Here is a 144,179-nt window from a genome sequence, read left to right on the forward strand (position 1 = left end):
TGCAAATTAACTCGGATAATTATGAATATTATTATTTGCAATAAAACTTAATTTAATAAGGAGGTTTTGTATGAGCGATGTCACGGTCATTAGTCGGTCGAATCTGCTTTTATGAGAAGGCCCAAAATGCGCTGTATGTGTCACGGTTGTTTGAAGTAAGAAAGGTAACTACTTCATTATGCAGGTCTGCGTTCAGCAACATAAGACTTATTTGAGTATTCTCTGATATGGGTAGCTGAATGCGTTAATGAGCCAGTGCGACAACTTGACATGAGTATGATAGACAGCTGGCTGCCTTCTAATCCTGTCCTTCATCATCCTTGAAAAAGCTTTCATTGATCCCTCAGTTCAACGTCACCATGTTCCAAGGGCTAGTGTAGTTGGGGATAGTATACTACCTTGGGTTCATTTCCGGATTCTCCCACGATTTAACGACAGATGAACCTGGCCTGCAGTAATACTGTATCAGTACTATTAGAAGTAATAATAATGGCGTATGGCCTCTGAAGAGGCCTGGTGTGGGTTTTTTTTCTCGTAGACGGCCTATTAGGCTATTAGAAGTGATTTTCCCTGATTATCTATAAATGCCACGAGTGGCGGTGCCATGTTTAACTCAGTAGCTTAGCTGCTGGCTTCCCACCTAGAAGGCTGAAGTTCGAATCCCTGTCGACTTTCGGTTGAGACTTTCATCTCAAAATCATGTGGCGTCAAGAAGCACACTTGGCTTTAAACTCCCGCTAAAACCAAAATGAGCCTGGGTGGTTCCAGCGACCCCAGAAAGAACTGGGATAAGCTGAAGAAATATCACTGTTATTGGCTGGCTCCTTTGATGAATGGTTAGCGTACTGGCCTTCTGTTCAGAGTGCTCCGGGTTCGATTCCTGACTGGGCCATGAATTTTAACCCTGTTTGGTTAATTACTCCAGCTCGGGGACGGAGTGTTTGTATTAGTCTTAATACACATATTCATTTGCATACAACACACACTAAAATGACCACAAAACTCACAATGGTGAGAACAACCCTCTACACTGGTTGTCGTCAGGTAAATCATGCGGCCGTAAAAAAGAGCTTAACCAACGTTGGTGCCGACCCCATGTATGTAACGTGCTTCCACTCGCTTTCAAATCCTAAAACCTGAGATCTTCTTTCTATAGTTGATGTGGTGATCGTGGTGGTTATTACTGCTTTAAGAGGAAGTACAACTGGGCAACCATCCTCTATACAACACCAATCAGAGAGAGAGAGAAAATGTAAGGGATCCGACATTTCCAATGTATCGATCAAAGAAAGACGAGGGCCACGAAGGGCGTGAAAATAAAAGACTCCCTAGGTCTCGCAACCTAATAACGTCGGGCTTGTAAAAGAACAAGAGTTGGTCAAGGGAGGTCGGATAGAATAGATGAAAGTGAGGAGCCTGGCACAAGTAAATGTAAGCAATGCCAGGACTCAGCTAAGGCCTCCGTGGTCGCCAACCCATGATCACAAGTTCAGAGCCCCTAGGACACCTTTTAGTTTTCTATAGTTGACACTCAGACTGCAAACTAGTGTTCAGTAGAGGTTGAAATTGATATGACTTGACCTTGATGCATTCCTCCTCTTGTGAAAATGAATGAAAATGAAAACCTACAACCTGTTTTCCAGTCATTGACCGGGTCAGGGATGGAATGAATGAAACATAATATATAGGCTGTTATTACAGTGGGGTCGCCACTCATTTATTAATGACTGATAGATGTTATGAAATGAGAATGGAGAGTGTTGCTAGAATGAAAGATGACAGGGAAAACCGGAGTACCCGGGGAAAAACCTGTCCCGCCTCCGCTTTGTCCAGCACAAATGTCACATGGAGTGACCGGGATTTGAACCGCGGTATCCAGCGGTGAGAGGCCAACGCGCTGCCGTCTGAGCCACGGAGGCTCTTCCTCCTCTTGTATGTATGCAATTAATCTTTTTAAAAAGCGTGTTGCTAACAAGAAAAGAAAAAAGTGTGTATCTGTAATTAATTTATTTTGCAGAGTTTGTAAACAAATATGTGTGTTCGTAATTAATTTATTTCGCAGAGTTGTAAACACATATGTATGTCCGTAATTCGTTTATTTCGCAGAGTTTGAAACCAAATGTGTTTGTCCGTAATTAATTAATTTCGCAGAGTTTTAAGACAAATATGTATGTAAGTAATTAATTAGTTTATTTCGCAGAGTTTGTGAACAAATGTGTGTATCTGTATTTAACCGATTTTGCTGAGTTTGTAAACAAATGTTTGCATTGGCAAATAATTTATTTTGTCGAATTAGTTAATAAATATTTTCATCCACTAAAAAATACTAGTCGCGGTCAACGCTAGTGCTGTGAACAGTAGGTGGTCTTCTGGTTGATTGAATCGGATAATACAATCACAGCGCTCCTCCGGTGGTCTCCGGTACTACCAACGGAGGCAAAGAATTTCGGAACGTCGGAAGTGAACCGGAAGTAATACAGCTAACTTGCATTTCAGTTTTACCCTGTGACTGTGGCGACGTATTGGACGGTAATTTCAAAAGTCTAACTTCCTCCGCTCATACCTAATTCATTGTGGGGCTTATTTACTCCAGTACATTCATGATTGTATCAACTCGAGCAAGCGTTGCCTGCACACGGCTTAGAAGACTGCTTTTGAGGGTTTTGAAACATGTTCCCAGAGGAGTTCTTATTTATGCCGGTAAATTTACCGACACAATGCTGGCGTACAGAAGTATCTTCAGATATCACCGCACTGAGCCGGTAATGAACTCGCCATCATGGGTTAAGAAAGCCAGCGCTCTACCAACCGAGACACCTAGTTCGACGATACGTTTCTATAATGTAAGACTCTAATTTTGACGAGAGGTTTCAAAATTGAAAAAATAGTGGCGTGTGATTATTCAAGTATGAGCTAGCCGGGTGAAGCAGAGCACCACGTTACAAGAGTATTTGGTTCTAATGAAGACTGCAGACCATTGTCGTATAAGGTAAGGTAAGGTAAGGGTTATTCTGCCCGAAGACAGGTCTGAACCTCCGCAGAGGTGTTCCTGAGTCGGAGTTTACGTGCGGTAGGGTGGCCAGTTCCTTTCCGCTCCTCCATTCCCCTACCCCCCACCAACAGCGCGTGGCAACCCATCCAACTCCTTACCACGCCCAATGTTGCTTAACTTCGGAGATCTCACGGGATCTGGTGTTTCAACACGGCTACGGCCGTTGGCATTGTCGTATAATACGTTGATAAAAACACTGAAAGGATTATGATGGATACAATTGTATTATGAATTTTAAAAAGCTTCCTGGGTGAAAAATGTAACAATAAATATTTCTTGCATTAGATACGAATAACTCCATTACATAGGCACCTCAATATAGCCTAATTCATTTAATTTTAAATTGGCTTTTGGTTTCTAAAATATATTAAAAAAACACGGAAGCCGTGACGAAATAGTAGGGGCATACTGGACTTTTTGTTTCGAGTGGATGGAAGAATTTAATTAGTATGTAACAGTATTGCCAAAAAGGTTAGAGACACCCGGATATTTCAGACTTGAAAAGAATGTACCTATGCTTTTAACTTTATGATTTATTTTAAGTACAACTGATATAAAGCACTCTAATATCATGTTTGGTTGAAAATTTGAAGATTGTAACTCAAATAGTTCATGAGTTATGAATTTTCTTTGTCTTTTATGGCCACCCAAAGTTGACCTTGGCACTGAAGAAACACATAATAAAATTTATTAAAAAGCTACCCGTCCGCCTCTGTGGTGTAGTGGTTAGCGTGATTAGCTGCCACCCCCGGAGGCCCGGGTTCGATTCCCGGCTCTGCCACGAAATTTGAAAAGTGGTATGAGGGCTGGAACGGGGTCCACTCAGCCTCGGGAGGTCAACTGAGTAGAGGTGGGTTCGACTCCCACCTCAGCCATCCTGGAAGTGGTTTTCCGTGGTTTCCCACTTCTCCTCCAGGCGACGGCCACGGCCGCTTCCTTCCCTCTTCCTTGCCTATCCCTTCCAATCTTCCCATCCCTCCACAAGGCCCCTGTTCAGCATAGCAGGTGAGGCCGCCTGGGCGAGGTACTGGTCATACTCCCCAGTTGTATCCCCCGACCAAGAGTCTGAAGCTCCAGGACACTATCCTTGAGGCGGTAGAGGTGGGATCCCTCGCTAAGTCCGAGGGAAAAACCGAACCTGGAGGGTAAACAGATGATGATGAAAAAGCTACCCAACAATGCATACTGATTGTTACGTGGTTGCTAGGCGATAACAACACCCTTAAAATGGATCCTGTTAGAAGGTGTTAAAGGAGTTCTTACTCATTTTGCCATCATTTTAGTAAAATTTCAAATCGGAAATAGCTGGTCAAACAGTTAGGTTCCAAACTTCACAATGGTATGAACACCTGTGAGCTGGTGATTGCGCGCGCAGTTAGCTCCCCCAACAACTGCAGCACAAGGAATCCCTCAGTGAAAACATCGCGCTAACTGCCTCCGTTCGGAAGTTGCAGCAATTCAAAAGTTAGTGCTATTAGGCCTAAAATTTACAGGAATTGAAATGTTACTAAAATGATGGCAAAATAAGTAAGAACTCCTTTAACACCTTCTAACAGGGGTCATTTTAAAGGTGTTGTTATCGCCTAGCAACCACGTAATAATCAGTATGCATTGTTGGATGGCTTTTTAATTGTATTATTTTAATTCTTCAAAATCAAGGTCAATTTTCGGTGGCCATAAAAGACAAAAAGAAAAAAATCATAACTCATGAACTATTTGAGTTAGAGTCTTCAAATTTTCAACCAAGTATGATATTTGAGTACTTTATATCAGTTGTACTTAAAATAAATCATAAGTTTAAAAGTATAGGGACACTCTGTTCAAGTCTGAAATATATGGGTGCCCCTAAACTTTTTGGCAACACTGTAAGTGCCACGGTGTAAACGAATCGACAGTTTTGTCGGAGGCTCCGAGTGAAAGCGTGCCAAACCTCCACTCCGGAAACAACCGTTCCGTTAACACACACACACACACACACACACACACACACACACACACACACACACACACACACACACACACACACACACACACACTAATATTGTTTTATTTTGGTATTTACGTATACAAACGTATTTATTATATTCATGTTATATTTATATTATTTATTTTTATGTTATTTGCTTTACGTCCCACTAACTTCTTTTACGGTTTTCGGAGACGCCGAGGTGCCGGAATTTAGTCCCGCAGGAGTTCTTTTACGTGCCAATAAATCTACCGACACGAGGCTGACGTATTTGAGCACCTTCAAATACCACCGGGCTGAGTCAGGAGCGAACCTGCCAAGTTGGGGTCAGAAGGCCAGCGCCTCAACCGTCTGAGCCACTCAGCCCGGCCATGTTATATACTAGCACATTTATTCTTTATTGCACTAAAACGTACATGTTTCAGTGTCCATGCGAAAGCAGTAGACTGGAAAGGAGGCGGCCACCGACCGTAATCATTAAGAACTGGCCCCGACATTTGTCTTGTGGAAAAAAATAATAATAATAAAAAATGGGAAACCACAGAATACCTTATTCAATGCTGCCGATGAAAGGGTTGGAACTCAACATATCCTGAATGCAAACATACAGCTACATAACTCACACTACGTAGCCAACTCACTAAGTTTGTTTATTATTATTATTATTCCAAAGCATTGATCAACCAAAAAGCACTCGTTTCAAATCATTTCGAGTACGTTGGAGCTACTTCACGTTTGTTTGAATATACTTGTCCCGGGACTTTCTTCGCAGTCCCAGACTTAAAATTTACAGTAAAGAAACAAATATTTCTAAGACACCGCAATAATACAAACAGCTTCTCCACACACACATATTGTAGCTGATGGCATTAGATGACCCTAACACCAACAACAAGGTATTACATTCTCGATTCGTATTTTAAAGAAACGCTATTGCTATTTGCTTTTACGTCGCACCGACACAGATAGGTCTTATGGCGACGATGGGATGGGAAAGACCTAGGAATGGGAAGGAAACGGCCGTGGCCTTAATTAAGGTACATCCCCAGCATTTTCCTGGTGTGAAAATAGAAACCACGGAAAACCATTTTCAGGGCTGCCGACAGTGGGGGTCGAACCCACTAACTCCCGATTACTGGACACTGGCCGCACTTAAGCGACTGCAGCTATCGAGCTCACTTTTAAAGAAACGAAACGCAATCATAGACATGTAGCATTTCTGTTTTGCTAAGACTGATTCGTTCTTTCGTTATAATCGAATCAGGATGGAAAAAGAGGCATCCGTTTCCCGTGGCTGTGGTCAGTAGCTACACGACCTTGTTGTTTGCGTAGATTCTAGATTTAATGTACAAATAGAAATAACATTGGTTGACCTCCGCAGAATTCGAACTCAAGATTTCTTACAATTTGGATGACTGTGCGAAAAAGTAGCATTTCCGTTTGTTTTCTCCTGATTCAAGGGTCCAGGCGGTAAAGCGCTCACTTTCTAAGCCCAAGGCCTCAGTTCAGTTCTGTGGTGTTTGAAAGTGCTCACATAAGCCAGCCTCGTGTCGGTACCCTTTTGGGTGGGGGTGGTAAAATAACACACACGGTATACCCTGCCTGTCATAAGAGGCGACTAAAAGGGGCCCCAGGGGCTCTGAACTTTGGAGCGTGGGTTGGCGACCATGGGGGACTTAGCTTCCACTTACTTGTGTCAGGCTCCTTTCATCTATCCTATCCAACCTCTGTTGGTCAACTTTTATACTTGTCCGACCCCGACGCTATTAGGCCCTTCGTGGGCTTTGTCTTCATTTGGCCGATACCTTCATTGCTCGAAGTGTTGGATCCCTTCCATTTTTTTCCCTCTGATTAGTGTTATATAGAGGATGGTTGCCTAGTTGTACTTCCTCTTAAAACAATCATCACCACCACCACCACCTCGTGTCGGTAGATTTACTGACATATAAAAATAACTTGTAAGGGTCAAAATTTCCAGCTTGTCAGTGGCTCCGAAAACTTCAGTAAATAGTGGGATGTTGTTCTTACGGTTTCCTTCCTTTTCGTTTCTTTTGCAATCAAGTCCTCTGGTTTTGATTTCCCACACAGTCTAGCGAGGGTTTTCTTACCGTTATGGCTTTTACAGACATTGTTTTACAACTGTCACTACTGATCCATGACACATGATGATGATGATGATGATGATGCTTCATGCGTCGTCTTAACAGGTTGAAAGTACGATTTCATTGATGTAGACGCTATAAATTACTAGACAAGGAGCTGAAAAAAGAAACAACTATGAGTTTGAGCTGAAATGGTTACAATGAATGGTCGAAGGTGGAGTTCGAACCCATACATTTCCCTTCTCTATGGATAGCAGTCAAACTAGACGCTTAAACTCATCAACCGTTAAGTTTTCATAATCATAACACTTGTTTCAGTTAAGGGACTAATGCCATTTTGGCGAAGAGTTCATTTTGCATAATGAAAGCAGCAGTTGGCCATGGGGTATATTGCTATACGACACAGAAAACATAAATATTGCCGAGAAGAATTCAAACAATGGCCGCCTCTGTGGTGTAGTGGTTAGCGTGATTAGCTGCCACCCCCGGAGGCCCGGGTTCGATTCCCGGCTCTGCCACGAAATTTGAAAAGTGGTACGAGGGCTGGAACGGGGTCCACTCAGCCTCGGGAGGTCAACTGAGTAGAGGTGGGTTCGATTCCCACCTCAGCCATCCTGGAAGTGGTTTTCCGTGGTTTCCCACTTCTCCTCCAGGCGAATGCCGGGATGGTACCTAACTTAAGGCCACGGCCGCTTCCTTCCCTCTTCCTTGCCTATCCCTTCCAATCTTCCCATCCCTCCACAAGGCCCCTGTTCAGCATAGCAGGTGAGGCCGCCTGGGCGAGGTACTGGTCATACTCCCCAGTTGTATCCCCGACCAAGAGTCTGAAGCTCCAGGACACTGCCCTTGAGGCGGTAGAGGTGGGATCCCTCGCTAAGTCCGAGGGAAAAACCGAACCTGGAGGGTAAACAGATGATGATGATGATGAATTCAGACAATGCGTATTACCCTTAGCATTTCAGGAATAGATGCCCATGACGCTTAGTGCATGTAGTGTATGTGTAACTCGCAAATTGCCCCATGTGTCTGTCGGCAGAGCGCATAGGTCCTTGTCCCTTGCCGTGTGAACCTCGTTTTAATTAGCTAATTTTAGCGTCGGAGGTAAGGAGAATGTCTGGTATCGGCTGGGTCGTGACGCATGGTAGGGATGCTCCCAGATAGTTGACTGTGACAGCATGCTTCCTGTCGCGGCTGGCGGTGCTCCGCTGTCGGTTTCGTTATGAAGTTTTTGTCCTAATCTGTTCTCATTAAATAACTATTTCTCTGACTGACTTATTATTTATGTTATTTTTATTTGTGAACTACTTTACACTAACTCCAGCTTATCCAATGTATTTCTAAGTTCGCTGGAGTAATCCTAGCTCATTTTGGTCCGGGGTTTAAGGCTGGATGTCGTCCGACCCCGCAGTGTAGGGGGCAACGTGTCCGCTTGTCACCCGGCGGCTCCGGGTTGGATTCCCGGCTGGGTCAGGGTTTTTTGATTGTAAATTATTATTATTCCTGGCCTGGGGACTGGGTGTTTGTGTCGTCCTTCATGTTCCTTTCCTCACATTCAACACTCGACACTTACGCAATTCCAATTACACGCAGGTTCATACCACATGGTGCAAGTAGTGGCAAAAGATCCACAGGGGTCGACGCCACGAACAAATTTCATTTTAAAAAAACTGGATGTCAGTCCCGTGGTGGAGAGGAAGCGTGTCTCTCTTAGCAATGGTTTCGATCTTGAAGTAAGGTCTGGAATGGAGTTGACTCATTATCGTGTGACCAATTGAGGAGCTATCTTACAGCCTCTTCCCGTAAATGTAAGAAAATCCACTATCCCGTAAATTATCTGTAAATTAAATTACAATGTTAAACTAGTCGCTCACTTCACTAGTGATTCAGTGCTGTCGCGGGTCGCCAAGAAGCTGTAGCTGTAAATTATCCACCGGTACTGTTAATCGTACTGTTATGGTACTGGACATTTTTATGTTATCTAGAAATTTCATGGAAATGCTGGACTATTTGTAATGACATATTTTGTTATATTTTGTAAATTTTGAGTAAGTTCCTGAGCGACTGCGTTGTAATTATATTCCAATTCCTGTAAGACAATATTTTAAGTTATTGTCCGGCTCCATGGCTAAAGGGTTAGCGTGCTGGCCTTTTGTCACAGGGGTTCCGGGTTCGATTCCCGGCAGGGTCGGGAATTTAAACCATAGCCTAATTGGTTATTTTCGCTGACACGGGGGCTGTGTGTGTGTGTGTGTGTGTTGTCTCCATCATCATTTCATCCTCAGATCGCCTACGTGAGTCAAATCAAAAAGACCTGCATCTGGCGAGCCGAACATGTCCACGGACACTCCCGGCGCTAAAAGCCATACGCCATTTCATTTTCATTTTTAAGTCATTTTCAGTAAATTTATTTAATTTTCATTTTTTTCATGTATAGTATTTACTTTGACGAATAATACATCTCTCCCGATGGTTCTTATAGAACAATGCCTGTCACGATTGCATTGCAAATTTTAAATGCTGATAACTTCGTGAGGGCCGATGACCTTCGATGTTAGGCCCCTTAAAACAACAAGCAAGCAAGCATAACTTCGTCACTGTACATCGCACGCACACCACGCTCATCGTTTCTCTCGTCAGGACTTATTTCTTAATTTGAGACCACTTCCACTCTCCTGTGACGTTATGCGGCCTTGGTAGTGCGCGATCGATAAACATGTCAAAATTACCTTGCATCACGCGCGGTAGATTAGTACAGCTTCGGTTTTTGTTTCGCTAGGAGGCTGTTTATGGTGTTAAACAACTCAGTTGGACCTGTCGCGTCGAATAAAACTGTAATCCAATGCCGGATTCGGGAAATATTACAACCACATTAGAGTTTGTGAAAAGAACTGTTAAACATTCAAAATGAGCCTCAAAATCGATAGCAAATACCTTCGAAGCTTTCTAAAATGACAACGGGAGCATAGAGTAGTTCGTGGCGGTTCTAGAAAGCTACCCATGACTGCTGCAGTGTGGAAACGAACCAGTATTGCCAACTTAGCGGATTTTCCGCTAAATTTGGCGGAATTATAAGACTGTCGGCGGAGAAATATATCATTTAGCGGACAGCGGAATTTTTGGCGGAATTCTAGATTTATTATAGCGGAATTGAGTGTTTTATCCATTTTACGTTCTTTTTTAATTTGTACTCCAGTCTGTCTCCGAGCTATTCCGTATTTCTTGTCAGGAGCTAGCAGTCACATGAGGAAAACATGTTACAGTATTTGGATTTGATGTTATGAGATCATGGTATTATAAACTTCTAATGCGTGGGGAAAGGGTACTTACCTTTTAGTTGACGAATGACGACAGATAATGAAACTGGGAGAGAGCAGCATTTACATTCATACTATGAAGGAAGACCGTTTAATAAACTGGCCTGTTTTGTGTGTGGCCCTTGAGGCAGTGGATTCACCTAGTTTGCACCCCGCACTAAAACGACTACAAGTTTTAGCTCGCCAGCTCACAGGCAAGGGGTTAATTCCAGTGAAACTCACAGATCAGGTGAGTGCAGACATTTACTTTTATTATTATTATTATTATTATTATTATTATTGCTGGTCATTTTATTGCTCATTATTTGATATCAGATTTCTTGGCGGAATTTTAGCGGATTTTAAGTAGTGTTTAGCGGATTTTGAAAATATAAGTTGGCAACACTGAAACGAACTGGTCGGCGCGCGGAGCTACAGCAGAATATTTCTTCACTGCGTGGTGTGTACTGAAGGAAATCATAGAGGGTCGTGAGAGTTACGTTCGCCTAAATCATAGTTCCGTAAGAGCTGCCAACGCGTGGAAAATGGAACCGATGTTTGATCGTGGTTGATGCCCTTGAAACTGTTTCTGCCTGTTGTTCGAGACATCTGAGTTGATAGTTTTGGAACTATTTCTGCCATTACATTAAACTAAAGCAAGAATGTTTAAAAATGTTGAAAAACTATAATAATTATAATTCAAGAAAACTGGCTGTTGGATTCGGCTCCATGGCTAAATGGTTAGCGTGCTGGCCTTTGGTTCCGGGGGTCCTGGGTTCGATTCCCGGGAGGGTCAGGAATTTTAACCATAATTGGTTAATTCCGCTGGCACAGGGGCTGGGTGTATGTGTCGTCTTCATCATCATTCCATCCTCATCACGACGCGCAGGTCGCCTGCGGGTGTCAAATCAAAAGACCTGCATCTGGCGAGCCGAACTTGTCCTCAGACACTCCCGGCACTAAAAGCCATATGCCATTTCATTTCCATTTCACCGGCTGTAGGGAATTTGTAAATATGTGGATATCACGACAAAGCCAACGGGGCCATGATGTTCAGTGTCTCGACTGTACGATAATAGCCTAGCCTTATTGACTTCAGACTAGGGAGTCCAGAACGCTATGTGCGTGTTTATGAAAAGGATATCATGCGGTCTTGGAATATCCTTGGCAAAGAATTTTGAATGTTTCACGAGAATGCATAGTACGTTCATCTTCATAATTTTGCAACTATGAACGATTACATTAATGGTTGATATGTACTTAGAAAGGTAAAGGATGAAAATATTCTTCGAAATTAATTTATAATCGATGACGCCATTTTGTGTTGAAATCGAGATTGTCGCGACGCAGTAAAATTAGTATAGCTCGCGACTGCGTGGTGATAGAGTATTGTGAGTGGTATCGTTATATTTATCTCGAAGAATTCTATCGTACTGGCTGTCATTCGCCACAATAACCGCCATAACTTCCGTAACTTCGTGACCAAGTCAGTTAAAATGTCAAAAATTGTGCTGAATTTGCAAAATTCGGTCTAAATGGATCAGAAACTGAGATCAAGAAGAACAAGAATTCTGCATCAGAAGTTGCCAGAGATTATCAGCAACGCAAGTTAATGGAGACGTTCGTGCAGAAGCACACACAACCCAGCACTTCAGACACCTTTGGAACCTGTGGACTGGGAGTTCGGCTGTAGATGACGAAGCAGTCGCTGGGGACCTCTTGCAAACCTTCCCTGACCACCAGCAGCGGTGGGGGATGGATGACCAAGTCCGAGTGGAGGAGGCGCATTGGTCATCCGAGTTTTCCAGGTTGTGGTAAGCTGCCACTAAGCACTTTAGAGTTGGGTTAGATTGTTGTTACACTTAATTCAGTCTAATTCATCTGTGTCAGAAAGACGTATTCTACGCCAGTAACCTTGTGACCGTGCCTCCGACATAGATCATTCGAATTTTTCTTCTTTCGTCATCATGGAATTTCTCATTTAGATATAGGTTACTGTAAGTTTATTTCTTGGGGTACGTTGTTTTCATATAACTGTTTGCTATTTTGTAATTTATTTCTGCATTTAATTGTGTTGCTATGTGTTTGTTACCCCTCCTCCTCCTACTAAACTGCGCTATTTGAGATTACAGGCAGCGACCTGGCTACGGCTGAGAATGCCATCACATTGACTATATGACACTGTAATATCTGCAGGCTCTGTGGTTGGACACTAGTTGTCTTAGCACACCAAGGTCAAAGGGCTGAATGTACCATACGTTTGTCTGTTTTGCGGCTCGACGTTCTTCCTGAGGCCACGTAATTTTTGAAATTAAAATTATAACCTGGCATTCTCCAGGATTCCAACCTTGACTGTCCAGGTGGAAAGGCAGCAGCTTAGCCACTGCGCTAACATTGACAAGTTAATTATCCTGGCTTTGTTCTTCTTGCTGGCCTTTATTCCAGTTGCTTAGAGTCAGCATTATATGTGGATTAAGCACAGTTATACAGTCAGATGCCTTTCCTGACGCCAACCCTATGTGGAGGAATGTATTCACGTGTTTATGTGGTGGTTGGCAGCATGGTTTGCTGTGTGCAAACAAAGGTTCATATTAAGATGAATAAGAACACACAGTCCCCGAGGAAATAACCAGACATAATTAAAATCCCCGGCCTGGCCGGCAGTCGAACATGGGGCTCTCTGAAGGCCATTGGGCTGACCATTCAGCCAAGGAGCCAAAAAACTTTGTTCAGTTTGTAGCAGTTATTTCTGGGGTAGCTGAAGCCACCCAGGCTCATTTTGGTTTTGAACGTGGATTCAAGTTCGGATGCCCTTCCTGTAGCCACCCACAATCGACCGAGATTCGAACTTCAGCCTTCCGGGTGGTAGCCTACAACTAAGTCACCGAGCTAATCACACCCTTATCCTGGACTAGTTCAAGCATGGAAGTTCAGTGAATAATGCTATAATTTGGTATAACATATACACTGGCGGAAAATAAAATCCCAACACAAGGAGTTTTATTTTTAAGGCATTGATGTAGGATGGTCTGTCCTCTAAAGTTCTTTTGAACTTCTATTTATCTTCAGTGACCCTTAAGATCTAGAAACGTATTGTACATGAGATATTGAGATATATAACGCTTTTCTTCATTCAGTGCAACTTACTACAAATTAATCGTACATACTGTCACTCTGGCATGTAACTTAATAGGGCACTCATTATACATGTTGTTGACTCTTCTGGAGACACATATTTACGAGCAACGAGAGACTTGATGACGTCATACTATGTGCCAACAGGCCAATTACAGTTGGCACACACTGTGTGGATAACGATCGCCAAGATTCCTCCATTAATCCAGTTTAGAGCGACAGTTCTCTCTGTAATAAAATGTATGTCATTCAATGGACATATCTGCAGGGGTTCATGGGTAGTCGAGAGGACGAAACTATTCTATTGGTTATCTCAGAATCAAGTCCATAAACTTTGGAAAAAGGCTGAAAATTTCAAATAAATAAATAAATAAATAAATAAATAAATAAATAAATAAATAAATAAATAAATAAATAAATAAATAAATAAATAAATAAATAAATAAATAAATATTATATCTGGAAAAATAAAGGAGAACAAGGAGGAATGGGGCAAGTTAACCAGCGACCTAGGAGGTCAGGACTGGAAGCAGATGGAGAAGAATCTTATAACCAAGGCAGAGCAGCTTGTGCCTATTACCAGGACGAAGAAGCACAGGTGGTGGAATGAAGAGTGTGAAAATCTACTTGATCTGAAGAAGAAGGCGTGGCACATTTGGCAAACAAAAAAGGACGAGAGTGCCTGACAACACTTTGAGGAAACTAGGAGATGGTGTCCAAGGGGATCAAGAAAGTTAAGAAGGAACAAAGAGACCAAGTACTCAGGAAGATAAATGATTAATTTGCTAAGAACAACATGAGAAACTATTATCCGATATTCAGGGAGCTAAACAGATATAACCTCCCAACTCTCCAACTTGAAGACAAAAAAGGCGTATACTAATAGGGGCAACTATAGGATACTAGCAAAATATTGCAAGAAACTTCTAAATTGCGAAGAACCGCTCCAAAAGATGACGTTCGATGGTAGACCGAAGTTATCCCCCAACCCTGACTCTTTTTTTTTTTTTGCTATTTGCTTTACGTCGCACCGACACAGATAGGTCTTATGGCGACGATGGGATAGGAAAGGCCTAGTAAGTGGAAGGAAGTGGCCGTGGCCTTAATTAAGGTACAGCCCCGTCATTTGTCTGGTGTGAAACTGGGAAACCACGGAAAAGTATCTTCAGGGCTGCCGACAGTTGGGCTCGAGCCAACTATCTCCCGATTACTGGATACTGGCCGAACTTAAGCGACTGCAGCTATCGAGCTCGGTAACCCTGACTCTAAACCCCGATCTATAAGTGAGATCCAGCCAATACTAACTCATATGGAAAATGTTAAGGCATTGGGGGAAAATCAGATAATAGCTGAATTATGGAAGTGTGCAAGCAAAAATGCAATTGTCTCACTCCAAAAACGTTTTGAAGAGGCTTGGAAGAATGAAGTTATTCCAAAGGAATGGAAAATGGGCCTGGTACACCCTTTTCACAAAAAAAGTTCGAAATCGGATCCCATCAACCTACTACAGAGGAATTTCACTTCTGGACGTGACCTACAAGATATTGTCCAGAGCATTAATGCAAAAAGCAGAACCTCAGTTGGATTGCCAACTTGGGGAGTATCAAGCAGGATTTAGGAAAGGAAGATCTTGCCCTGAACAGATCTTAAACCCGAAAAACATTTTATCATACCAGAAACAGAGGATGAAACCGTATATAGTGACTTTTGTAGACTTCCATACAGCTTACGATTCCATAGACAGAGAGTCGTTGTTCAATATTTTGGAGGAGTTTAGCTTGGACGGGAAAACTTTAGATATAATCAAGGAAACGCTCGCGAATACGTCCTCTAAAGTCAGATTCATGGGCGAACTATCAGAACCTTTTGAGGTCAGAAAAGGGGTCCGGCAAGGGGATTGTCTCTCCCTCCTGCTGTTTAACTATGCACTTGAATAAGTTGTGAGGGAATGGAATGCAAGGACGAGAGGGGGGAATAAGACTTGCAACAAAAACAAAGGAATCATGATTGAGTGTTTGGCATCTGATGACGACTTCGCGCTGCTCGCAGAAACGCGGGAGGAAGCAAAAGAACAAATCGCCGAGTTACAAGAGCAAGCGGGAAAGATAGGATTTACGATTTCTTTCGAAAAGACGAAGATCGTGACGATTATACTTGACACTCCTAAGAGAATTAAAGTAGGAGCTCAAAAAATAGAGGTGCTGAAGAATTTCAAGTACCTAGGGGAATGGATTGAATGGAACAACCTTAAAGGGAAAACAATGGAAGCGAGAAGGACCAAAATGGAAATAGCTTCCCAGAAATCCAAAACCACTTGCAATAAGAAAGCCCTCTCTTGGAACACCAAAATAAGGCATTGTATGTATGTACAGTCATCAGCCCTAAGGCTGGTTGGATCCTCAACAGCTATGCAATCAGCTGTCATTGATGGCCTAGGCATCACTGAAGAGGCGTACTAGGGAAATGAGGAGCGAGGTAGTTTCCCGTTGCTTTCCTCACCAAGCCGGAAGTTGCTACATTATAACACAGTAATTAAGTCGGAAGCACTCTATGCAGCAGATACACTAGTCATGGGGAGGAGAGGACAAATGGAGAAATTCGAAATCAAGGAGAGGAAAATTTTGAGGAAGATCATGCGTCCCAAATTCCAAAATAACGAACATGTTTTCTGTAGAAACGAAGCCCTCTACGTAAAGTCGGAGAGACTCTCGGATACCATGAGGAAAAGGAGGATTGATTTCTATGGACATATATTCCGAATGAATCCTGACAGATTAACTAAACAGATCGTTGACTTCTTTTATAAAAAAAGAAGGCTAAACCCAATTGGTTTAAGGAAGTGAAAAAGGATCTGAGAGGTCTTAAGATTACCGTCGTCATGTTGTAACCGTCCAGGCTTCTCCAGCCATACTTTTACGCGATATCACTCGATATCAAGATTATCCGCCATTGGCAATTATTTATATGACATATTTATTTTAACTTCAATCATTTGTAAATAAGGTTTTTGGAATCATATTTTATATATTAGAACATCATTTATTATTTAAATTATTATATTATGTAGGATAGGAATTAATTATGTACTGTAAATATGGTCAATGTTGAGACAGAGTTGTTGTCCTTTCATCTCATATTTGTGTACACGGAAAAGTTATTCTTGAAGCGGGGAAGTTGGATGAGTCACTGGTTTAAACTCATGAGCAAAGGTATTACATAGCGCCCCGTGTGCAAGACTAGCAAGCTTGGTTTCTACATCATCGCCACGCCTACTGGTTACTTGTCAAGAATGAAGAGAGGGAGATGATAATACGATCTACGAATCAGATGCTTCGTTATATTGTGATTTTGTATTGAGCTGTTATCAAGAGTGGGGAGAGCCCGGATATATATTATCTAGCGCGGAGCAATCCTGGATACATCTCTCACACATCACTACCAGAACGTCAACTACTTTATTGATTTTTGAGACAGTGAGTACTCGCTTCGAGACATAGTTATTTTCGTACAGTGTGTTGTCGCTTCGACACAGTACTTAGCTGCTGTGATGTTGTCGGATCAGGGTGAGACGAAACAAGCTTACGGCTTGTGAGATATTCAGTATTTATTCTGGACGAGGAACTACGTTTAGTTCAAGTCCATGGCATAAGTCTGTATAGTATCAGTAGATTAGCTAAGTTGGATTGAGATTTCTGCTAACATTGAAAAATTCATATCTCTGAATTTTCTCCTCCTACGATCAACGCTGATCAATTTTCACAAGTATAGGGCCAATGTCTAATTTAAAGACTAGGCAATTAGGGAGTGCTAGTCTAGATAGCCGAAATCACATCACAGAAGGAAGGATGTCCATGGAGCCAATTCTACAGCGAGAAGAGAGGGACGAGTAACCACGGAAAATAGATGACCTCAACGGAAGCTGCAATTGGTGAGCTTCAATTAGATAAAGCAAGCAACAGTTAATTTCAGTAACGTAAATTCTTAAATCCTTCCACGTTTAAAGGAACTTTTCCGATTCATCTCATTTTTTTTGTATAATAAATTCATTTGTATTTTATATTGCGTTAATTTTCTTTCTTAAGCGATACTTAATGGTTAATTATTTAAAATACTACCCCTGTGATTTAAGTATCTCTATGATAGTAAATATAAATTTTGCTTGGCGCCCAAACATTACATAAAGAAATGGGAAACCATGGAATGTTAATTGATTCTATTTGCGTGGCAATTTGCGGGCAAGCCACATATAGTTATATTTATATTCATGTGTCCCCAGGTATTAACTTTCATCTCCCCTAATGTGGAAGTTAGGAGAGCGAACAGTTACAATGTTAAAGAATGGTACAGCCAAGATCGTGACCAAAGACAAAACTAAGAAGTTCCAAGTTAAGATCAACACCAGAAAACCGATCCAGATATCAGAGGAGGAAAGAAGGAGGAGATCGGATAGAATGAAGAACTATTGGGAGAAAAAAAAGAGCACAAGCTTCTAAGAAGTGATTGATCTGACGTACCCCAATGTTGGGTGATTCGAAGTGAAGAAGAAGAAGAAATAAATATTATCTATCTGTCTAGCTAGCTCAGTAGCTACTTTGGGAGTGTGATAGCCGAGTAGCATAGTCATTGTCTTCTCACCCAGGGGACTGAGGTTCAAATCCTGCACAATGCTTGTTTGGAAATGAATAATCAGATCCCTGTTGTTTGGATTCTGCGTAAAACTGGAGCTCGCGTGGCTGTCATCACAGTATCAACATTTACTCAAATTTGCAAGATTGCTCGCTCGTCTATCTATGAAATTTTTCTTCTGATTCTGATTTTCCCCACACGGTTGTGGGGTCACGCGTGCCCTCTGAGTCGCACGTGTAGACTTAAGACAGGTGCCCTTCCTGACGCCAGCGGAATGTGGCGTGATGTATCCAACTGTTTTGTGGTGGTTGGTGGTGTGGTGTGTTGTGTGTCAGTGGAGAAATGAGTGTTAATAGAAATACAAACTGTGACAGTAACGTTCGGTGAACAGTCCTGTACTTTCAGCATAGATGAGAAATACAGGACAGTGACCTTACTGTCCTTCGAAACAGTCCCCTCCCATAACTATGCACTGCTGAGATCGGCGATACATATCTTGGAAACTCTGCAAGAAGGCTTCTTTTGGGATAGTGTTCAAAGGCCTCGTCACGTTTTGTTGGATGTCAGGAATATCGTCAAATCTCTTTCCTTTCAAAGCGTGTTTGAGTCGTGGGAATAGGAAGAAATCTGGAAGATTGAGATCTGACGAGTATGAGGGATGTTCAAATTACACCACCCCCTTTTTTTGTCATGAACTGTTTGACGATATAGGCTGTGTATGGGCGAGCGTTGTCATGGACAAAAAACCCATGAACCTTGTTGTGCGTACTGGTATCGTACCCTGCGTAGACGTTTCAAGAAACGGGTCAAAACTTCAATTTGCTGTGCAGCATTCAATGTCGTTCCCTCAGGAAGAAATTTCTTGTGGATAATGCCTTGACTATGGAAAAAGGTGATGAGCATCGTTTTGATGCGTGACTTTTCGGCTCTGACCTTTTTCCGACGAGGGGATCCCAGAGAACGCAATTCCACGATTTGGCATTTTGTTTCAGGGTCGTGTTTTACAATTGATATTTTATGTACAGTAGGATAGCAGAGTAGCATAGTATGTTTGCCTCTTTTTAAAATTCAGTATTCAAATATTTTAATTTTATGTTATTTATGTATTTCACTGGCTAAGTGTAAGACAGGGACACGTGTCCCTAACTTTGCCAGTTAAAATAAACCATATCTGTCTATCTATCTATCTATCTATCTATCTATCTATCTATCTGTCTATCTATCTATCTATCTATCTATCTATCTATCTATCTATCTATCTATCTATCTACCTGAGACACCAGGTTTCATCCTCAGTGACGATACAGTTGAAGAAATTTGGTGTCGCATCCCCCGTTTCAACAAAATCCTGTGAAGCCTCCAAACGTGCCTGCTTCTGATCGTCAGTCAAGTGATGTGGCACAAGACGAGAACACGTTTTCCTCTTCCCTAACTTCTGGGTAACGATTTGTCGCACGGAGTCACGGGTAATCTGCAGTTCATCCGCTATCATGCGCACAGTTAATCGCTGATCGTTCGTGATTAATGTCTTCACTTTCTCAATGTTTTCGTCACTGACGGCGGTCGCCGGTCTATCGCTACGGGGATTGTCAGAAACACTTTCCCGGCCTCCTCGAAAACGGGCGAACCACTCGTACACACACTTCAAGGACAGTGCTTGATCTTCATAAACACGTACTAGCATCGCATGCATTTCTTTCGGTGTCTTGCTAAGCTTAAAACAAAACTGTACATTGATCTTTTGGTCGTTCATGTCCCTTTTCGCAGTTCAGAACCAACGCACTGAACACGCACTGTGTCAAACAGGTCTCACACGGCACACACACGATGCTCAACTGAACAACGTTGGGAGCAGATGATCAAAACGTGCTGCTACGCAGGTGCAGCGTTGTGTGTCGCCAGTGTTGCCGGATCGACCGTTATGACGCCATTCACCGAACTTTATTGTCACAGGTTGTATAAAGACTGTCTCCATCCTAGACGGGAATCGAACCCGGGCCCTCTGAACCGAAGGCCTATACTCTGATAATTCAGCCAGTGATGTTCTATCTGTCTATCTATCTAATATCTAACTACCTACGTCTTTGTTCTTCTTCGTGGTCTTTTCTCCTTTACTTGTGTTCGGCGCTACATGTGGATTAAGCCAAGTTTTATGGCTTGGCACCAACACGATGTGAAGGAATATATTCACTTTTGCGTGTTTCTATGATGGTTATATGTGCCAAGACGATCATAAACACTCAGCTCTCCTGTCAGAAGAATTAACTGGGGGCGGCTAAAATCCCCGGCTCTGCTGGGAATCACCCTGGGTCTCTGTGAACCGAAGGACACTATACTGACCGTTCAGCCAATGAGTAGCACTTTCCTTCTATTTATACAAAATCTACTTCTGTCTATAATGTTCGAATTTACTGTCTTAGACTTCCATCATCATCATCATCATCATCATCTGTTTACCCTCCAGGTTCGATTTTTCCCTCGGACTGAGCGAGGGATCCCACCTCTACCGCCTCAAGGGCAGTGTCCTGGAGCTTCAGACTCTTGGTCGGGGGATAAAACTGGGGAGTATGACCAGTACCTCTCCCAGGCGGCCTCACCTGCTATGCTGAACAGGGGCCTTGTGGAGGGATGGGAAGATTGGAAGGGATAGGCAAGGAAGAGGGAAGGAAGCGGCCGTGGCCTTAAGTTAGGTACCATCGCGGCATTCGCCTGGAGGAGAAGTGGGAAACCACGAAAAACCACTTCGAGGATGGCTGAGGTGGGAATCGAACCCACCTCTACTCAGTTGACCTCCCGAGGCTGAGTGGACCCCGTTCCAGCCCTCGTACCACTTTTCAAATTTCGTGGCAGAGCCGGGAATCGAACCCGGGCCTCCGGGGGGTGGCAGCTAATCACGCTAACTACTACATCACAGAGGCGGACGTCTTAGACTTCCAGCCAAATAAAATTAAGGTCTGTTATTCCTCTTAAAGTCACAATACTAGTTCAGCGCCTACCTTAGTGGTACAGTCAGTAATTTGTAAACAAGGCTGTAGTTTTTTACGTGACTGTTGATATCGTGATTATAGTATAACTACGGAACTTCCAGTTTTACGTGTAATCCGAACCACAGAAACATGACCTTAAATTTCAAAAATAACACATGAATTGACCGGTAAATGTAATCGTCGCTCACTAGTTGTCTTAATGTTGCCAAAATAGCTGGTGGAATTTAAACGTGACAGCTCAATGTCACACTTATTTCGACCTCGTTAAACAGCTCCTGCGGGACAAAATTCCGACATCCCGACGTCTCTTAAAATCTATAGCAACTGAATGAACGTTAAACAAATAACATTACTATAACTTCAGCCTCAAGACGTACTTATACATTATTACATGTTATGTTGATGAATAACAGAATCCATTTTCATCTCTAACACACTGTCATGTAATGCCTAAGGCGATCCTCAAACCTTTGAGTTATCAGTTTATATATCTAAATATATCACGAAAAAAGTACGAAAAACTAACTATAATAATTCATCTCAAATCCTTGCATACGATGCCCAAACATTAGTGAAAGCTACTAGATAAGTTTTTAATATTTATTTCGATCATTGTCGTCATTTACTGTTACATAGCAATCCATTAATTAATTTCCAACTACTTTCTAGACTTGCAACACGCCATAACGATCACACCACACATTGATTATCACCACCAGGTTACTGTAATTTTCACATCTGATACTAGTCCAGATGCGTATTTTCACATAAATTCAGTCTCAGTCACTAACTTCCTTTGTAAGTGAGATTACGTTGTCAGCACGGTGTTCATTTCTGTTGTATTCTGATTGACATCCAAAACCACTAATCATCGAGAAAATTGGGTGCGCGGTTCGTGTTACGTAGCTGTGAACTTACATTTGGGGGATAGTGGGTTTGATCCCCACCGCCGGCAGTCCTGAAGATCACGGCCACTACCTTCCCAATACAAACCCTTTTCTCTTGCGTCGTCGAAAACCTTCGATACTGCAGTGCGATGGTAAATCACCACCAAAAGATTAAGAAAATAATTACTGATCACGTTTATACATTCCTCCATTTCTTAATAGGGAATCAAACCCATGTCCATCCTGTTGGACAAAGTACCCCTTTACTGCCTCGTTGTCGTCCTGCACGTAGTTAGAATGTGCATTCACTAAACTGAACACCTCCCGATTTGGATTAATGTACACCCTCTGACCCCAACTTTCCAAGTTCGAGGCAAGGCAGTCGATTTCTAATGGACAGGCAAACATATTTGCTCTCTCATAATTATTGGTGGCATGTTAAAGATCTCTGTGTCCACCTGATGTCCACCTGACAAAATAACTCACAGCCTTATGAATTGTCCAGTAGAGCTTCACTTCTCTGCTAAATGGCGGTAGGACTACAATCGAGAAGTCAAAATTAGTATGCATGCCGCCACTTCACCACGTCTGTAGTCCGCCAGATTAGATAGTCATCATCATCATCATCATCATCATCATCACCACCGTGCAAGATAGCTGCCAGAAACAACATTCTACGAAAGTTATCAGGAACAAGTTGGGGAACACAACCACAAACAATTAGAACATCAGCTCTAGCTCTATGCTATTCTGCAGGAGAATATGCCTCCCCGGTTTGGTACAGGTCAGCTCATACGAAGCAGGTCGACATCGCTTTAAACGAAAGCTGCAGGATCATTACCGGATGTTTGAAACCTACACCTATTGAGAAGGTCCAACTTTTAGCTGGTATTGCTCCCGGTGAGATTCGTAGGGAGGTAGCAGCTAACAAAGAAAGGCTCCAGTCATCTTCTTCAAAAGCACATCCTCTCTATGGATACCACCCAGCCACACAGAGGCTAAAATCTAGAAAAAGTTTTCTCCGCACATCAGTTAACCTTAAGGGGAAAGCAGAGAATGCTAGAGTCACAATGTGGAAAGAAAGAATCCACCACCTATCCAAGTGGATAGAGCCGAAGGAAAGTCTTCCATGTGGACACCAGGAGAAGTGGACAGTATGGAAAGCCCTTAACAGACTCCGTACAGAAGTCGGCAGAACAAAAGTAAATTTGCGGAATTGGGGCTTCTCAAGTGATTCATCACTTTGTGATTGCGGAGAGCAGCAGACGATCCAACATCTATGTCAGTGTGTTTTATGTCCTTCAATGTGCACTATGAAAGACTTGATTGCAGCCTCCCCCAACGCTATTGACGTCGCCCAATACTGGGCAAGCATAATCTAGCTCTCGAATATTGTTGCTCTATCTGTGATTGTATAACAGACTTGTATATTTGTATAGTAGGAATGTAGATATCTTGTTGCTTTTTGTTAAATATCTGTAAGTAAAATTGATACTTCTGACACGAATAAAGAAAGAAAGAAAGATCACCACCGGGCGAGTCGGCCGGGCGGTTAGGGGCACGCAGCTGTGAGCTTGCATCCGGGAGATAGTGGGTTCAAACCCCACTGTCGGTAGCCCTGAAGATGGTTTTCCGTTGTTTCCCATTTTCACACCAGGCAAATTACCTTAATTACCTCAATTAAGGCCACGGCCGCTGCCTTCCCATTCATACGCCTTTCCTATCCCATCGTCGCCATAAGACCTATCTGTCAGTTCGACGTAAAGCAAATAGCAAAGAAATAAAACAATAAATAAAAATAAAGCCAAACATCATGATATTCATCATCTTGTTCTTCTTCCTTTTCTTCTTACAAACGTTTTTCTAGCCACTCATACTCTACTAGGTTACAGCGATACATGTGAGGACAGTTTGATGAAGTAACCACGACAAACACACATGTTCACATGCTCCTCCCGCTTTCGGAGAGCGCTGTTTATATTTAAATGTAGGAACAAAAGTAGACAAAACAAACACAGCTAAATAAATATTGCCGTCTCATGAGCAGCGTTTGCCCTGCTTATTAGTGAGGTTGTGTGCACACTAGCTGTTGTAAGGCGAGACTAAGGGCAGGTCGTGTTGACACTGTGCTTAGAAATGGAAGCTTCCTAGAATTAAATATTGAAGTAACATGACCGACGACAGCGACGTGTTCCGCTATCCTTGTCTCTCTCACCTCCATATTTCTTCCTAGCTTTAGGAATTCGCGGATATATAATTTCCTTCTTAGATTTTCATTTACATCCGCAAGTGAAGATAATTGTATTCCAACTCGGTAACGCCATGAGACTAATCAGCGTACTACGCCCACTCACTGGGTCCCAGTCCTCAGCGACCTGCCACCTGACCTACGCAGGGAAGTTGACCTGATCCGTGAGTAACCCGGTTCTTCTTATTCATTGTGACATCCCTGGTCTGAATAGGAACCGGCTGAAATTTAGACTACCGGGCGAGGTGGCTTGTGCGTTTAGGGGCATCCATCCGGGAGATAGGGGTTCGAACCCCACCGTCGGCAGCCCTGAAGATGGTTTCCTATGATTTCCCATTTTCACACCAAGCAAATGCTCGGGATGTTCATTAAGCCTCCGGCCGATTTCTTCTCACTACTAGGCTTTTCCTGTCCCATCGTCGCCATAAGACCCATCTGTGTCGGTGCGACGTAAAGCAGATTGTAAAAAAGAAATCTAGACATCAACCAATCAACTATACTAGGACACTCACAGAAAACCATTTTGAGCCCAATGTCCAAAGAAGAAAGGAATGGAGTAGCAACATCAACTTTCAAGTGTGGAGTGATTCAATTGAAAACAGCACTGCACCCAGAAGAACGTGAACTGCCCTCAATAGGACTCGGACTAATCACGAAACGGGGTAAAATTCCTTCTCCGCAATGTGACGGTGGTGTTCCCTCACAGTCAGTTCACCACACTGTATTTGAATGCGATAGAAGAGCATATCAGGGAAATCGGTCCGATTTCCTATTAGCAACACCCGCAGGCATAGAATGGATAGGCAATTTAGACTTAAAGATATAAGCTTGCTTTGTCATGTGCTCCTGTAAATGTGTAAATATTTATCTTGCATGTTTTTGCTTATGTAATACGATAAATAATAATAATAATAATAATAATAATAATAATAATAATAATAATAATAATAATAATAATAATAATAATAATAATAATAATAATAATAATGCTGTATGAAGAGTATGCCTCAATGAAATTAATGCTTGCATGTAGAATGAGTTAGAAAATACGTTTAGGTGTAGTTTCTCTCAACTTATATGCATCGTTACGAAACTTTTTTGCTGGTGGTTTACCGTCACTTTAACACACAAAAGGGTTTTCGTGATGCAGGGATGGGAAAGTGCTAAAACTGAGAAGTTAGTGGCCATGACGTTAATTAAGGCACAGCGAGAGCCAGGATTTGGAACCACTGGGCGAGTTCGCCTTGCGGTTAGGAGCGGGCAGCTGTGAGCTCGCATCCGGGAGATAGTGGGTTCGAACCCCACTGTTGGCAGCCCTGAAGATGGTTTTCCGTGGTTTCCCATTTTCACACCAGGCAAATGCTGGGGCTGTACCTTAATTAAGGCCACGGCCGCTTCCTTCCCATTCCTAGGCTTTTCCTGTCCAATCGTCACCATATGATCTGTCTGTGTCGGTGCGACGTTAAAGAAGTAGCAAAAAAAAAAAAAAAAAAAAAAAAGAAGATAAAGGATTGGAACCCACCATCCGTCGAATATTATGTGTGCAATCCTATTTTTACAGATTCAAAATAGTGGGCATTGCAATGTCAGAAAAGAAACCGTGTACCTGTTGTGTCTTATTCGACGGACCCCAATTAATCTTTGTATAATGAATTTAGTATGATTGAACGGAATTGAAATATAATTACTGTGAAAAAAGTCAGCGTGGTAGAAATATTAATTTAATTAATCTCTCTTAACTCGTGACCCCATCCAACCGATTATAACCAAACTCGTTACGACAAGCAAATAATGTATCTGTTTAAAATTGACAGTGGTGTTAAAACTAGTTGGAAACAGTTCTGGAGTCATAGTGTCTCGATCGCGAATCGGACAAATACAAAGTACAAAATAATACGTTTAAGTGTAATTTATTTCTCTTGACTTATATGTATCGTTACGAAATATTGTCTTTTGCTGGCGGTTTACCGTCACTTTAACACTGTCTGGTACAGAAAATGGAGTAAATGCAATCCTTTTGTCTAACCACATAGACGATGTCATGAAGTCTCACTGCTTTCAGCCTTCTGAATATTGTTTCCTATTGATGTGGGGAGTTGAGGAGCTCCTTGTGAACAAAATACAAATGTTGAAACCAATTAAATGGTGTTTTGTAGAGTATGCACTTTCAAAGCTTTTCAGCCTGTCCAATTTTTTAAGGTATGTTATAGTGTTATATTGTTGTAATTAGTGATTTATATGAGACGGGAGGAATAACAGGTTACTTTCCAATTAGTAACATGTGCTAAATACTACTACTGATGTTGATCACACTCTACTATGAAGGTAGTGTTATGCGATCATCTAGGACTCTAGATGCTGTGCTGTATGAAGTTCACTTTTAAACTTTACAAACACTTTTAAAAAAGAAGCCGTACTTTTCATTGTCGACTCAGTTAATGAAATTATAAAGCTATAAAACACTAATTATAACACATATAACACTACCGGTATAACATACATATAAAAATAAATTTTTCGACAGATTGAAAAGCTTTGAAAATACATACTCTGCAAAACACCAATTCATTGGTTTCAACATTTTTATTTTGTTCACAAGGAGCTCCTCAACTCCCCACATCAATAGGAAACAATATTCAGAAGGCTGAAAGCAGACTTCACGACATCGTCCATGTGGTTAGATAAAAGGATTACTTGTACTTCATTTCCTTTACTAAACAAATATTGTTCAGAAAGCCTGATGAAATCTTATCATGAATTTACTAATCAGCATATGTGTTTTCATGAGAATGTTCGACATTAGTTTATTAGAAAATTATCTAAAACCTGCTGACTGACCTTCACTGTACATAATTCAACTATACGACCGTAACACTGATTGAAGTGCTGCATAATAAATTTCAATATTTGAAGACTGTGCTGTGGTAAATGGTTAATTACGGGAGAAAGGAGAGGTGTATTACTTAAATGAGATTATCAGAAAGCCTTTCACTGTGGAACAGTGGGTGGTGAGCATCGTGCGATGAGAGTGAAGTATTAATTTAAACGTTGTTATCTGCTAGTGGGATTCAATCCTGCATTGTATATTTAACTTTTACTTGTGAAAATCCTTCATAAACTGCGTACATTTGTAATCCAGTTCTGTAACAATAAGAGCCTCCGTGGCTTAGGCGGCAGCGCGTCCCCTCTCACCGCTGGGTTCCATGGTTCAAATCCCGGCCACTCCATGTGAGATTTGTGCTGGGCAAAGCGGAAGCAGGACAGGTTTTTCTCCCGGCTCTCCGGTTTTCCTGTCATAATTCATTCCATCAACACTCGCCAATATCATTTCATTTCATCTGTCATTCATTAATCATTGCCCCAGAGGAGTGTGACAGGCTTCGACAGCCGGCACAATTTCTATCCTCGCCGCTAGATGGGGGCTTCATTCATTCCATTCCTGACCCGGTCGAATGACTGGAAACTGGCCATGGCTTTTCATTTTTTTGTAACAATCTTTGGCGAAAAAAAGAAGCATTTGAAAAACATATTACAACTTGTTCGGTGTGGTTTTTATATCGACAAAATGGTGATTTTCAATCATTTGTTTGAAAATCTCTAACTTCCTGTTACCCAAATATGTACGCTCATTTTAAGTTTTATATGGGTAGTTACAACAATCAAACCAATGATACTTGGCTATTCAGACTAAGGAGCATTTATACGTCTGTTAAAAAACTATAGTACGGTATATTGTAATATGATTAATATTATGTTAGTGAAGGGACTGATGATCTCGTTGTTTTCCGCTAAAACAACAATCCTAATCTCCTGTTCCGTTTAACGTAAGTGGATATATTGTCGATGTGACAATTCTGTCATGTTACTTTGCTTTCTACTGTTATAGCTGAAGTGCAGTGAATTACTGTATATTGCCTTTCCCCCTATCTACTTCTCATCTATACAGTATATACGTGTTATTCACTACTAGTATTAATATAATCATCATTATAATTTTATTTTAGAAATGGGACTTTTGGCAGGCGGTATAATCTGTTTATTTTGTTTTTCTGGTCCAAAGGGTCGTTTATTCTTCCCAGGATAAAAATATTCGGTTCCAGATAATTTTTGTACGATTAAAGACTGGCTTAAATCATAGACGAACCCCAGCAGAAGCTTTCTTGAATGATCCAACGCAAAAAATTTGTTCCTCGCTTTTGAATTCCCAAGTTTAGATCGCAAGGAGGGACGATTGAAAGCTTTATCTGAAATGTATACTGAATGTCTCGTGCGCGTGTCTTCACGTGTGCGTATGCAGTGAATGTCAAGTTAGTCACGGCGCAGGACTCCTGTATGGCCATTACTCAGGCATTTCCTACTGGGTGTGATTTAGAGCTAGTTTAGAATATTAATAAACTATATTCTAAATTGTAATCGAGGCTATGGACGTAGTGGATGTAAAGGAGATTAAGTGGTTGTATCAGAATTTCACCCAAGTATTTCTTCGTCTCTGCCAGTTTGAAGCTCTAAGTTGTTTCAATGCCTGACTTTGATTATACCACATGGAGTGTTATTATTAGTGGAAGAAACAAGAATTATATTCATTTTTACTTCCAGACCCTTCGCACCATTTCACATAGAATAATTAATTAATTCACGGTAAAAATATATTTTATTTCACTATTAGTAGACTGTTCAGTCTTATTATTGATGTTTTCATAGATTTTAAAATAATACATTGGCAAACACGATTAGATTGTGAAGAAGAAGAAGAAGATGGAAAGCACAGAAAAGAAAGAGAACATTATAATACTTGAATCTTGTTTTTCGAAAGATATTTATTCGTCAAGAAATTCTGCTGGAGTGGCAAGAAACTGGCACCTGAGTTACAAAGAAAATCTCAATGAATATAACAATATTTGACAATAATTTTCAAATGTACGCAGGTAAATTGAAATAATACTGAATTACTTGTATGCGTGTATGTGTACTTCCATCCTTTTAAACTCACAGCATTTTGCATAGATCTCGTATTTTACTCCTGTGTCCGTTAATTAATGGCCATGGGCTCAGTTTACTGTAAATAATTAAACAGTTATATTTTGCATCACTTTATAATGTTTTTCAAATCATTGGCGAAGCATATTTTTAAATAAATATACGCTTATGATTGTAACTAAAGACAGTTACAATATGAAGAAAATGTTGCCAGAATATGAAATTTATTTAGGATAAATATGAAACTATGAAAACATAGTTAATAATGTTATACAATAAATCGTAATAATTTTATCATTTTTAATTCTTTTATTGGATTTAAAGTAACACGTAAGGGGATAAACATTCTATTTACAGTGAGAGAACAAAATAGAACACTAGTTAGTAGTTTATATTAAATACAATATACTGTAGTATCTTCCTAGTGTATCCAGCTATCAGGTGCAACATGTTCAATGAGAAAGAATGATATAAGCAGCTTTTCAATATTTTTTGTCAAAAGGTTGCATCTTCTGTCAGTAAGTATTGTTTTGTTCGATGAAAAAGATCGTTCCATATCACATGATGTAATGGGAGCATGCTTGTATAGCTCTATGTTAGGCAGCTTAATACACTGAAGAAAATGGAAATTGCAACACCCAGAAGGAATGGTGTTACATTGCTGCAATTGAACATGCAGGACGAGTGTTCGGTTGTGATTCGATGATTACACTTTCAGGTCCCTCTGACCGCAAGTTTGGACAACAATCAATACAGGATGTGCCCACCACGAGCTGCAATACATTGATGAATTCGTCGAGGCATGGAGTCAATAAGGCCATGGATCGCTTCCTGGGGAATTGTGGCCCATGCTTGTTGTACTGCACGGGTCAGTTGTTCCAGAGTTGTGGGTGGCTGAGGACGGTTGGCCAGTTGTCGACCCATCATGTCCCACACATGCTCAATAGGACTGAAGTCCGGGGTTCTGGCGGGCCATTCTAAGGTTGTGATGTCGTGGAGAGCTTCTCTGGAGATGCGTGCAGTGTTAATCCGGGCATTGTCCTGCTGAAACATCCCATTAGCAATGTTCGCCATCATAGGGACAACCACTGGATTGAGTACCCTATCAACGCACTGTCGAACAGTCATAGCGCCCTCAACAAGCACTAATTGTGATTTCACACTAAAGCTAATAGCTCCTCAGACCATAATGCTTGGTGTTGGCCCTGTGTGCCTCTCGACAATAAGATCTGGGTGGCCTCTCACCCCGGTACGTCGGCACACACGATTCCGGCGATCACTGCGGGCAAGACAGAAGCGCATTTCATCACTAAAGACGACCTTATGCCATTCGTTGACCCACGTCGATCTTTCTCGACACCAGGCCAGCCTTACAAGTCGCTGTTGTGGGGTCAATGGAACACCTTCTGCAGGGACACGGGCTCGTAAGCCAGCTGCACGCAGGCGATTACCAACTGTTTGTTGTGTAACGTGGGGTGCCACAGCTGCTCGAATTTGCGCTGCTGTTGCATGGGGTTCCATCCGGGCCATCCGAATGATGCGGCGATCCTCTCTCACAGTTGTCTGTCGCGCTGGGCCTGTGCCAGGTCTACAAGTGAGGGTACCTTCATTTGACCACTGCTGCCATACACGTTGTACCGTAGATGCCTGTCGGCCAACACGTGCAGCTACAGTCCTTAGCGATAATCCAGCCTCACACAGCCCAATTATCCGAGCCCTGTCAAACGGCGACAGTTGTTGTTAGCGTGCTCTTCTCTGTTGTCGAGGCATTTTTGACGGGGAACACTTCACTGCACAGACTGCAATTCAACTACGCTAAACCAGAGTCCATATACTGGAATCACGTGGGAAGACCTGTAGGAACAATCCAATGGGTCTGAAAGTTTGATCGTTTACATACCTACATGGCACCGTTCCATATCTTGAAAACCAACAAAAACGACTAATGCCTTCATGGTGTTGCAATTTCCATTTTCTTAAGTGTATTAACGGAGGAAAATTTTGTAAATCATAGAAAATATGAAGCAATATGAAGATTTTCAAAAATATGAAAATTTGACAAAACTGTTATGAAATATGAACTTTGTCTGATGTGCATTGCAATCTAGATTTCGCCATTAGTAAATATTTAACTTTCCAGAGCGCTAGCAGCCATGGTTTAGAATATGACATTTCAGATTTAGCTTGCCCCTACTTATAACGTTATTAATCCGCGTCACATTATATCTGGAACTTCTTCTTAAATCACCTTAATACAATCAATTCTACACCCACTTGCGTCATGGTCGTTAAGGCGTGAATGGTCTGACACCGTGGTTAGCCGGTTCGAGTTCCGTTGATAGAAAAAAAAAAAAATCACCATCAGAATGTTGGCCTGCAGGAAGTTGTGACACTTGTACGGAGATGGAATGTGTCGACATTTGCACGGAACGCCAAACATTCCAGGAAAGTATTGAGCATCGGAATGTCAAACAGTGACACTTACACGGAGGCCCAAGGAGGGTTGGAATCCAGAAGCAGGAGAAGGAAAGACTCACTTGGCAAAAAAGACAGACAGATAGATAGATAGATAGATAAAAGCCTTTAGAGTTCATTGCTACAGTTGATACCTGGTGACTGCTAGTGTTCCGTGTTGAACTGGTGGTTGTCCTGCAGTATGGAGATCACCAAAACCACCAAGAGGAAGCCTTTGTCGATTTACAACAGTCGTCACTGTATACCAATAAAGATCAACTGACTTATTGGCGGTGCGTAAAATTCAAGAAAAGTAAATGTAAGGGAAGAATAACAAGGAAAAGTAATATAGTATAGGCGAGGTAAGTCATATTTGCATTACGGATGAAGCGGCGAATGAAGTGAGAAAAAGTGTAGCAAAAATAAAAATAAAAAGATAACGAAATAAAAAAGTAAACACGTGCGAGGGAAACAGAGTATGATTTCAACAATGTACACCGAAGTGGTAGGTCAGCTCTTGAATGGAGGCTATGACCATCTGACATCGCTGTCATCACATCACAATCATTGCATCCCATCCGACGGAAAACAGTGGGTCCTACAAAAGTCTCGATCGATTATGGAGGAGTAATACTACAGGAAATCGACATAGCCATGAAATACGGTGACATTGTTTTACTTGAAGACAGAATATTTGTGTTTGCCAGCGATAAAGGAAAGTCTGCTTTATCAAGCTGTTTTTCATTCTTCGTTGACGGAACCTTTAAAAGTTCAAGTAAGCAGTTCGAGAAGTTAATTATCATCCACGCCGACCTAGAAAGTTCTTGGGAAGAAACCAACATGATTCGAGCTGTGTACGCACTGTCACCAAACAAGAAACAGGAAACATATGACCGTTTCTTCAAACTAGTATAAACAACGTACCGGGATGGAACACTGTGCCACTTATTATCGCCATCTACCAATCAGCTAAAGCGCTATTCTCTGAAGGTGAGATTCTTGGTTGTAAATACTATTTTAATCAGTGTCTATCGAGGGAAGGACAGGATGTGGTCTTGTTACTACGTACAGAGAAAATTAAGAAATTCGAGTTAACGTTCGAATGTATTCAGCACTATCGCATGTTTCCCTAGAAATGGTTGATGCTGTTTGACTAAGTATTAAGAAGAACACGCCTAAAACTAGAATCTACTAGTGTTTTGCGACTATATGGCTGCATATCGAACATATGCCAAGGAACATGTGGAACTGTTGTGGAAGGCGGCACCAGACCAATCACGTTATTGAAGGCTGGAACTAAAAAGTAAACATTTTAATTTCGAGAGCGCATCCGAATGTATATTGACTAATCAAGACTTTTCGACAGGACGCAGAGTACAGTACTACTGTCAATAATTTGACAGGATAGGGGGTGTACACTCATGATCAAAAGAATTCCGGGTGGAAAAGGAAACAGGTAACGTTTGAAAATACATTTTGGATTGAGAAGAGAGGAGGGCGGGAAACGTAATATGTGTTCGTCTTCCAGGAGGCGTGTAAAGAAATGAAAAGTAAAGGAAAAAACTGACCTACTTAGCACGTTTTTGCCTGTGAATAACTTCTGGACTTGTGATGTTTCCACCGGGCGAGTTGGCCGTGCAGTTAGGAACGTGCGGCTGTGAGCTTGCATCCGGGAGACAGTGGGTTCGAATCCCACTGTCTGCAGTCCTGAAGATGGTTTTCCGTGGTTTCCCATTTTCACACCAGGCAAATGCTGGGGCTTTACCTTAATTAAAGTCACGGCCGCTTCCTTCCAACTCCCAGTTTACATACGACAGTACGCTTGTAACCTGTGTGGTTCCTTCCCTCGTCCCACTCTCTAGCGCATATTCAAGGTCGAGCCGAGGGGTGGGGCAGGTGGGGAAGCAAGTACCTTCCCATCTGCGCGTGTTTGGTTCATGTTAGATCTCCCATTCTTCGCTCTCTCCCCTCGCTCCTCAGGAGTGTGCGTGCGTTACGCTTCTGCATGGATCTGACCAATGAGAGAGAGTGTGTGTGCTGATCCTGGGTGGTTCTGATGGCTGTGCTGACTTCCTTGCATGAAATGAATATATCTGGCCACGAGCTTTTAATGAACGCCGGTCTACAACGTAATCATGTCCACGTGCGTATCACGGAGATCTACTTCGCTGTGTAACGGGCCTAAGGCGGCAGATGAGACTGGTTGCGAGGCCGCGTGGTGAATTGAACCATAGCGACTACTGCAAACACGTGCTCAGATATAAAGGGAATTATTGAACTTGTGGTAGCCTATACTTTATGATATAACCAGATGTGATTCCAAGGAGAGTATGAAGAAAGACAAGACTGAAAAGGAAATTGGCGGAATAGTAGAGAAAGCGTTGGTAGTTGTTCTTCAGGAAGAGTAACCCTGCGTAAGTTCTCACCGTAGCAATCAACGGACATTCGGAAGCAGTTCAAGGACTGTAGTGCCGGTATAGAATTCATCCTTTTAGCATTTTCGTTTAGTGGATCCCTATGCTTCTATTGTAAACATTCATTCGAAGGGTGGTCTGGCCTTGAAATCGATGTGGGTAGATAGACTCTTTGAACCTTCCTCTTTTCAAGTCAGTTTTACAATTTTTCTAGCTTAATAGATTTGAAATTACCGTAGTAAGTCTGGTGTATACTTTTATGGGACACATGGACTTTTACCGAGAGTCCCAATAGTGGGATAAAACGACAGACGTATCCTACTGTACGACTACAGTAACTATCTTCCACTAGCGTAGCCAGGATTTCTGTTTGGGTGGTAGATGACCAAACATTCAGTGAGTTTGGACAACTCCCCCTCCCCAAAAAAAACCTCTGGATACGCCCTTGTCTTCATCTGTTATTACCCTCCCAATGTAACTGCAGCATTTCATTTATTACGAATACAAGAGAAATGAATGCAAGAATAAATAGTTTGAGTAAAGATGCAATATTCTGGTTTAGGATAAATGCGATAATTTTATTGTAATAAAATGTAATAAAATAAAGAAGTGACATTTTACACAAATAATGCGGGGAAGAAGTACACACGCACACAACATATATATCTATTGTACCACGAAAAGTCAAAGGAAAAGGGGTATTAGACTTAACTAAGGGGTGTTCAGTTCTTAGGATCAGGTACAGAGAGTGGTATTCGGAGTGCGAAGTAATAGATGGTACTTTAAAATTTCAAGTTTATTCAACTTGTAAATAGAATGAATAATTCCTCTATTATTTCGAGTTTGAAAATAGAAAATCAAATTTAAATATCTTCTGTTGAATTTAATGTTGCCCGACTCCAGTAATATCATAAATGTTCAATGAATGTTTGTAATCAATGAAATTCAAAATTAATAATTCCTTTCATCAAGTTCATAGAGTTCGTCTTGAGAAATAACGCAAAATATGTGAAAATAAATAGCACTTCACTTTGAGAATGAATAATCCTATACTCTCTAAAATGTTATCATTTCAAAATTCCTACAGTCTCTTTATAAAGTTAACACATGAGAATGTAAAAGAACGTAAAGTTGATCTTCTTGCTAAGTCTAGTGTTGTATTCTATTTTATAAGTACTGTCTAACACTTCGAAATATCATGTGAATTATGCGACTTCCAATCAGCAATGATAGTTCGTCGAAAATGAAGAAGTCACTGTCTTAAAGTTCAATCTTTGAGAATAAGTTGATTCTGCTGTAAGACTGTTGGTAAAGGCACTTATATCACCTGATAAGTCTTGAAACTGGAACTAGTAAATGCGGTTCAGCGAACAGCATTTGGAACTCCTTTGCAACCGAAGTCGTGATGTCCACCATAGTACCACGTACCATCTCCAGCGATGTACCACGTTAAGTCCCACATCGACTTGAACATCAGGTTGATAGGTGAAAAAAGGCACTCTGTCTGGGTTTCTGGTGTCACTAACGAATTTTGCGAACACGAGAAAGTTCAACTGGTGGTGTGTCAAATTGGCACGATTTTACTATGTGCAATTTTAAAATGTTAAGTCTCTAGCAGAAAGTAATTATTGCTTGACTAATTGGAAGCACAGTTCGAAACACAGTTTATCGTACACAGTTTATACTATTCACACACGTAATTCAAAGTTTGTTCAATGTATAACAAATGTTTGGATTCTAGTTGAATACGAGTTCAAGTGACTATCATGATACGAAGTGTAAAATGTAATTCAATCGCGACACAAGTCTGGTTTAGTTCAAACTTTCCTAAATATTTGCCGCACACGAATTAAAGAGATATTCTGGATTATTTCCACTGAATAAAGTTAGTATTCAGTTAAACTGTCGTAAAATAGCCTTAATGTTCACTCAGTTATTCATTATAACAGTTCAAAGTAAATCACGTTTGAGTGTTAGCAAAAGACTAAGTTAAGTTGTTCACTTTCTAGCACAAAAATGACTAAGTTTCTAATTCGCAGAAATATTATAAGTTCTGAAATAGCATCGTACAATGTTTAAGTTAGTCTCGAAGCACTGGAAATTTTGTAAGTTCCAAAATCCCATACAATTTTTACAAGTACGACGAAGATTGTATCAAAGATATTACGCGACAAGATTACCGGGTTCGACTCTTGCAGACCCGTACGCGGAGACCAGCATGACAGTCTGCCAGCTGTGAATTGCAAGTTGTAACTGAATATGCATTGCCGGACCCTGTCCTTTTATACGGATTGTCGAGGTCAACTGTTTCTCCTCGTGAAAAAATGCTGTTTCTTTGTAGCTGAATAACTTGAAAATCCCTGGACCGATTTTCATGAAATTATGGCATGTTAACATTTAGAAAATGAGCTGCACAATGATGTATGCCATTTTTCAATATCTCAGAGGGTTTAGAAGTTAGTAAAATCCTTCTGGTATATTCTAGAGAGTCAGGTGAAGTTCACGTGATAGTTGAATCATCCGCATACTTGCAGCTGGTGATGTATCTCGCTTGTTGCCCGCAGCTCCGTGCCGTACCGTTGCCTCATGCACTCTACACATACGTTCGAGTCGTCCCGTTGCAAATATTCATGTAACCAAAACTATGTTCCAGGCCATAGGCATTTCCTGGTACAATATACAGTATATAGAATGTAAGGTATGGGTATAGATATTTTGTTAGTTGGTGAAGAAAAATACACGTCACAACATACGCTAGGTAGGGTTTACCTTGTCCTATTACTTTCCCTCGCCAACCTAGGATACTGAATATAGTAGTATAAAGTTACCGTTTTGTGACACGAATATACGTATGTGTAATTTTTATTAACGTGCCAGAAACCAACTACATGGAGTTTTTGCTATTACAACATCCTTTTAAGAGCCATCGACCCAAGCCGGGATTTTAACTTGGACTCAGAAGGACAGCGACTCAACCAACTGAGCTACATGAAAAGGAGGCGTTTGTACTTATTGTTATAAATGGATGCAGTTACTATTTTTACAAAGTTTTTATGGGGAGCCTTTATTAGGACGTACTTTTCCAACTGTCCTAAATATACGAGATCGGACAGAAGAACTAGCTGGAAGCTAAACAAACCTTGCAGGGAAGTCGCTTCCTTCTCAGTTTACTTTTCCAAACCAAACTCCATGGCACAACAGCCCCGAAGGGCCTTGGTCTACCAAGTGACCGCTGCTCAGCCCGAAGACCTGCAGATTACGAGATGTCGTATTGTCAGCACGACGAATCCTCTCGGACGTTATTCTTGTTTTTCTAGACCGGGTCCGCCATCTCACCGTCAATTAGCTCCTCAATTATAATCACTTAGGCTGGGAGGACCTCGACCAAGCCCTCAGATCCAGGTAAAATCCTTGACCTGGCCGGGAATCGAACCCAGGGCCTCCGGGTAAGAGGCAGGCATGCTACCTACACTCCGCGGGGCCGGCTGTTTACTTTTAGGTCTCCTTATTTTAGAATTTGACTTAAGGCATCCTGCGTTCCCGGCACTTAACATAAACCGGCTGCATTATTGAAACTGTTCGTAAAATTTATCGTTCTTCGTTTGTGAGGAAGTAGGTACAGTAGTTATCCACAATTTTGTTGGTGCCATTTGAGGTTCCAGTTAGTCCCCGGGAATTTGACGAAACAGACAGACCTGCCTGTAAAACTTGGGCACGCATCCGTGATCATGTCTTGCTACTATATGCTAGCGCTGCTGTTAGAATAAAAACAACTTTTTCATAACTTACCGAGGATGTACATCATTTTAGCTTTATGACAAAACGGTCCATCTTCAAGAAGGTTACTAATATGTCACAAAATGAGGCACTAACGTACAGGCATGGGATGAGGAAGATACAGCCTTGTTTGTGGGTGCAATAGAGTTGTCCTTGAATCTTCCGTAATCGAAATATCTATGATCTGGAAGGTAGTCACCTTCACGGGGCGTAGTACCAAAGTATATCCTTTTTTTAAGAAGACAAATTAAATGAAGATTCTGTTTCCCCCGTTATCTCGGTGGTCACGTTGCGGCCCCCTACAGAGATTTTTAAAAATATTTTTTTAGAATAGTTTATATTTTGACTGATATTTTCTTATTTTCTTCATTCTTTCCTTGTTTTCGTTTCATTTTCTGCTTAAGGACGACACACACACCCATTCCCCGAGCCAGCGGAAATAACCAATTAAGGTTAAAATCCCCGACCGGCCGGGAATCGAACCCGGGGCTCCTTGAACCAAACGCCAGCACGCTAACCATTCAGCCATGGAGCCGGACAGAATAATCCCTTGCTGATAGCCCTTTTCCTCATCCTTTGACATTTGTCAACACACGGGTGTATTCCCAACACTGAGGCCTTTATAGGGAAATATCCCCGCGCATAACAGTCGTGTTTTCCTTTCATTCAAGCTCCTTCAAGCGTAACAGAAATGGAGAAATATGTATGGCCTTACTGAGTCTTGCTAGTAGATTATTTGTTGCTGCGTTAATTTAACGTTTCGGCGTAAGTTCTTAATTTGTTCGTACCGTACCGGTACGTAAAACAACGACTGATCCTCGCTCTAGTTTCAGGAAACATTGAGGGGGGGGGGGGGCTGCCCCCCTCACCCTTGGCTACGCCAGTGCTACCTTCTGTGTATGCTGGAAATTTCCCTCTGCTGTTTCCAAGACAATATTCTTGCCGCTATATGATAAAGAAGGAAGGGATATCCGTTGCAGTGGTTTCTGTGGGATCGCGTTATAAACATTAGCTATTAACACATCTGCTGGGAAGGGTGAAAATATAAACATCCTACCCGTTCCATCAGCCCTCATAGCAATTGCCTTCGTCTCCCACAATTTGAGACTTGGCGAACCGCAGGGTTCACTGAAACAACAAACGAATCTGCCATAAAACAGGTCCCCAGCTGTGGCATGATGTGGAGCCAAATGTGTCATGTCTTCCTGTCCTACGTTGTGCTCTCTATACGGCTGCTAAAATATGATGCAGTATCTCTGAAATGAGAGGATTTAGAAATGAACGGTCTGAAGTGTCGATAACATATTTCACCCCGAGTCTTACCCCCCACCTAAAGGTGAAGTTTTGTGATGCTAATAAATTTATGTTCATTGTCACACTACTATCATGCCCCCTCCCCCATGGAACAACAGCCCCGAAGGGCCTTGTCCTACCAAGCGACCGCTGCTCAGCCCGAAGGCCTTCATATTACGAGGTGTCGTGTGGTCAGCATGACGAGTCCTCTCGGCCGGTATTCTTGGCTTTCAAGACCAGCACTACTATCATCAGTCAACACAATATTTATTGCAAATTACTTGAAGTGGTTTCGGAGTTATTTTGTTTATTCCAATTTATTTCGAATATTAACATTTTTGATAGATTAACCGATTAATGTTCCTTGAGTACCTGTTCTCACATTATGTGGAAATTACAGCAGGCAACATTACATTCAGTTTGGAATAACATTTTATTCAGCACAAATACAAAGTAAGGTGATATAGATAAATATAATTAACACATGGAAGAACCTTTTTATTCCATATTATGCAGGTCATCAGAATGAGTGGGACTTTCGAAATGAAAACTGTACCCCTACGTAATTTTGCTGATATTTACTGGGTGGAAATATCGTTAAATTGTCATTCACTTGGTGGAAATCTGACGTTTCCTCCTAATTTACCTTCATTGCATAGAAATAGAAACAATATTTCTTTGTCGTTCGTACTTTTTCTGTATGGATCACAACTTCTTTCGCCAAAAGATCGGAGCAACAAGTATTTCTCATTCAGTGGGTGATGTGAAGTAGAGCAAGCAGTGTTTGAAATATAGTTTGTTTCGGAGTACCGGTACCATATCTACTCGCATATACAGGGTGTTAGGTGTATACGTGCAGATATTAGGCTGGTCGGCTAAGAAAAATACATCTCATAATATATGCTATGTACTTTTTACCTTGTCCTATTAGTTTGCCCATAACTGAGCCAAATATTCCAGGACCTAATGTGTTTTGAACGGCCGTAGCAGGATACGCCGGTGATGTCATTCTGTCCACGCGTAGCGGAAGTACAGTAGCCGAGTATAGGGCTTGTTGAACCTGTTTCTTATCGCAGGCCAACACATGTTGTTGTGCACTTCCCCTAAAGGCTTGGCAAGTAGAAGAGGATGACTCACGTACCAGGTCACTTGCTGTACTCGAAAACCGGTGTAGGGTACTCTGTGTGAAAAGTACACAGAATCCTTACAGTGACGTCGAAGATCCGTACAAGCACATACATGCGAATCAAGTGTTGTGTATTTGTGTGCGATTTTTAAGACGTCAATGGCATTACTCAGTGATCCAAGCTGACAAAATGAAAGGAAATGGTTAATAAGTAAATGAAATATGGGCGCAACATTTCTGTGCTGTTATTGCGACAGTCTACGATGAATTTCTGACAATAGACAATGCGGGTTGTCTATGCTTATTCATAAACTTTTTAGGTCATTGAAAGGACGGTGGACACTGAAAGAAAAGGCTATAAGTATTCAGTGAAATTGTTATTAATGAGACAAATTTCAAAAACCGTAGTTGCATCCATCGTGAACATTGCTCGAAGGAAAAAGACCTACTGTGGAATTGCCGCCGGGCATTTCTAATAGAAGGCTTATTCTTCTTTTTCCTAATCTGTTTACCCTCCAGGGTTGGTTTTTCATGGGACTCAGCAAGGGATCCCACCTCTACCGCCTCAAGGGTAGTGTCCTGGAGCGTGAGACATTGGATCGGGGATACAACTGGGGAGAATGACCAGTACCTCACCCAGGCGGCCTCACCTGCTATGCTGAACAGGGGCCTTGCGGGGGTATGGGAAGATTGGAAAGGATAGACAAGGAAGAGGGAAGGAAGCGGCCGTGGCCTTAAGTTAGGTACCATCCCGGCATTTGCCTGGAGAAGGGGGGAACTACGGGAAACAACTTTCAGGATGGCTGAGGTGGGAATCGGACCACCTCTACTCATTTGACCTCCCGAGGCTAAGTGGACCCCGTTCCAGCCCTCGTACCACTTTTCAAATTTCTTGTCAGAGCTGGAAATCGAACCCGAGCTTCGGGGGTGGCAGCTAATCACACTAACCACTGCACCACAGAGGCGGACGGAAGGCTTATTACTGAACAGTAAGTACCGATAGGTAAAATGATGACTGTAATGGACCCGTTTAATTAGAACTTCCGTAAAAATAATATTACTACTACTACTACTACTATTAATAATAATAATAATAATAATAATAATAATAATAATAATAATAATAATAATAATATCTTTACGTTCCACTAACTAATTTTCACGGTTTTCGGAGACGCTGAAATGCCAGAATTTTTTTATCGCAGTATTTTTTAATGCAAATCAGTCTACAGACACGAGACTGACGTATTTGAGCACCTTCAAATACCACCGGACTGAGCCAAGACCAAGCCTCCCAAGTTGGGTTCAGAAGGCCAGCACTTTACGCAGTGCTGCACCAATCATCTTGCCGGGCTGAGTGGCTCAGACGGTTGAGGCACTGGCCTTCTGAGTCCAGTCTTGACAAGGTGCTCAAATACGTCAGCCTTGTGTCAGTAGATTTACTGGTACGTGAAGAACTCCTATGGTACTAAATTCCTGCAAATCCGCGTCTCCGAAAACCGTGAAAAGTAGTTAGTGGGACGTACAGCCAATGACATTATTATCATCATCTTACCTGCACAGTTCATAGGGGTATCTTACCTTGAGTTCCTCATAGGTACGTTATTAGAGCTTTCAGAGGACGCTCCGTTTCGACTACGCCGAAACATGTGGTTTTTACACGATGGTCCACCACCTGATATAAGCCGCTTACTGCGTGATCATTTGGATCAGTCCTTTGGTCTATGGCGAATAGGACGACATGGACCCATCAATTGGCCCGCCAGATCTCCAATGGATATTACGGAAGACTGGATTCGGAGAAGTGATTTTCTTTTGTTAGTTGCTTTACGTCGCACCAACACAGAGAGGTCTTATGGCGACAATCGGACAAGAAAGGCCTAGGAATGGTAAGAAAGTGGTCGTGGCCTTAATTAAGGTTCAACCCCCGCAATGCCTGGTGTGAACTTGGGAAACCACGGAAAACCATCTTCAGGACTGCCGACATTGGGGTTCGAAGCCCCAATCTCCGGGATGCGAGCTCACAGCTGTGCGCTCCTAACCGCATGGCCAACTCGCCGGGTACGGAGAAGTGAAGCCTGCAGAGTAGTCCAGGGAGGTCACTTGAACAATTGCTACGTGTTTCACATTGGTATGTCAGATGTTACACCATTTCTGCAGCGTATTGAGTTGGGAGTTCAGTTCTCAATCGATGTAGTATTTTGAGTCTCGATAGTTCGATATTCTCATAAATCCGAGCAGAAAAATTGAAGTACCGGTAACAAAAATTATAAATCTAGAGTTTCAGTTCGCGATTGCCTTGTACGTGGCGCAAGCTGAACACAACACACGGAAGACGTGCTTGTTAAAACGCTAGATATTGACCTTGAACACAGCATGGCAGTTCTTCATTCTACACTGTACTGGTGTGGGTACATTGCGTGTGTGTGTCTGTTGATGTGCATGTTTGATGTTTATACACAAAACCTGTTTGTCACACTTTGTCCTCTAGTGCTAACCACAATACGAAGATACACCTGACTCATCGCAAAGAGACCTGGTTCTGGTCTTACGCATACTATCCTGTAGTAAACTACTGCGAGCGATGTAGGCACGGGTGAAGTACATTTCGTCTTGTTTCCTCCTACACCACGCATATTTTACTATTTTATTCCCTGCCTTTCAGCTCCTAATGACTTGTTAATAATAATACCGGTAATGTTATTTGCTTTACGTCCCACTAACTACTCTTACTGTTTCTGGAGGCGCTGAGGTGCTGTAATTTAGTCCCGCAGGAGTTCTTTTTACGCGCCAGTAAATCTACCGACACGAGGCTGACTTATTTGAGCATCTTATAATACCATCGGACTGAGCCAAGATCGAGCCTGCCAAGTTGGGGTCAGAAGGCCAGCGCCTCAACCGTCTGAGCCACTCTGCCCGGCAGCAAAAATATTATTATTATTATTATTATTATTATTATTATTACCGGGCGAGTTGGCCGTGTGGTTAGAGACGCATGGCTGAGAGCTTGCATCCCGGAGATAATGGGTTCGAATCCCACTGTCGGCAGCCCAGAAGATGGTTTTCCGTGGTTTCCCATTTTCACACCAGGCAAATGCTAGGGCTGTACCTTAATTAAGGCCACGGCCGCCTCCTTCCAACTCCTAGGCCTTTGCTATCCCATCGTCCTATAAGACCTATCTGTGTCGGTGCGACTAGGACTAGGATCGGGAAGGAAGCAACCGTGGTCTTAATTAAGGTACAGCCCTAGCATTTGCCTGGTGTGAACATGAAAAACCACGGAAAATCATCTTTAAAGCTGCCGACAGAGGGATTCGAAGCCAGTACATCCCGAATATTGGATACTGTTCGAACTTTAGCGACTGCTACTATCAAGCTCGGTGATGATTTAAGAGTGGATTTCTGCCGCTGGTTAATTGATCAAGCACTCAATCCAGAATTTCTGTCAAGTGTATTAGTGACACACGAGGCAATTTTTATAGAAGGAGTGTTTAATATTTAGTATACCAAGGCAACCTCTAGCACCGGCTCTCAATTAATATCTGGATGGATGCAGTGGGAAGTCTGTCTCTTTGACCAATCGTCTTTTTATTAGCGTTATTTTGCTTTACGTCCCACATACTATTTATACCGTTTTCTGAGACGCTGAGGTGACGAAATTTCATATCGCAGGAGTTCATTTACGTGCCAGTATTTCTACGACACGAGACTGACGTATGTGTGCCCCATCAAATATCATCAGACTGAGCCAAGATTGAACCTGCCAAGTTGGAGGTCGGAAGATAAGGACCTCAACGGTCTCAGACACTCAGACCGGTACCAATCACCTTACTTGCATAAATTTGATCGGTGTAGCTTTCCTTATGGTGACGATGGGACGGGAAAGGGCTAGTATCGGAAAGGAAGCGATCGTGGCATTCATGACGTTACAGCCCCAGCATTTGCCTGGTGTGAACATGGAAAACCACGGTAAACCACCTTTAGGGCTGCCGACAGAGGGGTTGGAACCCACTATATCCTACTCATGAGCTGTGAAATATCCCCATTCAATAGGACAAGGCAGTTTCCAGCACCGGTTCTAATTAATATCAGGATGGGTGTAGTTGGAGGTCGGTTACATCTTTTTATTAATGTTATCTTGCTCCTGTACAGTAGATACAGTACGTTACTGGAGCTTTCAGAGGACGTGTCGCTTCGACTACGCCGAACCACGTGGATTTTACACGATGTTGCAGACATTTCCTCAACGGTAGACAGGACGATGTGGAACTATCAATTGGCCAGCCCTCATTCCAGTGGATTGTTATGCCTGGGGGGACATGAGAAACAAAGTATACCGAACTGAGGTAACCACTTCGGATGACCTCCGTGAACGTATGTTTAAGCACCAGAGGATATTCTGAACCACAGTGGTGTCTTGGCTCGAATGACAAGTTGCTTTACGTCGCACCGACACAGATAGGTATTATAGCGATGACGGGGCAGGTAAGGGTTAGGAGTGGGAAGGAAGCAACCATGGCCTTAATTAAGGTACAGCCCCAGCATTTGCCTCGTGTGAAAATGGGAAACCACGGAAAACCATCTTCAGGGCTACCGACAGTGGGGTACGAACCCACTATCTCCCGAATACTGGATACTGGTAGCACTTAAGCGACTGCAGCTATCGAGCTCGGTGTACCAGTAAATATACCGACACGAGGCTGACGTATTTGAGCACCTTCAAATACCACTGCACGGAGCCAGGTTCGAACATGCGAAGTTGGAGTCAAAAGGCTGGCACCTCAACCGCTTTAGCCACTCAACCAGGCAGGAAGCACGAAATGTAGGTACGTTTAATTTACTTAGTTGTATAATATGTCCATTTTTCGTTTGAAACAAAACGTTCGATGTGCTTCGATAATTCAATTCTGATTCTACTCATATGGATATCCTATGCCATGCATTTGTTCGTTGGCGCAAGGAACTGTCTTCCTTCTTCTACCTTTACGCAATGCACAACGGGGATCGTACCGCATTTCACGTCCCGGCGTGCGTATCCCAACCAATAATTATATCACACGCTCGTACAGGTCACGCACCGACACAGGTTTTCAGGTCATTTCCATACTCACTAGACCACAGGGCTGACGACCACAGATATCCCTATCCCCTAAAGGACGTAACAGCAAATGAACCAGTATTAACGCTGAGAATTCAATACATCTCCAGGGTCCGAAACCGATAACTAATGTTGTCTGAAACCCCTAAGACGGAAACTAAATACTAACAACAACAAGCCAGTCTGGCGATAATGTAACGTAACATGTTGTAGACTGGTAGCCTTCAGCTGTTACCGTAGGTCAGTTGCTCGTAAACATAAAACCAGTTTGGCAAGTATATTACGTAACATCTCGTGGCATTGAATAGGGAGCGCTCAGCAGTCACAGTAGTGCATTTGCTCTTAAACATAAACAGAACAGAAACCAGTTTGGCAGGGATGGCGCGTGACTTGCCTGTTATCAAAGGAAAGCTATTCATTCACAAGAACAAGGCATACTACCTATTCTAAAAACATCGTACCCCTTTGCTCTCGAAAATAACTTCCGAGGATTACTAAAAGTTTGATATATAGTGGTTCGTCACATCGTTCTCTATTGCTACAATAAATATCTGCACGTATACACCTAACACCCTGTATATCTCATTTCCCCCTGAAATTTTGAGGTTAAAATCGAGGTGTGAGGTATATTCTGGGAGTTAGTAGATCGAGCTTGTTTAGACTTAGGATACTTTTAAACAGTAACGAAGTCTCACGATAATAGATTATACTTTATTATGTTCCATAACATGTTATTGCATTTTAGCACAAGTAGTAAAGTTCGAACGATTCCATTCATAGTCGAATATGCTTCCCTGCCGTTTCCGCTTCCATTTCACTGCACAGAAAGAGACGAAAAATGTTAGGTTTACGACCAGCACTGGTCGTGTAACACAAGTATTTTTTTTATTTTTCGGGTGCACTTGAAACTTGTTTTTGAATATTAACGTAGTTACATTAAACTCCATCACTAGTGAGTTCGAACCCTACTCTCGGCATCCCTGAAGATAGTCTCCTATTTTCACACCAGGTAAGTGCTTGGGCTGTATCCTAATTAAGTTCACGGTCCCGGTCGCATCCTTCCCATTCCTAACCCTTTCCTCTCCCATCGTCGCCGAAAACCTGTCTGTGTAGGTGTGACGTAAAAGAGAAGAAAACGGGAGAAAGAAAAAGTAAAGAAAAGGAAATGAAAGGAAGACGCCCGCATGGAAGTCAAGGACGTTAGCCAGTAGACCAGCAAAACTGCAGTTACTCACGCCAAACTTCCAACAGATATGCAGGCTGGTATTTTCTCATTAAAAAGGCTAGTGGCACATGCTTTCAGGCACATATCTGATTATTTTTGATGTAGATCAACTTCAAAATTTTTGAAAGAAAGCGGTGACCCGGTCTTTCCCTTGTTAGCTGCGATATGGAGTGGTCGGAAACGACGTGAACCCGATATATGAACGTAAGAGAGTTGGTCATGCTGCTAAATAATTTGAAAGAAATACATCGATATCTCACATCATTGTCCTTTTATCTGCTGTTGAAGTTAGCCAATCAGATCACTTCGCGGGCGAATTCAAATGGGCTTTGCGAGGCGTGGCTTTAGACCGGTTTAGGAGTGCCAGGTGCGGGGTTTGCATACAGGATCGCACGAAAGCAAGTACGCTACGGTGACATTGGCTGAAACAAACGCTGGGTTTGATGCTGATTTCTTGGCATGGCTCTGGAGCCGTTCTTAACTCATGTACAGGTTTAGCAACACCGCCGCGTGAACCCCATTTGAATTCGCCCGCGAAGCGATCTGATTGGCTAACTTGAGCAGCTGATAAAATACCAACGGTGCGAGATATCGGATTATTTCTTTCAAATAATTTATCAGCATGACCAACCTTCTAACGCCCATATACCCGGGTTCACGTCATTTCCGACCACCGTGTATAACACGGCGTGAGTTGGCCGCCAGTTTGGGTCACGTAGCCGTGAGCTTGCAGTCAAGAGATGGTGGTTCAAGCCCCACTGTCGGCAGTTCTGAAGATGATTTTCCGTGAATTCCCATTTTCATATCAGGCAAATAGTGGGACTGTACCTTAATTAACGTTACGGTGGCTTCCTTCTCATTTCTAGACGTGTCCTATCCCATCGTCGCCGTAAGACCCGTCTGTGTCGGCGCAACGTAAATCAGTGATAGCAAATATAATATATATAGCCCGCCTCTGTGGTGTAGTGGTTAGTATGATTAACTGCCACCCCCGTAGGCCCGGGTTCGATTCCTGGCTCTGCCATGAAATTTGAAAAGTGGTACGTGGACTGGAACGGGGTCCACTCAGCCTTGGGAGGTCAACTGAGAACTGAGTAGAGGGGAGGGGGTTCGATTCCCACTTCAGCCATCCTCGAAGTGGTTTTCCGTGGTTTCCCACTTCTTCAGACAAATACCGAGATGGTACCTAAGGCCACGGTCACTTTCTTCTTTCTTCCTTGCCTATCCCTTCCAATCTTCCCATGTCGCACACGGCCCCTGTTCAGCATAGCAGGTAAGGCTACCTGGGCGAGGTACTAGTCCTCCAGCCCAGTTGTATACTCGACCAAATGTCTCACGCTCCAGGACATTGCTCTTGAGGCGGTAGAGGTGGCGTCCCTCACTCAGTCTGACGAAGAAACCAACGCTGAACGGTAAATGGGTTAAGAAAGGAATACAATAAAATATAGTTGTTACATATATTATAATGTAGACCATGTAGGTCCTTTACCTGGTACGAAAATTCCCATGCGTTCTTCATTCCTGCTGATGTGATGACCTGGATGCTTGTATTAGTTATCTTCATGAGCTATATGTTCAATAATTTCCTTAGCATATAAACTGACAGAATGTAATGCCTTGTAAATATTTACTAGTGTTGATATACGTTGCGTTCTAATGATCTGTAGCCTTTAAGTGGATGAGTTCTTAAAGAGAAACAGAAATTTACGTGGTGTAATCTGTGAGCAATCAAGACTGAATCAAGATTGAGATCAATATCAGATCTTTTAACTACCTCATACAAGAAAATTTCGAACTCCCACGAAGTTTATTCTAAGCATCTCTTATTGCGTTGTCATGTTTCTTGTCTGCATTTTTTTTTTTTTTTTTTTTTTTTTTTTTTTTTTTTTTTTTGTGAACGATCTTATAATGCAGTTCTTTCTAGCGGTGTAACGGCTCGTACTGGTTTTTGCCATATCTGGAGTGGTAAATGACAGGAGTGGAAAGATGGCGGGTATAACATTAATTAAGGTGCAACCCCGCTGTTTGGCTGGTGGGAAGAAGAAGAAACTAAACAAAACCATCTTCGCTGCTTCCTGTGTAGAGCTGTAAGACTCGTGCTGTCTAGCTAAGTTATTCGGGGACCTTAAAATGGTATTACAGTAGCTGGGTATGTGCTTTTTCTTCTTCTCCTACCGGGCGAGTTGGTCGTGCGGTTAGGAGCACGCAGCTGTTACCTCGCCTCGGGGAGATAGTGGGTTCGAATCCCACTGTCGGCAGCCCTGAAGATGTTTTTCCGTGTTTTCCCATTTTCACACCAGGCAAATGCTGGGACTGTACCTTAATTAAGGCCACGGCCACTTCCTACCCATTCCTAGGCCTTTCCTGTCCCATCGTCACCACAAGACCTATCTGTATCGGTGCGACGTGAAGCCAATAGCAAAAACAAAAACAAAACAAAAAAAAAAAAAAACCCTTCTTCTTCTACCGCTTGTCCCACGCCTGTGGGGTCGCAGGTACGAACTATGTTGCACATGTGGATATGGCCCTGTTGTACGGCCGGATGCCCTTCCTGACGTCAACCTTGTTTGGAAGGATGTAATCACTACTGCGTGTTTCTGTTATGGTTGATAATGTAGTGTGATATCTGAATATGAAGAGGGAAGTGTTGGAACAAATACAAACACCCAGTCCCCAAACCAGAAGAATTAATCAAACACGATTAAAATCCGTGACCCTGCCGGTAATCGAGCCCGGGACCTTCTGAACCGAAGGCCTCAACGCTGGCCATTCATGTAACTGGGGATGTGCAATTCTTATAAAAGGAGAAGGAGGACAGAGGTACTGAGCTGAGTTATCGACAGGGCAGAGAATAATTACGCTTTATCGTCGTCACGTCTAGACCCAAGAGGTAACTGAAGGAAAATAAACGAATATGCAAATGCATACTATATTTCTTGATCTGTGGATGTACACATATATACGAAGGAAGGTAATAATAATAATAGAAATAATAATAATAATAATAATAATAATAATAATAATAATAATACGTCCCATTAATTACTTTTATGGTTTTCGAAGATGCCGAGGTGTCGTAGTTCTGTCTCGAAGTATTTCTTTTACGTACCGTACCGATAAATCATCTGACAAGTGGCTGACGTATGTTACTGAATTGCACGACTGTTTCGTAATATCAGCCCTATTTGAAGGAAACTAATCATATGTTGCTGTGTTCCTGCATTTCCTACCCTACATTCATTTGAGCTTGTTGAAGTTATGTGAAGATGATTGGTGGTTTTACTTTGCCCGAATGTTCTGGTTGATTTTAAAAATTAAGTTTTTGTGTTTCAATAACATCAACATATTTTTTCAGCATTTATCATCAATTTCTTGGAGAAACTTGGTGTAGGTATTCATCTATACATGATGATGGAGAGAAGAGGAACTAAATGATAGGAGTTTCTTGTACATCTCGGTCTAAGTTCTGTGTATTTCAATGTGTTGAAACTATCCTGTCCTATTTTGAGGTGAGCGGTAGCGTACCCCCATCCTACTTGAAGACCATGGGTTCGATTCCCAGCCAGTCCAGGGATTTTAATTCTGAACCGAGGGCTGAAACAAATATCACTCAGCCTCGTGAGACCATCTAAGAGCAGTCTGATACGAATGACAGCGGACCCGGTCGAGAAAGCAGAGATTCAGGATGTCGTTAAGCTAACCAAGTGGAACTCCAGTATCTTTAGGCTATCTAGCTGGGCAGCAGTCATCTTGGCAGACCACGATGACGAGTTTGTTTTATTTGTTTTACTGTGAGGTTAGTGGTAGTATATATATATAACTGTAATTATATTTGCATGTTCGACTGCAATGGAGGAAATAATTTATTTCCTCATTGACTCTGTAGAGTGAGTGTGAGGGAGAGTATCACACTCGGGATAGATCGAGTTCTTTAACACGCTAAACTACGACAATGAATAAGGGAAATAGAATAACAGACTATAAGGACAAACACATTTTCAAGAAGATTAAAATCATGTTCTGTAGATAAAGAATGGCATCTCGTCGGCTGGATCGAGTCCTAACTTAGAATCTGTCCTCCAAGTTCGAGCTTTTCTTAAGGAAAAACCGTAAGATTCGTCTCTTGATCCGTCTAGAAATGGAAAGAGTCGCAAAATAATCCATTACTAATCAATAATCATTATCTACTATCTTTTACATATTAACCAAACCACGAAAGACATTAGGAACATAAATAACAATATCATCTTCCTGAATTACGGCACGTGGCTTGACCAAGCTTCTTTGACCAGTTTTAGACGTTGGAATGCTGCACGGAATTTATATTGTGTTGCCAAGACCGTTTGTCGCTCTTGTAACTTAAACTCTCTGTTCGTTTAGATGTTCTTTTGTCTTATTTCCTCTCCTGGATAATTCGAAATCTTTACAACACTAAAATAAATTCCAATCAGATGTGTTGATTGGTGAAGTATTAGGCGGAATTTTATCATTAGTATTGTTAACTACCAGTAAATGTTCGAGAAAGGCAGAACATGCAAGGTTTCTTATCAAAATGAAAATTTCAGTCCAGTAAATTTGTTGTATTTTATAGTTTGAAATATTTTGTTGTTGTTTCACGTAAGAATTGGGTCGTAATGATCATACGTTCCGTGTATATTTTGTGTTAATGCTATCTGAAGCTCAGAATCGTGAATGTGTGACAGTTCAGGAGTTCCAAACAAAAGTTTTTTCTTTTAATCCATTAGTACGCAAGAACTCCTAAGTTTTGTTTTCAATAGTATACAGTTCCTTCGCTGAATGGTGAGCGTAGTGGCCTTTGGTTCAAAAGGCTTCGGGTTCGATTCCCGGATGGGCTAGTGATTTTAACCAACATTGGTTGTTTCCACTTCTCGGGGGCGGGATGTTTACGATATTCTTAATACGTATTTTCAATTAAACACAACATACCACACTTCTAATCACCGAAGAAACACGTAAATGTGACTAAATCAATCTCCAAAGGGTTGATGTCAGATAACTAGGGAAATACAGGCCAGGGAGAAGATGGCGGTGTTCTTTTCGATACTTGGATTATTCATTTACTGTACTTTCTTTGGTGATTAGCAAATAGATATACGCGGTTATGTCAAAAAGTAACCTTTCCAAATATACTGTATATTTATTTTTACAATTCGACAGGTCTTACCGCGACGATAGGATAGGAAAGACCTTGGAGTGGGAAGGAAGCAGCCGTGGCCTTAATTAAGGTACAGCCCCAGCATTTGCCTGGTGTGAAAATGGGAAACCACGGAAAACCATCTTCAGAGTTGCCGACAGTGGGGCTCGAACCCACTATCTCCCGGATGCAAGCTCACAGCTGCGCGCCCCTAACCGCACGGCCAACTCGCCCGGTCCCAAAGCTTTTGTTGATGAACGGTTAAAGATAAAGAACACTGTTATTTTAAAAACATAATCACTAAAGTTATTCAAGTGCAGTAGCGTACCGGTACGCAGAATTTCGTCAAGGGGAAGGGGAAGGCTAATTTTTAAAACAGGTTATTCAATTGTGTAATTTTCGAGTTTTTTTGTTTCCTACTAGTTGTGTAGAATGTTAAAGTTTATTATTATTATTATTATTATTATTATTATTATTATTATTATTGTCCGCCTCTGTGGTGTAGTGGTTAGTGTGATTAGCTGCCACCCCCGGAGGCCCGGGTTCGATTCCCGGCTCTGCCACGGAATTTGAAAAGTGGTATGAGGGCTGGAACGGGGTCCACTCAGCCTCGGGAGGTCAATTGAGTAGAGGTGGGTTCGATTCCCACCTCAGCCATCCTGGAAGTGGTTTTCCGTGGTTTCCCACTTCTCCTCCAGGCGAATGCCGGGATGGTACCTAACGTAAGGCCACGGCCGCTTCCTTCCCTCTTCCTTGCCTATCCCTTCCAATCTTCCCATCCCCCCACAAGGCCCCTGTTCAGCATAGCAGGTGAGGCCGCCTGGGCGAGGTACTGGTCATACTCCCCAGTTGTATCCCCCGACCAAGAGTCTGAAGCTCCAGGACACTGCCCTTGAGGCGGTAGAGGTGGGATCCCTCGCCGAGTCCGAGGGAAAAGCCGAACCTGGAGGGTAAACCGATGATGATGATGATGATGATGATGATGATCATTATTATTATTATTATTATTATTATTATTATTATTATTATTATTATTATTATTATTATTATTATTATTATTATTATTGCGACTATCATTATTTGGCTACTGTTATTTCTTGTCACGGTGTTGGGTGTTGTTATGAAACAAAAATGTTCAGTTACTTATATCATGTTTTATGCTTCATTTAAAAAGTAGAATTTCAGATGATCAAGAAATAAACACGACCCAATGGCATTTGAGTATAGATGAAGCTAGGCCAACAAGTGACCACTGCCCAGCCTGAAGGCTTGCAGATTACGAGGCAACGCCATGGTCAGCGCGACTAATCCTCTCGGCCGTTATTCTTGTCTTTCTAGACCGGGTTTGGTATCTCACAGTCAGACCGATCCTTAACTGTTCTCACGTGGGCAGAATAGACCTCGAACCAGCTCTCAGATCCAGCTGAAAATCCCTGACCTGACCGGGAATCGAATCCGTGGTTTCCGTGTGAGGCAGACACGCTACCTCTGGACTGTTGGGTCGGCTTCAGTAATAGTCAAGGGATAGTTTAAACCCGGTAACCCTTCCTCCTTGCATACGCCACTATTCAAATGTTTAACAAGGCACACATTTAGTTTTTACTTTCTCTGACTGTACTAGGTGAATCACCTAAAACTTAAACTCCAAATATTACTGAAATTGAAGGTGCTATTGGTGTTCCGGTTTTTCAGAAATTAAGTGTAACTAAGCGCTCGTAATTGTAGCATATACACATTATAATGTGTATTTATTTTAGAAAGTTACATTTTTCAAATGGTACAATGCCTACTGACAAAATGAAAATCCACAGCCTGTTTCCAGTCATTCGACCGGGTCAGGAATGGAATGAATGAAGCCCCATCTAGCGGCGAGGATAGGAAATGTGCCGGCTGCCGAGGCCTGTTTTTCAGAAATGAAGTGTAACCAAGCGCTCATAATTGTAGCATATACACAGTTTTTAATTATTATAATGTGTATTTATTTTAGAAAGTTACATTTTTCAAATGGAACAATGCCTACTGACAAAATGTTTCCAGTCATTCGACCGGGTCAGGAATGAAATGAATGAAGCCCCATCTAGCGGTGAGGATAGGAAATGTGCCGGCTGCCGAAGCCTGTCTCACTCTTTTGGGGCAATGATTAATGCAATGAAATGATATTGGAGAGTGTTGCTGGAATAAAATACGACAGAAAAAATCGGAGTACACAGAGAAAAACCTGTCCTACCTCCGCTTTGTCCAGCACAAATCTCACGTGGAGTGATCGGGATTTGAACCACGATATCCAGCGGTGAGAGGCCGGCGCGCTGCCGCCTGAGCCACGGAGGCTTCCTACTGACAAAATAAAAAGAGTAAATTAGAATGTCGATGGTGTGTTTTCAGGATTATAGTACAAATAGTTTACGAACTATCGTAGTTTGAAAATTGTAAATACCGACAGTTGTCTGCTCCATGTGTCAGCACTAACTTAAGAAACGTGAAGAAAAAAATTTCTTTGAATTCCGAAGAAGAAAGAGACCTGGCCTTCAAAAGTTGTGTTCAAAATGACGATCACCAGTTTCAGTGCAAGTTTCCAGTTTGCCACGTAACGTTTGGTGCACACGTTGTAGAATTTCATAAGAAATTTGAGCGCAAACAGCAGTAATACGTGGTTTCATATCATCTGGTGTAGTCCGTATGTCCTTATGTACACTGTCTTTCAGCACTTCCCAGAGAAAATAAAAATCTAAAGGTGTCAAATCTGGTGCACGGGTCGGCCAAGGTACAGGTTCCCTTCGTCCAGTCCAACGATTTGGAACGATTCTGTGAAGACGAGCTGTAGTACGTCGTTCACTATGCGCTGGACAGCCGTTATGCTGATACCACATGTTCCTCCTAGTTTACAATGGAATGTCTTCTACCATCTGTGGAAGTTGGTTGTTAGGAGTTTGATATACTTTTGAGAATATAGTGTTCCTTCTATGAAAAGAAAAAAAAAAGAATTACGTATGAGCTGATGGACTCTATTCCACATCGCACGTTCAGACTCTATGGACGCTGACGTTCCATCTGACGTAGCCAAAGGGGATTGTTTACGGACCAATAGTGCATGTTTCGAAGGGTTAATTGGCCGTGATTTGTAAATGTTACCTCATCACTGAACAAGATATATAATAAATCATATTTTCCCAAATATTAATGCACTGATCAGCCAGATCTATTAGTTACTTCCCACATTCGCGGAAACTGCCGAGGAATGGTTTTTACTCGCATTAATTTTGGGGAGAAAAGGCGTCACGTACTCAATATTACGAATCCAAAAAATAACCATATGTAGGTTCCATTGGTTACTGTCCACTTTTATATTTGTTCTGTATCAACAATAACACGCTCTGCTGCAAATCTGTGTAACAAGAAAGTCAAAAGCAGAACTCATCATCAGCTCTGGAGAATGAGTGAAACAAACTCCTTTATTCTTCGCAACAGGTAATTTTTCGCTTGGGATTTTCGTTTATCATAAAAGTAGCCTGCCCCCATACGAAGAAGATGAAAATATTAATGTCTGTTTACTTGTAGAGTTGAATTTTCGTCATGGGACGCACAAGTTCTTAGCGTTGTGTCAAATGCGAACTTTCACACACTGTATTTAAATTTGTAGCACATTATATTTCCACAAAAACGTGTTATACAATAACAAGTAAATGAATAAATTACACGAGAAGTATACGTCCCTTAAATTTACATTACTCACCACGTGAAGCTGTTGACGTAAATCCTGATGTGATAAATTTAAAGAAAAAAACATGCAATATACTTGTCTCTCAACGGTCACGATTATCCTAAGAATGCGCCCAATCCTTATGGCTTACATTCACAAGTAAAATTTGTAACAGTCACTTAGTTCGCCTCAATTGATCAGCTGACTGGCTTGGCGCACTTTCTACAGTACGGCCTGTATATTACGAAGGCAGTGACATCACAAACCGCCATTTAAAGACAACTTCCAATCGCTGCACATCGAGGTGACTATATTGAAACACAAATAAAACAGTTGACTGCTTAAAAACATGTCGTCCATATATAACCTTGGTACACCATGACTCTTCAACCCATAACTTCCAAATCATAACTCAGCAGTAACTAACAGTAACTTCATCGTCAAGATCGTCTCTTTACATAGGTGCCTGGCCAAACTTCTAGAAAGTTACATTACAAAATACGTCTTCGTGAAAACTCTAAAGTGCGTAATACACAGTTTACAATGTATAGAATATTCTCAGCGTTCTCGTGCCTATACCATTCTGGAAGTTACAGTGTGTTTCATAATTGTGGATCACAAATTATATACAGGTAAGAATAAATTAAAATATTAATTTACACGTATTTACATTAACGGAACTGATATAAATGTCTATGTACATGACATAACCTCACGCACAATACGATCATTCAACTACGTAACTAATAATAATACTGATACTTTCATGACATAACCTCACACACAATACGATCATTCAACTACGTAAATAATAATAATACTAATACTAAATGGATGTACATCACTTCATAGCTATACATACAATAATAATAATAATAATAATAATAATAATAATAATAATAATAATAATAATAATAATAATAGTATAATAATAATAATAATAATAATAATAATAATAATAATAATAATAATAATTCGAGCTCGATATCTGCATCAGTTACCCATGGGTAAGAGAATATTGTTTTCAAGCTATAACTGTTTATCTCACTTGCGTCACAGTATTTTATAACCTGGTATTTACAAAATGGAGCATTTCCTTAATACAATCCTTTCAGATTAATATTAATATTGAGCTGCTATTGAGTTTCTGAATTTCCACATGTAGAGTAGACCATGAATATTTGGTATTCCTCATTGGCTGTATAGATGTTTCCAAAGGATACTTAGGGAACCTCTTGTCAAAGTGTGTCTTGGGCCAAACATTTTAGAAAAGTCGACAAACCTCAAGGATGTATTACCCTTCTAGCACCTATCATCAAACCTATTACTTCAATGGATATTAGTCTAGTTTCTCTTTATAGTAAGGACTGGTCGAATTTTAAGTGGTGCACTTCTCCTCATGTATATATTCTATTCTGGTGGTAGGGTCGATAATGAAATCATTAGTTGAGCCCCTCCTGGATAGCTATAATGACAGTTTGCCTAGAAGACCCGTTCTGTGCCAAACCGTGAACCATGGGCGCCCGCAAGGGGGGCAAGGGGGGGGGGGGCGCTTGCCCCCCCCCCTGGAATTCTAAAAAGTTGATGTTCAATTGTTTAATATCATACCAGATGATTTCATAAACTGAACTTACTGACAGTCATCTAGCATCTGTTATATTCGCAAATTTCTGTAAAAAAATTAATGTTGCTGACGTTATATTGGTATTTATATTCAGTTTCTATTACACAGGGCTGATGCTACTGTTGACCTTGTCTTGTGGTGAAGGGTGTTCTTTAGTATTAGTTCTCCGTAGGGACAGGCTCGCAGAATGTGTGCAAGGGATTCTTACTCACTCCGGCAGTGCCGGCAGTGGGTTCCATTCTAAGGCCTGCCAGGAAGAGCACTCACAGGACAATTATTTGCGGTCATTTTAATAGCATCCTTCCATTCGCTGTTTGTCAGGCCACCAGGTTTTGCGAGCCACTTATTACACCGGCAGGCCGATTAAGTGTGGAAATTCATCATTTGTTTTGCACACAAAACTTGTTAAGTCAATATCGAACAGCTATTGAAGATAATAATATCACCGTAACATCGTAACCTATGGGGAACAAGTAGGTGCCCTGTGTTAAGCAGGAAATTGAAGCTCTCTGATGGGTCAGGATATTTGCTTTCATATTTCCTATCCGATCTCCCTTTGCAGACACTTAAAGTCTTCCGAACCGGAGAGTTGCCAAACATATTTTGCTATGCCTTTCTTGGCTCTCGCCTTTCTTTTTCCAATACATACAAAGGCTCGAGCCTTTGCCATTTCCTCCTCTGATCATTGTTAATAAGAGGTAGTTGTATTTTTCATAAGAACATCAGTTACTTCTTCTACCATCAGCTGGGGATCCGTAGTTACACGTATCACAGATCACATTTTCCGGGAAATAAGTGAGAAAGAACTATGCGATATGGATGGTTATTCTCTTGCCAGCGGACTTCAACTTCTAACAATATTGGGCTTCGCAGATGATACGGTCATTGCAGGAAAAAATCGACACTCTGCAGTAGAACTGTCGCAACTGGCTTTACAAAGGTTTCGTAAACTTGATCTAGCACTGAACCATGAAAAATCAGTAGAGGAGAAATAAACGAAGGGCTCATTACAGTCGAAGAAGGTACGGATATTAAATGTACCTCGAGGAACGAATGTGTCAAATACTTAGGGGTTAATTATGCAGATACTATGTTTTATAATTCCAAGAAGACAATGATACTCCTTCAGCAGAAACTCACCCCGTTATCATCCTGCCCCTGGCTTCATCCGGATCACAAATTTTCAATTCTCAATTGCTCAGTTTGCCCTACGTTGTCTTACCAGTTCCTCTGCGTTCCTGCAGGTAAAACACCACGGCGGTTCTTGGAAGATGCAGATAAACTTGTTAAGAGTACACTAAAGGAGATCTTATCACTTCCTACTGACACACCGGATTCTATGATTTACTCAGATAAACGGTACAAAGGGTTAGGTGTTTTTAGGACAAGCTGGGAAGTCTTGCTTAATATAAACAGCTGCAACATTCTGAAACGGAAGGGGAACCAATATATTGAAGCCACTAGAAATCTAGATGAAGAAATTAACAGATGCTTAACTGAGCTACGGCTAAGTGATAAAACTGAGGATATGAAGAACAGGCACGGTGAGTATGACACCAAGAAACTCAGAAATAAATTACAAGAATCTGAATTTGAGAAATGGTGCCAGTTGAGAAGCAAAGGTCAAGGAGTGTGTTTCTACAAGAAATTCTCTCCTGCATACCGCTGGGTTAGAAACCACGATGGTCTTTCTAGCACGGAGTGGAGAGACGCGCTGAAAATGGCATGTAACATTGCACCTGTAAGAGCTGTACCGGGAAGGTCCCTTGATGGTATCCGCTGCAGAAGATGTAGTGAGAGTGAAACATTACCTCACGTGTTGGGTTCCTGTGCCTTCGGTGAAGCTCTTCGAAACACCAGACATCATAACAGCAGGTCATCCATAGCACAGACTCTCCGTGAGAAAAGATTTCAAGTGCATGAGGAAGTCCATGGCATCGGAGTAAATGGCAGCACGAGAAGGATAGACATGATCGCCATTAAAGGAAAGAAAGCATATATATTAGACCCCACAGTAAGATTTGAAACACACTCCGACCAACCAGACGAAGTAGACAGAAAAAAGAAGTCTATCTACTTGCCTACAGTGCCGTATTATATGTCCGTCTCCATGGCTAAATAGTTAGCGTGCTAGCCTTTGGTCACAGGGGTCCCGGGTTCGATTCCTGACAGGATCGGAGATTTTAACCATCATAGGTTAATTCCGCTGGCACGGGGGCTGGGTATATGTGTCGTCTTCATCGCCATTTCATCCTCATCACGACGCGTACGTCGCACACGGGTGTCAAATCAAAAGATCTGCACCTGGCGAGCCGAAATGTCCTCGGACACACCCGGCACTAAAAGCCATACGCCATATTATATGAATAAATACGACGGCGTAGAACAGAGGGGCTTCATGACTGGTGCGAGAGAGACAGTCCCTAAGAAGACGATAGAGCTGATGAAGACCTTCAATATCAGTTTCTCGCCATAAGACCTATCTGTGTCGGTGCGACGTAAAGCCCCTAGCAAAAAAAAAAAAAAAAAAAAAAAAAAATATCAGTTCCAAGGAGTTCATCGACTGGGGGCTGAAAGCACTCAGGGGTTTTCTTTTGATATTCACACATCACTTATATTCGCCATACTGAGATATAATTTACTTTAATTGGTTTATTTTTGAATAATTGTTTTTTTGTATTCTTTGTCTTAGGCAGCCACCCAGTGGCGGATAAAATAGCCCTAGTGGACGAGGTTCCTGGATTTGTCCAAGCCAGTACGTTTCAAGTTTTCATCACGAGTTAACTTTCGTGCCATCATTACGTCTCCGCAGTGGCTCTTAAAATTACTATCTAAAAGTAGAAGAAGAAAAAGACATGCAGAGTGAAGTAGGCTTTAGAAACAATGTACAATGCATGTCCGTAATGCTTGGCGCTGGTCTCCTCAGCTGCTAGTTTTTGTGTTTTTCTTGAGGAGTTGTCTGCAGAGGACCCAACTCAGCGATACATTATTCATAATGTTGGTTTCTCGAGCAAAGCTGAAGTAGATTGATGATTCACTCGGTGATGAATGGATGATTGTCTTCTAACAAGATTTTTGGCAGACTTCAGAGAAGAATCAACAGTAATTATCAATAGAGACGTGCAGAAAAATTAATTAAACGAGTCGTTGAGTAGTGCAGGTGACTCAACCTTCGTCTGGTGGTAGTAGTGGTATTGGTGGTGGTGGTGATCATTGTGTTATGGGGACATACAATGAAATAATCCGAGTAGATAGGAAAGAATGAGGGTGTCGGCAAACGAAAGGGAAGGACCTAGGCCTCTGAAACCTAATACCATCGAAGTCGGAGGAGAAAAAGACCTGATCAATGAAAACCAGGTAGGCAAGATGAAAGTGAAAGCTTGAAACAAGTAAGGGGAAGCAATTTCACACTCAGATAGAGTCTTTATGGTCTTTACTCCACGCTGTAAGGTATACTAAGGTATACTAACCGTAACCTCGGCACTCAATGCCTGGCCGCCTTTGCCCCTACGAATTAACCTGGTATTCATATGCGCTCTAGGTTGAGTGAATCTAAGGCCCATATGTCTCTCCAGAAGAGGAAATTAATAACTTTTTTCGATAGAAGGCAGTTCGGGTTTAGGAAAGGTTATTCCACTGAAGCTCAACTTCTAGGATTTCAGCAAGATATAGCAGGTATCTTGGAATCAGGAGGTCGAATGGACTGTATCACGATTGACCTGTCTAAGGCATTTGATAGGGTGGATCATGGAAGACTACTGCCAAATTGAGTGCAATTGGAGTGGACAAAAGTGTGACTAAATGGGTTGCTATATTTCTAGAAAATAGATCTCAGAGACTTATAGAAGGCGAAGCTTTATCTGACCCCGAAATAATGAAGAGGGGAATTCCTCAAGGCAGTATTATTGGACCTTTATGTTTTCTTATATATATCAATGATATGAATAAAGAAGTGGAATCAGAGATAAGGCTTTTTGCGGACGATGTTATTCTGTATAGAGTAATAAATAAGTTACAAGATTGCGAGTAACTGCAAAATGACCTCGATAATGTGAGATGGACAACAGGCAATGGCATGATGAATGGGGTTAAAATTCAGGTTGTGACTTTCACAAATAGGAAAAGTCCTCTCAGTTTTAATTACTGCGTTGGTGTGGTGAAGTTCTTTTTTTGTTTGCTACCTGTTTTTTGGTCGCACCGACACAGATAGGTCTTATGGCGACGATGGGAGAAGAAAAGCCTAGGAATGGGAAGGAAGTGGTCGTGGCCTTAATTAAGGTACAGCCTGGTGTTAAAATGGAAAACCACGGAAAACCATTTTCAGGGCTGCCGACAGTTTGATTCGAACCCACTATCTCCCGAATGCAAGAAGTTCCTTTTGGGAATCATTGTAATTACCTAGGTGTTAATATAAGGCAGGATCTTCATTGGCGTACTCACATAAATTGGACTGTAAATAAAGCGTACAGATCTCTGCACATGCTTATGAGGCTGTTTAGGGGTCGTTGTAAGGATGTAAAGGAGGGGTCATACAAGTCTGTGGTAAGACCCCAACTAGAGTATGGTTCCAGTGTATGGGACCCTCACCAGGATTACTTGATTCAAGAACTGGAAAATTTTCAAACAAAAGCAGCTCGATTTGTTCTGGGTGTTTCCCGACAAAAGAGTAGCGTTACAAAAATATTGAGAAGTTTGGGCTGGGAAAACTTGGGAGAAAAAAGACGAGCTGTTTAACTAAGTGGTATGTTCCGAGCTGTCACTGGAGAGAAGGCATGGAATGATATTAGTAGACGAGTAAATTTGAGCGGTGTCTTCAAAAGTAGACAAGATCACAATATGAAGATAAAGTTGGAATTCAAGAGAACAAATTGGGTCAAATATTCGTTTATAGGAAGGGGAGTTAGTGTTTGGAATAACTTACCAAGGGAGATGTTCAATAAATTTTCAATTTCTTTGAAATCATTTAAGGAAAGGCTAGAAAAACAACAGATAGGGAATCTGCCACCTGGGTGACTGCCCTAAATGCAGATCAGTATTGATTGATTGACTTGGTTTGTGGTGTAACGGTTCAAATCCCGTTACAAGGTAATATCTGTATTTTATTATTATTATTATTATTATTATGTCCGTAATATTATTTTATCTGTGAGATTACTATTATTTTGTTATAATTATTATTACTATTCAATTCCATTATGCAATGCTTGTCGCTTGCGTATTTGTAATTGAGTGTATGCATATATACGTATATGTAGATTAACATTAAATACCTGTACAGTGAGAGTTTCGATATATCAGATGTGGATGTGACGTTGTTATATTGTGCTATACTGCTGACATTTCTGCCAAGTCATCGCTACGTCATGGCTACGACATCGTATTTAGTTAGCACTGAGCTCACTTTCTTTGAGAAACCCAGCGAGCCGGCGGCGGTTTCACAACTGTATGTAATATTTGCCGCGCGGTAGGAGTACATCATACTTATTTCTGGAGATTACGTAGATGCGTCAACCAAGGTCTATATAAGGTGGCTGCATATTGTAGCGTCAGTCATTATTTAAACGGAAGCAGTACAGTGAAGAAGTCAAAATGGATAAGTGAACAGTCATTAGTTAAACGGAAGCTGAACAGTGAAGAAGTCTACGAGATGAAGAGGCCTCAGTCGGTCAGTCAACGAGCGTGAACGAGAGATGGAGAAGACTCAGTGAGCCATTAATTATTGGTCATTGAGAGAGTGAGGCCAAAGTTGGTCGCTCACTTAGCTGAAGACACGGACGCAAGGGCTTACCATGGAGTCAGAGAGGGATACCACCTGCCATGAGGTAATACCATATTGACCTACAAAGAAGTCAGATGATATGGAGAAGAAGCAGTCACAAGGATGTATCACCAAGTTAGGCGTGACACATCTACAGTAAACACCAGATCAAAGGAATACGTCGTAATTACACTAAAAGTGTTGAAGGTACAGTCATGTGAATCAGTGAGGGAAATATATTTCGTATACATTGTTAAATGTCCGGTCAAGAAGAATTCAAATTCATGCCTAGTTTCTTTAAGTTGCAATGTCATAATTTCATATTCTCATCTGTTTTATCGCAACAAGACTCACTATTTTTTATATATATTTTGTTCTATCAAACGAATTCATGGTTTTATTTCAATGACAGTAAAATATCTTAACCTCAAAATTAATGGGGAAACCGAACGCCAATCTCCTTTTCCCAGAACTTATATGGTATGTTGTCAAAAGTAAGCTTATTACCCCACACCCTAGAGATAGTCAAGATTCTCATTCTATTATTGCTGCACTGAGTGGTAGCTGGCGCCCTTCAAATAACGTATGTGTAAGTAAGCAGGTAAGAAGTAAGTGTGAGTCCAGGGTTCGACGATTGTGTATTTTATTTAATGAATGTTAATTTTCATAATTTTCATGTTAAATGCAGAATTTCAGATTTTCAATTTTAAATGCAGGTTTATATGTTTCAAAAGTTAGCGAGTCACGAAGATGCTTACAGTGGTAGTCGAAAATTGGTTATTGACGTGTAAATGCCAGTTAAAGTCACTAACCAACAGGATATGGACATTTTTAAAGATGATAAAATTACGTATAGTCACTAAAAAGAGAATGAACACATGACATTGTATAAGTTCCTTGCAGTTATACTTTTCTTAGAAACAGTTGAACCTATATATATAATGTTTGTTATCGGTATCCTCAGCGTTTGTATCTACGTGAGAAGTGTTTGACAATAATTAAAATTAAGTCTGATACAATATTAAATGCGAGGAACATATAATACCATGCACTCATTTTCTTTATTTTTTTTTTGCTAGTTGTTTTACGTCGCACCGACACAGATAGGTCTTACGGCGATGATGGGACAGGAAAGGGCTAGGAGTGGGAAGGAAGCGGCCGTGGCCTTAATTATTTTCTTTATTGTTGGTGGAGGTGACTATACATTAGAATTGATTGCGTAGAATGCGACAATATTTATGAAGTAGTACATTATTCTATTGCATTTCCTAACTTTCTTCATCCGCAGGCATGGCATCCCGTAATTTAGACGAATAGTTGGATGCGTCGTAATAATCTTCTTTACAATCTAAATGCTGATGCTGGTTTGTGCAACGGAAGCTAGACAAAAATACTTTTTATGAAGAAATTCTGATTGAATCATTTCATTTTAAAAACGTGTTTTATTCCAAAATAAGATTTGGACATTTTGACCTATCATTCGTTCCTAAACAGAGATAATTTCTTCTAAATTCAGCCTTCTCCCACGACCAATTAATCACAGGGATTCACTTTACATACAGTTGGGATTCCGGTGTTTAGCCATGGAGAATATTATACGCAGCTTTCTCAGGAGTTCGCAGATCCATTGACGTCAGCATACAACTCCCACCTACAACTATATTCAATTTGGTTCATAAGGAAATTTCATAATACCTGCCATGATTCCGTACAATTGATACGCGAGTAACACTTTAAGTATAACTTTTTCATAAGATGCAAATACTAACATGTTCATTTCAAATTTCAAATGACATTTTGCGTACTAATTTTGACTGTCGAAGGCAAGCTTACTTGCTAGTTACATAAATATAGGGTCTATTTTTTTTTTTGCTCGCTCCGCAACACCACTCAGAGCAACGACACTCCGTCGCTAGCCGGTAGAATGCGCGCTTTTCCTCCCCACTACTCACGACAATTCACACTTATAGAAATCCATTTCTAGTGAAACTATCAGTCTAAAACCTACCTTGCATTACATTTGATGTTCAAAATGTTGTCCCTCAGCTGTCAAACGCGCCTGACACCTCGTAAATAGGTTTGCAGATACTCGGCGAATCTCAGCCCGTGTGATGTTCGAAATAACTTGTGTAATGTTTTCTTGTGTTCCTTCTCTTGTGTGAGGGTTGTTCACATACAATTTTACCTTCAGCATCCCCCACAGGTAATCACAGAGATTTAAATTAGGAGATCTAGGGGGATAATTAACCACGCGATCTTCGAAAACTTCCCGTATTACCTCCATAGACCGATTAGCAATGTGTGGCGTCGCATTATCTTGCTTAAAGTAACCATTACTCCTTTCTCCTTCCTTTCTTCAGCTCTTGAAAGAATGGTCTGAGAATGAGGTCTATATATCGATCAGCATTTATTGTTTCACGGAAAAATATAGGCCCTGTATCTGCGAGCACTTATTGCGCACCAAACTCCTATTTTTACATCATGAAGTGGACGGACATGCAGCTGGTGGGGATTTTCTGCATACCAGTAGCGATTGTTTCGACTATTTACATAGCCACTTAAGTGTAGCCATGCGTCATCACTATAAAATAAAAGTTCTGGGTCAACATACCCATCGTGAACTGACTGAAGCAACCAGTTACAAAACCGAACCCTAGCAAAACTGTCAGGTCCTCTTAAATATTGGGCAGGGGTGGATTTGTACGGTTTTTCTTTTAACAGTTTTGTTGCTTTTTAGGCAGAATATAATGACATTAGCTTGTACGGCGAGACGCGACAAGGATTTTACTGGAGTTCTTTCCAAGAGAGCTCCTATTTCGTCAAACTTTTCCTCTGTTAAAATGGCTGTCTCCTGCGTGATTTCTTGTTAAGAATGGACCCGGCGGTGCGGAACTTCTTTACTAATTTACATACCGTACTGTGGGGAGGTAGGATCCAAGGAAATTTGTGAATGAATCGAAAGCGGCATTCTATATAAGAAGAATGCTTTGCATAGCACAACACAACGAATACACGCTGTTCTACTGTATACATCACTCGTTAAACACACGATTAGTATTCCTACAGAAACTACGCTATTTTAAAGCGAACACATTGGACACTACCATTACCACAGACGTTGAACTAAACTATTGCTGTGAAGCAATTGTTATCACTACCGTACTTCATTAGATCATCTTAGCCGGTCATGAAGCAATATATCTCTCGGAAAATGAGTCACCCGGCCGCGCTATCGCTTCCGTTCGTGTTCCCCTGACACACGGAACGAGCTAAAAAAGGACCCTGTATATGACGACCCAAATCGCTTGACCATGCCTCGCAGCCTTAGAAACTGATAGGGAGAAATACTTTGCATCCAGTACAGAGGATAATTTCACGCTCTGGCGCAGAGGACTTCTTGATTAGCGATATTTAAACATTTGTCACTTTGAATAACCTACCGGTAGAAAATTATTATATAACAGTGGCGGGCATAGGAAGTAGAGTATGTTTCTGGAGTTGGCCACCCAGGCCTCAGATGCTCAATAGGTTTGAGATCGGGGATTCCAACTACCAACTGTGTCAAAGGGAAGGTTTCTCGTTTCTGAAACCATTGTATATTGATTCAGAAAATTAATCCTGCTAGAATGATCTGTATCTCAGAGGATATATTATCGCCTTGGTTTCCGGTGGAGTGGAATGGCATTCAACTGCAAGGGGACATATGTGAAGCTGGGAAATACTGATAAGTGCCAACCCCGTGGTAGCCCCTTTCGGTACTTCCAGGAAGGGGATGGTGACTCAGACGATCTCCCAGCCGACTTGTGGGGTGGAGCCATTACGTGTATTGTTCTGGTCGGCCGGCTTTCCTGTGAGTTTCTTGGAGATTCAACGGGAATGTTCTGCCTCTAGCCACCTCGCGAAAATTATGGCTGAAATCATCCGAGCTATAAAAAGGGATGCTAGCCGCGGACAGTTAGTCAATGTTGGATTCGGAGTCAGTGCTGGACTCGGGGTCAGTGCTGGACTCCGTGGTGAAGTCAGTGAGAGACTTAGTGCGTTAGGATTCGGTGGTTAGGCCGAGGGCGATATACATGTTGGCTGTTGCTAGTGTCCCACCGAGGTCTTAACCAGGAGCTGGCGTTGTGGTGTCGGAGAGACTAGGGGTAGAAACTGGGCTGGAGACGACGGAACCGAAGACGTGTACTACCTGAGAGAACTGTGTGCTTGTGTATTTCTGTAGACTGTGGATCGCCGTGAGCCAGCGAGGAAACGCGCTATCGTGAGTGTGAGGATACATGGACCTGTGTTAATGTTCGCTGTTGTGAGTATCGTCCTGCTGTTGAATACTGTTGAGCTGTTTAGTTGTTCGCTGCATGTGACTGTGTGAATTACTGGACTATCTGTGGAATCGAAACATTGAGCAGTCGTCGTGTATCGAGTGGCCCGTAGTCCTGTGTTCACATCCAGCGGTCTACACACAGCTGCTGTATGAGGTGACTGAACTCGGGGAAGTGAAAGTAAAGATTAAGTGTCCTCATTCCCCAGGTAGAGTAACGGGTTGGACCGCCTGCTGCGCCATAAGGAAGAGAAATGTGTAAATAGACAGTAATTAGTAAGTGTGGGCATTCATAGCTGCTTAGAATTTTGTGTGTGTGTATATGTGTATGTGCATGTTTTGGGTCATCGTGAAATAAATTAGAGTAGTGAAGCAGATGGAGTTTTATATTCGTAACAATATTATCCACGCTCCGTATTACACGGTATTTTCTTGTTTCGCTGTTGTCGTGAGGCTACTTTGGCTTAACATGAATGAACAAGAACTTCTACTTGTCGGCTAAGAAACTGAACTTCGACTTTAAGTCAATATCTGTTGTTGATTGTGGGGTGCTGTTTAGACTAGGCGAAAATTCGTCGTGAATGCCAAATTTGAAATTGTTAACTGCTACATCAAGAAGAAATTATTGATCAGAAAGGAATACTTGATACTCTTTTGCAAAAAACAAAAACAAGAAAAAACCACAGTTAAGTTTGCGAGGAATGAAACTGAATCCCCTACGACACATGTGACCAGCTATATGAGTACACTATATTCTTGTCAAATCATTGGTTGTTGAGTTTCTTAGAGATGCAGCTTCCACGGCCTGTTACGCTACTGTTAACTTCCTTTTACGGGTTGGACCGTGTCGTCATTTTGCGTATCTTATTTTCAGGTTGGTGACATTTTAAACACATTCCATGGTTCATGGTGTGGGTTATTGTAGTCACGTCCTAGTTCGTGAACCATGGGCAACGGCTGAGTGGCCTAGTAAGTGATCCTGAGAGTCGGGATATCAGTTACTATGGACTGGGAGTGGGCATCTCGGACATATTTTGAGTCATTGCCCTCCTTGTGCACAGGCGGCTAGGACTATACAATCCACCGATGGTCCCTAACCCGTTAGAGGAGAGATCCTCACTTGGACTATGTGCAAGTAGGGTAGCATCCTGCTTCATGAATTTACCGAGCTCAGAACATTTTAAGCAAGCCTCGGACCTATGGGAGTAACGGAGTCCCACTCCCATTCGACAGGCGAGGGACTCCTTGGAAACAACTTGCCGAACGAAATGGAATTCGATGGGGAGCTATCAATATCAATGGGGCATATGGAAGAAAGGATGTAGAACTGGCTGAGTCAGCAAAGAGGATGCATTTGGATGTTCTAGGAGTAAGTGATATTCGGGTAAGGGGATAACGAGGAAAAGATAGGAGATTTTAAAGTGTACTTGACGGGTGTTAGAAAGGGAAGGGAAGAGTATGGGGTAGGGCTCTTTATCACAAAAATCTTTGCACGTAACATAGTTTCTGTTAGGCATGCAAATGAGCGAATGATGTGGGTAGATTTGTTAGTTGGAGGAATTAGGACTAGAATTGTCTCCGTGTATTCACCATGTGAGGGTGCAGACGAGGAAGAAGTTGTCAAGTTTTATGAAGCATTGAGTGACATCGTGGTCAGGGTCAACAGCAAGGATAGAATAGTGCTAACGGGCGATTTCAATGCGAGAGTTGGGAATAGAACTGAAGGATACGAAAGGGTGATTGGTAAATGTGGGGAAGATATGGAAGCTAATGGGAATGGGAAGCGTTTGCTGGACTTCTGTGCTAGTATGGGTTTAGCAGTTACGAATACATTCTTCAAGCATAAGGCTATTCACCGCTACACATGAGAGGCTAGGGGTACCAGATCCATAATAGACTATATTTAAACCGACTTCGAATTCAGGAAATCTGTTAGGAATGTACAAGTTCTCCGGGGATTTTTCGATGATACAGACCACCATCTGAAGTGAACTGAGTATCTCTAGGCCCAGAGTAGAGAAAGTGAAATCTGTCTGCAAACGAATAAGGTTAGAAAATCTCCAGGACGAGGAAATTAGACAGAAGTACATGGATATGATTAGTGGGAAGTTTCGATCAGTAGACAGTAAGCAGGTTCAGGATATAGAAAGTGAATGGGTGGCATAGAAGGAAGCTGTAGTAGAAACAGCAAGGGAATGCCTCAGAACAACTGTGTGTAAAGATGGGAAAAGGCGAACATCTTGGTGGAATGATGAAGTGAGAGCAGCTTGTAAACGTAAAAAGAAGGCTTATCAGAAATTGCTCCAAACAAGGGCCGAGGCAGACAGGGATTTGTACGTAGAAGAAAGAAACAGAGCGAAACAAATAGTTGTTGAATCAAAAAAAAAAAAAAAACGTCGTGAGAAGATTTTGGTAATAACGTAGAAAGGCTAGGTCAAGCAGCAGGGAAACCTTTCTGAACAGTAATAAAGAATCTTAGGAAAGGAGGGAAAAAGGAAATGAACAGTGTTTTGAGTAATTGGGAACATGCATCATTTTCAAAAATATTTTTTTTGAAAAGTACACCAATGAAATAGTACGTAAACGTATTATATTGTGGTATGTTGCCTTGTTTTCTACCATTAAAAAATATTTAATAGTGCCTTTCCGCAAGGCGAGTGAAACGGCCTCTGACGTAAGCGGCGCGCTGTGACGTCACGATCCAGTACCGCATGGAGCTCTACCAGCCGTTGTGCATCAGCCGTTGCTAAAAGCCGATTGTTTATTATTCATGATCGCGAATAACTTCAAAATGACAGAAGAAAGGTTCAAAACAGCACAATTAGACAATCTATCATGTGTAAATGTCGTCATTCATGAAAAATAGTGACTTTTATGGCCGCAGAAATTCGCGGATAACAAGCAAGTTTGTATGTAGCGTCTTTTATATACGTGCAATGTACTGCAACCCATAGTATTAGGATAACAACGAACCTGGATAGATATCACATCACTTTCAACATTTCCTTCTAGACTGATTCCCCTATTAAAGAATGACATTACATTTTCGGGCTTTCAGCATTAGTAAAGTAAGAAATCTGATTTCAGCACTAACATAAACATATAGGTAGCATTATAGTACTAGTCCGCTTCTGAGGTGTAGTAGTTAATGTGTGCCACTCCCGGAGGCCCGGTTTCAATTCCCGGCTCTGCCATGAAAGTTGAAAACAAATAGTACGAGGGCTGGAACGGGGTCTACTCAGCCTCGGGAGGTCAACTGAGTAGAAGGGTTTCGAATCCCACCTCAGCCATCCTCGAAGTGGCTTTAAGTATTTTCCTACTTCTCCTCCAGGCACCTAAGGCCACGGCCGTTTCCTTCCCTCTTCCTTGTCTATCCCTTCCGATCCTCCCACCCTCCAACAAGGCCCCTGTTGAGCATAACAGGTGAGGCCGCCTGGGCGAGGTAATGGCCCTCCTCACCAGTTGTATCACCATACTCAAAGTCTCACGTTCCAGGACACTGCCCTTGAAGTGGTAGAGGTGAAATCCCTCGCTGAGTCCGAGAGAAAACCAACCCTGAAGGATAAACTGATTAAGAAAGAAAGAAAAAAGGAAAGAAAGAAAGATCATAGTAATCTATCATTCCCAAAAATATATATTTATGGTTGGGACAACTGGCCTACCCACCTCCGGGGCCCATGAAAGAGAATTAAATATCTTTGTGGAGGGAAAAAGTTAAACATGATAAAGATAAATATGACTTCATCTGGTTTTCACAAGTCGGGCTGAGTGGTTCAGACTGTTGAGGTGCTGGCCTTCTGACCCCAACTTGGCAGGTTCCATCCTGGTTCAGTCCGGTGGTAGTTGAAGGTGCTCAAATACGTCAGCCTCGTGTCGGTAGATTTACTGGCACGTAAAATAACTCCTGCAGGACTAAATTCCTGCACATCGGCGTCTCCGAAAATCGTAGAAGTAGTTAGCGGAGCGTGAAGCCAGTAACATTAATTACATTTGGCTTTTAACAAGCTGAGCATATCAGGAAAGAAAAGTGTCCTGGTGACATTTTAGTCGCTCAATACAGGAATGTCTTTGGGTGCTGTGACTATTACTTTTTTTTTTTTTTTTGCTGTTTGCTTTACGTCACACCGTCACATATAGGTCTTAAGGCGACGATGGGACAGGAAAGGCCTAGGAATGGGAATAAAGCGGCCGTGGCCTTAGGTACAGCCTGAGCATTTGCCTGGTGTGAAAATGGGAAACCACGGAAAACCATCTTCAGGGCTGCCGGCAGTGGGGTTCAAAACCCACTATCTCCCGGATGCGAGCTCACAGCTGCGCGCTCCTAACCGCACGGCCAACTCGCGCGGTATTTTTACCCTTCGGTTTATTGACTTGGCTTGTATAACCTAAAATTTAGGCTAAGTTGGATAATATTTTAAACACCTACATCACTATTTTCACCTGTGTGCAATTATGTTATTTATTTCATTAATATTATGATAATTATTATAATTGAGCATTGTTAACTTATAAGACCCCAAACAGTCAAGCATTAGTTTTGTGTAGAGTTATACATTTGTTAAATTCACGTTGTTTCCTTTCATGATGTACACGCCTATTCTTTGTTACATTATAGAGTATTTAGATATAGCCTAAATTTCTTTACCAATTAAGCTCTTCAATAAAGACATACATAACTGTCCCATGCCAAGATATATTGGTAGAATTAGAGCTGTCAAAATGGTTCATAACCCCTTTGATGTATTATCTTGACATGGATCACCCAAAACATAGGTTAGGTTTGGAGAATACTTTAATAATCAGCATTATTTAATGCATTGTTTATTACTTTCACATTCCAAGATGTAATTGAAGCATTTAAATAAAGCATCATACATTAAAATTTAACGTTTTACCACTAGAACAGCTGACATGGAAAAGTGATTTGAAAATTCAAACAAATTCATCTTACGTTAAAATCTTAAAAAAAATAAACTGTAGACTTTTCCGATATATCACTAGCATTTCTCCAGCTCGCCAAAATCCATTTCTCCCTAGTTTTAGCGTCTTTGGAACGTTTATAAACAATTTGTTTGGTATGGTATGCGATGTGCTATTGCACATCGGAACTCTACACCATTTATAAGTTTTCTGCCTCACTGTCTGCGCAGGATTCATCTAAAATATACCACTCAGATTATTATCCAATGTATAGACCTCGAATTTAACCATACTAGACACTAACGTAAAGTAGAAATACGCGAAGTGTATCCTGCTTCTCACAGCACACTATGTGTTATTTCGTCTGCTAATTCAGTCAACCTGTATGATGACGTCAGGCCAATGAGATCGCGTACTTGCGTGACGTGACATTTTCGTAGATTTTTATCATGTTTGGAGTTATTATTTGTACATTCTGATCACATTTTTGAATTCTGCATGAAATTTTGAATCAGATTAGCATATTTTTAATTAAAACTCCGGATCATGCATGTTCCCTATTCAGGTGAACTCATAATAGATCCTAGGGAATCACTGGAGAGGTGGAGGGAATATTTTGAACATCTTCTCAATGTAAAAGGAAATCATCGTGGTGGTGTTGCGAACAGCCAAGGTCATGGGGAGGAGGAAAATGATGTTGGTGAAATTACGCTTGAGGAAGTGGAAAGGATGGTAAATAAACTCCATTGTCATAAAGCAGCAGGAATAGATGAAATTAGACCTGAAATGGTGAAGTATAGTGGGAAGGTAAGAATGAATTGGCTTCATAATGTAGTAAAATTTAGTATGGAGTGTTGGTAAGGTACCTTCAGATTGGACAAAAGCAGTAATTGCACCTATCTATAAGCAAGGGAACAGGAAGGATTGCAACAACTATCGAGGTATCTCATTGATTAGTATACCAGGCAAAGTATTCACTGGCGTCTTGGAAGGGAGGGTGCGATCAGTCGTTGAGAGGAAGTTGGATGAATACCAATGTGGTTTCAGACTACAGAAAGGCTGTCAGGATCAGATTTTCAGTATGCGGCAGGTAATTGAAAAATGCTACGAGAGGAATAGGCAGTTGTGTTTATGTTTCGTAGATCTAGAGAAAGCATGTGACAGGGTACTGAGGGAAAAGTTCGCTATACTGGGGGACTATGGAATTAAAGGTAGATTATTAAAATCAATCAAAGGCATTTATGCTGACAATTGGGCTTCAGTGAGAATTGATGGTAGAATGAGTTCTTGGTTCAGGGTACTTACAGGGGTTAGACAAGGCTGCAATCTTTCACCTTTGCTATTCGTAGTTTACATGGATCATCTGCTGAAGGGTATAAAATGGCAGGGAGGTATTCAGTTAGGTGGAAAAGTAGTAAGCAGTCTGGCCTATGCTGACTACTTTGTCTTAATGGCAGATTGTGCCGAAAGCCTGCAGTCTAATATCTTGGAGCTTGAAATAGGTGCAATGAGTATGGTATGAAAATTAGCCTCACAAGACTAAATTGATGTCAGTAGGTAAGAAATTCAACAGAATTGAATGTCAGATTGGTGATACAAAGATAAAGGCTAATTTAGGAATGAACTCGATGGATGAAGCTGTACGCATAAACCGGCTTCGGTGGTGGGGTCATGTGAGACGAATGGAGGAGGATAGGTTACCTAGGAGAATAATGGACTCTGTTATGGAGGGTAAGAGAAGTAGAGGTAGACCAAGACGATGATGATTAGACTCGGTTTCTAACGATTTAAATATAAGCGGTGTAGAACTAAATGAGGCCACAACACTAGTTGCAAATCGAGGATTGTGGCGACGTATAGTAAATTCACAGAGGCTTGCAGACTGAACGCTGAAAGGCATAAGTCTATATTGATAATGTATGTATGTATGTATGTATGTATGTATATATGTATGTATGTATGTATGTATGTATGTATGTATGTATGTATGTATGTATGTATGTATGTATGTATATTCAGTATTCTTTACCAACGTGACCGATTTGTAGCTGTCTTAGGAAACTGATAACCTGGTAATTTAGTTTAGTTGTTTGGGGTACTGATTATCTTGGATGACCTTGATAAAGCTGAAATGTATTCGAAACTTCGGATACATAAAGCAGCGGCACGGTCCAACCCAGAAAAATTAACTGAATAGTTGTTGAGTTGAGTTTGTTTACATTCAAGACAAATAGTCTATGAAGGCCCGTCGTCGTTATTGGTAATGAAAAATGATGCAGTGCTTTCACTCGGAAAGAGACAACATCTGAAATTCTAGAGGAACTCATTGAATCCTGTTCGGCCCAGCTATCTTTCTTTCCAAGGCGGCTAATTCTGGAGACTGTAGGGGGCGTGGGGGGATGAGGATAGCCGACTAGGGTTCTGCAGGGGCCACAAATCAGCTGACAGCTTCTAATTGGGTTCCATATGTCCTTCGTGGAGCTCATGTTGTGAGGGTCTGCTTACTGTTTAAAACTTTTTTGTTGTTGTTTGAAAAATGTCATACAATGTATCAGTCCATCACAGAGTAGTACAGCAGTTAACTATTTAGCTTCCTTTGTATCCCAGAAGGAAACGACGGGTGTCTAACATCTCTGAGGTCAAATAATGATGAACTAGTTGTTCAGAGGCAGCCCAAACTAGCCTGGGAAGGAATATGAGTAAATGGATAATAATAATAATAATAATAATAATAATAATAATAATAGTAATAATAATAATAATAAATAAAGCACAGTAAAGTAATCTCTGTACAGGCCATGAAGGCCCTTGGAGGGGTGGAAGGTAAAGGCTCCCACCATTCGTAACCCCGGCACGTGATGGGGTAGAGTGGTTAGCTCTACGCCCGGCCGCCTTTGCCCCCAGGAATTAACCTGGTACTCATTTTTGGTGTAGGCTGAGTGAAACTCAGGGCCATATACACCTCCGGAAGTGGAAATCTCGTTTCTTAAATTTTACGACTTCCTGACGGGGATTCGAACCAAGAACGCCTTTACCGCCTCGGCCAGGCAGCCCCTAATAATAATAATAATAATAATAATAATAATAATAATAATAATAATAATAATAATAATAATAATCATAATAATAATAATAATAATAATAATAATAATAATAATAATAATAATAATAATAATAATAACTGCCTATTTCTTTCTTCATTCTGATTTTGCTGCGTTATCCAGCATCCTAGGTAACTTACTTGAGATATGACACCCTTCAGTAATGTTCGCGTCCAGGGTAATAACAGGGGTCTCATGAATTCGGTCCCAACCACCTTTATCATATATGAAATCGCCCCGAACGATCATATGTATTCGCCCCTGGGATTGCCATCTTATTCGCATTTTAACCCATTCATTCGCTCGCCAGCCATCCAGGTAAAAGGGAACCATATACACCTTCTTATTTCGGACGGACTTAGGACTGTCAGCACTGATATTGTACGTACGGTTAATATGTTGGTATCATGAACGTACCGGGTGTTCTGGTGACTGTCCAGAGGAGAAAAGAATTCGCAAAAGATAGTTTACCCAGCGGAATAATTTGAAAGGTATGTTTAAAATAACTAGGAATGCAAAGAATTTCACACTGAAAGGTGTATTTATAATAGGAATACTTTAAGGAATGTATATCAAAGGATTATCTGAAATAGCAACAGCAGTTTATCTTCCTTTTGAAAGAAATGTAAAAGCTACGCTTCTATCGAAATCATATCTTGTTACCTTCATCATCATCATCATCATCTGTTTACCCTCCAGGTTCGGCGTTTCCCTCGGACTCAGCGAGGGATCCCACCTCTACCGCCTCAAGGGCAGTGTCCTGGAGCTTCAGACTCTTGGTCGGGGGATACAACTGGGGAGTATGGCCAGTACTTCGCCCAGGCGGCCTCACCTGCTATGCTGAACAGGGGCCTTGTGGAGGGATGGGAAGATTGGAAGGGATAGACAAGGAAGAGGGAAGGAAGCGGCCGTGGCCTTAAGTTAGGTACCATCCCGGCATTCGCCTGGAGGATAAGTGGGAAACCACGGAAAACCACTTCGAGGATGGCTGAGGTGGGAATCGAACCCACCTCTACTCAGTTGACCTCCCGAGGCTGAGTGGACCCCGTTGCATCCCTCGTACCACTTTTCAAATTTCGTGGCAGAGCCGGGAATCGAACCCGGGCCTCCGGGGGTGGCAGCTAATCACGCTAACCACTACACCACAGATCTTGTTACCTTACGTCCTTTATATTCAATAATTTTGTTTAAAATTAATATCCCTTTTCTCTGGGTTTTCTTGCTTTCATTCTCACTTTTGGACCCTATCAGAAGATATGTAAAGATATGTATCGTAATGTGAGAGTTGGAGGAATCGAACAATCTGTTCAGTTTAGCATCACACACCTCGCATTTATTTTTAGTACGGACGGAGCTTTCTGTATAAATTGCCTACAATTCAGGCGCTAGCGAGTTCATGAATCTTGAAAGAGGTAAACAAGTTCCTCTCGGGGACGAATTGATACATGTTTCCCTTACCCCTCAACGAGACCGAATTCGTTGATTTCCTTGTTCCTGATTAGTGCCATGCATTTTATTTTGAACGTTTATTTTAAGATCAAACTTCTCTTGCTTACTTTGTTGATGCTATTCACAAGGAATTGCAGATCTTCTAAATAGTCAGCATCTATCACGGTGCCATCTGCATAGCGATTCTGATATTTTTCAATTAGGTGTATTCGAAAAAAGCACATATGATAAATATAAGAAGTGATACGAAACAAAATCCAGTTCTCTTTTGAAATAATTTCGATATTATTCTGATCCTATGGAATACTTTTAAGTGTCCCAAAGAGAGTGCCTGGTCGAAGCAGGGTTTTCCTCCGCACAGTTCTGGTAAGTTTCTTTGACCATGTTTCACATAATGGCAAATAAATCACCCGCTGTTTATAGTTATTAGTATTCCTAGTAGAGAAAAGCTATCGTATAGCGGGCCCAAACAAGACCGTCATCCACATGTTATGATGTTTTGTCCACAGGCCACAGGAACCGCTTGCATTCCTTCGAATCGTAAGGAATGATTGGGTATAAATTACTTTTTTTTAAACTTCAAATAAGACTGGATTAGAACATAGGCGGCGTATAGTTCCATCTACCTGATTCTAGGTTCGAGTTTGGAATAATCATCTGTCCCAATGTTGAGGGCACAGTTTTGAAAGTTTATGTTACGCATAAATTAATTCACGTTCATCAATAAAAATAAAAATGAGGAAACTCAATGCAGCTTTGAAGAGTACAAGCGATTTTTTCTTCGTGTGGCTATTTCTAGCCGGGTGCTGCTCTTGTAAGGCAGACCTACCGATGGCGTCTGCCATGTGTAGGTAACTGCATGGCATTGTGGTGGAGGATAGTGTTATGTGCGGTGTGTGAGTTGCAGGGATGTTGGGGACAGCACAGACACCCAGCCCCCGAGCCAATGGAATTAACCAATGAAGGTTAAAATTCCCGACCCGTACGCCATACGCCATTTCATTTCATTTCATTTCATAACGAGATGTGTGTTTACGGGCTGGAACACAGGAAGAATCGTGATCGCCTCTATTAATTAATTTTGGGTACCTCGAATGAACCCGTAAAACGAGTAAAGATAAGCAGAACAAATACTTTAAAACAGGAGGTGGACGCACAGACCAGGAGCACGGTACTGTATAGGCTGGGAAGTGGGCGCTATTTGTCAAGTGTCGCAGTAGCTCGCATGGCAAGCGGGTGGGGAGATATGTGATAGTGGACAGTGTTCGAGGTAGGAGGTTCGAATCCCACATAATATTTTTTATTAACAACCATTGCCTGGGATTTGGTAAGGTTGCATACTTGATAGCTTCAAAGGACTGATTTGTTTATTGGACCCTGTAAAAGACCGTATGTTTCGTTGTATTGGGTATGGTGCTGCGTTGGACGAGGATGTGGAGATGCTGGTCTGTGGCCAGTATAGGTTGGGTAGTGGGCACCCTAGATCAAGTGTGGCAGTAGCTCACATGGCTAGCGCATTAGGATGTGTGATAGTTGACAGTGTTAGAAGATTCAAATCCCATGCAAGTATTTCTTTAAGCCAGTTGCCTGGGATATGGCAAGGTTGTATATTTAATACCGGTATTTTTCACGGACTGATTTGTTTATTTGACCTTGAAAAGGGCTGTTGGTATGAAGCTGAGTTGATAGAGACTAGGAAACATGTGACAGGATTTTAGTTATCCATGCCATTTGACGCAGCACCTACTCGAACTGACGACCTCCGTGGTCGATACAGAGCTGCACGCGATGTTGTAAGCACCGTCTGGCCCGTTTTATAATCTCTGGCGAAACGGATTGCCATGCCTCGGTGATGAGCTGTCTAAGGTGACAAGGAGTGGCCGGCTCCTGTGCATACACCAATTGTCTTGCATGGCCCACCAGGGGCGTAAGATCGGGTGATCTGGTGGGCCTGGGGACAGGTCCTCCCCTTCCTATCCATTTATCAACATACGTCGCATGGAGATGGTTCCGGACGACCACCGCCACGTGCGGTGGAGCTCCGTCATGTTGAAACCACACCCTGCAGTGGTCAAGGAAAGGCACATGTTCTAAAAACGGTGGTAGTTCATCTTGGAGAAATCGCTGGTCAGATGGCCCTCAAAGAAATTGGGACCGATGAGGAGATCCCTCGGGATTCCACACCATAAATTCACGCCCCACTGTACCTGAAAAGCTGTCTGTCGCACCCAATGGGAATTATCCATACTCCAGTAATGAATATTATGGCGAATAACGGTTCAATTGTTGTGGGATCGTGCTTCGTCCGTAAGTAAGAGAGTCGCTAGAAAAGCAGGATCAGTGTCCACATGCTGTAGGATCCATTGACAAAACGCCACCAGGGCATCGAAATCATACCCATGGAGCTCCTGGTATCAGTGCAGATGGTACGAGCAAACCGGCGGGTATGCAATATCCGCATAACAGACGCTCGGCTGATATTTGTCTACTGCGCAATGGCCCATGTCGTAGTATCAGGGTTACGCCGGATAGCGTCAAGCACGACCTCTTCATTGTCAGCAGACGTCATGGGATGAGACCGTATCCTTCCCAGGAATACAGTATCCGGCAGGAGTCTTTCCACACTCCGAAATGTCCTGCCCGTTAGTTTTCGTCTATCCGGATAACGTTCTTAGTACAAGCGTTGTGCCGGTATGCATTCTGTGTAGCTTCTCCATAGATAAGTAACATATCCACATACTCGTCGCTGGAATGCATCTTGAGGCAGTGTTGTGTTGTGTTGTGAATTGCTTGGAGAGTCCGCGCAGCTACGTCCTTACCTCCATCGCATGTTGTTATCGTTCCCAAGGCGCATACTTTGCCCTACCTGTAGTCTACGAAGTTTGGAACATGTAGCCGACGACGTAGCTAACTGGCCACAGACCTTCATCTCCTCATCCTAGTCCAACCCAGCACCATACCTAATGCAACGAAACATGCGGTCTTTTACAGGGTCAAATAAACAAATCAGTCCTTGGAGTGGCGCTCACGATTTCTGTGTTCTTCTAGTCCGTAAACACACGTCTTGTTATATTACTCCGGTTTAGGGAGAGGGACCGATGTCTTTCACCATTGTAGTAAATGTGAAGGGATGCAAAAAAGTGGATCGCAAGGGGCTGGTGGACCACCCGGTATAAACTATATACAGTATATCCTACAGAGTACGAAATTTGTTGCATATGGACGGGATGCAGGAAAAGTGTTGTCCGGTACGGGGCCGTTCTAGTTAAAACGATTATACCGGGCGAGTTAGCCGTGCGGTTAGGAGCGTGCAGCTGTGAGCTTGCATCCGGGAGATAGTGGGTTCGAATACCACTGTCGGCAGCCCTGAAGATGGTTTTCCATGGTTTCCCATTTTCACACCAGGCCAATGCTGGGGCTGTACGTTAATTAAGGCCACGGCCGCTTCCTTCCAACTCCTAGCCCTTTCCCATCTCATCGTCGCCATAAGACCTAAAGACGTAAAGCAACTGGCCAAAAAATGAGTATAGGAATCAACACGCTAACTCGCAATTTTCCTCCAGATTCAAATGGGACGCATAACGTAATGCTGTTTCAGACGAGATCTGCGGCCCAAGTTCCCTAAAAAAAAAAAAAAAAAAAAAAAAAAAAAAGTCATGTTGTGAAACCCATTTTCTTGGTGTTTCGTGACTACGAAACGTTAAAATCCATCAAAAACCGAATGTACATTTTTTCCAGTAATGCAATATTCCCTTCACTCACTCCGTCGTTCGAAAGTAAAACATTGAACTAAGACCGAGCAGATCGACCGTGGAAGGGAACGCCTACCTGATAGATTATATGGTTGAAAATCAACATTACATTACTTTCCTCAAGTTGACTCTGCATGTACAGTGTATGTTCCTGGTTTGGTTCCTTCATTTTAACTGTCCAGGTCCCTCTTTTCACCGCCAGTGGTTATCGGACAGCACTCTCCTACACCCTTCAAATGTGTATTTACTGATAATTCCCATACTTCTCTGAGCACTTGTTTCGACGGTATACTGAGGCACCTGCCCCGGCACGGAAGAAATCCCGATCGAGTTTCCTGACTTCTCCATATGCCGGCTCACTGAACTCCATTGTCAGTTGTTATGCCTTTTCCTTCTAATTAATAGACTTTAGTTAGGGTCAGGTCAGGACAAGATTCCTTGAACCACATGAGGTATCTCAGCTATACATTTCTTGTGAGCATTGTATGTAGAGGACTATAAAAGTATGCTTGGTTCAACCAGAAGGATTTGATTAGCTTCGCAGGCTTTAAAAACGAGTATCATTTCTCACGGCCTTGATGGTCACTCATCCTACTACACTTATGAGCACCAAGTTGCTTTGTTAATTACATGTCTGTGTTACAGGTGCGAGGTGCGTTCCGGCCCTCGGTTCCTTCTGCGCAGTTACTCGTTCCTCGCCAACCACTCGTTCCGCTTACTTCAGTTCCACTACGCCGACGAGTCATGTACGACGCCGCTCTACACGCTGGATGCCCGCGGCCGCCTGCGCTTGCGAGGGCATTCTTGGTTGACCCCTGGAGCAACAGACGCCGAGTACTCGCTTCAGAGGGTGACCGTCACAGTACATAGCGTGCATGTAGCCGAGAGGCTGGCCATCCGAGTGAATGCTACCTGCCCTGGACTTGTCCGACGACGATGGAGACCCTACCGCGAGTACGCCCTGTTCAGCACGCCGGAGCACAACCTGAGCATCAAGTACCAGCGTCGCAATGCTGCCTCCTCCTCAGCAGTCGGTAAAGTATCTGGGCCTAACCTGCTATAATGTGATATCTTATTCTTTAGTCCCATGTTTGCTAAGTGTGTCGTTCAGAAGAACTCGGATGTATAAAATGTTCTTGGGATTGGATGAATAGTTTCCACGGGCTTTCTTATCGGTTTATACTTAATGCTACACTATAAGTTACCTGCGAGGAACCCGCCATTTCAGGGTCCAGAAAGTAAAATATTGTTAACTAGCAAATGTACCCTGCTTCGCTACGGTATTCTGCATTGTATACGGATTTCTCCGTAATTTACTGTAAAGGCAATGAGTAAGACTATATTATATTGCATCTACAAACGGAATTCACCATCAGACGCCTCGTTCAGTGTTTTACATGGTTCGTCCTATGACAGTTTCTCGTATAGCCTATATATTTATGGGTTAGATTCAGTTAGTCATTGAAGGGGGTGACATTTGGTACAGTTTTCACACACTTGTTTATATTTTTGATACCCATGTGACACTGGAATCAGAACATTTGGCGAACATATGGCCACTGGTCATGTCAATGTGCGTGCCCAATGTCATGATATCTTTCCTATGAGTATGCAAAACGATAACATATACGTGTAAAAAGTACAAAATTAACTTGAAATGGAGAACTACAGCTCAATTTAACGTATAAGGGATAGAAATACGACAAAAAGTCATAGGACCAAAGTTGTAGATCTCTCCAAAATGAAAGGCGATTGTGCTTTCTCTTTTGTGAGACGACTTACCGTTTAGCCACCAATTATCCCGAAATGGAGGTCTGCACCGTCGTTAAAATTGCATCTATATGCCGATATTTTCCGGGGCCAAAACTCATACATTTGCATAGCTTACAATATTTCCTCAAAGAAAAGTGTGTCCAGGTTTCGGGATTAGCATTCGCATATGTACGGAGTAATTAAGGAAGAAAATAATACAGTTAAGAAAGTTGAAATTAATAGAAAATAGATTTATAACTGAGGACAGCCGGAAAGGATAAATATGTAAGTAGCAAGTGAATGTATTGGAAAATCAAATGCCGCTCAATAAATTATGCTGGTATGAGTTATGGATAAAAGAAAGCGGTAACAGAGGAGAAATTTAGGCGCAGGGATTCTTAGGTAAACAGATAAGAAGATGGCTAATGGTGTTATTACTTAAGCTATTCAAGGACGGTTATAACCTCCAACGATATTCCGCCAGATCCCGCAGAACGGCCGATTGACGTCTCTCTTGCTTTCTACCCAACGAACAACCACGAATTTACTGGAATGATGACGAAAATGGCAATACGTCACTTCCCTGCTGGCAAGCAGAGACGTTGCCATGGTAACCTGTAGGTTCGTTGTCGGTCTGTCGGTCACTCAATGCAGAGCATGATACCCGCAGAAAATAATAATTTTCTCCGTCATTTGAAGAGTAAGGTAAATTATGAACATAACAAAAGTTATTTATAATGAAGAGACGTTTTACATGCAGTCCACGGAATTTACAGAAAATCAATAGTATAAGAGAAAATGGAGGAAAACCGTTCTTGTTTTCCTATAAACACCCCGCCTATTCAAAGATTTTAAAATGATATACATATGAAAACCTTCGCCGGGATGAGTGTACATCAAATATGACGTTTGGTAGAGATCTATCCAGCCGCTTTGCCGCGGTTGTGGAACAGACAAACAGACAAATAGACAGACACGAATAGTAAAAACCACCGATTCGATATTGAGTTGACTTAAAACGGATGAATATCTGAAAAATTACCAAAACAAACGAAATTACAGACAACGGATCCCCTACAACTTTATTTATATAGATATCATTCGCCACACAACGTCTAGTTCACTTGCACAATACACTCATGTGCAGTTACATTAGAGATACCTGTCTAGTAGCGGGCAGCACCGCCTTTCGCCTTGATGAAGGTGGCGATGCGGCATGGTATGGACTCCACAAGACACCGGAAGCGTTGGGGAGCCATACTGATCCATGATCGCTGCACAGCCTCCCATAATACACGAAGATTGGTAGGAGCAGTGTCCAGTCACGAACATCCGTCTCAACAGCTTTCCAGATGTGCTCATTGGAATTGAGGTTGGGTTCCTCGGAGGCCAGAAAAGCATCTTCACATCCGTGGAGTGCTCATCAAACCAGTCAGCCACAATTCGGGAGTGATGGGCTGTAGGTACAGGTTGCCTGCAGGGTGCTGGAGGTGAACAAAGGGGTAAACGTGACCTGTCAGGAGTTTCCTGTAACGTTCACCGGCGAGGGACGTGTCGGATGTGCCAGGGGTCCTATTTCATTCCACGCGAACAATCGACATACGAGGATACTACTACCATTGTTCAGATGGCAAGAAGAATCCATTGCCTCATGTAGCTGACGACACACTTGAAATCGGCTGGTACCTCGACTTATCCATCCAGGTGACTTTTTCCATGCTTGGAGCGTCCAATGGTGGTGTTCCTTCACCCATGTCAGTTGTGCCTTGTGAGGGGTGTTGAGTAGAGGTACCCTCGTTGGACGCTTGCTTCTGTACTCCATGGCGAGGAGATGGTTCTAGATGGTTTGGTTATTCAGAAGTCGTTGTCCAGCACTGAACTGAAGAGTGATCTGCTGTACTGCGGCCCGTCTAACCACTCTTACGATTCAAGCTAGGCGACAGCGCCCTTGCCATCAACGCGTCGTACACCACGAACAATTGACCCTGGCAGCGATGGTTTCTCCCGAATCGACGTATTTACGGTACACGCTTGATACGGCGGCCCTTGGGAACGTCAGTGCCTGTACAACTTCAGAGATGGAGTGGCCCATACGTGTGGCGGCGATAATCTGGCCGTAATCAAACGAGCTGAGCCTCGTGTCTTGCCCATCCTGTAGTCAACTGTTAAGCCGGCATTACACCCACCGAGTACTCGGCCGAGACAGTGCATTCGGCCGAGTACTCGGCTAATGTGATAAGTACATTCAGTACTCGGCCTAGTAGCGAGCAAGTTATTTGGGCGAGACAGTGGATAGAAACGTGGGACCCAACTGCTCGGCCGAATGAGAACCTCCTCCACCTGTCCACTCACTTCGGCGCTTCACTCGCTCTTCACTCGGTCAGTGTAATCAGTGAAGTCAATTGTGAAGGAGTGTTCTTGTATTATCTGGCACGCTGTGATCTGATTTCTTCAATGACAATGGCTACATGGAGTAGTGAAACAACGTTAAAATCCATTCAAGAGTAAAAAACACACGAATGTTTATGGAACTTCTAATCTGCTGTGTACAAAGAAAAAACATGCGTGATGCTGATTATCACAAGTTGATAGAAGCAATGAATTTACCTGACTTTGGTGTACCAGATGGAAAGAATAAAATGAAGTACAATTGTTCCTAATGTCATTTTGGATTTCCTCTATAATGGCAGGTATGATTAAGTTGCAATAGTGTTTAAAAACTCTCTTCATTTTCCTTATTTCCCTGCTTCGCATAACCATGTTCCCGCACACTTTAAACGTTTTTAATGCACTGACTCGTCCGCTGTCTGTTCCTCGTGTAATCGCATCTACTCCTCAAATAAGTTTCTCGGCCGAGTAACAAAGCGAGTGACTCGGCCCAGTACTCGGTAGGTGTAATTCCGGCCTTACTCATACAGCTCGCACAAGGTCCGACGTCCTCGCTCTTATATGCCACGCCCTCCTATTATATTCGCCGGACCAAGCACAGCGCCATATCCCCCACTACGGCAGCTCTCTCTAATTCAGTTGCTCATGAATGTATTCGTTCATCATGGAAATCATTGTTTACGGAATAACGGTCGAAATTATACCTTTGAATGGTGAGAAAAGCATCTGACTCTGTTTAGGAATATGATCTGAAAGGGGCAGGAGTTCCATTTAATCAATTGTCATCATCAGAGTTCATTAAATGATCACAGGAGACCTTTAACTTGGACCATGAGCAGCGAATTAAGGAAGTTTCACTGTACTGATTACGAGAATTCATTCCACAAAAATCCCTAGCGAACTCCTTCGGTGTGGTAAACCATTCATGAGAATCAGATGTGTAACCCGTCTTGAAAAACAATAAAATTGGTAGCTAAATGGCTTCTTTACTAGCTTCTCGCCTTGCATCCGCGGTTTGGAGCTGGACAATGAAAGTGGAATTTTAAGAATGAAGAAAGAAATTCAGTTAGCGTGTTTCGGATTCTATGTAAAACTAGAAAATGTGTTCTTTAATCACGATGCCAAGAGTCACTCACTCGCCTCTTGAAGAACGATAATGAATCACCGTCATATACAAACAGTTAACTCCTAAAAGGATTAGCTTCGCCATGGCGGTTTATCCCAAGGCAGTGAGTAATTCTGAGGGTATACCATCAATTCCGGATGTTTTGTTCTGTGGCGGCCTCTAGTATCAATATATGTGTATAAACTCATATATGTTTTATAAACTCCTTGAACTTTGTTTATGTTTCGAAGACTTTTATATATTGATGTTCTGTGCTTCTAATATTATCTTTATTCTCTCTGATTATTATTCATGTTTTTTACCTTCGTTCCCCACGATAGTTGGAGTGTTAATTAAACACATTAATACACCATCCCTGTTCTATTATTCAAGTACATAATCATCATCAATTACTACATTGGTGACCCCGACGTGATATTAAAATACGGCGCGGAACACATTTTGTGGTTAGTCAAGTGTGAAAATGACCGATGCCAGCAACGAAACAAATCCACCGGCAACAACAGTATGGAACGAAGCGGGTGTTGCTCGCATTTCACTGAAGATTCCACCCATCTGGAAGAAAAACATAAAGGTATGGTTTCTTCAAGTTGAAACACATTTTACTATGTTGGGTATCACTAACGAAACCACGAAATTTAATCATGTTGTTGCGTCATTAGAAGCGGATATTGTAGAATTAATTTCCGAATTTTTATCTCGACCATTATCTACCACTCCGTTCACAGAGCTTAAAGCACGACTAATTCAGGAATTTGAAGAGTCAGAGAATAGGAAAGTGACGAAATTATTAACAGAATTAGAATTAGGTGATAAGAAGCCAACTCAACTCTTGCGTGAGATGCGAACTTTAGCCGGTACGCAAGTCAAGGACGATTTCTTGAAAACCATATTTATGCAGCGGCTTCCTGTTACCGCACGTTCTATATTAGCTACGAGTAAAGATGATCTGGACACCATAGCCACTATGGCTGACAAAATTGTTGAAATTTCACAACCGGGATTAAATGTTCGTGCTCAAACCGTGCAGACACCACCCGCCATTGCAGTCAATAAAATAAATGATGTCAGTAACGATCGCATCTCAAGACTAGAAATGCAGATCGCTGAATTAACACTGAAAATCATTGAATTGAAAACGTTGTCACGTTCTTCAAGAAGTAGCTGACGATCATCTCGTTCCTCACCAAGAAGGTCACGAGACAGGTCCCGATCAGCCCATTCTTTTAATCCTAATGGAGCACTATGTTGGTATCACTTTAAATATCGCAGCAGGGCAAAGAAATGTCAAAGCCCATGCTCATATCAACCACCTTCCGCTCAGAATTCTAACATGCAGTCAAACTAAAACGCTCCACACTAGCGGCGGCAGGTGATCGGAGTCATTTTTCACGCCGCCTATTTCTCACAGACAGAAGTAGCGGAAGTCGTTTCCTGGTCGATACCGGAGCTGATATTTCTGTGATTCCGCCTTCGGATAGTGATCGCCCAAAAAAGACAGATCGTAAACTTTATGCAGCAAAGGGCACTGGTATTAACATTTACGGAGAGCGTCTACTAGTACTCAGTTTGGGTTTACGGCGCAATTTCACATGGAAATTCGTAATTGCAGATGTGCAATCACCGATTATTGGAGCCGACTTCATTCACCATTACAATCTTATCGTAGATCTAAAGAACAGGCGACTCATTGACCCATTAACATCAGCAGAGACACCTGGCACATTGATTAAAGTCTCTGGCATAGAAATAGTTTATGTAATGCCACCAGATCAAAAACATGCTGACATTCTAAAGAAATTTCCCAACATCCTGTAGCAGCAAAGGCACGACGACTACCACCAGATAAACTCAAAGCAGCTAAAGCAGAGTTCCAACAAATGATCGATATGAAAATCTGCCAACCATCAAAGAGCGCCTGGGCAAGTCCCCTCCACTTAGTTCCCAATAAAGACGGATCCTGGAGACCTTGCGGAGACTACCGTGCTCTCAACAACATCACCAAGCCTGACAGGTATCCTATTCCTAACCTTCAAGATTTTAACAGCCAACTACATGGAAAACGAATATTTTCAAACATAGATCTGATCAGAGCTTATCATCACATCCCTGTACATCCGGACGATGTACCTAAGACAGCAGTGATAACTCCATTTGGTTTGTTCGAATTTTTGCGTACCCCATTTGGACTCCGTAATGCGGCTCAAACTTTTCAAAGATATATCGACAGTATACTCAGAGACCTCGATTTCGTGTACTGTTATATAGATGACATCCTAGTGGCATCACAAGATGAAGAAGAGCACAAGAAGCATCTTCAAATGCTTTTCGAACGACTCAGTAAGTTCAACATCAGAATCAATCTGAACAAGTGCATTTTCAGTTCAACAGAAGTACCTTTCCTGGGATATGTAATATCTGCAGAAGGAATCAGACCACTACCAGAGCGAGTACAAACCATTGTTGACTATCCGCTACCCACAACAGTAAAGAAACTGCGCCGGTTTCTTGGCCTCATTAACTTTTACCGAAGAGCACTGCCAAATTCAGCCAGTAAACAAGCAGAGCTTTTGAACCTACTCCACGGGACTAAGAAAAACGACAACAGAAAAATTAATTGGACAGAAAACCTTCGACAAGCCTTTAATGACCTAAAAAATAGCTTGGCCGATTCAGCACTTCTAGCTCATCCATCTTCAAATTTACCACTAATTTTAATGGTAGATGCCTCAGATTATGCTATTGGTGCATCCTTGCAACAAATCAAGGACAATAATCTGCAACCATTAGCATTCTTCTCCAAGAAACTGACAAATGCAGAGAGGAATTACTCAACCTACGACAGAGAACTCCTCGCTGCCTACTCAGCTGTGAAGCACTTTCAGTACATGCTTGAAGGACGTGATTTTCCGATTTACACCGACCACAAACCACTCACTTTCATGTTCAAGCAACGTTCAGACAAAGCTTCTCCACGTCAGATCCGACACATTAGTTTCATCAGACAGTTCACCACAGACATACGTTACACTACTGGAAAGGAGAACATCGCAACTGATGTTTGTTCACGAATTGCTTCAATCACTATACCTCCAACTGTTACCATGGAAGAAATAGCAGAAAGCCAACAATGTGACGAAGAACTTCTACACATTAAGAATACGTCACTTGCACTTCGAACAATAATGTTGCCCAATGGTAAAGAACTCGTTTGCGACATGACTGAAGATATGATTCGCCCATATGTACCTCGACAACTACGACAGGCAATTTTCAACTCGCTGCACAATCTAGCTCACCCTGGTGTTCAAGCAACCATTAATTTAGTAAAAAAGCACTTCATTTGACCATCACTAAAAAAGGACGTAAAGACCTGGACATCAGCATGTATTCCTTGCCAACGAAGTAAAGTCTGGAGACACACCAACAGTACAGTGGGACAGTATCATCCAACGGCAGCAAGATTCAGTCACATTAACGTGGACATAGTTGGACCCTTACCTCCATCACAAGGATATCGCTATTTACTAACAATTATTGATCGTTTCTCCCGATGGCCAGAAGCAGTTCCATTAGCTGACATCACAGCAGAAGCAGTTTCATTCGCCATAGTCTCAACATGGATATCTCGTTTTGGCGTGCCTCATATCATAACTACTGACCGCGGAAGGCAGTTTGAATGTCAACTTTTCAAATGCCTCACAAGCACACTGGGCATCGTCCACATTAAAACGACAGCATATCATCCGGCAGCAAATGGAAAAATTGAACGATGGCACCGTCAATTAAAATCTGCTTTGAAGGCACAGATGTCTGATGATTGGGTTTCGAAGCTTCCCCTGGTCTTGTTAGGACTTCGTTCCTACATAATTCCGCAAGTCAATACCTCGCCAGTGGAAATGACTTATGGCTCAACAATCAGGTTACCAGGAGCATTTCTCAACGAACAGAAACTAGTAACTGACATCCCAACCTTCGTTTTCAAATTGAAGGAACAGTTGAGAAACCTAAGACCAGTCCCAACAGAACATCACGACCGCAAAAAGATCTTCATTCACCCACGGCTGATGACGAGCAAGTTCGTTTTCGTTCGACACGATGCGGTCAGAACACCTCTTAAATCACCATATGACGGGCCATATCCAGTCCTGTCTCGCAGTGACAAACACTTCGAGGTGGAGATGCCAACAGGGGAACAATCTATTGGCATTGACAGATTGAAACCTGCCTTCCTTCTGGCAGACCAATCATCGGACAACAAGGAAGACATATCTGGAGAAACTACTCTGGACATTCCGTCGAGTTCCATTCCAAAGACTGTCAACCTTCAGAGTAAGACAGGCAGCACTCAATCCAATACACCCGCACCACGGATCACCAGATCAGGTCGAAGGGTCACCTTCCCTCGAAAATACATGGACGCTGTCACTGCGGAGGGAGTGTGTGGCGGCCTCTAGTATCAATATATGTGTATAAACTCATATGTGTTTTATAAACTCCTTGAACTTTGTTTATGTTTCGAAGACTTTTATATATTGATGTTCTGTGCTTCTAATATTATCTTTATTCTCTCTGATTATTATTCATGTTTTTTACCTTCGTTCCCCGCGATAGTTGGAGTGTTAATTAAACACATTAATACACCATCCCTGTTCTATTATTCAAGTACATAATCATCATCAATTACTACAGTTCCTTTGCTTTTTGGAGAACGGTGTTGTTTAATCTTCTTGTAAATGCAAACAGAGGATAAAATGATCAGATTTTGAAAGCCAGGTTTTCGGGGGAGAAAAGGAATTCTCCCAATGAAATATATAATATACATTTGTACAAACAGCAGCTATATTAAATGGGTTAGTTAGATATGTGTCCGTCTTCACTGTTTTCCGGCTCTTTTGAGAATTTAATTTCTAATTCCTGTCGACAGATCGTCGTCACCTGAGATTGCTGTTCGCTGAGGACGTGGACTGTTTGGGCGGCCTCTCCGTGGCGTTCCATGAACTGCGGCTAATAAGGGTACAACTGCGACCTCCTGACCCTCTGGATCCACGGCACTCCCGACACGAGCTACTGCTGGGAGACGTACACTCCAGGCCGGAGCAAAGGGATACATACAGTCCCACAGCCTACCAGACTGCACTGCTCCGGGCAGACAAGGTGAACTACTTCATCTTTCAACTGAATTGTCTATAGATTTGTCGGGAACAGTTAAATCCAAAAACTTGAATGTGACTATTGGATAAAGAGTTATCAATCAGCATCAAAGGTGCTAAATGAGCAGATATACTGTAGTATCGAAAGGGAATTTGTAGGCTAACTACCGAATAGCAAGTTTCTAGAGGATGTAACGACATTTCTGGGAAAAACTTCAGGAATAGATTCCGCATTTATAGAGGGAAGAACAAAAGCTTAGATCAACATGGGTCCGAAAATGTATGGGTATTGTAATTACCGAGTTATCTGACTTTATACGTAGTGCATTCCGATACTTCTTACACCGAGCTCGATAGTTGCAGTCGCTTAAGTGCGGCCAGTATCCAGTATTCGGGAGACAGTAGGTTCGAGCCCCACTGTCGGCAGCCCTGAAGATGGTTTTTCGTGGTTTCCCATTTTCACACCAGGCAAAATACTGGGACTGTACCTTAATTAAGGCCACGGCCGCTTTCTTCCCACCTAAGCCCTTTCCTGTCCCATCGTCGCCATAAGACCTATCTGTGTCGGTGCGACGTAAAGCAGCTTGCAAAAAAAAAAAAAAAAAAAAAAGATACTTCTTACTGATTTGATTATTCATTACATTTAGTGAGCACTGTCTGACATAATTAGCAAATGAAGAAACGGGAATAATTATAATAGGTGATTTCAACGCAAGGGTTGGCTTAAAGAATCCATTATACGATAAAGAAATTGATGAAATATTAACACAAAGTAGAAGAAGCAAAGACAGAGTGTAACAAAAATGGAGAGAAATTACTGGAAATGTGTGCGATAGAGGAATTGTACATTTTAAATGGGGGATGGCCGGGGGACGAATCAGGTAACCTAACATATATAGTTGAGTCAGGAGTTAGTGTTATAGACTTGGTGTTGGCATCTAGAGAGGCTTTAACTTTTATTAAGGAAATTCAGGTAAAAAATTGGACAGCGTCTCATCATTTCCTAGTTGCTCTTCGATTACTGAGAGATAAAGACAATCAAGAAGATAAACAACATTTCCACTACGAACAGAGAAAATTAATAAGGTATAGGTGGAGTGAGGAAATGAGAGAAGAATTTAGGAACTACTATAGGGGTAAAACCTTTGACATTTTGAAGATAGGTATGGAGTATATGATAGAGGATAATAACATAGATGAAGCAGTAAGAATGCTTGAAAGCTCAATAGAAGTAGCTGGTAAAAAAATGGTTGTGAGTAAGAGAAGGCAATATAAAAGAAATGTAGGGTATACTGAGGAGTGTAAAGAAAAGAAAAATCAAGTAATCAAGGCTTTGAAAATGTACAGAAATGAGGGATCTCAGGATTTACGAGTAGATTTTTGTAAAAAGAGGAAAGAATACAAAGATTTAATAAGCAATAGAAGAAGGAACTGGCAGGACAAAGAGGCAAAATTATTACTTAAGTACTGTAAAAAAATGAAACTAAGAAAGTATGGAAAAGAATTAGCACAATATGTAAAGATTATAAAAGCTGTGCTCAAGTAAGCATATCCAATGAGGGGTTATTAGGGAGTAAAGACACATGGGAAAGGAACATAAATGAAATTGGTATACTGAGACATGTGGAGTTTACTCTGCCTGTATTAGGCGATATAATAACCCCAGATGAGGTACTAGATACAATGAAAAAAAAAGGGAAGGGCGGAAAATCAGGGGCTGCTAATGGAATTACGTATGAATTTTGGAAAGAGATAGGAAATAAGAGCCAGATGCTAGAAATAAAAACTAAAATATTTAACAAAATCTTTGATGGCAGAAAAATTCCCAGATGTTGGCAGGAAGGAGTAATTTGCCCGATATACAAAAGAAAGGGAAAAAGATCTAACACAAATAACTATAGGGGTATTACCTTGTTGGATTCACTCAGTAAGATCTACGCCGGTATTTTAGCAGAAGATTACGCTATACTCTCAGTGTACCAATCAGGATTCAGGAAAAGAATGCGAACTACGGACAATATATTTGTAATCAAAACATTAATAGACAAGTACATAAGGAGGAAAGGTGGCAGATTATACATTGCAGCAATAGACCTTCAGAAAGCTTTTGATTCGGTTAGCAGACGGGCGGTCGTTGCGAAGCTGGCTGGAATAGGAATGTCAATTAAAATGATTAAAGCCATAAAAGAATTATACGTTGAAGTGATATGCTCAATTAAAGTTAAGGAAGATCTAATGGTAGGCAAGATTCACTCGAACATTGGACTTAAGCAGGGATGTAAACTATCACCAATTATGTTTTTGCTTTTTATTAATGATGTAATCGAATGCCAAGGGAAGGAGGATAGGACAAGCCCTTGCTTAAACGACAAAGAGATTCCTGGCCTAGTCTTCGCAGACGACATCCTGCTGCTCTCACTAACGACAGTCGGTATGCAAAGTAGCCTTAAAAACATCAGAATACTGTAGTACATGGAATTTGAAAATAAATACCAAGAAAACGAAAGTAATGGTTTGTAAAAGAGGAAATAAGTTAAAAAGAAACGAAAAGCGCTGGTGGTTAGATGGTGTTGAATTAGAAGTTGTAAATAAATTAGAATGTATGTATGTATGTGTATGTTTAGTCATCAGCCCGAAGGCTGGTTGGATCCTCAACAGTTCCACCATGAGCTGTCATAGATGGCCTAGGCATCACTGAAGAGGCGTACTAGGGAAATGAGGAGTGAGGTAGTTTCCCGTTGCTTTCCTCACCGAGCCAGAAGTTGCTATTACATATCAGTCTGCCAAGCCCACTGAAATGCATGCACCAACCGACCCTATGAGCAACAGTTTCACACCATTCATAGCAGGGACTGGCTGCGTAAGGAATGGCAATACTAGCATGGCTCATACCTCAGTTACTTTCATATCGTCAAAGCCAAGGATAAGACAGAGACAGATCAATGAAAGTAACAAAATTGCTCTAGCCCATACCAGAAGACATAGTGCAGTGTAAACACTAGGTCCCGCCAGCAAAGGCATTAAATTAGAATATCTAGGAATTATAATGACATCGAATCGGATGTGGAAAGAACAGATACGTCGTGCAAAAATAAAAGGATTGGCCGCCCTATCAAGTATAAGGTCTTTAGAAAAAAAGATGCCAAATATGGAATATAAGCTATACAAAAATGTTTTTAATGCTCTTGTGGTATCAAGATCACTGTATGGTGTAGAAATATGGGGTATAGAAGTAGACAAAAAAGAACTAGATGTTATAAGTAATAAATTCTGTAAAATAATAATGGGTCTACCAGAATGCTCAGCAAATAGTGGATCTAGAAGTATATGTGAAGATATCAGCATCCAAGCAGATATAAGCAGGAAAGTAGTAAAATATTGGTTGAGATTAAAAAGGGGAGAGGGGAGGGAAATATTGAACCTAGCATACCAACACCAGATGAGACACCTAAATGAGGATTATTGGTTATCGAAAGTAAAAAGTATGCTAGATAAAATAGGAATGGGAGAATGTTGGGACAAAGAGATGAACACCAAAGAGAACAGATTCATTAAAAAATTAACGATTAGAGTGAAGGACATAGAGAAACAGATGATTAGGGAAGAATGTGAAACTAAAAGAACACTAGCAGAATTTTGCGGAATTATTCAAAATATGTCAATAAGAAACAAAAGAATCCCAAATAGGGAACTAAGAGGTGCGTTGTGGTGGCTTATGGGATTATATAAAAACAAGGGACTAAGAGAGAACCATAATGAAAATCATTGTTTATTCTGTGGCGAAACAATGGAAGAAACTCATTTACTGAGAACATGTAAAGGAACAAATGCACTGAGAACTAAATACCTTGGGGAGGAATATAAATTAAAAGTAGAAAGAGAGAAGGAATTTTATACACTAACTAAATTGTTAAATAAAGAATGGATCACCCCAGGAAGAGTAGCTAAGTTTTTCTGTATTTTAAGAAACATGTGGCAGAAAGATATAAGAATAGATTAACAATAACTGAAAGTAATGCCATTGTTAGTAAATGTTAGTAAATGTGATGTTGATGAGTGTGATGATAGACAAGTAAACTGGAATTACAAGTAATATTATGAGTAATGAGAGGTAACATGTAAACAGAATAATGCACTAAGTAGAAACATGAAGACAATGTAAGACACAAGTTCAGCAGAGATGTAATATGATGACTGTAAAGCAAGTGGTAGTGGATCGTATCAGGAGAGGTAGAAGTGGAATGTTATGACTTGCTGTGTCAGTCAGGTGAGATAAAGGAGGATACTTACCTCCACACAGATGGCCTTGCGCCAAGGTGCCATTCTAATTTTAACTTCTCACTTCAGTGTAGTAATATAAAAAGTGTTTAATTAGTAAGATAAGCAGGGGAGGATATATGTTGTCCTAGCCTATATAATATTGTTAAAGTCTAGGAGAAAATAAATTATATTCTGTATAAAATAGTCAATAATTGTGAAAGGGAAATGTAAGGAATGTATCAAATTTAATGAATTGTAATAAACGAATGCTCTCTCCCCAGTTTCAGGTGATTCTGAACTGGGAGAAGGGAGTTTTCATTCATTCATTCATTCATTCATTCATTCACTGTCTGACATGAAGCTACAATACTCGCACGCAGAGTTGCCGAATCATCCACAGCAGTCGAGCACACCAATGAATTTAAGTACGTAAAGTAATTGTTTTTTATGTCCCACTTAACTACTTTGACGGTGCCGAAATTTTGTAGCGCAGGTGTTCTATTACGTGCCAGAAAATCTAATGACGTGAGGCTGACGTATCTGAGCATCTTCAAATACCATCGGATTGAGCCAGGATTGAACCTGCCAAGTTGGCACCAGAAAGCCAGTTCCTCAACTGTCTGAGCCACTCAGCCCGGCTACTTTAAGTGCCGCCACAGGAAAAGGTATAGTGGGTTTAGTCCATATATAGGGCCCCATGAAGCTGTGCGTATGAACTAGATTAAAGTAGTGTTGTCATGTGAGCTGTTGGATATAACTGTGGGGGAGTAAGAAGAGGGAGACCATCAGGCAATGGCATAAGTAGGAAAAAAGAAGGCCAAGTTCTAGCTACGGATGGAGGATTTGGGAAGCAATCCTTTCACAGCGATTTTCAGACTGGCGTTGAAAGGAAGATAGTCCTAAGAGAAGTTATGGCCGTTCCCTGAACGTTATTCAATATGCCAGTGGTAGGGTAGGGGTCTCCCGCAAGTCGTCTGACTGTATGGAGATACAGTCCGCCGTGGTCAAGTGTACCGCACGCTGAACAGGAGGCGACGATAATTGTTCTGCATGATGTCGCTTTTAGGCGATGTAAGGTATATAAATGATAAAAATGAGGCAAGGGAAAATAATGTGTCAGACTGTCCGGACCTGTTTGGAAGTCACGTCTAAACATCTGCAAACAGATGTGGACGCCTCGCGAATTGGGAATTAAGTTTTTCGACTCGTCTCTTTTAGAAACCCAGGCGAACTTGAATTAGATTGAGACCGGCTTACTTCGTGATTTACAATGCAGGACATTTGGATTCTGCTGGAAACCCGTTTAACTTCTCCAAACACCTTCTAAGTCGCAGACCTGGCAACAAGTTAGCACTTATTAATTGTTGTATTTCCAGTAGGACTGTGCAAATGGATCCAGTAATATCCTGCACATCACGACAGGACATTTATTGCATTCCTTATTATTATTATTATTATTATTATTATTATTATTATTATTATTATTATTATTATTATTATTATTTCTCTGTAGCTTAACGAAACACTAAAACATTCAGATCTTCTGATTATTAGTGGGATTGAAGAAAGTCAAGAACTGGAGACGAAGCGGCCGTGGATTAATTAATTTAATTTGTCTGGTATGGAAATAGGAAACTACCGAATTGCATCGTCAGGGTTGCCGACGGTGGGATTCGAAACCACTATCTTCCAAATGCAAGCTATCGGCTGCACGACCCGTACTGCGTACCGAAATGATCACCAAGATGCCTATTATTATTATTATTATTATTATTATTATTATTATTATTATTATTATTATTATTATTATTCAATATTAATATTAATAATAATAATAATTATATTATATATTATAATTATATTATATTAATAATAATATTAATAATACTCAACATGGCTTAGCTGTGTTGATACTGCTACACGGCTGAAAGCAACGGGAAACTACAGCCGTAACCACCTCCCGAGGACATGCAGCTCTCTCTGTATGAAAGATGTACTGATGATGGCTTCCTCCCGGGTAAAATATTCCGGAGGTAAACTAGTCCCCCATTCGGATCTCCGGGTGGGGACTACACGAGAGGGGGCGATCATCAGGAAGATGGATACTGACATTCTGCGAGTCGGAGCGTGGAATGTTAGGAGTTTGAATCGTTGTGGTAGGTTAGAGAATCTGAAAAGGGAGATGGATAGGCTAAAGTTAGATGTAGTTGGTATAAGTGAAGTACGTTGGCAGGAAGAACAGGATTTTTGGTCAGGCGACTACCGAATTATCAACACGAAATCAAACAGGGGTAATGCAGGAGTTGGTTTAATAATGAATAAGAAAATAGGGCAGCGGATAAGCTACTACGACCAGCATAGTGAAAGAATTATTGTCGCCAAGATAGACACCAAACCAATGCCCACCACAATAGTGCAGGTCTATATGCCTACTAGTTCAGCGGATGATGAAGAAATTGAAAGAATATATGAGGAGATAGAAGATTTAATACAATATGTCAAAGGTGACGAGAATCTAATTATGATGGGAGACTGGAACGCAGTGGTAGGCCAAGGAAGAGAAGGTAGCACAGTAGGAGAATTTTGATTGGGACAAAGGAACGAAAGAGGAAGTCGGCTGGTTGAATTCTGCACTGACCATAATTTAGTCCTCGCCAATACTTGGTTCAAACACCACAAACGACGGCTGTATACGTGGACGAGACCTGGAGACACTGGAAGGTATCAAATAGACTTCATTATGATTAGGCAGAGATTCAGAAACCAGGTGTTGGATTGCAAAACTTTCCCAGGAGCAGACGTGGACTCTGACCACAACTTGTTGGTCATGAAATGCCATCTGAAGTTGAAGAAATTGAAGAAAGGAAAGAATGCAAAAAGATGGGATCTAGACAAGTTGAAAGAAAAGAGTGTGATGGATCGTTTCAAGGAACATGTTGCACAAGGACTAAATGAAAAGGCTGAAAGAAACACAGTAGAGGAAGAGTGGAGAGTCATGAAAAATGAAGTCAGTAGGGCTGCTGAAGAAATGTTAGGAAGGAAGAAAAGATCAACTAAGAATCAGTGGATAACTCAGGAGATACTAGACCTGATTGATGAACGACGAAAATACAAGAATGCTAGAAATGAAGAGGGCAGAAAAGAATACAGGCGATTAAAGAATCAAGTGGATAGAAAGTGCAAGGTAGCTAAGGAAGAATGGCTGAAGGAGAAGTGCAAGGATGTCGAAGGCTGTATGGTCCTGGGAAAGGTAGATGCTGCATACAGGAAAATCAAGGAAACCTTTGGAGAAAGGAAATCTAGGTGCATGAATATTAAGAGCTCAGATGGAAAGCCACTTCTAGGGAAAAAAGACAAAGCAGAAAGATGGCAGGAGCATATCCAACAGTTGTATCAAGGTAACGATGTAGATAATTTCGTTCTGGAACATGAAGAGGCTGTTGATGCTGATGAAATGGGAGACCCAATTTTGAGGTCAGAGTTTGACAGAGCTGTGAGTGACCTAAATAGGAACAAGGCACCTGGAATTGATGATATTCCCTCTGAATTACTGACTGCCTTAGGAGAAACCAGCATGGTAAGGTTATTTCATTTAGTGTGCAAGATGTATGAGACAGGAGAAGTCCCATCCGATTTTCAGCAGAATGTTGTTATACCTATTCCCAAGAAAGCCGGTGCTGACAGGTGTGAAAACTACCGCACTATTAGTTTAGTATCTCATGCCTGCAAAATTTTAACACGTATTATTTACAGAAGAATGGAAAAACAAGTTGAAGCTGAGTTGGGGGAAGATCAATTTGGCTTCAGAAGAAATGTAGGAACACGTGAAGCAATCCTGACTTTACGTCTGATCTTAGAGGATCGAATCAAGAAGGACAAGCCCACGTACATGGCATTCGTAGATCTAGAAAAGGCATTCGATAATGTTGATTGGACCAGGCTATTTATGATTCTGAAGATGATAGGGATCAGATACCGAGAACGAAGAATTATCTACAACCTGTATAAAAATCAGTCTGCAGTGATAAGAATCGAGGGCTTTGAAAAAGAAGCAACAATCCAGAAAGGAGTGAGGCAAGGCTGCAGTTTGTCCCCTCTCCTTTTCAATGTTTACATAGAACAGGCAGTAAAGGAAATCAAAGAGAAATTTGGAAATGGAATCACAGTCCAAGGAGAGGAAATCAAAACCTTGAGATTTGCCGATGATATTGTTATTTTATCTGAGACTGCAGAAGATCTCGAGAAGTTGCTGAATGGTATGGATGAAGTCTTAGGTAAGGAGTACAAGATGAAAATAAATAAGTCCAAAACAAAAGTAATGGAGTGCAGTCGAACGAAGGCAGGTGATATAGGAAATATTAGATTAGGAAACGAAGTCTTAAAGGAAGTAGATGAATATTGTTACTTGGGTAGTAAAATAACCAACGATGGCAGAAGTAAGGAGGACATAAAATGCAGACTAGCACAAGCAAGGAAGAGCTTTCTTAAGAAAAGAAATTTGCTCACTTCAAACATTGATATCGGAATTAGAAAGATGTTTTTGAAGACTTTTGTGTGGAGCGTGGCATTGTATGGAAGTGAAACATGGACGATAACTAGCTCAGAAAGAAAGAGAATAGAAGCTTTTGAAATGTGGTGTTATAGAAGAATGCTGAAGGTGAGATGGATAGATCGAATCACGAATGAAGAGATACTGAATCGAATTGGTGAGAGGAGATCGATTTGGCTAAATTTGACGAGAAGAAGAGATAGAATGATAGGACACATCTTAAGACACCCAGGACTTGTTCAGTTGGTTTTTGAAGGAAGTGTAGGTGGCAAGAACGGTAGGGGTAGACCAAGGTATGAATATGACAGACAGATTAGAGCAGATGTAGGATGCAATAGTTACGTAGAAATGAAAAGGTTAGCACAGGATAGGGTGGCATGGAGGGCTGCATCAAACCAGTCTATGGACTGATGACTCAAACAACAACAATATTAATATTAATAATAATAATAATAATAATAATATACATACATTACCATTGTAGACTGTTATGCCTTTCAGCGTTCAATCTGCAAGCCTCTGTGAATTTACTAAACGTCGCCACAATCCTCTATTTCCAACTAGTGCTGTGGCCTGATTTAGTTCTATACCTCTTATTAAATCGTTAGTAACTGAGTCTAACCATCGTCGTCTTGGTCTCCCTCTATTTCTCTTACCCTCCATAACAGAGTCGATTATTTTCCCAGGAAACCTATCCTCCTCCATTCGCCTCATATGACCCCACCATCGAAGCCGGTTTATGCGTACAGCTTCATCCATCGAGTACATTCCTAAATTAGCCTTTATCTCCTCATTCCGAGTACCCTCCTGCAATTGTTCCCAACTGTGTTTCCCAGCAATCTTTCTCGCCACTTTCGTGTCTGTTACTTCTAACTTATGAACAGGATATCCTGAGTCCAACAAGCTTTCACTCCCTTAAAGCAAAGTTGGTCTGAAAACAGATCGACGCAAAGATAGTTTCGTCTGGGAGCCGACTTCCTTCTTACAGAATACTGCTGATCGCAACTGCGAGCTCACTGCATTAGCTTTACTGCACCTTGATTCAATCTCACTTACTATATTACACTCCTGGGAAAGCACACAACCTAAATACTTGAAATTATCGGCCTGTATTAGCTTTGTATCACCAATTTGACATTCAATTCTGGTGAATTGCTTACCTACTGACATCAGTTTAGTCTTCGAAAGGCTAATTTTCATACCATACTCATTGCACCTATTATCAAGTTCCAAGATATTAGACTGCGGGCTTTCGGCACAATCTGCCATTAAGACCAAGTCGTCAGCATAGGCCAGACTGCTTACTTCATTTCCACCTAACCGAATCCGTCCCTGCCATTTTATACCTTTCAGCAGATGATCCATGTAAACTACGTATAGCAAAGGTGAAAGATTACAGCCTTGTCAAACTCCTATAAGTACCCTGAACCAAGAACTCATTCTACCATCAATTCTCACTGAAGCCCAGTTGTCAGCATAAATGACTTTGATTGATTTTAATAATCTACCTTTAATTCCATAGTCCCCCAGTATGGCGAACGCCTTTTCCCTCGGTACCCTGCCATATGCTTTCTCTGGACCTACGAAATATAAACAAAATTGCCTATACCTCTCGTAGCATTTTTCAGTTATCTGGCGCATACTGAAAATCTGAACCTGACAGCTCCTCTGTGGTCTGAAACCACACTGGTTTTCATCCAACTTCCTCTCAACGACTGATCTCACCCTCCCTTCCAAGATGCCAGTGAATACTTTGCCCGGTATGCTAATCAATGAGATACGGTACCTCGATAGTTGTTGCAATCCTTCCTGTTCCACTGCTTATAGATAGGTGCAGTTACTGCTTTTATCCAATCTGCAGGTACTTTACCAACACTCCATGCTAATCTTATTATTCTATGAACCCAATTCATCCCTGCCTTCCCACTACACTTCACCATTTCAGGTCGAATTTCATCTATTCCTGCTGCTTTATGACAATGGAGTTTATTAACCATTCTTTACACTTCTTCAAGCGTAATTTCACCAACATCATTTTCCTCCTACCCATGAGCTTGGCTGTTCGCAACCCCACCAAGGAGATTTCCTTTTACGTTGAGAAGATGTTCAAAATATTCCCTCCAGCTCTCCAGTGATTCCGCGGGATCTATTATGAGTTCACCTGAATTACTCAGAACACTGTTCATTTCCTTTTTCCCTCCCTTCCTAAGATTCTTTTTTTACTGACCAAAAAGATTTCCTTGCTGCTTGACCTAGCCTTTCCAGGTTATTACCAAAATCTTCCCACGACTTCTTTTTGGATTCAGCAACTATTTGTTTCGCTCTGTTTCTTTCATCTACGTACAAATCCCTGTCTGCCTCGGCCCTTGTTTGGAGACATTTCTGATTTCGTTTTACATTTACAAACTGCTCTCACTTCATCATTCCACCAAGATGTTCGTCTTTTCCCATCTTTACACACAGTTGTTCCTAGGCATTCCCTTGCTGTTTCTACTACAGCATCCCTGTATGTCACCCATTCTCTTTCTATATCCTGAACCTGCTTACTCTTACTGTCTACTGTTCGAAACTTCTCACTAATCATATCCATGAACTTCTGTCTAATTCCCCCGTCCTGGAGATTTTCTACCCTTATTCGTTTGCAGACAGATTTCACATTCTCTACGCCAGGCCTGGAGATACTTAGTTCACTACATACCAGATAGTGTTTATCATCGAAAAATCCCTGAAAAGCTCGTACGTTCCTATCAGATTTCCTGAATTCGAAGCCGGTTAAGACATAGTCTAATATGGATCTGGTAACCCTAGCCTCCCATGTGTAGCGGTGTATAGCCTTATGCTTGAGGAATGTATTTGTAACTGATAAACACATAGTAGCACAGAAATCCAGCAAACGCTTCCCATTCCCATTAACTTCCATATCTTCTCCACATTTACTAATCACCCTTTCGTATCCTTCATTTCTATTTCCAACTCCCGCATTGAAATCGCCCATTAGCACTAGTCTATACTTGCTATTGACCCTGACTATGATGTCACTCAGTGCTTCATAAAACTTGTCAACTTCATTCTCATCTGCACCCTCACATGGTGAATACACTGAGACAGTTCTCGTCCTAATTCCTCCAACTGCCAAATCTACTCACATCATTCGCTCTCTTACGTGCCTAACAGAAACTACGTTGCGTGCAATGATATTCCTGATAAACAGCCCTACCCCCATACTCTGCCCTTTCCTTTCTGACATCCGCCAAGTACACTTTATAATCTCCTATCTCTTCTTCGTTATCAACCCTTACCCGAATATCACTTAATCCTAGCACATCCAGTTGCATCCTGTTTGTTGACTCAGCCAGTTCTACTTTCTTTCTCCCATAAGCCCCATCGAATTCAATTTCATTATTATTATTAATTATTATTATTATTATTATTATTATTATTATTTAACGTCGCATTAACACATGGAAGGCTTTCAGCGACGCAGGGATGGTGAAGGGTGAGGCTTAAGAAACAAGCTATGGCCTATAGACGTGTATGAATGAATTAATGAATGAATAATCTTCTCTCCCAGTCACGTAGACCGCCAGCTGGGGAGAGAGTATTCGTTTATTGCTGTCATAACTATTACATGGATTTAGTTTTTGAGTACTACAAAATAGCAAAGATATTAAATTAGCGAAATGCTACATGAAACAATTGAAATATCTCATACGAATCCGATAAATATTACTTACACTTATCGTAAAAATTAGACGTCCCGTACTTCGGCAAAGTCCAGGATACCTCCTCATGCATATTTTTACTGCATTTGAATGAATGAAGACATCGAACAGAATCCACTCCCCTCACCCCCACCACCCCCACTCTACCCAGTGAGTTGGGCGTGCGGTTTGGGGCGCGCAGCTGTGAGCTTGCATTCGGGAGATAGTGGTTTACAAATCATAATCAGTAGATAGAAGAAAACTGTGAAATACGGGGAATGGAAGACTGCACAGGTCTGATCAACCATAATTCTGTCATCGTCTGAAAAGAGGAACAGTTGTAGATCGGATGGGAAGGCTTAGGCCTGGTGGTCACCGCTCTACGTCTTACGTGAAAAACTTTTCGCTGTCCACACTCGATTGAAAATTCTTCAATGTGTGTCTTTTGCGGGTTTTTGGCTTAGAACTGGGAAGGAAGCGGCCGTGACATTAATTATGATCCAGCTCCATCAGTTCATGGTCTGAAAATGGGAAACCACAGTAAAACATATACTGCGCAGCCAGCTCATTCAGCTTTTACAGTAGATCACAGGTTTTCAGATCCGTCTGGTGGTGCTCACTGGTGTTAAATGAGCAAAACAAAGGTACATTTTTTATTTACAATTTGCTTCACGTCGCATCGACACAGATAGGCTTTATGGCAACGATGGGATAGAAAGGTCTAGGAGTGGGAAGGGATCGGCCGTAGCCTTAATTAAGGTACAGCCCCAGTATTTGCCTGGTGTGAAAATGGGAAACTACGGGAAACCATCTTCAGGGCTCTCGACAGTGGGGATCGAACCCACCATCTTCCGGATGCAAGCTCACAGCTGCGCGCCCCTAACAGCACAGCCAACTCGCCCGGTCGGTATATTACCATATCTGCAATAATCCTAGGAGCAGTGTAAAATGTAGATTCCTTTTACCCCACTGAATGAGAATATCACTTAAAGAGAGAGAAGGGTGAGAGTGGAATATACAGAGTGTATCCGTGATGATGTTACACACTTTCAGGGGTGATGGAGGACGCCAAATGGATCAATTTGAGATAAGGAACCATATTCCGGAATCGATCGAGTCAAACGTTAAGCAAAATTCTACTAATTTAAGTCCGTTCACCTGCCCAAGTTTCACAAGCTGCTCCGTTTACAACAAATGGTCGAAATGGCGTCCCCCTACGTCAATGCAGGCATAGCACCGTCGCACAAAGTTCTGTCGTACCCGTTCAAATATCCCTGGTATCGTTTGAACAGCGTCACAGGCTGCGAGAATTCTTGTCAAGAGATCCTTTTCAGTCTCGGCAGGTGTCTCATAAACAAGGCTTTTCACATGGATTCGCAAGAAGAAATCAAGTGGGATGAGCTCAGGTGAACGAGTGGGCCACGAAACAGGACCTCCTCTTCCTGTCCACTTTGGGGGGAATGTCTGATCCAGGTGTTCAAGAACCCTTAGTGCAAAATGAGGTGCGGCCCCATTATCTTGGAATCACATCCGTTGACGAAGGGCAACATCATCGTAACATCGTTGTAACATCAGCATCTGAGCAGACTGCTCCAGAACCCCTTAAATTTGAGGCTCAGGGAATATATCCAGTCCTACCAGGTAGGGATCTACACTACTTAGCATAACCGTAGGCCTAGATGGCATATACACATATCATATTTACTAGCTCGGTGTTGCCATATCAGCTTTAGCACGTATCTACCATATACTTCACTCGATTTAACCTCCATCGCAAACGGCGATATCTAGCTCTATTACCACAATCTTCTTGGCTGAATGGCCAACGAATGGCCTCTGGCACTCCGGGTTCGTTTCCAGCCGAGTCAAAGATTTTAAGTGCTTATGGTTCATTCCCTTCACTCGGGGACTGGGTATTTTTGTTCGTCTTAATACACTTATGTTCATTTACAAACAACATACATCACTACTGTCCGGCTCCATGGCTAAATGATTAGCGTTCAGGCCTTTGGTTACAGGGGTCCCGGGTTCGATTCCCGGCAGGGCCGGGAATTTTAACCATTATTGGTTAATTTCGCTGGCACGGGGGCTGGGTGTATGTGTCGTCTTCATCTTCATTTCATCCTCATCAGGACGCGCAGGTCGCCTAAGGGAGTCAAATCAAAAGACCTGCACCTGGCGAGCCGAACATGTCCTCGGACACTCCCGGCACTAAAAGCCATACGCCATTTCATTTCATACATAACTACTAACCAACACATAAAGACGCAATAGTACATCTCTCCACATAGTGTTGGCGTCAAGAAAGGCATCCGGCCGTAACACTGCGCCAAATCTACATCGTATGTCGACTTTGGTACCTTGAGAAAAAGAAGGAGTTGTGCCTACATTAGCATCACACGGATCTTGGATTTCTTTGATCCGTCTCTAGTTGAAGCTGGAAGTAAGGTATTGGGGACAGTTTTTTCATATCAGGTTCGGGGGGGCTCATGTTCCAATTATTCCAGGCTCTGAACATGTTGTCCTGGTTGATTGGAGCTGCACACTGACTCAAGTGTGGCCCTTATTAGTGGACGAGAGAGAGAGAGAGGATGGGTACTGGATATTGTGGGCCAGTTGGCTGTGTGTAAGATTTCGTTTGATTCTTCGTATTATCTTTTCCGAAAGCTTGCTCTAATGCCTCCGCAGTGTAACGGTTAGCACTATTAGCTGCCGTTCTCGGGGCCCGAGTTCGATTCGTAGTACAGCCAGAAATTTAAGAATGGCAGGAGGGCCGGTATGTCGTTGCATGGACACATGCAACTCACCTCGAAACGGGGTGTGGTTGAAAATATTCCAAGAATTTCTACCAGCTTTACCTGGTCCTCTGTGAGTTCCATCTCGGCCATGCTGTCTGTCTTTGGGCTACTGTGTAGTCACAGTCTTCAGTCCACCACACATGCTTCTTACCTCCTATGAGGAGACCAAGTTCACTGGCCGTCTTGACTAGGGCCTCCCTTAAAATTGGTCCCAGTTATTCAAATCTACGTTGTTCAATGTCTGACTTACTTGCTGGTTGTTCTAAAATCATATTGACTAAAGCGTGGCCCTTGTTAGCGCACTTGAGAGAAAGGATGGATACTCGACTGCTTAGGGAGGTTAAGATACTACTACTACTACTACTACTACTACTACTACTACTACTACTACTCAATGTTTCCATTCCCTCCTGAAGTGGGAGAGAGGCCTCTTAGACGGTGGCGCCATCTCTCAGGCCAGGAGATTTGGACTGGGGGAGATGTGTGGTGAAGATGAGAGTTTAGGCGGTTGTGGCGTATACTATGAACTGTCCCGGCATTCGTCTTAGTGCAGGAGAACGGATAACCACGGAAATCTATTCTCAGGACAGCCGACGGTGGGAACCAGCCCCTATCCATCTCCCGAATGCAGAGACGTAGAGCCACACACACCGCTCCTCTGCTCGGTTGGTCGGTCGGAGTGCAGAGCTGTCGGACGACGACCAGCCGGAGCCTACTCTGCAACCGCCAAGCCAATGACTGAGTCATGTATCTTGTGACTGCTGATTATAGAATCCGTACCTAAGTGGGGCACGTTCTCCATTACCCGCCGACCCACTTTTTCTTTGAAGATTAACTTTGACACTCGAACGTGTGATCATCTGTGAACCTAGTTTTCTGCACTGCTGCCAGTAAAATGCCATGCCGTGTTAGCGTGTCGATCGGATGTTTCAGCTCACCCACTTTGAGCAGTGAGTTGGGCATTAAATTTTGCGAAGAAGCTTCGTTGCCTTTGCCTGGGTTAACGTAGGATGTTTTCTGGATGCTCCGACTCATCCATGCCATTGTGCTTCTAATCTTATCTAATTTTCTTTTATTAGAGTCCATCTGTCTGTCTGTTTGTCTGTTAAAGCATCATGGCAAAATGGATGGAGGGATTTTCACGAAACTTGCTACAGTATTTACGTTTAGGAGTAGGATCTTATACATAAGTTGTTCAAAAAATGAAGCAGGAGGGGGCTCCAGAAGGAGCCTAAAACATAAAACTCGATGTATCTCTGTTACACTTAGTTTTACAAGAAATTTGCTCATGACGTATTATAATTTGTATTATTTTTTTGCTATTTTGCTTAACGTCGCACCGACACAGATATGTCTTATGGCGACGATGGGACAGGAAAGGTCTAGGAAGTGGGAGGAAGCGGCCGTGGCCTTAATTAAGGTACAGCCCCGGAATTTGCCTGGTGTGAAAATGGGAAACCACGGAAAACCATCTTCAGGGCTGCCGACAGTGGGGCTCGAACCCACTATCTCCCGATTACTGGATACTGGCCGCGCTTAAGCGACAATTTGTATTATTATACTTTCTTTCATTCTTTCTTTCTTTCTTTCTTTCTTTCTTTCTTAATCTGTTTACCCTCCAGGCTTGGTTTTTCCCTCAGACTCAGTGAGGGATCCCACCTCTACCGCCTCAAGGGCAGTGTGCTAGAGCGTGAGACTTTGGGTCGAGAAATAAAACTGGGGAGAGCACCAGAACCTCGCCCAGGTGGTTTCACCTGCTATGCTGAACAGGGATCTTGTAGTGGTGGGGGAGATAGTAAAATCGGAAGGGATGGATAAGGAAGAGGGAAGGAAGCGGCCGTGGCTTAAGTTAGGTACCATCCCGGCATTTGCCTGGAGGAGAAGTGGGAAACCATGAAAAACTTCTTATAGGATGGCTGAGGTGGGAATCGAACCCACCTCTACTCAGTTGACCTCCCCAGGCTGAGTAGACTACGTTCCAGCCCTCGTACCACTTTTTAAATCTCATGGCAGAGCCGGGAATCGAACTCGGGCCTCCGGGGGTGGCAGCTAATCACACTAACCACTACACCACACAGACGGACTTTTAGACTTTTATCACTATTAAATGAAATGGCGTATGTATTTTAGTGGCGGGAGTGTCAGAGGACATGTTAAGCTCTCCAGGTGCAGGTCTTTTGATTTGACGTCCATAGGCGGCCTGCACGAATCATCAACGTCTTCATTAAATAAAAATGTTCAATTGTATAGCAATCGTACCCATCGTTCACTGGTTAATTAGCTTCCTTGGGAGATCAATGGTGGTATCCGACCCATGGTCACGGGTTCGATTCCAACGAACAAAAGAGAACACTAAAACTGAAAGATTTCATTTCATTTTAGCAGATCTGCCTATAAAAATAAAATTATTTTACTCCTATAATAGCAGCCCCGCAGTGTCTTCCTACAAGGATGTAGAAGTAAACGTGAGTGAAATACCAGCACTCTGTTATCTAAATAATTAAATTAGTAGGATGGGATGGGTAAGTACATACGAGGAGTAACGAGGTCCATTCAACCTCGCGAGGTTAACTAAGTAGAGGGCGTTCGATTTACACCTCAGCCATCCTGGAAGTGGTTTTCCGTGGTTTGCCACTTCTCCTCCAGGCTAATGCCGGGATGGTACCTTAAGGCCACGGCCGCTTCCTTCCCTCTTCCTTGTCTATCCCTTCCAATCTTTCCATCCCCCCACAAAGTTCCTGTTCGGTACTGGTATTCCCCGACCCAAAGTCTCACGCTTCAGGACACTGCCCTTGAGGCAGTAGAGGTGGGATCCCTCGCTGAGTCCGAGGGAAATACCAACCCTCCATCCTAACATCGCAGTAGTAACATTTTATTCCTTATATTTCCTAATGAATTTAGAGAGTACCGAGTGAGTTGGCCTTGTGGTTAGGGCAGGGTGCGAAATCGCGGAGGGGAAGGGAGGGATTCCCCCCCACCGACGATTTTATATCAAAGGTCCCCCCCTCTAAAATTGCCGGGGGGTGATTCTTTGATTATAAAATAAACAGGAAAAGGTAGAACACATATAATTTATAACTAAAATTAATGATTTTTACTGGGCATATTTTCATAAAAACATCAGCAATAATTCAACTGATTGTCAGACCTTGAGCAATAAAACAACGCAGCAGTGGCAACGCCGCACCTGCAGCCTGTTGTTGATGTTTCACTCTGGCAAATCCATCTGGAACCAGGGCAAAAATATAACTGACTCTAAGCTCTCCTCCCTTGTCATTGTTCTAAGTAGCTCGAGCTTACACCACTCCTGTACTTCTTGGAGAGGGCGTGTTTCCGATAGGTGTCAATAGAACAATATTCACTTAAGCAGGGTACAAACCGACAAACTTGTTCAGTCAACACGTACTCCTGGTAGATGAAGGTTCCACTAACAAAGCAATAAATCATGACAAATCGCGCCTCGTCTGGCCTTTATTAAGAAAGCGACAGTCTCTCATAAAATTCTCAGCTGATTGGAATAACGTTCCAATGTTTATCATTCTCGTTATAACAACAAAATTCAAGCAAAACGATTTCAAATTTACATATTTCGTGGGGGGGGGAGGGAGGGAGAGGGTAATTAAATTACAGGGGAATTTTATACCCCCTCCCTTCGCAGGGTACTGCCTGAAATAAACATTAGTTGTTAAGCCCTATGTTCCTTCTCCCCCCACCACCACCACTTCTTTCTGATTTCGCACCTTGGGTTAGGGTTGCGCAGCAGTGAACTTGCATTCGAGAGATGATAGGTGCGAACCCCACTGTCGACTGCCCTGATGATGGTTTTCCATCCGCCTGTCTGTATCGGAGCGACGTAAAGCCACTAGCAAAAAAAAAAAAAAAAAAAAAAAAAGTCAATATTTACTACGATTACAGTTAACATTGCCATAACTGTGAGTGAATACAAGTGAATACAATTTAACTGGTATATACTATCTCGTCAGATAAACATAAAAGTCGCACTCTGCTTATGATGATGATGATAATAATAATGACCTTAGCTACCGTGTGAAAGTATTTTAATTTGACGCCGTTTAGGTATCTGCATCCAATGTGGACTCGGTTGAGCGGCTTATGACTGAGTTTTAATGGATTACATTGGGTAAACACCACATGTGTTACTAGAGACATTTTAGTTCCAACATCATGCGACATGAATACCGAATGAATTTCCTACCTTCAAAATTCGCGCTCCATCTGTCAGGCTTGAACCCACGATCTTGAATCTATAGGCCGCCACTCTATCAATGATCCACGGAAGGAGCTATGGTTAAGATTATCTTGGCCCTCTGACAAATATATTTTCCCTCTCAAGTAAGTGTTAAGTATTACAACTTCATTTTTCCTGTAAGTTGAGCTTACCACCACTCGACATAGAAATGCGGAAAATGTTTGCCTGGATAAGCCCTACTGGAAGAGGGAGAAAATAGGAAGCTAGGACGACATAATGTCTTATTACCGTCACCTTACTGGTTACGAAAGACCAGTAAGTTTGCAGTACAGTATATGCTGTCTCCTTCATAATCTGTATCAGTCTCAGTAAATCAGGCACATGTCAAAACATGTTTCATTCACCCTCTGCACTGAACAGTTCATGAAATTCATCCCAAACCTGGATGTGAGACATGAAAATGTAACGGACTTGTCGCTTATCAACAGACAAATTAATGAAAGTCTGCTCGAGAGCGCCACGATTTTTTTTTAAATTCAGCATTGGAGATTGCTTTCTAATTGCAGATCTGTAGCCTTTGGACGACCCGCATGTGTCAGCGCTGCCTGTGCTAATGTAATAATTGTATGTCACGTGCAGAGCACGTCACTTTGATGCACTTTTAGATGTCTGTACACCTCCCTCGTAGAAAATCCTTCCTGGCATGAGACACGATCGAACTTTGACACTGGTATTCTCACCATTAACTCTCGCAAAGTTTCACTATAGAAGAAGAATAGAAGTTAGCACTTCAACTGACATATTTCTCATCCTTAGAGTTTGTTTTATGGGAGGTACCGGTAGTGTTCATACAGATTCACTTACATTCGCAGCCAGTTTCAGGGACTACTCTCTCGATTTTAGATACTCATAACTGATGACAAGTACCGAGATCGATAGCTGCAGTCACTTAACTGCAGTATTCGGGAGATAGTGGGTTCGAACCCCACTGTCGGCAACACTGAAGATGGTTTTTCGTGGTTTCCCATTTTTTCACCAGAAAAATGCTGGGACTGCACTTTAAATAAGGCCAAGGCCACTTCCTTCCCACTTCTAGCCCTTTCTTTTCCCAGCTGTATCGGTGCAACGTAAATCAACTTGCAAAAAAAAAAAAAAAAAAAAATCTGATGACAAGTCTTACGGAAGTGATGAAAAATATTCTTGCATGTACATTTTGTTCGGTTTTAAATTTAAATCTCGTAATATGCAGACCTTCGGACTGAACAGCGGTCGCTTGGTAGGCGATGGCCCTTCAGGGTGGTTGTGCCATGGGGCTTGGTTTGGTTTGACATTAAAATAAAGTATTCACAGTCTTATCAAGGTGTATGTTTTTGCCACTTTCCAAGTACTGTATGTATGTCCAACCCTTGTCCCGCTTCTCTACGGGCTCGGGTGCAGAAAGAATATTTAGTTTCAGTATGCCACTGTTTTGGGCTGCCTGCCCGAGGCGGTAAAGGCGTGCTCGGTTCGCCCGGAAGGACGTAGGTTCGAATCCCCGTCAGGAAGCCGTAAAATTTAAGAAACGAGATTTCCACTTCCGGAGGTGCATATAGCTCTGAGGTTCACTCAGCCTACACCAAAAATGAGTACCAGGTTAATTCCTGGGGGAAAAGGCGGGCGGGCGTAGAGCTAACCACTCTACTTCATCATGTGCCGCGGTTAACAATGGTGGAAGGCTTTACCTTCCACTCCTCCCAGGGCCTTCATGGCCTGTACGGAGGTGTCTTTGTCTATGCCACTGTTTTATGTTATGTGGATTCTCAAAAAAATATTTTAACTATTTTAGGTAGAGCAAAGAAACGAAAGGCAATCATTTATAACCTATCACTGAAGATATCTACTGTAGCCCGCCTGGTGGCCATGATTGTTAAGGCCTCAAGACCCTATGGTCTGATACCGTGATTAACCGTTGGCGAAGAGAGAATCACCAACAGAGTATTGGCCGGCAGGATAGGAGAGGTGGTGATATTCAATTTCTAATCACTAGCTTGCATGCCAAACGCCTAGATTACATTCTAAATCTCTCTGTGGTGTTCATATGACGCTGTTGATAGCGATTCGTCCGTCGGATGGGGACGTAAAGCCTTGAGCAGACCCCTTGGTGCTATTCGACAGGAGTCTTTGGCCGATACCCTTATTCTTAGAAGGGTCGGACATTAAAACAGCCTCTCTATGCCACGCTTTCAGTTTTGTCGAAAATATGCCGGCACTGGATTTCACCTTCTCCCTTCCTACTGCCATATATCACGGCATTCAATTTCATCTCATTAACTCCTCTGATGAACTTGACATCAAGAACATCCGTTCGTAAATGCTTACTACGAGGATTCATCTCGCTTCATGGCCCACCCCGTAGAGGAACGGGACAAGGGTTGGTCTTAGAGTAAATCTATTTTACGTATCATGGAAATAAAATGTTACGGATATCATGTCACGTACACTCTGTGCTTCGCTTTCATCCACGACAGACTATCTCCTACTAGCGTAAGAGCCCAAAAGGGGTAACATCCAGGGCCTGTCATACTGGGAGTGTGGGTTCGCGACCGCGGGTCCCCTAGCTGAGTCTGGCATTCCTTCCATTTACTTTCGTCAGGGGTCTCACTTTCAGTTTTCCTATTGGATTTTACTTGGTCAAATCTTGTTCTCTTCCGAGCCGACAATATTACGTTTGTGATGTCTAGGGCTTATTTCTTTTTCACTCCCTTGGTGGCCCTTTCTTTTTCTTTTCTTGGCCGGCACCCTTAGTCTTAGATGGGTCGGACCTTAAAACAATAACCTCTCTGTGCCACATTTTCGATTTTGTCGAAAATTTCTCCGCCTATTTTGTTATAGATGTATAGAATTGATACATATGTTTCTTTCCAGGTTCATGGTTGCCACATTTGTAACATGGTGTCTGTGGCTACCGAACGCTCACCGCCTCATTTGAATGCCAAGCCACCTCTGCCAGCGTACCTGGGCGGCACATGGGCAAGTCCTCGCTGCGAGACGCGTCCTCTGGGGTTGTTCCTGACGCGGCGGATGCTATTCGACCCCGAAGAGCGACACTGGCATGCCGAGTACCGTTTCTTCGCCGACCCAGTCTGCTCCAGTGGTATCTTCGTGGCTTCAGCATGGGGTACCTACGAGATGCCAGGCGGTCCTGTCTCCGCAGGACGTACAGAGGTGAACTTCCACCTGCAACACGCTGCGCTCACCGTGTTGGACACGAGCTTGGCTCGTAAACTGCAGGACGATGCTCTGTGTCTCACAGGCGGTTCCTGGAGAGTGGGTATTCCCCGAGATCTTGGTCCCTCCCTTGGATGCGCTCCTTTCGGGATCGCCGTCACGGGAGTGGAGTATGAGCTAGTTCGAGTGGAGGTGGACATCCACGGAAACCCGTTGCTGTTTCTCGGACAGCCGGATACAGATAATAGACGGCGGGGACCTGGTGATCGACCTACAGCCTTTCAGCCACCGTTAGTTCAGTGCAAGGCACCTCCTCTTCATTCTCTTCCTTACGCCATCTTGGACGGCAGCTATTCGGACGTAGCACGTCTGTCTCCGAACTGGGTTTTCACCTTGTTAGCCATGTACTGTGTGACTCCCAACCTCCTGGGTGGTAGTTGAAGACGGCACTTAAAACTGCCTTTATAGGCAGTTGGTTATTGAGATCCTCAAAAGAATATAAAAGGAATTCATATTCTTTCTTTTTTCTTCGTCAACAGCGAATTTTCATTCGAAGAGAAAAGAACGCATTCACGAACTGGAAAAAACGTCAATGGAAGGTAACCTTGTCGTTCACTCTGGAGTGTGTACAGTTACATAAACTGTCCTACTGTGATATCGAACATACTGTGGTCACAAGATGTGTTGTCTAGAGAAGAATTCTGTACATTCTTGTGTGATATGTATTAGTGTGTCAGAGGACACTATTCTCTCGTCGATATAACGTTTCACGTTGGTGTATCCGCTGTTAAACCAAGTTGAGCAGTAGTATTCAGGATGACAGTGACATAACGCACCTTGGGAAGATGAGGGCCACAAGTGCCAAAATGATACGTCTGAGATAATTGCAATGTAAGATTTATTAAGTTCTAATAAATTAATTTTTCTTCTTCTTCTTAATCTGTTTACCCCACAGGATTGGTTTTTCCCTCAAACTCAACGAGGGATCCCACCTCTACCGCCTCAAGGGCAGTGTCCTGGAGCTTCAGACTTTGGGTCGGGGATACAACTAGGGAGAATGATCAGTACCTCGCCCAGGCGGCCTCACCTGCTATGTTGAACAGAGGCCTTGTGGGGGGATGGAAAGATTGGAAGGGATAGACAAGGAAGAGGGAAGGAAACGGCCGGGGCCTCAACTTAGGTACCATCCCGGCATTTGCCTGGAGGAGAGGTGGGAAACCACGGAAAACCACTTCGAGGATGGCTGAGGTGGGAATCGAATGCACCTATACTAATTTGACCTCCCGAGGCTGAGTGGACCCCGTTCCAACCCTCGTACCACTTTTCAAATTTCGTGGCAGAGCCGGGAATCGAACCCGGGCCTCCATGGGTGGCAACTAATAACACTAACCACTACACCACAGAGGTGGACAAATTCATTTTTAATTTACTTTTATATATTTATGTAATTTACATATCATTATATTTTAAATATATTTTTACATTCTTACATTGCAATTATCTTAGAAGTATCATTTTTGCACTTCTTCCCAAGATGCGATAAATTAATTGATATGAAATCGATAGCTGACATAATTGAGTGGTTTTCTGAGTGTCGACCAGCGTAGAGGTTTAGTACACCAGAAATAATCATTAGCTCAGTAATGTGACGAGAGAAACAGAATTTATCTGGAGAGAATCTAGAGCTCGAGTTGTTTTTACTTTGACTCTGACGAATAACTACAAAATTATGTAATGATGATATAAGGGCATAAGTCAGCACGGAAATACATTGTTCTATTTTTGCATTGCAAATCTTTGGGCTCCAATCTCCCAATATATCGGCTGTTAGCAACGTCCTGTTGATTGTGTGGTCTGTCGTCGAATGCATTAACTTGACAATTTTTTAGTGCACTACTCGATTGAATTTATCTAAAACAAAGTCTACGTAGATGTGACAACACAAAACTGATAAGACAGCAACGATAATAATATAGCGATAAACAGCTGTCGATTGGTTGAAGTTCCTAGTATTCTCATACCGGACTGGTCTCTGGAGCCGTAACAGTAGTTATTAGTAAATTATCCTTTCTAATTAACCTCAGAATTCTAACAGGGCAACTTCACGGGCGTTAAAATCTCCATAGCGGCTGATAAGTCTGGGTGAAATTAAATTAAAACTTACGACCTCCACTTGATTTTTAGTTTATCTTTTTAAAATGCAACATAAATGTGAAATTCGAGCATTAGTACGTGAGACTTAGGAAAATTTGAAAAATGGTCATGCCAAGCACATACCTGTAGAATCTAAAACATCGACTTACAAAAACGTCATAGATGATGGTCATCTTTTGATAGACCCACATAGCACACAAGCGGCTGCCGAGCTATTGGACGAAACTATCTTTACATCGATTTCCGTCCAGACCAACCTTAGAGAGCGGGAGTGAAAGCTGGGTGAACTCAGGCTATCGTAGGGCTATTCATAAATTAGAAGTAACAGGCATGGGAGTAGTGGGAATGATTGTTGGTACAAACAGGTGGGAACGATGGCAGGAAGGTGTTCGAAATGAGGGTATAAAGGGTAAGTTAGGAATAAGTGGATGAAGCTGTACTTATCAACTGACTTCGGCGGTGGGGTCATTTGAGGCGAATGGAGAAGGATAGGTTACCTAGGAGAAAACGAATTGTGCTAGGGGGTAAGAGAAGTAGAGGGAGACCAAGGCGACGATGATTAGATTCACATTTTAATGATTGAATTAAAAGAGGAGTGAAAATAACGATAATACTTTCCTGCTATGATTTGATTTAAAAATACGAAATTTCTTCAAATAATCGTGTGATAGTTTTAAATGAAATTGTGACATTTTATTTGCGTTCAGTCACGCCTAAACTACTGAACCAATGCAGCTGAAATTTGGTATGAGTATACCACAAAAAATCGGTTCAAATTCAAGGGTAGTTATTGTGGTGGTTTCAAGATAAAGTGCAACTGGGCAATCATCTTCTCTTAACACTAACCAGGAGAAAAATGGAAGAGGTCCGACACTTCGAAGAATGAAGATATCGGCAAAAGAAAGGGAAAGTCCACGAAGGGCGTGAAAATGAAAGGCCCCGCAAAGCTAAAATCGTCGGGGTCTGAAAGGAAAAAAGAGTTGACTGAGGGAAGTCAAATAGGCAAGAACAAAGAGAGGAGCCTAACACAAATAAGTGGAGGATATGACAGACTCAGCTAGGGGAACCGTGCTCGCCAACCCACGCTCCCAAATTGGGAGCCCCTGGTCCCCTCTTTTAGTCGCCACTTACGATCGCAAGTAAGGATTACATGGATGTATTCTACCGACCCCGTCCACAGGGGTACGCATTCATGGGCATTCAAATGGTTTAATAATAAATCGTTGTAAATCAATCAATCAATCAATCAATCAATCAATCAACCAATCATCTGCATTTAGGGCTGTCACCCAGGTGGCAGATTCCCTATAATTTATTTACCTAGTCTTTTCTTAAATGATTTCACGCAAGCTTGGTAAATTATTCCAATGCCTAATTTCTCTTCCTGCTGTTGTTGTCATCAGTCTGTAGACTGGTTTGGTGCAGCACTCCATGCCACACTGTTGGTATTTGAGTCATCATTCTGTAGACTGGCTTGATGCAGCACTCCATGCCACCCTACCCTGTGCTAATCTGTTCATTTCTACGTAACTAATAAATCCTACATCTGCTCGTCATATTCGTACCTTAGTTACCCCGACCGTTCTTACCACCTACACTTCCTTAAAATACCAACTGACCAAGTCCTGGGTGTCTTAAGATGTGTCCTATCATTCTACTTCTTCTCGTCAAATTTAGCCAAATCGATTCCTTTCACCATTTCGATTCAGTTATCTCTTCATTCGTGATTCGATCTATCCATCTCCCCTTCAGTATTCTTGTGTAACACCACATTTCAAAAGCTTCTATTCCTTTTGAGCTGGCCATCGTCCATGTTTCACCTGCATACAATGCAACATATCAAATGCTAACCTTTTAATTTATACGTCACTACCCACTACATCCTATATCTGCTCTAATCTATTAGTCATGTTCATACCTTTGTCTACTGTTACCATTCTTACCACCGACGCTTCTCCTGTATCATACATCTTACACACTACATGGAATAAACTCACCTGCTGCTTTCTCTTGAGACAGTCGGTTATTCTGAGAGCATGTCATCAATTTCAGGTGCCTTGTTTCTATTTAGGACTCTCAAAGCTCTGTCGAATTTTCACCTCAATATTGGGTCTCACATTTCATCAGCATCAACAGCCTCTTCTTGTTTCACAAACTGACCATCTACTTCTTCCCCTTGTTACAACTGTTGGATATGTTCCTGCAATCTTTCTGCCTTGTCTTGCTTTTCCATCTGAGCTCTTAATATTCATACATTTAGTTTTCCTTTCTTCAAAGGTTTCCTTGATTTTTCTGTATGCAGCATATACCTTTCCTACGATCATACAACCTTCAACGTCCTTGCACTTCTCTTTTAGCCATTCTTCCTTAGGCGGTCTGCACTTTCTTCATTCTTTAATCACTTGTATTTTCTGCCCTCCTCATTTTTTGCATTTTGTGCGTCAGTTAGGTCCTCCTGTTGATTCTTTCTTGGCCTTTCACTGTCACTCCCGGAATGTGGATGTTTCAATCCGTAACATTAAGCTAAGAACATTCGTTTTGAATTTAACGGTTTCGTACATGAAGGACGTAAAAAGGTCATTATTTAAAAATCTATCAAAACAAGGGTAAAGAGGAGATGAGGTACCTTTTATGGTACATAAATCAAGAGTGAACGAGGATAATAATTAAACGCCACACACTGTAGACAATTCTTTTCTTACAATTGGCTTTACGTAGCACCGACACACATAGGTCTTATGGCGACCCTGGGACAGGAAAGGGCTAGGAGTGGGAAGGAAGAGGCCGTGGCCTTAATTAAGGTACAGCTTCAGCATTTGCCTGGTGTGAAAATGGGAAACAACGGGAAACCATCTTCAGGGGTGCCGACGGTGAGACTTAAACCCACTATCTCCCGAATACAAGCCCACAGCTGCGTGCCCGTAACCTCACGGTCGACTCGCTCGATACACATTGTAGAGTTTTGTTGAGTCGATGACAGTGTGGTCAACGTTGCGACTAAGGAAGTATCCACCATTGGCATAAACATACTCACCTGGGCCAAACAGAAGCGGTCTGAATGGCAGGGGTAGTTCTTAAATTCCTGTCACTCCCGGATATCGAATTTAATCACTCCCCGCTGGGGAGCTAACGAGTTATTCGTCAAGTTTTAGAGGTTTAATTATAGATGTGTAAAATATTTTTCGTCTCTGTGTTTTGTTCCTCTTACTGGGATTATTTGGACAATTTCATTCCGACTGAAAACTACCCTATATTGAAAACTGCAGGGCATGGAACAATAACGGGAACTCCGATACTTTCCCATCTGTTGTGTATCGTACAGTGAAAGGTATTACGAGACACACTAAATACTCTAAAACAGATTCTCCTTCTGACAACTGAGGCACACTGGGGCCTCATCACAAGTTAGTTACTTGGATCAAATCTCTCTCGTGGAGTTGATATCAGCCTTAACTCATTGGAACTGGAAGATCAGCGTGGATGAAATGAACCAGAGTGGTTTATTTACTACTTCATTATGAATATTTGTTGCTCCACACTTGTTATGCTCTCCTCGTGGGAATTTTAATTAATTTCTCCCAACAGCTGGTCTCTTTTCTTTGCTAAAAACAATAAATCTTGCGGCGGAGAACACTGCAGGAGGGCACTGCTTCATAGCTCCCCGCTGGTATCAGTCTCTTACAGGTTCAGCCTAGCGTGAGTTGTCGAACACATGCTCTCTCCATTCCATTATTGCAAGGCCTTAAAATACCTTACAAGTCCAAATAAGAGGACATTATTTGCGCTTTAGTGACATATTCTTCATTCGGATGCCTCTCAGCTACGCACAGCTGCATTCTAGGGTTCATAGACTACAAGAAGAGAATGAATAACAGCGTGGAATGTTAAATTTATTGTTATTATCTATTTTTAAACGTTGAAGCCTGCACACTGGGCCATTAAGGAGGGTTAAAATTTTACAATTCAATATATGCCACGGATTCGCATTAAGGCTATTTTTATGTTTTTTTTAATTCCCTAGAAAAATCACGTAGGATATTGAAAGTGCTGACATTTCTCTATGGCTGTTTCCCACAGCTTTCATTTTCATAAAAAATAAGGTACATCTAAAACATTACTGCATTAAATTTGAATTATTAGGTGCATTATTCTGATGGACAATAACTGTTCTTCAGTTCATAGAAATTGGGAAATTAATAAAAAAAATTTTTTTGATTATGTCATTTTACCATTTTTATTTTGAAAGAAAACTTGAAACTCTAGACCAAGAATATTTCTTTGGGTTGTTAGATGAGCTTTGTCTCTCTGTGTGTGTGTCTAATTTGAAACACCTACATTAATAGTTAGCTGATAAATGTACCAAGGATTAGGAGTTCCTTAATTTATAAAGTTAACAAAGATATGTTTACTCCCGGGATTTTTTACCATTATATCTTGCAAACTCAATTATATATATGTTCATTATAATGGAATCAGTGGTTCCGATGGTAGGAGCAATCGGAATGTTTGTCATTTAATGCCATATTAAGAAAAGATGTATGATTCTAAGCAGATGAACATAGCTTCTTGAGTGAGTGTTACTAGTGTGGATTGTATATAGTCAAGATTTATACCAGGGGAGATGAAAAAGTAATTATGCTAATTTTTTTACAGAGAAACGGAAATGTATTCACAAAAATTGAAGTACACATTTGAATGTTCATGTATTTCGCCACCTTTCCACAAGATTGTAGGTTTGTAGGTGTGTGCAGCTCGCACACGCCTAGAGACAGTTGTTTCAAAATGTGAGCTTCACTTTAGATGTTCGACACAGTTGGGCTGCAGAGTGTGATTCGGTTTCTGTGATCTAAGGGACAGAAACCACCTGAAATCTATCTTGAGTTGTGTACAGTGTATGATGATTGATGAGATATGTATGACATTCATAAATGTCTGTAATAACTGGTGTGCAATTAAAAAAGAAAAAAGCTATTTGTTTGGGGCGTCGACCCTTGTGGATCTTTTGCCCCTAACTGGTGTGCAACATTAAACGCAGGGCGTGAGCCCCGTTCTGGTCGGCCTCGCACATCTCACACACAATGTAATGTCGACGCTGTGGAGACACAGTGTCATTATTAATGATTTTGTGGCAAAAGGAGCAACATTAAATGCTGCTGGATATTCTGCGACACTGGATGGTTACGCGACCAGCCGAGAGATTTCTGTCGCATGGTCTTAGAAAAATTACTGTCATGATGGGACAAATGTACAAATGTGAATGGATGCTACGTGAAAAGGTTGATTAATGTTCTTTTTTTTTTGCTAGGTGCTTTACGTCGCACCGACACAGATAGGTCTTATGGCGACGATGGGACAGGAAAGGGCTAGGAGTGGGAAGGAAGCGGCCGTGGCCTAAATTAAGGTACAGCCCCAGCATTTGCCTGGAGTGAAAATGGGAAACCACGGAAAACCATTTTCAGGGCTGCCGACAGTGGGGTTCGAACCTACTATCTCCCGAATACTGGACACTGGCCGCACTTAAGCGACTGCAGCTATCGAGCTCGGTGATTAATGTTCAACCTTTCATGTGAATATTTCATTTTTTGTGTATACATTTCCGTTTGTCTGTAAAATATTTAATTACTTTTTATTTTATCTCGTAGAAGCGGATTTAAGGGATCTTGGTTTCAAGAGGTCATTGCTGACAATGTCTGTTTGTCCAACCCTTGTCCCTTTCCTCTACGGGTTCGGGTCTGAGGTGAGATGAATCTGTCGTGACGGGTTTTTATAACCGGATGCCCTTCCTGACGTCAACCTCATCATGGGAGTAAATGAGATGAATTAAACAACGCAATGTATGATAGTAGGAAGGGAAAGGGTGAAGCCCGGTGCCGGCACATAGCCTAATCCTCTCGAATAGCACTAAGGGATCTGCTCAAGACTCAACGTCCCCATCCGACGGACGGACGAATCACCATCAACAGCGTCATATGCCCTCACTCCATATGAACACTGCGGAGAGGTTTGGAATTTAATCCAGGCTTTTGGAAGGCAAGTGTATACCACCATCTCCCCTACCCTGCTGGCGAACATTCGGATGGTGAAAAGGTTTTCAACCAAGGGAAAGGGCTGGGAAGGTAGAGACCGTGGCCTTAATTAAGGTGCATCTCCAGCATTTGCCTGGTGTGAAAATGGAAATCAGGACAAATCTTTTCAGAGCTGCCGACGATAGGATTCGAATCCACTATCTCCCGAATGCAAGCTCACAGCTGCGTGACCCTAACCGCACGGTCAACTCTCATGGTCAAACGATATTTATGGACCTGTCTATTAGGCCGTAGAGGTCTGCATTTATGAACCTGTCTATTAGACCGTAGAGGTCTGCATTCAGATTCCATTTTCTCGCGTCGGGCGAAATATTTTACTGAGAATTTTCCGCTTTTACTTTTCAATTTCAGCAATTTTAGAATGATATCTAATGTTATGCTTCCTGTGCGTATAGGGATTCTGACAACACATCTGTTTTGTAGTATCACTCTTTTCTTGTAATAATTTCACATTAATCTGCATGCCTTCGGGAGTTAGGTGGCTCTTTCTATGTTGATTCAACTGTCCAATCCAGATGGTTGAATGATTTATCCGAGGTATTTACAGGACGGCACCTGCGAGATGACCCGTATTCCATTTCTAGTTGGGCTTCTCTGAACTGGGTTTTCTCGTATGATACCTAACGACCTGGCTTTGACGCTATCCTGTGTAATATCTCTACGGCATGCTTAGTTTCTTCGTTCTTGGTGATGATCGCTAGGTCATCTGCGAAAGCTAAGTATTTCACCGTGATTTTGTATCCCAACCTATCGATGTTTGTACCTTTGACGTCCTTTTCCTATTCTATGACGACTTTGTCTAGAACTAAGTAGGTGTTCGATAAATTTCCCGTTTCTTTGAAATCATTTAAGAAAAGACTAGGCAAGCAATTGAAAGGGAATCTGCCACCTGGGCGCCAACCCTACAAAAAATTAAATGAAATGAAGTGTTGGGAGAAGTCTTCTTCTTGCCGCACGCCCTTACGTACTTCGAAACGCTGAGATTTCCCCAAGGAATTTCACTTTTAGACGTCGTCTTCGTGAGAGTCTGGTGCATCAGTTCTCTGGTCTTCCTGTCCACTCTTCTGGCGTGTCGAACAAGGCCCGTCCGTATGCCTTCTTAATGTCTGTGATGGTGACGATTGCATTTTCGTTGTATCTACGGATCTTTAATATCGTCTTCGGCTTCCATATAAATGTTCGTCTAATAGCTAAACATTATTATTATTATTGTTATTATTATTCGCCCGTCGGACGGTGACGTTAAACCTTTAGTAGACCTCTATCTGTTATTCGACAAGAGTAGGCTATGTGCCGACACGGAGTTTCACCCTCTCACTTCGTCATTATATTCATCATCATTATCATCATCCCACACCCAGACGCGCAGCTTTCCCATGGGCCTGAAAGACCTGCATCAGGGGAGCCAAACATGTCCTCGGACACTCCCGGCGCTAAAGGCCATGTGCTAAAGAAAAAAAAATCAATTATTATTATCATTATTAGCCTATTATTATTATTATTATTATTATTATTATTATTATTATTATTATTATTATTATTATTATTATTATTGCTATTATTAGTAGTAGTAGTAGTAATTTTATGAGCGTGTTGACGGCTAATTTAAGAGATAAATTTCCTTCGTTCGAAGCTTTACATAGTCGGGAATCCAACTTAGTCTAATAAATCAAGTCATTTAGTCTATATTCAGGACGAACTACCAGACATCCATTGTGGCGATGAGGTGGCTCATCTCCAAGTAAAGATACTTGAAAGGATTCGAGTTCCCAATGCGTCCATGCTTCATCACGTCTAGATAAAGAAAGGGCGATAAATTGGACAAAAGACATGTATATATCTGTGTCCCATTCTGAAAGAGTTCTTCGTTTTTTATTGCTTTTTATGGACCACTGATGTGGTAGTTTTCAATTCGTTTCCTCGGTGAAAGTGGCAGTGATCATAAGAAAGGTGCCATTTGTCTACGGTGAAAACGATTAATTATGTAACTATTTGAAAGATGGCCAACATTCATTTGTACACGGTAAACTAATCAGCGATTTAATTCCCTAAGCCACTCTGGTGCGTTATGGTAAAAGAAAATAGAACTTTTTTCTGACTCAGAAATTTCATTTTGTCTCTTAGTTAATCACGCATGCAGTTTTGCTAGCCGATTCTCTCTTTTGTAGTCCCAATAACATTTGAAAGAACATCACAAATTAAAAATACCAGTATGGTTATGCAATTTGTTTTTCTTTCTGGCCGTATGTGTGCCCACAATGCACACTCCCAAGTATCACTCAGGGTCGACTCTTCTGATCCTTAGAGAGTACTCCCTGCGGTTGGATGTCTCCGCCACTGGAATGCCGTTTCTATTCAAGGCATTTTGGGCTGTACGCCACCACCATGTTGCATGTCCTCTCCTTGGTTTTTCGATTGCAAGAGCTCTATTAACGGAATGATCTTCTTCTCGACGTTATACATGTCTAGAGGCATGATTTTTTGCATTAACGATAAACGCGACAAAAAATATTTTGAAGCGATTTTGCGATATCTTTACGAATCATATGTTTCTGCTTAAGAAAATATGGATATTATGTTCGCGAATTAAAGCGATAAGGCCATTTTAAAGCGAAATTCAATTATTTCGCGATAAGCGCGATATTACAGCGAAATCTGTAGTGAATAACGAGCTTGACATTTTGTTCCAAGATTATGTATGAAAAGGAAAGGAAGAGCGAAAAAAGATTCACCAACAGATTAATGTTCTGGAAAATCTCTTTAAGACATGGCATCAAAGAAAAGGGGTTGGCTCCAGGTTTCTTCCCAAACGAAATGTTTGGAATTTTGTTCTTGTGGTGGCTGGTAATCCACCCCAGCCTGTCTCCTCACGACATTGTGCAATCCTGGAATCCCTAATGACGTCTACAAGCAGCACAACTGACTGGTGTATTTCGACTTCGTGGTCAGGTAAAATTAAGGAAGTGATCACAGACAGTACCGAAGATGGGTCGCTCGACAAGTGTTACGGTGCACAGCAGAGCTAAACAGTTTGCGAGTGAAGGTTTATACGTTTCGGAAAGCAATATTTTAATGTGTAAATTTTGTAATGTTCGTATCGAGTGGGAGAAAGAAGATACTGTCTCAAAACATTGTTTTAAAAATAAGGAACATTCAGAACGTAAATTTAGCACTCCAACAGTGAAAGGGTAGGCACCAATAGAACTCTCATTAGATACGCAAAAGAAAGCTAAGAGTGAGAAAATAGAATTTATTCACGAAACAACAGCGATGCTACTCAAAGCCAACAACCCGCTGGAGAAGGTAGACGACCCTCCAGTCCGGAAATGGCTTCAAATGTATGTGCCTGGTATATACAGTCTATCAATTAAACCTCCACAATCAACGATCAGTGATAGTAATTAAACCTTTAATGATTAATTTTAAAATTTCATTAAAGCGAAATTAAAGCGATACGGCGATATCTATTTCGCGAAATAACGCGAAAATTAGTATCCTTCTCGCGAAATCATTCAAAAATTAATGCGAAAAAATCATGCCTCTATACATGTCCATACCAGCGCAACTGCCGCTCCTGTAATTTCTCACTGATAGTGATCTTGAATTTGTTTATTAAATGTTTAAATATCCCCAGTCACATCTTGTTTTAAGATGGAGTTCGTCATTTATGACTTGACTCAGAAATGTGTGGTCTATGATGATCTTGCATAATAATTATGATCAAATTCTAAAATAATTTATAATAGATACATCGACTTTTCGAAATGTGCTACTTAAGTTATCTTGCTCTGAAAGACCTTAAAAACTGTGCTTTGTCAAAAGATGTAGGCCTATACCTACCAAACTGATAAAATAAGAATATTATTTGTATATAATTTGTGTAAATTTTAATATAACGTGAATGTCTATTTGTAAAAAGAACTTTGTAATAAAGTGTATAAATAATGAAAAATGTAAATAAAATGTTTCTGTAATGATTTCGTGTTTATATGTAATAAGGCAATGCTATCGTCAAACAAACGCTGCAGCACATACAGTCAAGACGACTGTTGCTCATCCATTTGCCTGTGGATATTAGAATGGTGCGTGATCAGCGTGACGACGTGGCTTTCTTGACCAGGTACGCTCATATCAGACGCACCTGCCTCCTTGGTTGATCTCATGAGGCTGACTGATCTCTGTTCAACACACCTCATTCTGGGAACTGCTGAACGTAGTCACATTCCGCAGCACGAAACCCAAGTGACTTCACGACTATAAACAGAAGATAGAAAAGAAAAATTCAGCAACTCTCCGAGAAGTGGATGCTAACGGGACAAGTTGGATACACAGCGTAGGTTATGCAGCTATAAGCTTGTATTTGGGAGAAGGTGGAATCGACCTCCACCATCAGCAGCCTTAAAATGGATTGGTTTTCCGTGGTTTTCCATTCTCACACCAGAAAAATACCGGCACTGTACCGTTTTGAAGGCCTCATTCACCACCTTCTCTCTTCCCACCGGAAACGACATGAGTACATTTTGCCACAAGACGTAAAGATAAAACTTTGATGCTACCAGTACTTGACTATTGCGACATTGTCGTCGTTGATGTGACCCGTGAACAAACTACAAATCTTCGACTCTGATCTTCAATTTGCTTTTAAGTTATGATGCTTACATAAATCCTAGCTACACAACTTCTTTCCTGCCCAATGTTTATACCAGGGAAATTTAAGTGAATATTTAGAGCATGATTTTGCCATGTTTGATTATTTTGAGTTATAATTATTTTTAAAATGTTTTTGAGATATCAATTAATTCGTAATTGAGTTGGACGCAGTTTATTATGTGTACTTCTTTGTATTTGTGTTTGGCTGAGATAACTCAATTAATACCCGGAAACTATGTTGTATGTTAAACTGAAAATGATAATTCAGATTTTGATATTAATTAAACAGACCATGATAACCGCACACGATGCCACGGTCAATGGATGCCTTGAGTGAAACAATTGCATAGGCGCCGAGGATCGCTGAAAATAAGATTCAAGTGATAATAGGCGTAATTATAACTATACTTCTCCATAAGGTATTAATCAATGTTTAAGTCAAAATTAGGTGAGTGTGTTTTAACTGTGTGTTGTTAGTTGTTTTTTTTCTGTTGATGCGTTAAGCTAACGTTGTTCACAGTGTACACAACTGACCCGTTGTACAGTGATGACAGAATAACTTAACAGTATACTCGTGAACACGTTTTAGGTGCTATTATTGGGCATGAAGACTGTGTGTGCTTTATTACGGTAGTTTGACATTTGGCAGTTTAATAACTATCGTGCATATTACGTTCAAACAATGCTATTCTAATTGAATCAATCAAAGCTTTATTGAATGTAATTCGTTATTAATTAATGCAGTTTCAGTTTAAATTTGATGCTGAGTTAATTTTAGTGTAATTTAATTGAATTAACTAATTATTTCTAGTGAGGATAACGTAAGGTAAATTTATTGATTTAAGCTCAGAGTGATGTTACGATAATAAAATTGGCACAGTAACCGTCATTTTACGTTAATGGTTAGGTTCACATTTTATGCATACTTTACAGAATTAAAGTTTTATTTAATTTCATTATAATTTCATTTTATTCAGCTTCACAGTTAATGTAATTTTGTTTGCTTAAATCACATGATATTTTTAATTACAGCAGAAAAAATGAAATTAATTGAAATTGAAGACTGCTATAATTAAAAATAAATTTCACATTATATTTTTTAATTATAGCCGTTTTTAATTTTAATTAATTTCATTTTTCTTTTGTTAATTAATTAAACGGTGTGGTTTCCTTATTTAGTAGCTTAGCCCATAGATAGGATCCTATATGTACCCCAAACGAAGACGAAGTGACGGACGGTCTGCGTCCTGGGATAAGAGAAGGAAAGCTAAGTATCTGAGCAGCGCCGAGGCTATAATATAATTTCGTGTGGCTATTTGTAGCCGAGTGTAGCCCTTGCAAGGCAGACCCTCCGATGAGGGTGGGCGGCATCTGCCATGTGTAGGAAACTGCGTGTTATTGTGGTGGAGGATAGTGTTATGTGTGGTGTGTGAGTTGCAGGGATGTTGGGGACAGCACAAACACCCAGCCCCCGGGCCATTGGAATTAACCAATGAAGGTTAAAATCCCCGACCCAGCCGGGAATCGAACCCGGGACCCTCTGAACCGAAGGCCAGTACGCTAACCATTCAGCCAACTGCACATTGATACGTATATTTAAATGAATACTTCACTTAGACAGGCTCGGCTTAGACGATATTCTCATCTGATAAGCAAATATGACATATTAAAGGCGGAGTTAGAAAAATAATAATTTTTTTTTCAGCAAGCGAAAAATAACGAGATTAGTTACTACTGACCGATTAATCATATTTGTAATCATATTTGCCTTTTTGTTAGTGTTGAAACAGTACTTAATCTACATTTGCCACTGACTGTCCAGAAACTGAGAGTTGAAAAGAAAGTTTTAGCTAGTGAACTTTGGTGAAAGTTCATATTGTGGTGCAGATTGGCAATTCAAAATATTCCTCAGAAGTTACTGTGCAATAATCTACCTTTGTAGAATAACTCTATAAGGTAGCATTACTTCTTTAAGGTCACTAAGTAAAATTTTAGTTGTTTACATGGCCATTTTACAGGAGTTTACAAAATTCGTGGAGTTTAACAACCAACCAACCAACTCCCGAAGTGAACCCAGCCTTTCCGAGGACAAACAATACCCCACTTCACAAAAGGTTAAGGGCCATAAAGTAGTCGATATTTGACACTGGTGATGTAAGGAAGGCACTGGCACCGTGCTTTGACACAGGTGCCAGAGACGGCACGGTAGGCACGGTGCCACGATTTAAAATGGACCAGTGCTAGTGGCACTACCATAAAAATAAGTCTGTGGAACGTTTACAAGAATAAAACGGTTTGTGACGTGAATATTGACCTTATTTATACCGTTAGTAAGGAAAGGAGCACACCTCGATCAAGTCTGCTTTTCCACGAGTAAATCGAACAGTATGGCGGACACTGGCGGCTGGCACTGTTGCCGAACGAAGCACTATTGTGTGTGGCCACGTGACTGTCTCCTGCCAACGGCACGGCACGTAGGGACCAGTGCTTCTCAGATCTGTGCCGGTGTCAATGGCGGTGCCAGTGCCACTGCCAGGACAGATCGCTTCTACAGTAGGTACCTACTGGTCATCCCGTCCTACGAAGTGCTGGCGGACCGTGCCACATTATGCTTTATTCTCTTTCGTTGTATTATGGATTGTCTTGAATTCCATGTCAATGGCAGACAGACGAAGATCTAGCCCTTTGTGGAGCAATTTCAGTCTAGATGATAAAAACCGGTACATAGCAATGTGAGATATTTGTAAATATTGTATATCGTTCAGATCGACGATAACATGTTCAAAATGGCATATGTTTCGTCGTACCTGGAAGACCCCTTAATAGCTAGGCATGCTGATTGGGAAGAAAGCTTCAGTATCCCAACCTTTATTATTTAGCTGTCCGGAAGTTGTGTGTTGTAGCAACATCCGCGCCTGCCGAAGGTGTGTTTTCGAAAGCCGGTCTAATTTTCACCAACAGACTGTCAGGGAATGAATTGAAAAACACATACTGTTCTTGAATGTGAATGGAAAATTTATTTGAGGGTTATTTTGTAGTATTTTGCATGTAAATATTAATATAAATTACGGTATATCTATGTGTAGTTCCTTTTTTTTTGTCATACATGAAGCATAAACGTTTTTATACGAGTCCAACGAATAAGTAGTCATCGTGGCACTGACAGTGCCACGGCACCGGTGTTTTGGCAAGGTGACGCGCTTGGCACTGGCACAGTGCACACCAGTGCCAGCAGAGGCACTGGAATTTGCATCACTATTTGACACAAATAACCTGAAAAGGCCTTCTTATTATCTGTGAAACACCGTGTATTCACATTTATAACGATATTTCTGAGAATATTAAACTTTACATATCGTCGTTGCCGGGACTAAACCTCCTATGTGATAATATTTTTGGAGATATACTGACCCGCAGCACATACGTTATGAAGAGCGAGAATGCCTTGACAATATTCACACAATATTGCACCTTAGATGACAGAACCTTACCGGCCAAAGTTCTAAGCTAAAATATTTCACATAGGAGGTTTTGTCCCGCCAGCGACGATATATTTCTGTAGGGGTGAAAGTTCCTTGCTCTTTTAAAACATGTAAACTTGTAACAAAAATTTCATGTTTGTTATCTTCTATTAATCGTTATAATTTCCCCCCGTATCAAAAATTTTACTTTAAATTTACTAATCGTAATTTACAAAAATTACATCGCTTTTTCCTTAACCATAATCATGTGATCCGTTAAGATATATGAAAATACTCGAACATGTGTTTGTCACCTTTAACGTTAATGTGGAAAATGATACGTACTGTACCCTCATTAAACCAAATACACTGTACCAGACACGTCAAGGTCACGAGCTGACTGACAGTTCTGCGTGCTCGACAAACAGCTGTTACGAGCGCTAGCCCAGGGCGTTATTAGGTAGCGCAACCCTCGAGGGGTGTACATAACACTTTTAAAACTACGGTACTCCGTACAATACATGTATATACAGGATTATTCACCTAAGATGTTACACGGAAATAACTTCTAAACTATTAAAGATATCGGTATTCTGTTTTCATATTCGTAAATGGTACCCAGGGGCTTGTAAAATAATGTGCTACGTATTCTCATGGGGTGATTAATAACCGAGATATTGATATTAACTCCATATTTTTAAATATAGCGGCACAAATCCATACAGATGGTATACAAGTTCAACTGCGTACAAGTTCAAATATGTAAGTATTTTCAAAATCGGACAGTTATTTTTGAGATATCAATAAGAACAGAATGAGCTGTTTTGCATGCCGCATCAGACAGCGTGAAGTTGGGCAAGGACATATTGACGCGCGAGCAGGTTCTTGAGTGTGATTCCAGCCACTGAATGGATACCAGGAATGTAAGCATATCGTACACATGTGATGGGTTTGCAAAGTGTATATGACAGGCGAACTCCTGACAGCAGAGGGAGGTGTGATGTTTTTAAAGGAATGAAATAATTACTTTGACTTCAAAGGAACGTAATAAAAGCTATTAATTTGACTGGTTTGAGTGTACAGTGCACACTTCTGTATGAATTGAGAAATAAACATAATACAGCACACCGGAAGAGCTCCTTCTAGAAAAGAAAATGAATGATGTCCGAATAATATCCCTTCCCCGTTGTGTGTTCGCCAGTCATACAATAACGTTACACACCCAGGGTATGTTACGGCACATCACATTATGTGTACGATAGTTTAGAGTACATGCCTGGTATCCGTTCTGTGGCTGGAATCAATGCCAGGAAACAGCTTGCGTGCCAATGTGTCCTTGGCGGACTGTACGCTGTCTGATACGGCACGCAAAAGCCCAAATGCGTTCTTATTGATATCTCAAAAAGCAACTGTCCGATTTTGAAAATACTTAGACATCTGAACTTGTACGCAGTTGAACTTTTAGGCCAGCTGTATGCATTTCAGCCATTCTATTTAAGAACATAGAGTTAGTATCAAAATCTTGGTTATTAATCACCCCATGAGAATAAGTAGCACATTATTTTACAAGACCCTGAGTACCATTTACGAATGTGAAAACAGAATGCCAATATCTTTAGTGGTTTAGAAGTTATTACCGTATAAAATCTTACGTGAATAACCCTGTATATGTATGTTATTTCATATAAGGACGTACAGAGTTAAATTGTTCAGCCCGTCTTTTGTATAAAAGTGTGCCGAACAACATGCTTTGTAATCACTTTGTACCAGGAAAATACAGTGACTCGCATAACTATTCGGACAGACATAATTTATTACATTTCCTTTTGTATTAGTGATTTCAGTAATAATAAATCACTGATATTAAAGTCCGACTCGTTGGCTGAATGGTCAGCGTACTGACCTTCGGTTCAGAGGGTCCCGGGTTCGATTCCCGGCCGGGTCGGGGATTTTAACCTTAATTGGTTAACTCCAATGGCCCGGGGGCTGGGTGTTTGTGCTGTCCCCAACATTCCTGCAACTCACACACCACACTTAACACTATCCTCCACCACAATAACACGCAGTTACCTATACATGGCAGATGCCGCCCACCCTCATCGGAGGGTCTGCCTTACAAGGGCTGCACTCGGCTAGAAATAGCCACACGAAATTATTATTATTACTGATATTAAATACAAGTTTCTGTAAGGAATATATAAACTAAACGTCCATCATTCTTCTAACGAAGACTGTCAATGAAAATATAATAATTAAGAAACAAAATAAAACCAAAACCAATATTGCACAAAATTATTCGGACACTTTCCTTTTTACTTATAATCCTAAAGGTTCAGCGTCTGGTTGTCTTTCCTTTCATTTTAATTACTTCCCTGAGTCGACTTGGCATGCTCTCCACTAATTTCCTGATGTAATCGGGAGATATCTTCTGCCACTCTTCTTGAAGTGGGGTTTTCAGCTGTTCTCTAGATGTGATTGTTGCTTTTCTTATTTCTTTATCAAGTTTGTCCCAAAGGTTCTCAGTCACATTCAAGTCTGGTGATTAAGGGGGAGGATGAAGCACCATTGGGCAATTAAACAATAACCACATCCTTACATTCCAGGCCATATGCTTTGGGTCGTTATGTTGATAAAACTTAAAATGTTCACCAACCCACACATTTTCGGCACTCTTTTTCATATTGTCCCTAAGTATTGAAAGTAGTCAATTTTACCCTCAATAAAAACCAATTCACCTACTCCGTTCGTCGATATGCACCCCCACACTATTACATGTCCACCGCCATCCTTCGCAGTTGCTTTCAGATTTTTCTCTTGAAGCTCAGTATTAGGACGCCGCCAAACTGTTATACTCTCACCAGACTGAAATATGTTAAATTTACTCTCATCAGCAAATATAACATCATTCCACCATTCATTGTCCTCTCTAACATGTTCTTTGGCAAACAGCATTTTCTTTCTTCGACTTATTTGATTTATGAAGGGCTTCCTTTTTGCAATACGGCCGTGAAAGTTACCTCTTCTGAGCACTCTCCGTATTGTTTTGGGATGCACATTCTTTCCGGTGCCTGCGGCAGTCTCCGTAACGAGTTTTGGAGCACTTAAGTTGGGTTCCTTTCTTGTCTTTCTGGTGATATAACTCTCTTCTCTCACAGAATAAGTTCTTGGGCGTCCCGTATGCGGTAGTTGTTCAATCCTATCTTCCTCCCGGAATCTTGTGATAATATCAGAGACTGTATTTTCTTCATTTGTAACATTTCAGCAATTTGACAACAACTTTTACCTTTGGCATGGTGGAAAAATTACTAGCTGCTGCTGTTCGATTGTACTCTCTCTTCCTCTGCGGGCCATCTTCTCTTAAGTTGTACACAGTACTCTAACTCTTTGAATGTTTACGTTCGTACTATCTGTGGCTCTTCTACACACGACCTCTGCATGGTAACTGACTTGTGTCCAAATAATTTTGTTGAAGCACGTTAACTGAGTTCTGCGGTTCCAAGGTCACTGGTTCTCTCCTCTTAACTACTGTAAAAGTACACATTTCAACGCCGTGTTGAATCTGTCAAATTGGGTTCTGTCAGAAACTAGTTTGCGTGTATAATATTTTCTCTGAACCATAGGGCCATAGTGTGTAGCAAAGGCTATAATTAAGGTGTCCGAATAATTATGTGAGTCACTGTAAGTAATTACTAGAGATGGGAATTATAGGCACGAATAGGTTAGAATGCAAATGTATTTGAACAAGGCGCAAGTGTATGTTACCCGCATGACGGTTCTGCGGTGAGATTTGCATAAATATTATCGATCTGAATTATCAGAACCCCTAAAATTTATGCAACTCCCCGACATATCTGTAGAGTGGCTAGATTTTACTTGCGCCTTGTTCGAATACGTTTGCATTCTAACCTATTCGTGCCTATAATGCCATCTCTAGTAATTACTTTAAAGGTTGACATAAGCAACGAAGTATAAAAAGCATTTATATTTTAGGAGCTTAACATGTTCAACTCTCCTATGAACGATTATGAAGCAGATTAATACTGAATACTATGCCGCTATCATATCGTTTCTGTAGCAAAACGTGATGCTGTTATAAACTTAAACGAAAGAAAATAGCCTATGATGAAAGTAACATGTCTTCAAACAACCATGCTCATACAGAAGTACACAAACACACATTAACAAATTACTATTACTACTTATGCCACGGCCTGTGCAGCTAATGTTTCAACCATAACTTGTAAACCAAAACAGGTAACTGGGACCTGTCACCGGTAAGCGTGCACGGCTTTGAGTCAGCAACGTGAGGAAGTACAAGCCGACTAAGGGGAAGCGACTTGCACCCTCGCGCACAGGTATTTCTAGCACGGGCATGTGCTTACGGCGCGGCGGGCACTATGCCGTACCTGCTAGGCGGCTATATCTTACGGTACAGACATTTTGTACTCTCCATGTGTGGTTCTTCAAACAATATAAATGATGTTATTGATTTTTAGAGGCCACTAACTATTTTTATGGTTTTCGGAGACGCCGAGATTCCAGAGTTTTGTTCCGCAGGATTTATTTTAAGTTCCAGTTAGTCTACCGACACGAGGCTGACTTATTTGAACACTGTCAAATACCACCGGACTGAGCCAGGGTTGAACCTGTCATATTGAGCTTTGAAGGCTAGCACTCAACCGTCTGAGCTACTCAGCCCGGCTTCATGAAACATAAACAAAAAAGTTGAAGAAATAACATCTGATGTTATTTTGCCCAATGAATAACATAAAAAAGTAGAAAGAGTGAATATTAGATAATTCAACCTCCTGCCTGCCTCCACTGGTTCTATTTGGGAGATTGATATATTCATAAATTTAACGGTATTCCGTTTGTGAACCACAACCATCTTCGGGTCACGGGTATGAACTATTTCGTACGTGGAGATTTGTACTTGTTTTATGGTTGGATGCCCTTCCCTATGTCAAGGCTATATGAAGGAATGTATTCACCATAGCATGTTTCATTGGTGGTTGGTAACCCGTTCTGGGATATCCCGGCACTAAAAGCCATACGACATTTCATTGGTGGTTGGTAATGTGTACGTGTGTGAAGAGGAGTGTGTTGAGACAAATACTCAGCCCTTGAGTCAGAGGAAATAATTTGACGTGGCTAAAACCCCTACCCAGACGGGAATAGAAGCTACGACCCCCTGAACTGAAGACTGACCATTCATCTATAGAGCCAGGCGTGTGAATTGCAACTAGGTCACTTCCTTTAAAGCCATTTAGCCTAAGCACCAGCACCAACATAGTCAGTGTATCGAGATTTTTACTCACAAATAAGCAAGCAGTGTAGCAGTCCTCATTAGCAAACAAATGAAGAGTTGAATTCAATTTTTCTAGAGATGGACTGCAAGTGATCAAGAAGTTTCCGTTTGATGGCGTTGCTGCAACGAAGCACGACTCCGACGCGGGTATGTAAGCACGGACATGGAGGCAAAAGTACTAGTGCGACAGTCTTGTCGTGCCAAGGTGTGTGCGTTAAATGAGGCCACTGAACTATGGAGACGTAATTAGCAAATGCGTCCAAAAGGGAAGAAAGTGCTGTTATTCTGTTCTTGGCTGCCCAAAGACAAACGCCGGTGGACATCCATTGGAGAATGGACTGTGTATGGGGCAGAATGTCTGTCACCGAGCTCGATAGCTGCAGTCGCTTAAGTGCGGCCAGTATCCAGTATTCGGGAGATAGTGGGTTCGAACCCCACTGTCGGCAGCCTTGGTTTCCTCTTTTCACACCAGGCAAATGCTGGAGTACCTTAATTAAAGCCTCGACCGCTTCCTACCCACTCTTAGCTCCTCCCTGTCCCATCATCGCCGTAAGACCTGTCCTTGTCGGTGCGATGAAAAAAAAAATGTCTGTCGAAAGCCACCGTTGTCGAATGGTGCACCAAGCTCCGCGCAGGTCGCGTTTCGACACAAGACGCCGGAAGGCGAGCCCCATCCATTACAACAGGGCCTCTCAAACGCCCAAAATCTCACGCGTGCAGAGCGAGGCGCAAGAGCTCCGTGCACTGTGCATCGGTGCCGCTCGGTATGGCTCGGATCAACGCTTCGTCTCTGGGCTACTCGGCTAAGCTCGGCTCTACTCGGCTATACTCGGCTCAACTCAGCCCGGAATTGGAGCGCTACGGCGCAAGTGGGGCAGAGGGAGACAGGCGGAGCGAGCGAGAGAACCGTGAGGAAAGAGAGAGTAAGCGCTATTGCTCCAAATGGAGGAGTGGGGGTTCTGCACTCTGGTCAACCAAGCCAAGTCGTCTTTTGCACCGTGCACAGTGCATGCACCACGCGCATGCACCCTGAGAGGCCCTGCATTACAACGATGGTTTTCGGTGGATGAGGTGATTAGTCCTGATCTCTCTCTCCCCATGCAATTATCACGCCTTCAGTCTCTAAACAAAAAGGCCTTGAAGAGTCGGACGAGGATGTGCAGCAGGACACGGTGTTTCACCACACTCGGGCTGGTGCCTCGGTGGGATGAGTGCCTCAATGCTCACGGCGATTTTGCCTGATTGGCATCCCGATTCACGACGTCGAACATCATAGTTCGTGCGTAACCTCGGCCAAGGTAACACGGCAAGCGGCGTGTAGGTGCTATATGGTTATCGCGTAGTGCGAGTGTGTGTTCCTGATATGTATAATCTGCGTATTCTTTGGGGAAATTGCATGTTAAATCGTGGCAAGTATCAGGTAAAACACCATAAAATGTCGTTTCGAAGACATGATTAATAGCCCCTCGCCTTTCGAAATCCATCGTTGGATTAGTAACGAACTCAAACTTAACAGAGACCAAGTGCAAACTACTTCTTTTAAAATGTTTTCATTCCTCCCATGAAGGGAAAGGTGGGCCTCTTAGACGGTGACGCCGTCTCTCAGGCCGGGAGATGTGTAACGGTGAAGGAGATGCTTGGGGAAGATGAGGGGGTTGGTGGCCGTGGCCAATACTAGGAACTCTCCCGGCATTCGCCTTAGTGCAGGAGAATGGAAAACCACGGAAAACCATTCTCAGGTTTGGGAAAACCGTGAGGTCCAGCCCTGTCCCGTCTCCCGAATGCAGAGGCGTAGAGCTACGGTAGAGCCATGGCCACCCCTCCTCTGCTCGGTTGGCTGGTCAGAATGCAGAGCTGTTGGACCACGGGCCAGCCGTGGCCACTTGAGGGCCGAAATCCACTCTGCATCTACCGACTAGACCAAGTCATCATCATCATCAAATGCTTTCAACCTCCCACCCTGAAGGGGTGGGGCGGGCCACCTAGAGAGTTACGCCCTCTCTCTGGCCAAGAGATGCGGGTGGGTTGGGGAGATGTGCGGTAAGAGGGAGTTGGGTAAAGGATGTGAGAAATGAAGGAGATGGAAGGGGAATTTATGGCCATTGGGCTAAGTTTTATTGAATTTCATGATTGATTACAATATTGTTTAGACATAGATACATAATGAAAATTATAAAAGTAGATAAATACAAAGACAAGTGCATGTATAACAGAGATGCAAAAAAAGGGAAGGATTAAACGGGGGTGCTAGGGGTAATGTGGAGTTCAAGGATATGAAATACGGATGAGGTGTTAACAAGTGAAGTGAGTAGTAGACGGAGGAAGTCTGAGGTAGGAAGTGGTGGTGAAAAGTAACTGAGTGGGGGTGGATATGTGGACTAGGTGGTTGGGGAGGAGGGGCAGGCCGGGGATGTCATTGGGGTATGGTAGGGCGGGTCAAAGGTTGAGGAGGAGAACGAGACGGTTCAACACGATGGTGGCGGCCGTAAAGGTGGATCTCGTGGTCGATGAGGCGTTGAGCGTCTTCGGGAGTCGGAAGGTGAAGTCTTACTAAAGAGGTAGGGCCATCTGCGAATGCGGAACGCCCTTCTCACTGAGAGTCCTGCCTGGCGGAGTTCATGGGTTCACGCCACGAACAACACAGCTGTAAATGGTATTACAGTCGGGCGGCGGTGGTGACGATGGTGGATGTGCTGTGTCGGCTGAAGGAGCGGTGGCAGTTTCCCGTCCAGGTGGCTGTAGTGAAGCGTGCTGTGGACTAGGTTGATCAGGGGTGGGGCGGATGGGGAGAGAAGACGTCAGAATTGAGAAGGATGGGACATACCTGTAGTGGTTATAGGAACGTTGGGGGAGGTGTGAGCAGAAGTGGTGGTGGTGGTGGTGACAGGGGTGGTGTAGGAAGAGGTCGAAGTCTGTGGTAGTGGTATCCAAGAAGGTGGGGTTGTTGTGGCGAGCGGCTCAAAAGCGTTTTCGAAGTACGGCGGACAAGATTCCACTCGCTGCATGGAGGTGAAGAAGTACACACCGTCGTGGATCAATTACTGCACGGCGCCTTCTGTGGGTAGTTGTAGAAGGACCCGACGTGTTGGGACAGAGTTGTCCTGTACCCGAGGTACATTTGTAACTGGGATGCAGTTAATGCGGAAGAAGTGGAGGAGATCTTCAGAATAGATAAGATCAACATCGTGGATAATGCAGTTTGGCATGATGGAAAGGCCAATTTCCAGCTTGGTGTCAGCCTTTTTGCTTTGTTAGTTCGGTGAGGAGCGAAAAGTAGACGTGTGGCGTCACCCGGCCGATCAAAAAGAAGTGGACATCCTAGACCAAGTGATTGCAATACCGTTAAATAACGGGGAAAATTCTGTGTACATAAAAGTAGTATCTGTGATTCTTTATGAAAACCTAGCATGCTACGAAGGAGTGAAAACTTTTCCTTTAACTAATGGTGGCACCACTAAAGTAACTATTACGGCAGCGGACACTTTAGCTAAGAGTACGCATGTTCACCCTCCCTCCAGAAATAAGCAACGATCGCATAGCATGTGTTCTTTCTGCATATGGAGTAGTCAAGGACATCCATGAACGGTGGAATGCTATTTGCTTTACGTCGCACCGACACAGATAGGTCTTATGGCGAGGATGGGATAGGAAAGGCCTAGGAATGGGAAGGAAGCGGCCGTGGCCTTAATTAATGTACAGCCCCAGTATTTGCCTGGTGTGAAAATGGGAAACCACGGAAAGCCATCTTCAGGGCTGCCGATAGTGGGGTTCGAACCCTCTATCTTCCGGATGCAAGCTCACAGCCGCGCGTCCCTAATCGCACGGCCAACTCGCCCGGTGTAACAAAAAAAAAACAAGTACCAACACAATGGATATCATCAGTCTACTCAGTAATTAACGACATCGTTCCAAGAGCAACAAAGCGCTTTCGTCACAACTTGTCTGAAGTGTGGACACTGCGGCGAGCTCGATACCACAATGCACCGAGTAGCGCGACCTGTCTGGACAGTGCAGAAAATACACGGAGGTCTGTCTTCGTTGTCAAATGAGCAGTTAATGATTGGAGAATTTCAACTGGCGGAAAAATCAAAAGTGAATGATGTACTTGGTTGTAAGCCGCTGCAGTGCATTGGAATTTAACGCCATACGATAGGAGTGGATACACGATAATTTGCGAAACATTTATTTCATTTTTAAATAATGTTTTAATTTATTTTATATAATTTACATGGTGATGTAAGGAGAATTGACAACTCTGAAATGGCTTTGTATGCTTCAAAAGATTATAATTATAATTTTTGTATTTCTTTCTTTAAATTATGTAGTCTGAAGATTCTTATACAATTATACAGGTGTGCTTATAGTTTAAAGCTCACTACATTCCTTTAAACTGTCATGTTTTTTTTCTTTTTTAATTTGATTTGAAATTTGTAATTTTGTAATTTTGGAGAATTGGAAAGTACAAACCGTAAAAAATAAACTTTCTGAAAGCCCCTTATAGTTTTCTTTTATTGATTTCCGAGTACGTCTTTGATTAACCTTTCATTGTTGAGATGGTTTCTCTGTTTCTCCAAGATCTCCGAGCTAACTTAATAGTTCCTCTCCCAGTTTAGATTCCGGTCTCTATCATGAAATCAAGAGCTCAGAGTGTTCCGTCTTGTAAGAGGTGGAATACCGATCATGGGAACCCAGGACTTCCTCTCTTTCATCCTTTTTATCTACTTCATAACATGGTGTTTGGTATAATGCAAGCCTGAGGCCGAATATCAATAGCATCGGTGACATTTTTGCTTGGACAAAACCAAGTAAATTGCTTCCCTGGTGGGTGACGTCGAAGTGGTCAGTTGAGTGGACATCTGAAATTGAAATCTTGAGTGAGAGCATGTTGGAGGTTAGGGCAGGGCACATTAACACCGGGGGTGGTCTCCGCCTGTTTACTCAGTTAATTGCAGACCTGGCCGCCCGTGGTCACTCATTATTCACCTGTCAGACGGCTTCCCCGCCCCCGCCCTCGCCCAGCAGGAAAACAATGACGGGGGTGGCTTCCATTTGTCATATATGAGGTAGTTAGGGTACAGCTACTTGGATCTAACTCATCATACGAGAGAACTGTGGACGGCTGCACCTTTTGGAAGAACCAGATGTGACTCTTAAGGTATAGAAACAATGAAATCGATTGTTATTGTATATGAGCATTCTTTATCAAACTGAATTTCATTTTCTACAGGAAGTTAAATATATCTATTTGCTTATTGTGAGAGTCACAGCATACGAGTCGGTACCCAAGTTGAATCTTTTATTTCTTTCTTTTAAACCAGTCTGAGTTGCTCAGACTTTAAAGCGCCGGCTTTTTAAACATCTCAAGTTCCCGGTTCGATTCCTGCTTAGTCTTGTGGTATTTCAAGGTACTCAAATACGACAGCCTCCTGTTAGTAGCTTTAATAGCACGTGAAATGACTCCTGTGGGACAAAATCCCAGCAACTGGACGTAGTTAGTGGAACGTAACATTATTATTGTTACTGCCAACCCCGTGGTGTACCGGTAGCGTGCCTGACTCTTACCTGGAAGTGCCAGCCTCGATTCTTGGAAGTTTAGGAATTTACTTCGGGACTGAGGCTGCAACGGAGATCACTCAGCCTCGTGTGCACATCTGAAGAGCTGTCTGGACTCCGTCAAGAAAGCCAAGCAGTAGGACAGTACCTGCAGCCCACCTAGCTGCGCGGTAATCGTCCCTACTGGCCTGTTGAGCCATGGATTTGTTTGTATTATGTACTGTATTATTATTTGAAATAAACTTTCAACGTATTAGGTCGTATTCGGTACATATATTACATACAGAAGAGAAGTTAAGTACAGAATTAAAAATGGCCAATCAGTCGGTTTGGAGCCCATAACCTGTTAATTTCGCGTCGGATGCACTTACCAGTTGAGCTATGATGGCCTATATCATGTTTAGTCTGTTGGAGGTATGTAAGATAGACCTCTGGCACTATTTCCAGCATAACTGCAGGGTGCGTACTACTGAAGTTTACAGCCCTAAGGTTGATTGGCAGCAGCTGTCCAAAGGTTCCGGTTTTGTGCCATTCTTTTCAATTCTACATAAAAATGGGATCCCAGCTCCTCCACCAATTGACCAATATATTCCAGTTCAGGCCTTCCCCTACAAATTCTTCCTTCTACACAGCCCTCCAGGATGAAGGCTAGTAAACTCTAATGTCTAATTATATGTTCAATCCATGCATTTCTTCTTTTCTTCATATTCATTGACAAGCTAGGTGTTTCGCCAAGTATTTCCATTGCTTCCTCATTAGTAACTCTATCTGCCCAAGGAATTTTCAATATTCGTCTATAGCACCATTGTTCAAAGGCTTCTACCCTCTTTCTCTCTGCCACCCCTAGTGTCCAGGTCTCACTTCCGTACAGAAATACGCTCCATACATATATCTCAATTGTTTCCTCAGTTTTAAGCTGATATTTTAAGATCTGAAGAGTTTTTCCTTTTTATTGAAGGCTATATTTACCTGGTTAATTCTGCTGACCGCATCTCTCTTACTTCGATTATCAGCTGTTATTTTGCTTCCCTGTTAGTTGTTTATCTACTGTAGTCTTCTCTTTAATGATCTCAAAGAAGCTAGAAATCTTTCTAACCTTCCCTTGGTAAATTATTTTAATCCCTAATACTTCTTCCTGTAAACGAATAGACTAAGTCATAGGATTTAAGCTATGGACCTGGTACTACTGCCGTCATAGCTCAATTGGTAAGAACATCCGATGCGAAATCGGAAGGTTGTGGGATCGTATCCCTCTGGTGTCCGGTTGACAATTTTTGTTCTGTACTTCTCTTCGATTTACACTATGCCGAGCAAGTGGCTGAGTGGTTTGTGTTACGTAGCTTGCATTCAGAAGATAGTGGTTTCGAACCCCACTGTCGGCAGCCCTGAAAATGGATTTCCGTGGTACCCCGTTTTCACACCAGGCAAATTAAGGCAACGGTCACTTCCTTCCCTCTACTGCTCCTTTCCTATCCCTTTGTCACCATAAGACCTACCTGTGTCGGTGCGACTTAAAGCAGTAATTGTAAAAATTTAAAATAAAACCCACACTATATGCACTTAACATGTTAATACGTTGAGAGTTTATTTCGAGTACAGCGTGGTGCAAAAATTAAATATTCATTATTATTAATTATTATTATTATTAGCCTATTATTATTTATTATTATTATTTTCTTTCAGTTACCTGTGCTGGACTACTATTGTCATCTTATCCTCTGAGTAGGGCCCGTGAAGTAGGTATTAGGTTTGTATGAATCAAGAAGTATTTGATTTTTTGTTCTTTTATTGCCCATCTTTTCCTTCATTACATTGAGCGGCAACATACCGCCCCCTCTCTATAGGACTACGAATTGTTCTCTGGCCTGAGCGAAGCAGTGTGCACAGTGAGAGAACTGAATATAGGCTACTCTTAATGTAAATACTTCGTGTAAAGATACTGAAATGTGTGGTGAAATCCAAGTTACTGTTATATTTCATTTCGTAAATAATAAAATGTTCGCCTCTGTGGTGTAGTGGTTAGTGTGATTAGCTGCTACCCTCTGAGGCCCGGATTCGATTCCCGGCTCTGCCACGAAATTTGAAAAGTGGTACGAGGGCTGGAACAGGGTCCACTCAGCCTCGTCAGGTCAACTGAGCAGAAGGGGGTTCGATTCCCTCCTTAGCCATCCTCGAAGTGGTTTTCCGTGGTTTCCCACTTCTCCTCCAGGCAATGGCCGGGATGGTACCTTACTTAAGGCCACGGCCGCTTCCTTCCCTCTTCCTTGTCTGTCCCTTCCTATTTTCCCATCCTCCGACAGGGCCTCTGTTCAGCATAGCAAGTAAGGCCGCCTGGGCGAGGTACTGGTCATTCTCCCCAGTTGAATCCTCGAACCAAAGTCTCACGCTCCAGGACACTGCCCTTAAGGCGGTAGAGGTGGGATCCCTCGCTGAGTCCGAAGGAAAAACCAACTCTGGAGGGTAAACAGATTAAGAAGAAGAAGAACTAATAAACTCATAACTCATGTTTCTTCAGAGCCTCAAGAATCAAATTATAAGAGAAATACTACACTATTTTATGTTAGGGAGTGTTGGAATCCGAAAATGAAAAAAACTTATTCTTATATTTTCGTGCTACAGATAAATTATAGTTTCATAATGAACTTTGCAGGTAAACGATTTGTTAAGAAATTCGTTCTACAAGTATGTTTTCATACATTTACTAAGTCATGGATAAAGTTCAATTTTCAAATCGTTCTATTGGAACGTCTCCATTTTCTAAACCAATTCATACAGAAGACATTGGTTTCCACCTCTTTCGTTACTTTGATTGCATTATCAAACAAATATTACTGCCTATTGTACAATACTGGATTAGGAATTAAGAGCTTCATAGTATGAATATACATAACGAAATACTTCGATCATAGCTTTTTGACTTCCGCATTTTCTGTAGTAATTAACGAGAGCTCCAGAACTGATCTCGAGATAATCTGGAGTTCCAGTTGTATTTACAGTATATTGACTATTTAGCAAATCACTACTAAATGAAATGATAATAAAAGTGCATACTTAAAAAACAAATAAAATACCAGTATTCATAGCATATACAAAGAATAATACTTTCACCATGCAAATATATTGTTACGAAGAAAACAGCGTCTGTTGTAATACTCTAATTTATTTCAGGATGACCCAATAAATGCGCGCGCACACACAATTCTAATCAACCATGAATGGCCACACTTAGTTTACTAATTGATGTCTATTTACAAGTCTCTATTCCTTATGGCACAGCACGCTGTCCGTATTATCTGGCTAATCATTACTTTCAGTTCTCCAAGTCCAGTTAGCTGTGTATAGTCTACTGGATTTTAACACAAGGCTGTGGCCTACACAGAACACGATGA

General features: G+C 41.9%; 1 protein-coding gene across 1 annotated transcript; it reads left to right on the forward strand.

The window, feature by feature from the left end:
- The first annotated feature begins 748 nt into the window (after nucleotides 1-748).
- On the forward strand, nucleotides 749-114,019 carry LOC136860032 (protein APCDD1-like). Its single transcript, XM_068225866.1, has 5 exons — nucleotides 749-836; nucleotides 11,958-12,102; nucleotides 81,080-81,468; nucleotides 90,628-90,857; nucleotides 113,276-114,019. Exons 1-5 carry the CDS (start codon nucleotides 749-751, stop codon nucleotides 114,017-114,019), a joined length of 1,596 nt encoding a protein of 531 aa, XP_068081967.1.
- The last annotated feature ends 30,160 nt before the right edge of the window (nucleotides 114,020-144,179 follow it).

This window comes from Anabrus simplex, chromosome 1 (assembly GCF_040414725.1).
Source record: "Anabrus simplex isolate iqAnaSimp1 chromosome 1, ASM4041472v1, whole genome shotgun sequence".
Lineage (NCBI taxonomy): Eukaryota > Metazoa > Arthropoda > Insecta > Orthoptera > Tettigoniidae > Anabrus > Anabrus simplex.

What these genes read in the sequence shown, in the direction of transcription:
- LOC136860032 (XM_068225866.1), top strand. Translation starts at nt 749, where the DNA reads ATGAGCCTGGGTGGTTCCAGCGACCCCAGAAAGAACTGGGATAAGCTG. An exon ending in TGTGGACTGGGAGTTCGGCT is followed by an intron (nt 12,103 to 81,079) that starts GTAGATGACGAA and finishes TCTGTGTTACAG; the next exon opens with GTGCGAGGTGCGTTCCGGCC. An exon ending in CACTGCTCCGGGCAGACAAG is followed by an intron (nt 90,858 to 113,275) that starts GTGAACTACTTC and finishes GTTTCTTTCCAG; the next exon opens with GTTCATGGTTGCCACATTTG.